This window comes from Martes martes, assembly GCF_963455335.1.
Source record: "Martes martes genome assembly, chromosome: 4".
In the NCBI taxonomy this organism is placed as follows: Eukaryota; Metazoa; Chordata; class Mammalia; order Carnivora; family Mustelidae; genus Martes; species Martes martes.
In genome coordinates this window covers 27925171-28069349 of record NC_137891.1, presented here as the reverse complement: position 1 = coordinate 28069349, position 144179 = coordinate 27925171, and the positions used below count along the sequence as shown (strand labels likewise).

The window sequence follows — 144179 nt, the reverse complement described above, 5'->3', positions numbered from 1 at the left end:
ACACACTAATATGAACAAATGTCCAAGATATATTTTAATTTTAAAAATAATGATAATATGAAATGATGCATCAGTTTTGCTTAGAGAAAAATTTGTGATGAAACTATTTCTTATTCTCTATACGTTTTTGATTTGGGCCATATAGATATAGTATGTATAAAATAAAAATAACAGTACCGTTATCCCCTTCCTTTTTGTATTGGTCAGCATAAAAAGCTAGACATATATTCTTATTTCTTTTTTCTTTTTTTTTGAAGATTTTATTTATTTATCTGACAGAGAGAGAGATCACAAGTAGGCAGAGAGGCAGGCAGAGAGAGAGGGGGAAGCAGGCTCCCCGCTGAGCAGAGAGCCCGATGCGGGGCTCGATCCCAGGACCCTGGGATCATGACCTGAATTGAAGGCAGAGGCTTAACCCACGGAGCCACCCAGGAGCCCCTATTCTTATTTCTAAAACAAGTAAAATTTGATTCTTTCGATTAGTTGAGCCATTTGTGATGAGCTGTTATATTTTGATATCAAGTCCTAAGAGGAATAAACTAACAAGGATAAGTACTTGATTTGTGTGTTTATGTGTGTATGTAACAGTCTTGTGAAATATTAAAACAATATCAGTCAATTTAAAAAATCCTTATTAAACTTCCATGCTAAGTGGTTGGTCTACACTAGTTAACTTGATGACTATATTCCCTGCCCTGTTGGAAATTACTGGCTATTCAGGAGAAGCCAAAATGTATCACTAAAATGACTAAATGTGGGGCACCTGGGTGGCTCAGTTTTATTCCTTATTTCTCTCACCTGGGTGGCTCTGCCTTTGGCTCAGGTCATGATCTCAGGCTCCTGGGACAGAGCCCCACATCAGGTTCCCTAATCAGTGGGCAGTGGGGAGTCTGCTTCTCCCTCTTTTTCTGTCCATTCCTCCCCACTTGTCCTCTCTCTCTCTCTCAAATAAATAAGTAAGATCTTTTAAAAAAATCAAAAAATAAAATAACTAAATGCCGTATGTAAAGAAAGCAGACACTACAGTTATAGAGAATGAAAGGAGCATAGGTCTAACTTGGAAGGCCTTTGATGGAGGGTAATATCAATGCTGAAACACAAAGAATGACAAGGAATCATTCATGAATAAAGAGTCAGGAAAAAAAAAAAGAAAAGTTAGGGATCTATGTTCCCTGAAGAGGTGATCTCTTGTTCAAAGGTTCTGAAGCAGTAAGGAGACTGCTATGGCTCTGATATTGGAGAACAATGAGAAAAATAAAGAGAATAGCATGTTATGAGTTTGAAAGGGTTTACAGACAGCAGATTCTGCAGGGTCTCGTAAGATCAGTTAGGAGTTTGCATTTTACTCCAAGTTCAAAGGCCATTGGAAACACAGATGCATTCTAGCTCATTAACACCATTTCAGAAAATATTTCACAGTTCTTGCTACATTCTTGGGGCACTTTTTCCTACACATCTTTTATTCCTTATTTCTCTCTGCAAAATAAGTTAAAACTGACTTTTGGACTTCTGTGTTTCATCCCCATGGAAATTAAGATAAACAAAATCTGCAAGCTCATGTAACCTTGACAATATTGTCTGGATTTCAAAGGAACAGATAACAAAGGTCATTTAAATCTTTAAATCTCAAACAGAAAACTGATCCCCTTCAGGATAATGTTTCATAGGTGCAGAGCACTTGTGTACCATGGAAATCTGCTGATTTCAGCATGCTTAAGATACACAATTTTACATTTCCATTAAACTCACATATTTCCCTTATATATTAACTTAAAGACAGTGATGAAATTCCCAGAAACCTTGTAAAATTAAATGAACAAAACATTATTTTCCAAGAACAAAACTTAAACTGAAAAGAGCAAATTACATAATAGCAATTCTTTATCATTATTATATAACTATCACTGTTGTGTGGGTGGAAATTTGCATAGCTTTAGCATGTATGTATTAAACATTCCATTGCTGGGTCTATAATTTTGTTATAATTACCAACTGTATATAAAATACTATAATAATAATAATTGAAATCACCAATAAAATTTTTCCCATACCTAAATTTCAATCACTAATTCAATAATTTCTTCATCTGATGAATGCATGTACTCTGAAATACATTACTACAGGCCAATTTGTACTTTTCAAATGTAAATGTCTCATTTCCAGTGAAGGTTTTCTTTTAAAGAAGAAAAGAATACAAAATGAAAAATGACATTCAATGAGCACATTAAAATTACTTCTCAATTTTCACATTTCAAGGGAATAGACACATCTAATTAAAGTTTCCATCAAGACTACACCCTTTACTGGGTAGCTTTTAGCAGTTTATTAAATTCAAGTGAAGGAAAAATACAGTTCTGGCAGTATTTTTTCAAGTGTGGTATTAGGAACACGTGAAATGTTTTCATACCACAGATGACCAAATATTATGATTTCCTAGATTTATTGTGGAAACCTGGAACTCAGCATTTTGGCAAGCACTCTTGTGATTCTGGTTCACACTCAGATGAGAGTTTTGTTAAGAAGCCAACACCCAAGAAGGCAGGATTTATGTGTTTGTCTTTACACAGAAACAAACAAATCCTCTATATAAATGGGGCTCCGCCTACTGTTCTGCCATGATGATGACCTGACGGCCACGCTCTGGGAAGAACACATTGTAGGGGCTTTTCCTTTTTCCCTTTTCTAGCCTACGGCTGTAGAAGAAAGAATTTATACGAAGTAAGCTCATCTATCTTCTACTAAAGAAATTTAGTGGGAATTACCCATGTACCCCTCAAAGTCTGACGTGAAGAGAAAAAAAGTTTACATAATTGAATTGAAAATGAAAAATATTCCACATAATTACAAAATATGAAATTTAAGAAGCTTATGGTAATGCACATTGAAATTTTGTGGTACTGCTAAAGAAAGAATATAACTTCTAGAGGAAAAGATCCTGAAATGGAACAAATAAACAAAACTACAAAACTCGAATTATATTAGAATAAACTAACTCCTAAATAGCCAGAACTAGTGGGTTATGTAACTGGTATCTCTTTAGGCCAGACAGCGTTAAAAGATCTTTTAGAGACTAACTCATTTAATACTCACAATATCCTAAGCAATATCAAATATTATTCTCCTTAATTTACCAATAAGGAAATTGAAGCATGAGGAGGTTAAATAACTTTCTCATACTGAAGTTCACACAGCTACTCATTGTCACAACTAGGACTGAATGAAAGCAGTTAGGCTCATGACAATTTCATCATACTGACACAACAAATATGGACCCAAAACTTTTATGCACCCATTTAAAGAGAAATTCTTAATCATCTGTAGGTTTTTTGTTTTTGTTTTTTGTTTTTTTTTTTGAAGATTTTATTTATTTATTGGACAGAGAGAGAGAGATCACAAGTAGGCAGGGAGGCAGGCAGAGAGAGAGGAGGAGGCAGGCTCCCCATGGAGCCTCAATCCAAGGCAGAGGCCTAACCCACTGAGCCACCCTGGTGCCCCCATTTGTAGGTTTTACACAGATACATTTTTATATCTTTCAGAGCTTCATAGGAGCTAATATTCTCAGCTGACCAGTTGGGTTACTTATCTAAAGTAGAAGCCCAGTCCCCAGACTAATAAAATTTATGTAAAGTCATTGGCAGACATTTTATATATCTACAGAGAATAGCAACAAAGAAATATACATTATAAAAAATAACCAAATGGGCACCCTTGAGTTGAAAAATGGTATAAGTGAAATGAAAAATTTCAGGGCACCAGGTGGCTCAGTTGGTTAAATGTATGACATGTTTTCTGCTCAGGTTCTGTTCTCAGGGTGGTGAGGTCAAATCCTGCAGCAGTCCAGCATTGGGTTCTCTGCTTAGCGGGAGTCTGCTTGAGATCTCTCTTCCTCTGTCCCTCCCTCCTCCTCTCTTTCTCTCTCTCTCTCTCTCAAATAAATAAATCTTAAAAAAATAAAAATAAAAAGGAGAATTTCCCTAGAGGACTCAACATTAGATTTAAAGGTGGATTACAGACTATACAATTCAAAGATTAGAGAAAAAGAAAGAATAAAATAAAATGTACAAAGCCTTAGAGAAATGTGGGACACCACTAAGCTTACAAATGCTAAATGGGAATATCAGGAAAGGAGATAGAATGAAACAAAAACAAAAATCAAAGATAAAATGACTGAAACCTTCCGTAATTTGCTGTTAAACATTGATTTACACATTCAAGAATTTCAAGAGACTCCAAGTGGAGAAAGACAAAGAGAACCACAACCAGACACATCACAGTAAAAATGTTGAAAGACAAAGTTTCAAAAGGAGCAAAAGACAAATGCTCATCTGGTTCTGTAGAAGGAAACCCCAATAAGGATAATCACTGATTTTCCGTCTGAAATAATAGGGGCAAGAAAGCAGCGAGTAACATATTCAAAGTTTTGAAAGAACACAACCCCCAGCTAAGAATCTTATATTTGGCAAAACTGTCTTTCAAAAATGAAGGCAGAATAAAAACAGCATAAGCCAGGAAGGGTGCCATTAAAGATACAACAATAAGAAAAATGATGCAGTTCCTAACTTCATGAATTTACATTCTACTTACTGACATTTTATGAAATAACTTCAGGAATTGATGAGCAGTAAATCTACAGTAATCTTCTAGATGCCATACCTCTACCCCAGTCACTACCAATAATGGAGCTATAGTTTTAAAGAAATCTGAATCTTGGGGCACCTGGATGGCTCAGCTGGTTAAGCTAAGCTGGTTAAGGTTATCATCTCAGGGTCTTGGGATCGAGCCCCATATCCAGCTCTCTGCTCACTGGAGAGTCTCCTTCTCCATCTCATTCTCCCTCTGTGTGTTCTATCAAAAAACAAATAAATAAAATCTTTAAAAAAAGAAATATGAACCTTTTTAACAGTGAATACTTTGGTGATACATATTAATATTATTAATATTCAAACTCCATTTTATAAAGGGAAAATCCCTCAGAAGTCAGAGGGAGTTCACATCAGGTTACCAATATGCAAGCTCTGTAGGTTTAGTTTCACTGAGGATAGCACTACAATATTACGTAGCAGAATCTAGTAGAAAAGTTTCTCCTTGCTTATTCAAAATTATTACCTACCAATTAACACCTGCTTCCTGATTAGAAATAAAACCAGTTCATGAAGTTATTGGGAATGATTTCATATTCTTCTTTCTTTGGTCAAAGTACTGTTACTACTACCAGTTACTAGATGTGTCAAATAATACATTATAGGTTAATAACCGCCCCCCAAAAAACACTTAGGCAAGGGCAGATAAAGTCACTTGCAAAAGCAACAACTAGTATGAGGCAGAACTGAGATTTATAGCTTTTCTGAATTTTGCAGTATTCTGAAATGCTTCTTATTCTTATTATGTTGCCTTTCAAAAAGTTTGATGGAGAAAGGAAGGTATTAGAGGTATAGCTTGAGGGAAGAGGAATCAGTATGGGAAGGAGCTTTGATATAAAATAACATTAACATTGAACACACTTTGCATATAATTTAATACTCTTGATCATCCAGATAAGCTTCTGGGTGTTTCATTACTTCTCATTTCTTATCAAGCATATGAATTTTTATTATATTTCTCCTATATTCTGTAATATTGCTGTTATAATTGCTAGGAATTTCTCTTCCTTGAGATCTCAGACAAATCAACTTTTGTGTCACACAAAGTATGATATCTTCTGTTGTATGGCTTCAAATATTTTGTACAGTTAAAAATCTGTTTATCAAAAAATATCTTGGAATAACTCTTCACTATTATTACTCCTTTCTATTCATTTGATGAAATAAATTAAAGAGAATATTAGCTCTACTCCTAGGCTTCCAAAGGAATCATATTCTATTAAGACATTCTGAGTGAGAGAAATTAATTCTATTTCCAAAGACAGGCTTATTACTTAATTTTAGTATTTTTTCACAAAATGAATTTTATATATATATGCATCATATATACACATAGATACCAGAATTTTTAATATAATTTATTGAAACAGACTCATATTTTAGTATGTCCTAAGGCATGAATAATATTCAGTCATCGTGGACTTATGGACATTTTCCCTAACATGAAAATATTTTTGGCATGGTTTATGTAATGGTCTCTAAAAGATATCACAGTATTTATTTTAGGAATGAATGCAATAGTGGACTAGTTTTGTTCACAAAATTAAGCTGATAAAAATGGGAGACAGAATAGATAATCTTACTAACGGCATGACTTTATTTTTATGTTACTTTCTCCTGAGCCAAAACCAAGGTGTTGGCAGGACCAAACTCCATCCAAGGGCTTTAGGCGAGAATCCATTCCTATCTTCTAACTTCTGACGGCTGCTGACATTCCTTCACTTGTGACTGTATCATTCCAGTCTCCACCTCCTCTTCCTCTCTGTGTATATGCAATATTCCACTGCCTCTTTCTTGTGAGACACTTATGATGCCATGTTTAACCTATTTGTATAATCTTTCATTTCACTAGATCTGCAAACATTTTGCCATATAAAAACATTCACAGATTCCTGACACAAGGACTGAATATCTTCGGGACCACAGTTGAGCCCACTACAAATTTTAATTACGTTGTGCTAAATGAAAGGAGACAGACTCTAAATGTTACATATGATTTGGCTCTATTTATACTCTGTTCTGGTGTAGGGAAAAAACTACAGGAAAAGGCTGATGGTTGGGGGAGGGATTGACTATAAAGGAATGCAAAGGAATGCTAGAGTAATGAAACTTGTTTAAATATTTATTATGATGATGGTTACCTAACCTTTGTATGCATTTGTTAAAAGTCTCAGAATGCTATGATACAAAGAGTGAATATTACCGTATATTAATTATATTTCAATTTAAATAAATAAAAGGAAATCAGATAACATGATGTCTCCTATTCTTATTGAATATGACTTGGGTGTTAGACTTAGGAAGTTGACTCTTCTCAGTATCAGGTGGGTGTGCAGCCATGCACACTGTTTCACCTTCAACTGGAGATAATGTAATCCTGTAAAATTCTTGTTCAAAATTCTTGGATTTTTTTTTTCTGTTCATTATTTTCTATTTAGCTGGTTCTTACTTCTCCAATAATTCTCATATTTTTGAGCAAGAAAGCGAGAGAGCTCACGTAACTAGCAGGGAGGGGGAGAAGGAGGGGGGAAAGAATCTCAGTCAGGTTCCACGCCCAAAACAGAGCCAGACACGGGGCTCAATCTCATGCTCTCGAGATCATGAACTGAGCTGACATCAAGAGTCAGACACTTAATCAACTGAGCTTCCCAGGCACCCCAATAATCCTCACATTTTAAAGATATTTTGGCCTTATGATTTGCAGTGGAGAATAATTTTTCTCAAATATTTCCCAGGAACCTGTTTCTCAAAACTTCTCCTTTATTATTGTTACTTAATACAGAAGGCACGTGAGCACACACTTGCATGTGAGTATGTGTGTGTATTTGTTGGGTCCGTAATCAAGGGAGCGAGACTGATAAAAAGCGAAGGTCAAGCAAAGCTTTATTTTGCGCCAAGCATTGAGAATCAAACCGACCGGCCAGGGCCGTCTCTTGCAAAGAGGGACCTCTCTGCCTTACAGACTAGCTTTTAAGGGCAAAGGCCATGTGGTTGGGCCTGGCCACGCACAGGTGGCCAATGAGATTGTAATACGCAGAGAAAGTGCATCAGTGACCAATTCAATCAATTGGATTACAATTTACCCTTAGTAGATATTTGAACTAGCCTATCACCTTGGTCAGAACTGGCGCCCAAAGGCGCCCAAAGGGTGGGGCCCACACTCCTTGGTAGCTAGGGAGACAGTATGCACCCCCACTGACTGGATACCTCTACCCGGCCTGACCCACCCTTGTATTTGGGCTTTGTTACCTGGGACTGGTTTCCAGGACTTGTTTTTAAGTAAGTCCCCTGGGAGGAAGGGGGGCAGGGACAGTTTAAGTTTTACTGCATAAACAACAAAATCACTGTTTAACCGGATGGAGCTGCTCTGGCTAAATAAGCCCTTACATATTGATTTAAATATATAGGCTACCTTAGATTAAACAGTTAGTCTTTTTGAGGGGTATCATTTTGAGGGGTATCAAACTGAGATTGAAAGACAAGTAAGTCATGTCATGCAATGAATAGCATGAACTCTACACAAATATGAACCCAAAGTCACACTTGATACCTCTCTTTCTTGTAACCCTCTTATTCAGTCCATCACCAAGTCATGTCTATTGTATGTTCTATTTTGTAACATTTTGCACTACTCAATTTCTCTCCCAATAATGTCTTAGTTTAAGCTACTCTCATATCGTGCTGGGAAAGTTACACTCTTACACTCTTACTAGCTACCCTTCCAACTAGTTGATACACATCGTTTTTGACCCTACCAAACTTTTCCTTGTGCTTTAGCAAAAGTGACCTGATCCAAAAGTAAATCGAATCAGGTAACTTCTCCTGTCTTTTAGCACCTCATGTCAATTCTTTGCCTTAGAAAAGACTTTTCCTGTTCTTTCTGAACAGAATGTACCTTACAATTATACAGGCTTTATTTCACCATATACCTTTCATTCATAGGACTGATCACAATCAAAATTTTATTATTTTTATGTTTATTTGATTAAAATCTATCTTCTATCCTAATGGAAAGATCCATGAATTCAGAGATTGAGAATTTAAAAAAAAATTTTTTTTATTTGCCATCACATTCTCCGTCAACATCCTAATTGTTGGAAAATAATGCTCCATGAATATTTTCATGTTTCTGAATGCTCAGTGCTTCCTGAAAAGAAATTCCTGGCAACTTCAGCTAAAGGACGATTGATTAAATGATAACCATGCCTTGGAAGTCAGAGATAGTGAATTGCTCTGGAGAGATTTATAGGTTTATCTGCCCTGGAGCAGTTTATTTGGATTCCAAACAGTTGTAAGAAATTTAGGGATCTCCCCCTTCCTCTTCCTAGAAATAATTTACCTGCGTTAGAGAGCAAAACTCCTTTTCCCTGTAAGCAGAGGCAAGGAGAACAGATCTTCTGGCAGATTCTGCATAACTCCTAAAGTTCTAAGATTCATAATTTCGGTGAGAACCTCTCCTGAACTACAGATTCTCTCTTATATGCAGGGTCCAGCTGGCTCTCACAGTACCCCCTTCCTCCATGGGAAATAAATAGGGCATGGGTATTTTGAATATATATGGAGTCTCTTACTTATATAAGTAATTTTATAATTATATGTAATCACATTCTCTCCCCCTAAATTCTATATACATAAATATATATATTTATATATATGAGTTACATATATGTATTATACACATGTTTATTTGAATATAAAGAATTATATTATTTATATATGTAACTATCTTAGTTTCAGAAGTCACCACCTGCATAAGCATTGGTTACTTTGAATGTCACATATTTCTTTTTTTCTTAGTTATCTGAATCTAGAAAATCTGAAATTTCTTTTATTAAATAAAGGGATAGTGTTAATAAAACATTAAAGGAATGTGAAAAATCTATAAAATTTGTAAAACAGTTATTGTATCAAATTGCCAAAAAACTTACATTACATTATATAGTGTGTGTGTGTATATATATATATATGTATATATATAATATAGAAGATAACTTCTGTCACACTATCTAAAATTGGTTAATATAGCAGATATAATTCAAATTGTTTTTTAAAATGCTTTAACACTTGAATTTGGTTCTAAAATGATCATATTTCCTTAATGTAAGCCATATATCTTTCTCCTCCAAGAGTTGGTTTAATTATTGCTTCTCTGGTTCTCTATTTTAATGTATTTTGTGGCAGTATTTTACACTATTTTGTTATTTGAAAAAAAACATGAGATATTTATATCCATCCTAGCCACATTAGAGCTTATGTATAACTTGTTGCATTTAGTTTCTCCCAACTTCCATAAAATTATGCATAATAATATTGAGAGTGTCCTCTCCTACCCTTAAGATTGCCCTGTCCTAGAGACAGGAAAATATTAACACAATTACCAATACTTCCAGTAAATGTTCATTGACAGCCTACATGTTGCAAATATTATCTTCTGTCACTAAAAGTTGTGATAGCGATTATAGCCCTTACCCTCAGATGTCTGAGCTAGCAGGAAAACTGGTGTTAACAACCCCCATGGAAACCCAACTACAGAGTGGTGTTTAGAGGACTAAGTAGCATAAAGCATAGGAAACACTGGGTTAAATGTTTGTAGACATTAAGAGCTTAATATGTTTGGTACCATCATTTTTCATATTAAGAGTACAGGGGAGGTTAGGTGCTTAGAGGGAGCTAAATTACACCTGCCCGAAGTACAGCTCACGGCACCTAACTCACCCTGAGAGCAGGGACTGGGGAAAACCTGACTGGAGGCAGCGACAGGCACAGCTTTTGTGAAAAGTGCGCAGCTGTCACTCATGTTTCTCGCGTCTGCTTCTGAATCTCACGTGGACATCTACCTTTGGAGGACTCGTTATCATATACAAAGTGTTCATGCAAGGAAAATACGGAAAATGTTGTTTTAGAATTTCAGTTCTATGGTACAGGAAGACAAGTTAGAAAAAGGGTTTTGAATGGACATCCATTGAATTAATTTACAGCTTCTTCAGTCTATAGTTTTGGTTACTTATACGCACATATATATCTGCCTTGTTATATTTTGAAATAACAACAATAATATTTAGTGTGTCTCAGTTGCTTAAATGGCTGCCTTCAGCTCAGGTCATGGTCCCAGGGTCCTGGGATCAAGCCCCGAGTTGGGCTCCGGGCTTAGCAGGAAGTCTGCTTCTCCCTCTCCCTCTGACCCTTTCCTGCTTTTGCACACATTCTCTCTCTCTCTGAAACAAATAAATAAAATCTTTAAAAATAAGAGAGCAAGCAAACAAAAACAAAACAGACAGTAAAAAATTCTAAATGAGTCATTAAATGTAATAGAGAGATCTCTCTATTCCTATTCTTTATCTCCCAGACCTACATATTCTGCCTGTGGGCGAGGAAAATAAAACACAACAAAACATACATTGCTTATTCTTGATGGTATAAAATACAGTATTTTGTGGAAAAATACTAACACTGAAAACCCTGAAAAAAATGATTCAGAAGAGGTCTTTGGATGTCAATTACTTTAATAAGAAATGTAAAGAATAAGAAAGTATCATGTCAACGATTTTTTTGGTGATATTTTAAAAATTTCTTTCAGAGTGACATAAAGTAATTGTATTATAATTTTGCAATTACAATAACTGGTGTCTTCTATTTTCTGATGTTTGAGAAAAAGAACAGTCATGAGTCCTTGTGGCAGCCATGCATGTTTGCCACTCAGATCTTTCTGAGAACCTTTGAGAACCTTTGAGAGAACCTTTGTTAGGGGTGTAGTTGAATGACAGACTCCAGGTGTGGCAGTATGGGGATCCATTTCAGTTTTCCTTTGGAAGCCAGTCTCCCTAATCTCCTCTCAGTCAATGTCAGAAGATGGCAGGTTTACTAGAGATGCACCATTTCTGCCCAATGTGAGATTTCTCTAATGAGAAATCTTTTCTCTAGGGTTCTATTGACGTAACCAAGACCTTCTCAGATTAGTACTGTATGTTTCTCTTTCAGGATAATAAAAACCAACGTCAGGATTTCAAGCTAGAAGGAAAAATTCAAGTCTTTATTCTGACCTTTGTGTAAATGTTGGGATTTACATGTTCCCTTACTACTAAAAGGCTTCTTAAACTTATTTTTAAATCTAAAAGTGAACAACTTTTCCAGGCTTTTGAGGCCTTTTTTCCTGAATTGTATCGATTCCCTTTCCTTTATCTTTAAAAACCATTAAATTTCACCCAAGCTAATCTTTTTCTTGCATTTTCCCGCCAAATGCAGATTGTTTGCCAAAACTACATAGTTTTTTATTTGTTTGTTTGTTTGTTTGTTTTCTCTTTTTTTTTTTAAACCCTTTTCCTAGGGCTTTTGGTTCAGTACACTCAGGATTTGCCTTCTAAGTTATCATGATCAACAGTTTTACTAAACGGTTTTCCACTGACTAAAACATCTTGTTCTATATACAGGCTGATATGTTTCTTTAATGCTCACTGTATGACCACTAAGCAAATACTATTTGAAAGTATTATTGTCTTTAGTAATCAGAGTAGGATAAATGCGAAACAAACAATCTTGGATTTCAGTAACTTAAAATTAAATCATTATTCCTTGCTTACATCACTATCTAAAATGGTAGGGAAGGAGTCCCTCCTCACTGTTCCTATTCTCACTGGTCCCTTACATCCTATCATGTTAACATCTTCGACAATATAACCTCCCAAGTCAAGGTACATGGGAAAATGAGTATTGAGGGGGCATATCCACTCTTAACTCTCCAGAAGAAGTGATGTTCCTCCTCACCATTGGCGAGAATTAGTTATGGGGCTAGTCAAATGAAGACAAATGGAATGCGGCTGGAAAGTGATTTAACTATTTTTCCAGAAATAGAAAAACTGCTTTATTGTACCTGAAAATAAATGCCTTTACAAAGAGGAAATCCTTTCTGTTGAACCCATGAAAAAAATCCCAGTTCTTGCTTTCATATTTATTTTTATCAACAGTCTACTAAGTAAACCTTGGGATGACTGAAGACAGAAGCTGGCTCAGGAGCAGAGAGGTCATTTTGAGTCTTTTATTATTGAGAGCATTTAGTGTAAGGGACTTGTAGGCAAGTGTTCCAGGCTCATTCCAAAAGATCTAACCCCGTACTTATTCATTAGACTTTCTGGTCACCAGTCTTTTCTCCATCTTTACCATCCATTTAAACAATATGTGTGTGTGTGTGTGTGTGTGTGTGTATACATATATATATATACACACACACACCATCCATTTAAATACTATCCATTTAAACTATATATATATACACACATATATATACACATGCTATTTACTATATATATGTATATATAGTTGTTTTCTTGTATATGTAGTTGTTTTCCTTAACAAAGTCCAGTCAGTTTTATTTCTAGCCCAAATATTGTAAACACTCAGAAAATTACCAGTACAAAGTTAAACACATCCATATTTATTTATACAATGCAAAAATAAATCTTTGTTTGATTTCTATTTTGTGGAATTTTGTTACGACGTCTGGCTTTGTTGTGTAACTTATATGGGTCATTGAAACTTGATTATCCCTCCCCACATGCAATTCTCTGTCCTAAGGGAACAGAAAACTTGGGTTTTTAATGGACTTGCAGGAATGATGTTGGTACTGCTTTACACTTTAGGAGGAAGGCAGCTGTCCCACAGCTTGGGGAGAGGGTGGAGACGTTTTAGGACGTGGGGGGACCACATGCTCAGAAAGGGAACAAGAGACAAGAGAGGTACATGGGGACCCTGACCATTTCTGTTCATGAGGATAAGGAGGGCATGACCAGAACCCTCCTTCCTTAATAGTCTAAAGACAGGAGGTGGGCAGAACCATGGGGAAACATTCAAGTCACCTGACCACAAAATGAGGGCATGCAGAGGATGAGAACTGCATGAAAGATTTGGGGCAGATCAATAAATTGTGTACACTATGCAGTTTATATATATATTTATGTAAATATATATATAAAGGTACAGATTAGTTTGTTATTCTGTGTAAACAAGGATGCTTAAGAATGTACTAGTGTGAAAAAATGCAGCAAGTTGAAGATATTTTCAAATTAATGTTCTGAGTATTATTATTATTATTATTATTATAATGGAACATAACCAATCATGCTCCTGCTAGTTCAGTTATCCTCCATGAGGGCAAGGGCCTGGGTTCTGCTCAAACAGGACAGTGTTCCCCGAGCTGCTGGGCAAATGGGCAGCAGAAGAAACATATGTCCTTATATTAATCTTCTTCCTGCATAAACTACTTAGGGCCTAAGTGGGGGACATCTCTTTCCATTAATGGAGAGAGACTGAGAGTGAGAGAGAGAGAGAGAGAGAGGAAGTAACAGATACCTCCAGCAACGTATTTCATGAAAATTAAAGGAATAAGTTAAAACTGCCCACTATGAAGATTTCCCTTCTCTACCGTCCATCAGAATAAATCAGTGGGACTCCGAAGCTATGGCAGTTCACTTCTGGCTGGTGAGAGCACATTCTGAAGAGCATTTTGTAAACCTGGCAGAATTTTTTTTTTCTCCTCTTAATCAATTGGATAAAAAGAATTTTCCTAGAAGTCATAGGTATGTGTTGAGGCAGTAGTAAGTGCATGAGAAGTGTGAGTGAGCTGCTTGTGGGTGAGCCACTGTTGGTGATGTCTAAATATGAGATTAGGTGGATCAGCCAACTTACATAAGGCAGGCTGAGGTTATGGGGCCATTTAGGTTTCCAACAGAAAATATTCAGCCTGGACCAGGGCTCGAAAGCAAGCAAAATCTATTTCTATTTCTCAAAAGCAGAAGAGGTATTTGATGAAGAGGATATCGCTGTGTTCTAAAATCCCAAGGTCATTTCTGTTGACTTTATTTACTTAGGTCCCATTGATTCAAGGTTTCATTCAACTAACTAAGCAAACATTCCCAGCTCTGAGTTAAAACAATGAAGGCGAATAACATGCAAGTATGATCATATCAATAAGTCCACTTCCATCAAAATTGTCTTGTACCTTCTCTGGGGGAGCATCTTCAGGATCCATTCCATAAATATTTTCGGAGATATGCCAATATAAATAAGCAACATACTTCAGTTTCTCTGGTGTTTAAATATTTTCCTTTTGAGGGGCACCTGGGTGTCTCAGTGGCTAAGTGTCTGCCTTCTGCTCAGGTCATGATCCCAGGATCATGCCCCATGTGGGCTCCCTGCTCGGCTGGAAGCCTACTTCTCCTGCTCCTACTCCCCCTGCTTGTGTTCCCTCTCTTTCTCTGTCTCTCTCTGTCAAATAAATAAAATCTTTTAAAGAAAATAAATAAATAAATAAATCTTTTCATTTTGAATTTGACTTTGGAATTTGTCCTTTGAAATATAGAGAGATGTGTTCCTAGTTGTAGTTCTGGAGCCAATAAGACATAAAAGGAGAAGCTGAAGGAATTGACACCTCTTGCAGAATTACTACCTTAAGTTGCATCATTATAAGATGTTTAAGGAAGGAAGGAAAATTTCCATAAGATAGAGAAGGGGCTGCTGCCGTGACAAAGAAAATTCTGTGAGGTTAATTCTATACAGACCCATCTGGATCCTGTAAAACGTTTTCATTAAAATTCTGGGGTTCCCACTATTTCTTTCAAGTTTCCTAGTGATATGAATTCAACTTATGCTGTATCTGAGTAATAATATCAGATCTACAACTGATTTTTTGATGTTTATGTTCTGTAGTAAAGAGAGAAAGGAAGTGCTTTAGCGTAGACAAAGAAACCTCTGCTTTTTATTATCAAGTATTTAGTTGAGATTCCCAAACTTTCACTTTGGCATTTTATTTCTTTAAGACTTCCAGCACAATTAAACACAATCTGAATCTTTATTACTTTAACTCTGAATCTTTATATCCTCATGACTTTCACAAAATCTATAAGAATAAGTAGGTTATTCACCAAAATCCTACTTTTAATAAATGTTTCCTTTTAGTTACCAACTTAACTGTTTCACTGCAGTATGCCATAGGTTATTAATATACTATCATCAAAAGCTAAATGCATCATCACTTAAAGGAAGTCCATTCAGGTAAGATAATAAGTCCTAGATTCACAACTTTTAAGTGTGTACTAATCTGTTATCTCCTCTGATGATAATTATTCTATCAGTAAACTTTTTGTAGTTTAAATCAGCATAATCCCTTACTTAGACCCCAAGCAATTAATGCAGGAACAAGAATAATATAAAGACATTGATTAGTTTCCAAAATTTCTGAGAGAATCAGAGAATCAGGCTTTGCTATTAAACAGAAAGAATCAGAACAGCATTTGCAAATGTGCTAGGATAACATACGATATTCTAAAGTTTGCATCACTGTTATGGTTGTTCATTCTTCAGCACCTGTAATATTTTACCAAGTCTAGAATAAGTTTACATCATCATGCTTGACAGACTATCCAATAATTTTATATGTTGTCATTACGCTGTGTTGCTTACCTCTGCTTCCGAATCTCGAGGGAGAGGCTTCTTATTAGTGGACCCAAATTATTCACAGGATCTAGGTTACAAGGGTGTCTGGAAAAGATAATTTTCACCTTTTTTGTGATCTTTATATTATATAAAAAAGTAAGCTCAAAGGGGCTTCAAACAGGTTGTGACTGAGTCAAGTTTTAAAATTTAATGTAGCTGGAAAAAAGGCTTTTCAAGTAGGATTGGAGGTGAAAGAAAGTGCACGTTATTCAAAAGTAACATGGCTAAGTGGTTGAGGAAATGCTTTATAGCTTCTGAAATTTACAATGCACGTTGATTACTCTTGAAAAATCTTCACTTTGACAATCTTTCGGTCCAGGATTTTTCAAATTTATTTATCCTAATTAAACTTGTTTTGCATAATATCGATTAACATGCCACACAATAGCATCTGTGGAACACGTTTTAGGAAACAATGCTATTTTGAAGGTATCAGAAGAGTGGTGATGGACAGAGATGAGGCTGGAGACACTTGTCTTGTTAAGGGAATTAGAACCTTATACCAATAGAGGGAGAATCACTGAAGAGTTGTGAGCAGCTCATGGCACAGTGAAATTTAATTTACATCACATGCACCTGCATCAAGCAGGTAGGCCAGTTAATAAGTTGTTTTATTAGTCTAGATGAGAAATTAGGAGATTGAAATATTATGTGTTAATATCTGTCAAAAGTCCTGCCATGACATTATAAAAATAAAACAAAGTTTAAAGTACCCAACTGAAGCCTGTGTGAGACTGAAAGATGGCTTGCATGCCACTGTCCGCTCCCACTTCTCACTTGTCCCTACTTCCCTGCCTGTCTTTGAGGAAGTTCCAATTTAACCCTTGATCGTGTCGGAAAACGAGGGAAAAGTGAACATTCCCATGAGTGCTAAGGAAAATCAGAAACCATGGAATAGATACACGTTAAGAAGTTAGGCTCCAAGGCCCAAAACCAGAGAAGCAAAGTCAAGAGTAGTCAGAGACTAGGGAGAGTCTAAGATGCATGCACTGAAATGAAACATGGCTATAAAAGTAAGTCTCCCTACGTGATAATACTGTTATAAATTATAATTTTATCTTTATTATACTTGAAACTTGGCCTTTTGATGTGTGAGTACTTTGGGCTGAGTACGTTGGGCTGAGTAAAGCAGAATTTATACATTACCATGAAATGAGAGGGTCAGGAGAGACAAAGAAGCTGCAACAAAATTAGTGTTACAAACACTAAACAAGCCAGTGTTGGTTTGTTGGGGGGCAGGAGGGGGAAAGAATGGATAATAATACCTGATCATATTTTATCTAGTATAATAAAGCACTTCAAATATTTGTAATATCTCCATATTTTAATCTTCTTGTTATTAGAAATTGCTCAGAGATTATTATCATTTTAGCTTCAAGATTTGTTGTTATTATTATGAAAGTTGTCTAGTTGTCAGTGGAATTAGTACCAACGATCCAAAACTTCAATATATGTTGCTGAACTAACAGAAGTGAGGAGCTTATATATTTCTATGCTAGTTTGATAACGCTTTTTTTTAAGATTTAGCTCCCAGCAGGAAAAACATTTCAATTTGGCAGGAAAAAGTGATATTGAACATCTAGCTCATAGTTGGATATTTTTTCCCTTGAAATTTGATAGATTTAAAATGAATGAATAAAATGTGAAAGCCTCAAGTCAATGTTTTATACATAAGATGGGGAAAACGTGTTGAATTGTATTAAATAATTGATGACAACTAAAATATCTATTAGCAACATATAATTTGTATTTCTGACTGTACTCTTATATTATCACATCCTGGTGCTTTTACTTAAATCATTTGAAATAAGTCCCAGAGTTAACCACTTAATTTAGTTATAGAATTCTCTATGGAAATTTATATTTATTATCTCAACAAGGTGACACATTATGTATACACATTTTAACATCTTAAATGTAAAAATTACTTTGGTGCAGTTTTGGTGGGTAAGGGAAGGGTCCATCATGAATCAAAGCACTCTAACCATTTGTATAGCAAATACTTGGACACATTTGTCTTTAGAGACTAACAAATAAAACGGAATCTTCTAAGAAAATATACATTTTTGGAAGATCCTCTAGTCTAATTATATGGTTAGAGTACACACAGAGGTTAACAATAGACCTCCTTGATTGACGCATTACTAGAATAATTTTATTGGAACCATGTAAAGTTCACTGCAGTGTTTGAAGTGACAGTGTGGCTTTTTAATCAATAATAACTTGTCCACTAATATAAAGAATCAAAACGTACCCAGATGTGTTTTAAGTTTTGTTCCCCAGATTGAGTCAGAGAATAACCTTTATGTGCAAAGTAAAAATTGTCAGCTGATTATCAAGCCTTCTTGTAAAAATCATAGTTCTAGAGATGTCTGTGTCAAATGGTTTCCAAAATGTATAGCTTTGTGATCTTATTTGCATTATAGGAATGAACTACAGAATGGAAATATATTTGGATGTAAAATTGAACATAATGTTCAATAACAATTTAAACATAATATTTCTTTTGGAAGTGCAGACTCCCATGTGCAATTATTTGGCATCTCTGCTTTGAAATAAAATATAATTTCTTAAAAAATATTTTATTTATTTATTTGAGAGAGAGAGTGCATATGAGAGAGCACATGAGCAGGGTAAGGGGCAGAGGGAGAAACAGACCCCCTGCTGAGCAGGGAGCGAGATGTGGGCTCTATCCCAGGACTCCGGGATCATGACCTGAGCAGAAGGTAGACCCTGAACCTACTGAGCCACCCAAGCAACCCAAATATAATTAAAATGACAAGATCTCAGTTCCTGGGAGCCCCCATTTAACTTACTTTTCTCACAATTTTGCTATTATAGTAAATGGACACTCTATGTTTCATGTGGCTCAACAAAATCTCAGAGTTATCCTTAATGCTTCTTTTCCTTCCATAACCTATATTGGATCCACCAGCAAATATTATCAGATTTATTTTCAAATATTATCAGATTTATTTTCAAAACTACTATGTCTACTTTTCCTGCTTCTAATTCCATCTGTCTCCTTAATTTATTTCTAAAGCCTCATAACTGTTCTCCTGACATCTGCTTTTGGTTTCTTTGGTCTATTCTCAACAGAATGGCTGTAAGTTTTCCTTCTGACTGCAACAGTGTAGCTTGTATTATACAACTATCTTGATGGGGTAATTATGAAAGTTAGGGAAAGTATTTTTAAAAACAGTTTTTTGATTATATTGGGAGTAAGAAGCCAAGAGAGCATGATCCTGGAGAGAAAGGGGGTGTACTGAAAAGAAAATTAGGAAAACAATCCTGTTTACAAAGCACTCAAAAGAATAAAATACCTAGGAATAAAATAAACTAAGAAGGTTGACAAAGAATGAATTTTTGAAACCCCCATTCATATGTTCAACACTGGGCCTTTGGGAGGTGATTAGATCATGATAGTAGAGACTTCATGTACGGGATTAGTGTCCTTATAAAAGCTTTGATGGTGTTTTGATGTTCCCATTTAGCTAGACTATAGTCCCTAGTTATTTCATGTAACATCAGTCAACCAATTTTGTAGATCCAATTAAAGTACTTCATCAGTTAACACTAAGTAAAGGAGATTATTCTAGATAAATTCGTTGGGCCTATTGCAATGAGTTGAAGGGCCTTTAAAAGCCAGGTTAAGGCATCCCTGAGAGAAGAATAAATTGAAAGTATGGACGCAGCTTCAGATTATACCCATGAGTTTCAATATACCTTTCCTGATGGACTGCCCTTTTGATTATGGGCATTCCTAACCAGCTCTCACAACCATATAAGCCACTTATTCACAATAAATCTCTTGATATAATCTGCTTCTCTGATTGAATTCTGGCTGACACAACTATTAAACTCAAGATGTCCAACTTTCAACCCAAACCTATGAAACACATAAGGAATCAAGGAAAAAAAAAATACTGTCAAGAGAAAAGTCAACCAACAGATGAGGCTCAGAAATAACACAAATGTTGGAATTAACAGACAGGATAATTAAGATTATTATGACTAATATGTTAATGTCTCTGATGGTAAAGATAGGTAACATATATGAACAGATGGGAAATTTTGACAAAGACATGGACTCTGTAATAAAGAATTAAGTGGAATATTAGAAATTAAAAAAAAATGTTCTTGAGATAAAGAATGTCTTTGACAATTTATCAGCAGACTCAACACAGCTGAAGAAAGAATCAGTAAATCTGAGAATAGGTCAATAGAAATTACCCAAATTGAAATATGCAGAGAAAAAAAAAGTAAGAGAGCAAAACCAAAATGGTATTAATTAATGGGTAATGATGTTGTGGGTAATGGTAATGGGTAATGATGTTGTGAGACAACATCATCCATGCATAAATTAAAATGTAGTAGGATAAGAGACAAGAGGGCAAAATAAATATTTGAATGATAATGGATAATTCTTCTCCCAAAGCTAATGCCAGGCCACCCCCATCACACACACACACATATACACATCATATTTAAACTGTTATAAGCCAATGAAATAAAGAATACTTTGAAGGCACTCAGAAAAAAACCACATTTCATTCAGAGGAAAACAAAATAAAGATTACAGCACCTTTCTTTTAAAAAAAACTTTTCAAATCAGAAGACAGTGGAGTGATACTCTTAAAGTAAAACATAAATGTTAATCAGATTTTTATATAAAGAGGTGAATATCCTTGAAGATAAGTAATTAATATTTTTAGACAAAAAATAAAATGAATGACCCACAAAAAACAAGCAATATTAAGTAAATTTCCATGATATACAAAAATCTTATGTCAACTTATTAAATATAACTGTCAAATATCTGAATTCTCATTCTCTGTTTATAGGCAAATTTATATAGAATGCCAGATTAAAATCAGAAGACTTGTTGGTGATTGTGATATAAGAACAGAGATTTAAATCAATGGAATATTGAATAGTATTTATACATCATAATTAATCAGATACTAATCATTAATTGTGTATTAATGTTATCAGTATGTTAAAGACAGCTGGTTGCACATTCATCACCTGAAAAGTCTGCAGCTGAGAACTGGAGAGGGACACTACATGCTTATTTTTCCAAGAGACTTTCTCTTGTTGTTGGCTTAGAATATAAACACTTAAAAAAAAAAAAAAGATTTTCTTTATTTGAAAGAGGAAGAGCAAGCAGGGAAGGAGCAGGGGGAAGGGATAAGGCCAAGGTGGGGGAAGAATCTCATTCAGACTCCACACTGAGCTGAGCATGAGCCTGAGGAGGAGGAGCTGGATCTCTTGACCCTGAGATCATGACCTGAGCCAAAACCAAGAGTTAAGACTTAACTGACTGAGCCACCCAGGCACCCCTAAACACTATACCAGTGAGTGTTTCAAATCTTCTCTACCTTAGGTTGACACTTCTATTTTTCTCTCTACGTTTCTTCCTTTTTATGCTTTCCTCACTGATCCACCATACTTTTAGTTTATACATTCTTTGGTTTAATATATTCGTATATGCAGTATTTTTTTTTAAGATTTTATTTATTTATTTGACAGACAGTGATCACAAGTAGTAGTCAGAGAGAAAGGCAGAGAGAGAGGGGGAAGCAGGCTCCCCACTGAACAGAGACCCTGATGCGGGGCTCGATCCCAGGACCCTGGGATCATGACCTGAGCTGAAGGCAGAGGCTTTAACCCACTGAGCCACCCAGGCGCCCCAGAATATGCAGTCTTTATAACATACATACTTGTTGACTTAAGAACCGCTGTGTTTTTAACTTAGCTTTGAATTTCTCTCTCTTTTGTTTTGGTTTTATAGCTTTACTCTAAAAGAGTAATTTATCTTGAGGAAGTCCCACAAGTTTGCTTTTGTTTCCTTTGTCTTCAGAGACATGTCTTGAAAGAAGTTGCTGTGGCCAGTGTCGAAGAGGTTATTGCCTGTGTTCTCCTCTGGAATTTTGATAGATAAAAAAAGCGTCTGCACAGCAAACAGTCAACAAAACAAAGAGGCAACCCACGGAATGGGAAAAATATTCACAAATCACACTACCCACAAAAGGGCTGATATCCAAGATCTATAAAGAACTCCTCAAACTCAACACTCAAAAAGCAGATAATCACATCAAAAAATGGGCAGAAGACATGAACAGACACTTCTCCAAAGAAGACATACAAATGGCCAACAGACACATGAAAAAATGTTCATCGTCACTAGCCATCAAGGAGATTCAAATAAAAACCACATTGAGATACCACCTTACACCAGTTAGCATGGCCAAAATTAACAGGACAGGAAACAAGTGTTGGAAAGGATGTGCAGAAAGAGGAAACCTCTTATATTATTGGTGGGAATGCAAACTAGTACAGCCACTTTGGAAAACAGTGTGGAGATTCCCTAAGAAATTAAAAAATAGAGCTACCCTATGACCTTGCAATTTCAATACTGGGTATTTACCCCAAAGATACAGATGTAGTGAAATGAAGGGCCATCTGTACCCCAATGTTCATGTGGTAATGGCCACAATGGCCAGACTGTGGAAAGAGCCAAGGTACCCTTGAACAGACGAATGGGTAAAGAAGATATGGTCCATATATACAATGGAGTATTATGCTTCCATCAGAAAGGATGAATACCCAACTTTTGTATCAACATGAACGGGACTGAGGAGATTATGCTGAGTAAAATAAGTCAAGCAGAGAGTGTCAATTATCATATGGTTTCACTTACTTGTGAAACATAAGGAATAACATGGAAGACATTAGAAGAAGGGAAGGAAAAGAGAATTGGGGGAAATTAGAGGGGTTAACGAAGCATGAGAGACTATGGACTCTGAGAAACAAACTGAGGGTTTTGGAGGGGAGGGGGATGGGGGGTTCAGTGAGCCTGGTGGTGGATATTAAGGAGGGCACGTATTGCATGGAGCACTGGGTGTGGTGCATAAACAATGAATCTCGGAACACTGAAAAATAAAATTAAATTTAAAAAATAATAATAAAATAAATTTTAAAAATGAAAGGAAAAAAACAGAATAAGCAGGGGCAAAAATTTCCAATATGTATTCAGGGACTATAGTTAATTAAAATTGTCTTCAACGTAGAAAAAAAAAACAGAAGAATAATTTAATTTTCCTTACTTCTCAAGATTAAATTGGCTTTCAGACATTCCTTAAAGAAGTTATTTCTAACAATTTTAAGTTTGCCTTTTTAACGCCTGAATAAGAATAATACCCACAATTTCTATAATCTCTCTTGAAAAAAGTCCACATACTTTCTATGTCCTTCAACAATCTACACAGTTGTCATGATATATATATAGAGATAGATAGAGATAGAGATAGAGATAGATGATATAGATATATAGATATATAATCTAGTTACCCATCATTTCTCTGATCTCATCTCCAATCATTTTGTAATTAGTATATTGCTTGCTGTGCCAAAACAGCCATTCTCATCATTCTCTAAACTCGTTTATCTATGTATCACTTCACTTTTGTTTCATCTCCCTGCAATGCTTTCCTCTCTAAAAATCTACATATCTTGTCTCCCTGCTTTTCTGGTTCTCTGAACAGATGTCATTCTATCACAGAGGCCTTCTCTGATTACCTCCATCACTGTAGATACCATTTATTCTACTTTATTTCTTGGCTTACATTTATCATCAACTGATGACTTATGATTTTTCATTTAAGAATCATGAAAGGAGAGGGGCGCCTGGGTGGCTCAGTGGGTTAAAGCCTCTGCCTTCGGCTCAGGTCATGATCTCAGGGTCCTGGGATCGAGCCCCACATGGGGCTCTCTGCTCAGCAGGGAGCCTGCTTCCCTTCCTCTCTCTCTGCCTACCTCTCTCCTTACTTGTGATCTCTGTCTGTCAAATAAATAAATTAAAAAAAAATCATGAAAGGAGAAACTCTATTTGATTCACATTTATATCCCCAGCAAGTAGAAAAATTCTGGCACAAAACTGGTTTCAGTAAATATTTGTAAAATGAATGAATAAATGTTTGTCAGACACTATATAAAATCTTTCCCATTCTTTCATTAAATTCAAATATTAACTAATTTTATAGATGATGAATCAAAAGCTCAAAAGGTTAAAATAATTTGTCTTATATTTCAAAGTTTGAAAAATTACTTAAACTTTGTTAATTTGCTAGGAATAATCAGCCATCATTTTCAAAGACTGTCTTCCTAACATATGTCACTCTTGATGAGCTTTAAAAAATGCAAGGATGTGAGGTAAAGATGAAGGGGAATATTGAAACAAAATATATAATTCAAGGAAAGCTGACCCAGATGAATCTCTCAGGGTTCTCAGGGTGAAGATAGGATTGAAGGTACAGAACAAGATTCTGGACTGAAAGTAATTTAGAAAAATGGTATCACATAGTAGCAGCCAAGAAGAGTGAAGAAAAAAAAAAAAAACGTGAAGATGGAAAAAAAAAAGTGTTCTTTCTTGTTAGAATTTTCCTCTGTAGCTGATGAATATGTTTAAATTCTTAAGACTACAAGGGGGATAAAATATATTGTTCTGATCATCTTAGAGCATTTTGTTGAATGAGACAATGAGTGTGAAAGTGCTTTGAAACTGTAGGGGAGAAAAAATAATTTCCACTTTACCCTTCTAGGTTCTTGGCTAAGACGCTACCATCACCCCTCATATTAAAGACAGATTAATAGGAGAAAAACAAACAGAAGTTTAATAACATGTATACCTCCTGTATACATGGGAGATACCCAAGAAAACTGAGTAACTCCCCAAAATGTCTCAAGCCACTGCCTAAAATACCATCTCCAGCTTAAAAAAAAAAAAAAAGATGTTTGGGGGAGCAGTTATGGGAGGTTATCGGAAAAGTACTATAAACAAGAGCAAGGTTTTTATGCAGACTTGAGAGTTTTTAGAGATATGGTCATCTCCTCTTCCTGGTATAGAGATGGAGACACCTTTGCAAATGCAGACTTCCTTTATAATGTGTATGTTACAAAAAGGTAACCCCTACTCAACTTCCAGAGCTTTCCCTGTGTCTGTTGTTTCTTAAAAATAATCAGTCTACAATAATCCCTATGCCAAGATGTTATATTTTGGGTTGACAAATTCTGCTCCCCGTCGATACCAGAAAGTCTACTCAGTTATAAGGAATTTGTACTCAATAGATGTCAATTTTCTTATATTCTGAGTAGATGCTTTCATTTCTCAGTTTCCCTGTAATTGTTATTTATTTTTTAAAAATCATATTTTCCACAATCTTGTCTTTCAGATTAAAATGAATTCCAAATATTCATGGATCCCATCTGGCCTTTCTCGGAATATTAGATTGTTTATCTTCCACATTTCAAGTCACACAAACTAAATCCTCATGTGGAAATGTCAGGGGATTAAAAGAGGAAAAAGAAAGAACTTAAAAAGAATACTTTATGAATGTCATTTATTTTTTCATATTTTCAAGGAATTGTCACAGGTAAGCATTTCTATTCCATTACCATGCCAATCCAATAAGAGACATCTTTGAAAAATAAGATAAAAATACCTGTATATGGAACTTGGGGATTTCTATTAGTTGGAAGTCACAACTACTTATGAAACTTTTGTAGAAGGATTATTATTAATTTATAGAAAGAGCCATTTTTTTGGTTTTGCTTTGATCTTTACAATATAAAGGAAATCCTTAGGTTTAATGTCCCAAATGCTAAATTTTGGACTTGATAAAAAACTTGATCAAGATTAGTTCTACTGGGATTCCTGGGTGTCTCAGTCGGTTAAGTGTCTGCCTTCACTCCAGTCATGACCCCAGGGTCCAGGGATCTAGTCCCTGCTTAGCAGGGAGCCTACTTCTCCCTCTGCCTGCCGCTTCCCCCAAATTCACTTACACACTCTTCTCTGTGATAAATAATAAATAAGTAAATAAATAAATAAATAAAATCTTTTTAAAAAGATTAGTTCTACTAAGTATGTTCATATTTGGATGACTATTTTCCTTCTCTTTTACATATCCCACTATCACAAATGAATCAACTGAAAGTATCTTAGTACTTTTGGTGCATGATGCGTATAATTTAGCACTTACAATGCTACCAAAAAAAGTGTATACATCAGGAGTTGATAATTCCAGATTATATATTTATAATCTTGAATTTGAAGACATATTAAATGACTTGAAATAAAGGTTACATAGTCTTTCTATAATTTCTTTCTAAAATCATAACAGTCTTTCTAAATAATTTCTAATACAGAATTAGAAACCAGTGGTGCTTATGAACACCTAGCAGTTTAGCAGTGGTTAAACACTGTATTATGAAAACATATGGGCACGCTCCTCAGTACCACTAAGGGATGCAAACAGAAAAACATGCCTGGAGTTCTGAGCAAATTTTTTGTTAAAAAAAAAAAAATACAAAATATTGCAGTTTAAGACCTAAAAAGTATGTACTGTTAGAAATGTTCCAGTGACCTTCTGGCCATGCGTTAATTTTGTCTTTATGTCTGAGTTCATCATTAATTATGTCTGTAATGAATTAAAACTGTCTTCTTTCCTGATTGAAAGGGAAAATGGTGTGAGGGGACCTCCTTCCTAAAAAAATGGGATGAAATATATCAATGGGAAAATAAGGAAGGAGAAATGATAATGTACAGAGGGCAATAAAAAATGAAAGAATACTAACTGGGGGGAATAACATGGAAAAAATATTGTAATTACTTTATAAAGATGTTATTATTTCAAAAGAGGGTGAATTCTGATATTCTGAAAATTCATAAAGATTCCATATATTTGACAAGTTAATTCTGCAGTGTGGTGAATATCACAAACATGTTTTAAATATCATAGTATGTTCTGTGCCCCTATCCATCTCACTCATTGATTTCACTCAGTGCAGTTAATTTAAACAGAAAAGAGTAAATTCTTCAAGTCAAACCTTACTAGGAAACTAAAAGGAGGCCCAAATTGGTTCTGTATTCTTAAAATTGAAATATATAATTTTTGCATTTTTATGAGGAACACAGGAATGATTCTGTTGCTACTATAGTAAATAGGATCTACTCTGGACCGTGCATGACTCAACATCACAAAATAATTGGCTTCAATTATAGGGACATAGGGTATTTCATAACATTTGGTGTGAAGTTTGTTAATGTTGTGTGAACGTCTTGCTGACCATGTGGTTTTAAAAGTGATAAATAGCAAATGTCACCACAGTAACATGAACCTGAATGGAAATGGAGCAGGTGAATGTGACAGAGTGCAAATGATATGCTGAAAATGGGGAGAATAAAAAGCAGCAGGGAGAAGGTGTGAATGGGAGACCACTGATCTCTGGGGGCTCTGGGCAGTAGAGGCTAGGCACCATCAATTCCTCCTAACTCAAATGACCTCGACACCTGCTCTTAGAGCTGTGCTCCATTTTGCCTCTTTCATATCAGAGTGAAAGACCTTCCTTTTTTTCTTCAAGGGCAATTCCACTCCCAGATGGGGAGTCTATACCATCATACCATTGCTAGCATTTCATCAGGCTTATGCCATTTTCCCATTATCCAGAATCATTTCCCTCAATGTGTTGACGTTTCTGCCAGTATTTAAAAAAAGGAAAAGAAAAGAAAAAAAAATTCAAACATATTATTCAAACATATTCATGTCTTTCTAGAAAATTAGTATTCTGTTTGTCTACTTCCATTTATAGCCAAGATTATTTTAATAGTTTTCTTCTTTCATTGTCTTTAAATTTTCTCTCTCCAATTTTCTACTATAAAGTTTAAAAATTTAGCTTCTTTACCCACCCTCTACCGAGAGTCCTATGGCAAGCTACTGATCATTAATCACCTTATACTTGGTGAAAATGAATCATTTTTAATCCTTAATTTATTTGACACTTCTGCAGGGTTTGCCAAATAATGCATCTAAGGAGTCTTTCCCTGGGTGTTTCAGGGTTCCTGGACCCAATTCCAATGTAAGGAAAATTTCCCCCCCACACAACACTAAGCAATTCTCAGACAACAGTAGGGTGTCCAAGAATCCAACCCAATTCTGACATCTACTCAAAGATAGCATCAGATTCCATAGGTTAAGGATTCAGTCTTACAAGATTGCTCTCCACTTCCAACCTCCATACACAATTCAGTGGCCGGTCACAAGCCCCAGGCTATTACTTGTGCTTCTGACCCACCCACGACAGACTACAGACTGGGAGGTTCCAAAGAGCTCTTAGGTTCTTTCAGCTAGAGTGGCTCACAGAACTCAGAAAACCTCTTATGTTTACAAGTTTATTAAAGAATATGATAATGGATATAAATCAACAGGATGGAAGTGATGCATAAGGCAAGGTAAGGGGAAAGGGAGTGGATCTTCCATGCCCTCTCCATGAGGGCCACTCTCCCAAATCTCTATGGGTTCACTAGTCTGGAAACTTTCCAAACCTAGTCCTTTCATATTTTTATGGAAGCACCATTACTAAGTCATTGGTCATTGGCTGATTCAACCGTCAGCCCGGGAAATCTTGGGGTGGGACTGAAAGTTCCATTCCTATACTCCCGAGACTGGTTCTCCTGGCAACCAACTCCCTGCTTCCCATTTTTAGGCTGCCTAAGGGCTTTCCTGAAGTCACCTCATTAACATAATAAAAGACCATTATCACAGGAAATGTGAAGTTTTTAGGAACTGTGACCCAGAAACCATGGATGAAGACGAAATACGTATGAGAAATATATATTTGGAAATATATATTTGGTCATTCAAATGACCAAGTGTATATTTTTCATAAATCACAATATCTCACTGGGGTTCCCATGACAATGATTTTTAAATTCTACTTTCCTCATTGCTTTTCCCTCCGACCTTGACATAGTCTCTTGCTCTAGAAATTCTCTAATGGTTTGGTCTTTGGAAATCATCTCACTTTGTTCTTTAGGAGTTTTCATTCATTTCCATGCATCCTGGTAAACAGCACCCACTTTCCTATCTATTTTGAGAACTTCAGACCCACTTATCTGACCTTGTCCAGAATAGTCATCATATGAAATACAGAAGTTAAAGAATAAATTATTAAGTAAGGTTGTTTTCATGCCTTCACTATTAATTTTTTCATATTCTTGGACTTGACCTAATAAAAAATATGAAACATTCTTCTATTTATAGTCATTTTACATGTGAAATGGATATTATTTATATAAATTTCTCATCAGTGATTCTCATATATGCAGAAAAGAATGCTCTTGAAATGATCAGTCCTTGCTCTAATCCAATGGAATCTGAATGAATGCTATTCAAGTATCAACCCAAATGTGTAAGTTTGTTGTCTATTGACAGCCCACGTGAGATACTGCATTTCATTTCATGTTGTTATTTTAAATGAAAACTCCCGCCGTGAAATCTTTGACTTTCAACACAGAATCACTGGCCTCCTCTATTCTTTTCCTCACCACAATTATGTTTGGGGATTGGAGAAACATAGCTTCTTTTCTTTTTTCATACAGCACATTAAGTAGAACCAATTGCAGGACTAATAAAATGCTCAAAGCTACAGGAAATTGAAACTTACAAACTTCTAAATGTACACTCTGTAGCAGATTAGTTTCCTACCTTTAACACTGAATTAGAGTATAATTTCACATACTGCTTTTTTTCTTTCTTTTTCAAATTAATCAACCTGAATCATTTTCTCCCTCCAGTCTGTTCTTTCTTTCCTTCTTTCTTCCTTTCTCTTTCTTTCTTCTTTCTTTCTTTCCTTTCTTTCTCTCTTTCTTTCCCTAGCTGGCTCTGTTGAGAGACATCAAACTGGAAAACATCAAAAATGGCATGGGAGCTGAGCTGCTCTCACTAGAGAGCTGGGTTGGGGTTTTTTTTGTTGTTGTTGTTTTTTTTTGTGATTCTGATTCAGAGAAAAAGCTGAACTTTTAGAGTTTAAGTTCAGTTTAGCTTTATATATATATATATATATACATATATATATGTATATATATATGTGTGTGTATATATATATATTCCCCCCCCCCCAATCTGTGTGACATCTCCAAATAAGTGCTGGGAAAATTGACTTTCCAAGGGGAATCTGAAGTGGCTAGTGAACTTTGACCATGGAGTTTTTAAACAAAAGAATATAACAAATATTTGATTTGTTTGTTTTGATTTGTCAAAGAGCTTTAACCTGAGATAAGACATGACTGAATTTTAAACTCTTTTTGAATTATTCAGGTCCAGAAAACATGAGAACTGCCTTTTAATCATTTTTGTCTAGAGATTCCATTGACTGAACGGATACTCCACTTCATTTCTGACAGTAAAAGATGAGAAATAATTTAGTCTCACTAACTCTTCATGAGTGAAAGCTCTTATGAGTTTACATAAGTTATTTGACAGAACGAACTATAAATGTTAAATTACAAAATTCAAAGTTTTTGGAATTCGTTTTTTGGAAGAACCAACACTGAAAAATCTTGCGCTGCTGTCAGGGTTCAATTTTGTCAGCCTTGTGTGCAAAATAAATAGTAAAGCTCAGGGTTACAGCTTTTCTGCTTATATATGTGTTGACAGATTGTGCTTATCAAAGTCTAGAGGTTCAAGAAAGGTGGCACAGCAATCATCACTGGTTCAGCCATGGCTGTCTTCCCCACTACAGTGGTTTTAACAAAAATGCAAATTGACCTCAAGCTGCCCTTGAAAGTTGTGAGCTGAGATATGGCAGGCGTTCACCAGTAGACTTCAAACACAAATGTGCAAAACCGATAGGAATTGGTTACTCAGTAAAACCAAAAAATGAATGCTTTCACTAATCAAATAGGTGGAGTGAGTTTACATACTGAATGCATTTACTATTTAAAATGCTTTTCCTAGAACGTGATTGCAAATACTAAAGGAGATAGAAAAAAATATTCTTTTTCGTATGTAAGGCTAAGGCGATGTGATTTCTTTGAACATAACTTGAAGATCAGTATTAGTACAAAGCTATTTATTTAAGGTAGATGAAAGAAAAAAATCTTCATCTTAAAATACTTGCTTTAGCAGACTGTATTTTCAATTTATCTGAGACGACTGTATATTTTGCTGAGCTAACATGGATGACAAAGAAAATCGTCAATGCTCAAATATATTGTCAGTTTCCATGGAGACCAAAGAAATCATAACCCTTGAGTTCAAACAATTTGAGAAAGGCTAAATACCATACCACATGGAAGGTGAGTGGTGAATGGAATGAAATTGAATAAGTCATGGAAACACAGTTTTACATATGGCATGCTTAATATGCATAAGCTGAATTCTTCACTCTCCTTCAATTCCCCTAAATACCTAAAGTTATGATATCTAATGTCCTGAATAGTGTGCATTCTGACCCTGAAGTCAGAACATATGGATTATGACTGACTCTCCCTTAACAGCTGTTTGACTTAGACCAAGTAGCATACTTCAGTTATTAATCCCTTTCAAGAAGCTTAAAAGACAGATAATAATCAGAACTAAGATGAGCAGCTGAAGGGTCAAAAGTCTAAATTCAGCCGATACTTCAACGACTTGCTTACGTTCTTTTTTTCTTTTGCTCTCAGGATAGTGCCTTTTTAGCTTGCTAATATTATGATTTTCCTTATCTTCAGTCATTGACAATCTACATCTCTTTGTCTCTGAATTTCTACTTTTGTAGGGTGGAGGATAGTAGTGTATTGGGGTTCTCTACTCTTGTTCTTGTGCAGTTGATGAGATTCATGTATACAAGAAACTTGAAAGAACAGTATTTCAAAAACTGATATCAGAACTATCTATGACAGAACTATTAATGAGGAAACTATCATTGTTTGGAAAAATTTTTACCATAAGTTGCTTGCGTGGCAAGTCAGGACCATGAATAAAGATCTGAAGGGACAAAAGTAAAAGGAGAGAGGGGGGACGGGTATGAGAAAAAGAGAGGAATTTGATTTTTCATTTGAAATGGAAAAAGTAATTATAACTAGTGGAAAATTAAAAAGGAGGAGGGAAGATAGTAGGTGGTGAGGGGATGTTCCTTGGAGGTTCTGGAACCACAACAAATTTTTAATGAAAGAATAATGTCTTCTGTTCATTTCATTTGAAGTTGGTTAAATTTCAAGTGATGAAATTCTTTTTTTTAAATCTTTTTTTTTTAAGATTTTATTTATTTATTTGACTGAGAGAGAGAGAGAGACAGTGAGAGAGGGAATACAAGCAGGGGAAGCGGGAGAGGGAGAAGCAGGCTTCCCCTGGAGCAGGGAGCCCGATGTGGGGCTCGATCCCGGGACCCTGAGATCATGACTGGAGCTGAAGGCAGAGGCTTAACCCACTGAGCCACCCAGGTACCCCTCCGTGAGGAAATTCTTATCTAAATCATCCCATCTTGATCTTTAGTAAAATCTGCTATACTTCAATTATACTCCCAAATGCTATGTGTGTTTTTGGGGAGAGGGGGGCTGTCTTGTTACTAGTTCTTTTCAGGTTCCTGGACCCAATTCCAATGTTGGAGGTAGGGGGTCACCAAGCTGGTCTCTGGGAATTCAAATCGATTCTGACACTATCTATCCAGACATAGCATCAGATTCGACACATTAAGTGTTCAGTCCTACAAGACTGCTGCCTGCCACCACCCTCTGCCCCCTGCAGATGTCAGTCACAAGCCCAGATTTGTTACCTGTACTTCTGACCTACTGGCTATAAATTAGAAGTTCCCACTACCTCCTCCGTGGGTTTGATTAATTTGCTAAAGCAGCTCATAGAACTCAGGAAATCTGTTTATTCACTAGATTACCAGTTTGTTATAAAAAGATAAAACTCTGGAATAGCCAATGAGATGCAAAAGGCAAGATATGGGGAAAGGGTGTGGAGGCTCTCAGCCTCCCCAGTATGCCACTCTTCCAGCATCTCCCTGTGTTCACCAACCCACAAGCTCTCCAAACCCAGTTCTTTTGGGTTTTAATGGAGTCTTCAATACATGGGCATGACTGATTAAATCATTGCCCACTGGCAACTAATTCAACCTCCAGCCCCTCTCCCCAACCCAGAAGTCAGTTCATGAAGTACCAATCCTCTAAACACATAGTTGAGTCCTCTGGCAAAGCACCTCATTAACCTAACAAAAAACACCTGTATGGTCTTCATCACTTAGGAAATTCCAAGGATTTGGGGAGCTGCAAGCCAGGAACTGTGGGTTAAGACCAAATATATATTTGGTCTTATATTTTATATAAGTCTTGGTCTTATATTTTATATATTTTATATATATTTTGGTAATCTGAATGATGAAATACACATTTCTTATAAATCACAATGTTGCACTGGTAAAGAATTTTTCATTTGCAAATATTTATTGTCTTCTCTGTGCCAGTCATTGTACCGGGGGAGCTGGAGGCACAGTCATTTTAGGAAAAGCTGTGATAACAGAATAAAATGGAGCAAGCGTTGGTAAGAGGGTTATTTAAAATGGAGTTGGGAGGACATTGAGAAACTGGGGCTTCTGCACATCTTCTGTCTTAAACCTTTGAATTTTTGCTGAACTCATCTAAAAACCAAGACATCTATCTGCTGCATATTAAAATGGACATAAATGGACTTTCTGCCTAACACTAGCTCTAGCAACTAATCACAATTATATTGATATAATTGTTGGCTATACCAGCACCAATCACATTCCTCCAAAACTACTTATGTAAATTCCCTCTTTCCTCTTTAAAAACTCTAACCTCTATTGTCTTTCTGGAGCGTACATTTGAGTTCAGTCAAATCTATGTCACTGGATTATAACCTCTAAACCCCAGATAATGCACATATTTTATTTTGCACCTTGCAATGTTATCTTTCATTGGCTGACAGGTCCGTAGGACTTTATTAGCCAATTGGGCAAGCATATAAGGTACCCATAATAAGTGGTGTAATTGAGATATATATGGGTCCTACAGAAGCTGGGGAGAGGGGGCATTGTACATCACATGACTGAGTAAAGAATAAGGTTTTAGCAGACTATTAAAGGGTGGCTTTCTATCGCTTTATCTATAAAATAGGGAATGTAGTAACTGCCTGAAACAGTTCACAAGAATGTTCTATTGATCAAATGTAATAGTAAAAGCACTATCCAGATACACTAGTTTAATTTTTCTGAAATTGACTGGTATGTTGGATTTAATCCACTTCCATTACTGCATGGTACTAATAACTTATACTGGTTATGGAGAGTAGTTAATTTGATTATTGTTACAAGTTTAACACAAGTTGGCTTAACCTTTTGCACTCTTCTGTCTTTATGTCCTTTCATTTCATCTTGTGGCTGTATGAACCAATATCTTAGAAGGTATACGGAAGCATATTAAATGTGTATCTAAAACAAGTCGCTTGTTTTCTCTTAACATAAATCACTCGCTTTTGGAATTTTAGCTGATTGTTGGAGGTGACTTCTGGTACCTGCCTGCTAGCTGGTCTTTATATTTGGAGGTTGGACTGGTAGTTGTATGGAGAGTTTTTTAGTCAGGCATTTCAGAAGTACCTAGCAAGTAATGGTGACTACTAAACAGGAATCTTGGTAACTTCTACTCCTTCTATCAAAGTGGACTAATTTTTCTTTCTCAGTCTGTGAGTCAAGTGCTGGAAACTGTCAACTTTCACTTTGATTTCAGTCGGAAATGTTTTAGTATTTGCCGTAGACTGAATGTGTGCCCTCACCAGATTCATATGTAGAAAACTAATCCCCATATGATGTTATTTGGAGGTGGGGCCTTTGGGAGGTGATAAGAGCTCTCATAGAAGACAGCCCAGAGAGCTGCCTTTTCTTCTTCTGCCTTGTGAGGACACAGAAAGAAAATGGCCATCTGTGAAGCTGGAAGTGGTTCCTCACCAGACACTGAATCTGTGGGTATCTTGATCATGTACTTCTCAGCCTCTAGAAATATGAGAAAGAAATTTCTGTTCATAAGTCACCTAGCCCATGGACTAAAGCAGTAGTCTTCATAGAACTTTGGCTGCCCTGCCTAGACCTACTTCACAGGCCTGGTAGATGCAAACACTACTGCACACATCTGTGAGATGAAATCCTTTCCCAGAGGCAACTGAGAGCCAACTACTGTCAGTCTTCTTAATTCAAAGTGGTCAATTATGGTGTGGCATTTATTTGCAGACATTTGTTGAGTATCTGATACATATCAGGAGTTATTCCAGGTGAGTCCAAGCTGAGAACGGGCTTCAGCTGAACCCATTTCTCTGCCAATGTTCTTTTCCTACCCTGTCCTTCATCCCTTACTCCCATTCAGGTTTTACCTGACTTTGTCCTTAAATCACTTGAACAAGAATCTTCAGCTAAGCAACTGCTGAAGCTTCTTCTGAAGCAACCGCTTCTACCAAACCCAGCTTTAGAAATAGAATTTATATTAAATGATCATGAGGTTCTCTTCATGTTAAGAATTCATTTAAAAATAGGAATGGGAGAAGATATTTGCAAATGACACTACACACAAAGGGCTGATATCCAAGATCTATAAAGAACTCCTCAAACTCAACACACAGAAAACAGAGAATCATGTCAAAAAATGGGCAAAAGACATGAACAGACACTTCTCCAAAGAAGACATACAGATGGCTAACAGACACATGAAAAAATGTTCATCATCATTAGCCATCAGGGAGATTCAAATCAAAACCACATTGAGATACCACCTTACACCAGTGAGAATGGCCAAAATTAACAAGACAGGAAACAAAAAGTGTTGAAGAGGATGTGGAGAAAGGGGAACCCTCTTACACTGTTGATGGGAATGCAAGTTGGTGCAACCACTTTGGAAAATAGTGTGGAGATTCCTTAAGAAATTTAAAATAGAGCAACCCTGCAATTGCACTACTGGGTATTTACCCCAAAGATACAGATGTAGTGAAATGAAGAGTCATCTGTACCCCAATGTTTATAGCAGCAATGGCCACAGTCGCCAAACTGTGGAAAGAACCTAGATGCCCTTCAACAGACGAATGGATAAAGAAGATACGGTCCATATATACTATGCAGTATTATGCCTCCATCCGAAAGGATGAATAGCCTACTTTTGTATCAACATGGACGGGACTGGGGGTGATTATGCTGAGTGAAATAAGTCAAGCATAGAGAGTCAATTCTTATATATATTTTTAAAGATTTTATTTATTTATTTGACAGAGAGAAAGAGATCACAAGTAGGCAGAGAGGCAGGCAGAGAGATGGGGGAAGCAGGCTCCCCACTGAGCAGGGAGCCTGATATGGGGTTCGATCCCAGGACCCTGGGATCATGACCTGAGCTGAAGGCAGAGGCTTAACCCACTGAGCCGCCCATGTGCCTCAATTCTTATATGGTTTTGCTTATTTGTGGAGCATAAGGAATAACACAGAGGACATGGGGAAATGGAGAGGAGAAGGGAGTTGGGGGAAATTGGAGGGGAGATGAACCATGAGAGACTGTGGACTCTGAGAAAAAAACTGAGGGTTTTGAAGGGGAGGGGAGTGGGAGGTTGGGTAAGCCTGGTGGTAGGTATTATGGAGGGCATGTATTACATGGAGCACTGGGTGTGATGCATAAACAATGAATTCTGGAACACTGGAAAGAAATTTTAAAAAAATAAAAATTAAAAAAAATAACAATCATAGAATTTTACACTTATAAGTGACCACACAACCTGTTGGTTTCACTTTATATTTTAAGGCCTTAAAACCTCTTTTTTCCCAATACATGTTCTTTTGTATTTATTGAGATCTTCTAGCTACCATTTAATTGACCCCTTAGTTTATAAAATATGTATGATTGTGCTGGAAATAGAACATTATTATTGACATTAGATCATATTTTAGGATCTCTATAATCAGGGAGAACTACAGCCTTGTATCCAAGCAAATGTAATTAATTTTAATTAACTAATCAATTTTAATGTTTTCATTTTAAAAATAGTATTATTTCCCTTTATTCTCATATTTCTTTTGTTAAAACTGAGCCATTTCTGATCCTAATAGCTCAAATAGAAAATTTTCTCTCCCCTGATATGAAACAGACTACTGTAAGATATTCCTGAGACCTTCTGAAATGTACTTATGAATCAAAATATTTTGGAAGGACAATCCAGCCATGTAAGAAACTTTCTGTTAATTAGTACTTGAATTGTTCAACTTTAAATTTTTTTTTAAGATTTTATTTATTTATTTCACAGAGAGGGGAAGAACAAGCAGGGGGAGCAACAGAGGGAGAGGGAGAAGCAGGCTCTCCACTGTGCAGGGAGCCTAGTGCAGGACTCTATCCCAGAACTCTGAGAACCATGACCTGAGCTGAAGGCAGACGTCCAACAGACTGGACAGCCCACCCCCCAACTTCAACTTTTTAATATGAATAGTTGGAAATGGAGATCTAAGAAATTTAATCCTGAGTTTCTTGGGAATTTTAAAAAATGTAGAATTCTAAGATTTTGTTATCTAGGGAATTAAAATCTAACACTTTCTATTGATTACACCATGTATTTGGATACATAGCCAGTTAAAAAGAACTTTAAAGAATGTACCTAGTGGAGCACCTGGGTGGCTCAGTAGGTTAGGCCTCTGCCTTTGGCTCAGGTCATGATCTCAGGGTCCTGGGATCGAGCCCCGCGCTGGGTTCTCTGCTCGACGGGAGCCTGCTTCCCCCTCCTTCTCTCTGCCTGCCTCTGCCTACTTGTGATCTCTGTCTATCGATAAATAAATTAAGGGGCGCCTGGGTGGCTCAGTGGGTTAAGCCTCTGCCTTTGGCTCGGGTCGTAATCTCAGGGTCCTGGGATGGAGCCCCGCATCGGGCTCTTTGCTCCACGGGGAGCCTGCTTCCTCCTCTCTCTCTGCCTGCCTCTCTGCCTACTTGCGATCTCTGTCTGTCAAATAAATAAATAAAATCTTTAAAAATAAATAAATAAATTAATTAATCAATTAAAAAATCTTAAAAAAAAAAGAATGTACTTAGTTATTGATAAACCCATGATCTATCATGTTCAAACATCTTGAGTTCATATTATAAGGACATTTATTTCAGCTATATTTCCTTTTAATGACTACATCCTTCAATCTCAAATTCTACGAGTGAATCAATTACTTGTAATTGCCATGTTATCTATCTAATGAGAATTTATAGACATTTTTCAAAAGTGAAATAAAACAGTAAAACATGGGCATTTCCTTGTAACTTATTTCTTGTCATACTGGCCATACCTAACAAACCAATTCCATTTTTATGGTAAAAGGCTACTCATCATGCCTTAAGCCTGTGTCCCTCAAACACTGTACTTAAATCAGTCAGACATTCTTCTATAGGTCTTTATAGTAACTTACAATTTGAAACTTGGTAAACTTATGGATATTTAAGGAAAACACATAATTATAGCACTCAAATTTCTCAAGTGATTGTCTCCTCAGTTCATTATTCAGAAAATTTATAAAATTTGAGTTCTATCATAAAGAAATCTATAATAACCAGTAAATTTGGTACAATTACCACTTAAAAATTAATTGCTTACATTTTACATGTTCTTTTTTGGACTTTGCTCACATTCATATATGCAAAATATATAGTTTTATCTTAATAGATTTGTATTTTGCTTTTGCCATATTTTTATTTAAATAACATAGAATACTATTGAAAAAAGGATACCATAATTGCTGCTCATATCTCATAAATCAAAATTTCTTTTTATCATGTCATATAGATATATTTGTAAGAAATTTGATAATTTTATCTTTATTGGTTTTATTGTGTTTCATATATGTGAGAGCATGATACTTTCATTTCTCACAGTTAAAAAGGGAAATTATAAAGTCACCAATAAAAAGATTATAGTCCAGAGAATAAATTATTTTATTACATATAAATAGAATTAGGCAAAAGTTGGGAAAAAATGGGGCTGTGTTTTACTATAAAATTATTTTTCTGACAGGAAAAATGAGACACAAAACATTTACTAAACCTTGTATATGTGTGCATGTAATAAATTAATACTATTAGACACCCTATGGATAGATGTTAAGTTGAGGTGTTTTGTTTGTTTTAGGTTGGTTTGGTTTTGGGTTTTTGTTTTTAGATTTTCCTAAACAAGTCCAGATTGGAACTTTGGTTTAGATTTTAATTTTTATTGCAAGATTGAAAATGAACAGTAAAATTTTTCTTTAAACTTGAATAAAGAATCTTGTCTTAATTCCCAAATTCATTAGTGATCAGAACCTTAAAAACTTGCCAAAATGGGTGGGGGAAGATGACACTATAAGAAGACCCTGAATTCAGCTCTTCCTATGCACATGCCAAATCTTGAGCAATATATGGAATAATTCCTGCTGAAAAAGAACTGAAAACTAACTGAACAGCTCCCTCCACAACAAGGGATAAAAGCACTATAGTGAGACAGGTTAAAGAGGTAGAGTCACCAAAAGGCAGAGTCTGCCCTAAACCTGGTGTGGTTGCATGCAATATGGAGGAAGGGATCTCATGGATCTGGAGCTTTTCCTAAGGAGTGAGGGGTTTGTCCCCAACATCAGACACCCCAACCCTTGGGACCTGCACCAGAGAAACAAGGCCCTCAAAAAATTTGGCTTTGGAAAGCAATGGCGCTTACATCTATGGAATTTGGGAGGCTGTAGGGTCCTAAGATACTCCTTTTGAGGGTCTCACATGTGGATTCCCTCATCTGGAAACCAGTGCAAGGCAGAAGTGCAAAGGCAGAGATGACTAGATTATATGTGAAAAAGATTAGTTTTCTTATTTTAAAGCATTTGTGGAAGGGGCAGGGACCTGTTAGGACTTTCTTTGGGGTATAGTCACTGGCAAGTGCTACTTTGCCTTCTTCCTCTCCCTTGCTAATGTAGGCAGGTGCTCAGGATCATATACTCATTAAAGCCAAGAGCATGTCAACCCCTACTACTCTTTCCCTATATCACTAAAGCCATAGACATGCCAGTCCTCAACACTTTTCCACAGTCTAACTATAGCCAATGGGTAAGTACGATTCACAAGGGATGGTTTTTGATCTGGAATTCAGAGGGGCTGCTGTCCAGAGGGGCTGGTGTTCGTGGGCCCTATGGGACTGTAACAACCAGAAAGAGAGCTCAAAGCAGGCTACCACAACCAGGGGTCTCACTCACAGCAAACTGAAACACTGCCAGATCTCTTGGTCTGGATGTCAGCATGGACCATGATTGAAGTCCCACAGGACTTTATATGTTTACATATGTTAAGAGCTACTGTTTGAAGATCTGGCTTCCAATTAGCCTGAAACTACTGATAATCAAAACTACCTGCCCCCCAAAAAAATTACTGGAAGAAATAATGGCTAAAACCTCCCCTGATCTAGGGAAGGAAACAAATACCAAGGTCCAGGAAGAAAGAGAGTTCCAAAGAGAACCCAAAGAGATCCACACCAGATAGATTATAATTAAAATGTCTAGAGTTAAAGATAAAGGGAGAATCTTAAAAGCAGCAAGAGAAAAACAACTTGTTACAAACAAGAGAGCCCCCATAAGTCTATCAGCTGATTTTCCAGCAGAAATTTTGCAGGTCAGAAGTGGGGAAAGGAAAGAAACTCCCAACCAAGGGTACTCTACCCAGCAAGGTTATCATCCAGAATTAAAGAGAGAAAGATTTTTCCAGAAAGCAAAAGCTAATGGAGTTCACCACCACTAAACTGGCCTAACAAGAAATGTTAGAAGAATTTCTTTCTTTCTTTTTTTTTTTTTAAAGATTTTATTTATTTGACAGAGAGAGTAGACAGAGAGGTAGGCAGAGAGAGAGGAGGAAGCAGGCTCCCCGCTGAGCAGAGAGCTCGATGCGGGGCTCGATCCAGGGCCCTGAGATCACGACCCTGACCTGAGCTGAAGGCAGAGGCCTTAACCCACTGAGCCACCCAGGCGCACCTAGAAGAATTTCTTTAAACAAAAAAGAAAAGGCACTAACTAATAACTAGAAAACATATGAAAGTAATAATCTCACTGGAAAAGGTGAATATATAGTAAAGGTAGTAAATTAACCACTTATAAAACTAATACAAACGTTAAAAGACAAGAGTAGTGAATGTAACAGTATCTGCAATAATTAATTAAATAAAAAATTAAAAGATGTAAAATAGGACTTCAAAACATAAAAAATGGAGAGAGGGAGTACTAGCAAGATATACAATGGGGAAAAGACAGTCTCTTCTATAAAAGGTGCTGGGATAACTGGACAACTGCATGCAAAAGAATAAAATTAGACCACTATGTTAGGCCATGCACAAAAATTAGCTCAGAATGGATAAAAACCTAAAACTATAAAACTCCTAGATGAAAGCATAACAATAAGCTCCTTAACATCAGTCTTGGCACTGAATTTTTGGATCTGAATTCAAAAGCAAAAGGAACAAAAGCAAAAATGATGGGACTACATTAAACAGAGTAGCTTCTGTATAGCAAATATAACTATCAATAAAAAGAAAAGGCCACCTCCCAAATGGGAGAAAATACTTGCAAACTATGTATCTGATAAGGAGCTCATACCCATAAGCCCCTTACATAAGTAGTACAAACAATTCAATAGTGAAAAATCAAACAATTCAATTAAAAATTAGGCAGAGGATCTAAGTAGAAATTTTTCAAAAGAAGACATACAGATGGCCAACAATCATATGAAATGATGTTCAACATCACTAGTTATCTGAGAAATGCAAATAAAAACCACAAAGAGGTATTACATCATACCTGCTGGAATTGCTATTATAAAAAAAAGATAAGAAAAAGCAATTGTTATAGAAGATGTGGAGAAAAGGGAGGAACCTTCATGATCTGTTGGTGGGAATGTAAATTGGTGCAGTCACTATGGAAACCACTATGGAGCTTAATCATAAAATTAAAAATAAATCTATCATATTATTGAGCTATTTCACTTCTAGGTATTTATCTGAAGAAAATAAAAACATTAATTTGGAAAGATTAGGTATTGAACACCCTTATGTTTATTATGTTATTATTTGTAGTAATAGAGATATGGAAACGACATTAATATCCATCAATGCATGAACAGATAATGAAGATGTGATACATGTGTACAATGGAATACTACTCAAACATAAAAAAAGAAAGAAAATCTTGCCATTTGTGGCAGCATGAATGAACCTGGAGGGTATTAGGTTAAGTGAATTAAGCCAGACAGAGAAAGACAAATACCTTAAAATTTCACCGATATGCAGAATCTTAAAAAATTAAACAAATGAACAAAATCATAGATACAGAGTATAGGTTGGTGGTTATGAAGGGGTGGGGGGTAGGGGTGTGCTGAGAGGGTAAAGAGGGTCTGTAGTAACTAGATATATTGTGATGATCTTTTTGTAGTGTATACAAATATTGAATCTTTTTATTGTATACCTGAAACCAATATAATGTTAAATATATAAACTTTAAAAATAAATTTTTAAAAATTGCCAACATGTTCTCTTAGGTGCTCTTGAGACTTAAATTATGACGGGATCTGATTCACTAATAATATTTAAGGCTGGAGTCAAGATTCTCATAAATTTTAAAAACATGGCTCCAAATTTGACCCTGTCCAATTACTTTTCTGCATTGGAAGTGATTGCAATTCTGGGTCATGTCTAGGCTGCTCAGTGTAAGTATGATTTAAAAGCCATTTTCTGCAAAAAGCTTGCCTTACCAGGATAAATAACATGTGTGATAATTTCTTTCCAATGGGTTTGCTGGCACTTTTTGATTAATATTGAAATAAGAGCAATGGCATATTCTGTGGTTTGTCCTATTTTTTTTAGGACAGAAAAAATGAATGTGGATGCCACTATCATTGGAACGAGAACTATTTTAGGATGAATCTCTTATATTTATGGATGGGTATTAGTTGTATTGGAATAGTCTCAGGTGTGGATATTTTCCAGGTTGTTAAGACTGTGATACAAAGAATAAGCTTTAAATGTCTGTATCATTACTGTAATTTTTAGCTAACAGGAAAGTCATCAACACGGACAGCCATGCAAAATAAGAATATAGGGTGATAGGTATATCCATCAGAACAATAGCACCAAAACAAAATTGTACCAAAAATTTCTAGAAATATTTTTAAGTTGTTTTAGATCATTACACATTATGATAGTCATGACAGCATTTACTAAAGGACTCTAAGCATCTCTTCTGAAACTGGTATTCACCAAATAGCATGCTGTAATTATGATTAGAAAACAACACTGTGGTGTTCTATATTCATTAATCTTGGATAATTGTCACACAAAATGTGCAGTTTTAAAAGTAAAATAAGATCAATCGCTGTCCCTGAAAGCTTTCCTTGCAAACCAAAATCAATGTTTCTTTCTTTTTTTCTGCTTAAATTAAGATTGTGCAATTATTGGAAGATGGCAATTAGAATAAACCTTATGATTTATAGCTTGAACAAATACAAGATTTCTGCTCCAGATGCACAGGTTCCTAATTCTGTCAGTACTAAAGCATAGGAAAATACACAAAATCTATATATGTGATTGTAGACCTGGTGAGGCCTCCTTGAGGATAGCTTAGATATGAAAAATCCATTTGAAATTCCAACACACTTTTTTATAGTGAAGAATTAGTCACTCTTTTTATACTAAAAATCATGCTTACTGAGGTCTAATGTTTTCTCACAGATGTGACCAGGTTAGGCCATAAGGAGATTATAACAAAAACGAACTAGCCATAGTCATTCTTCATTATTTATGTATCAACTCCATTACTGTGGAATGGGTCTCAAATTTCTGTCATAACTCCACCTCTACCTCATTTTTTTCTGAAGATGCTAGTTAAAAATATGGATTCCTGGTACCTACACCAGGAAAAGACTCTTTTAAGGGAGAGGAAAGGGTCAGAATTTTAGACATTTTTGTACGCTATCTTTGAAATCAAACGGATGATTGGAAATCTTCTTGCTTTGAAGAGAAGATGAGTAGGGATTATTGTCTCTAAGGCAGATCCCATAACACTTTCAGAGCTTCCAAGTTATGTGGTTTTGTTATAAGGGTGGAGATACATCAAATGTGCATCCTAAACAAATTAACATATTTTAATTTATTTCGTGAGTATACACTTTCCTAAGAGTCCCAAAGTTCATTGTCCTTTTTTGATCAGGCTAGGACTTTCCAAGACCTCAGAAAGGGCAGCTAAAGGATATGGTCAAACCCCCCTCCCCCAAATTGTAGCTTTTATATTGACAGTTTTTCAGTCATTAATATATTTTCATTTCATACATACAAAAGGATATATGTAACTGAGAAACAAACTATGAAAGATATTTATAAAATAAGTACTGTGAAATTACCACTCAACTAATGATGGAATATTATCAATATTGTTTAACATGCCTAGTTGTATTGCCTACCTTTCCCACTAATAAGCACTATCTTAGCATTTGTGTTTACCATTTCCTCATTTTGGGTGTGTGTGTGTGTGTGTGTGTATGTGTGTATATGTACACATCTATTTATCATCTATTTATCATATAAGTTCTTTGTATTTTAGGGGTTTATATTAAATCATCTGAGTATGTTTTGAAATATTTAACTTTACTCAGTATTCATACAGTTTCTTAGTTTCATACAGTATGAAAAGTGATTCACATTTTGCATGATTTTCTACTCTGCCTTTTTAACATTGTGTTTTTAAAAATCATACTATCTGATGTTTGTAAGCTGTAGCTATTTTAATTTTGCTACTTATAGTATTTTATTACATAAATATCCATCATTTGTCAATTTTTATGTTGATGATTATTTTGGTTATTTCAAGTTTTGCTATTGTAAACTATATGGCCGTTAATATTCCCATGTATGTCTCATGATGCACAATTACAAGAAATTATCCAAGATATATACCTATGAGTAGGATTTATGGATCATGAGTTGTTCACATAGTCTTCTATACTGGTTAATACTTATTTGCTTTGCAATGCACCTGTACCAATCTAAATCCACAACGCCATGTATCTGCAGTAATTCTTAAGAGTTACAGATTTAAAAAATTTTTATGAATGTGGTTGCTCTAAAAATGGTATCACAGAGATAAAAATTTTCTTTCCCATATTTCAGAAGAGAATGAATATATTGTTTGCTGGCCATTGATTCTTTTACTCTTGTAAGGAAAGTTTATCCAAGGCTTTCAGGAAATTTTAAATTCAGTTGTTGGTCTTTTTGACCTATAGGAGTTCTTCATACTATATTTTTAAACATTAATCATTTCACGGTTAAATATGCTGTAAATGTTTTTCCAGGTTGGGACTTACCTTTCACATTCTTTTACTAGCAATAATTCTTGATTTAATGTAATCAAATTTATCAATCACTTTGTGGCCTGATCGTTTTGCATCCTCTTAATCAAATATTTCATAGATCAGGGATCATAAAGATGTTCATTCACATTTTCTTAGGAACATATTAAAGTTTGCCTCCTGCCTTTAATTTTCTAAATGATCTGAATTTGATATTTGACTTTAATGTAATTTAAGTATTTAATTTCATTTTGACCACAAAGATACACAGTTGTTCCAATACTATTTATTAAATGTTCATCATTCTACCACTGCTTCAAAATTTGAGATGTGTAATATAGCATGCTTCTAAATTTGTATATGCTTCAATTTGCATACAATTTTTCTTTTCTGTTCCTCTGTTAAATTCATCTATTCTGTGCCAATTGTGTATGGTATAATTAATAGAACTTTAAATAAATACTAAAGCTTTGACATCTCTCTCACCTATCCTTCCAGAATTTCTTGGATGTTCTTAGTTATCCAATGTGCCTTCTAAGTTATATACTATATTTGAAACCCTTTTGTGTTGATTTTATAGTTTTTCAGTTATATTCATAAATCACTTTGTGATGATCTGACACTTTGCTGTTAGTAAAGTTTTGTTCAGTGAGGTGCATGTTTCTCTATTCATTCAGATTTTCTTTAGTATATTCTTTTTATGGTTTATTTCAATATACATATGTAACCTCTGAGCATAATAAATATTTTCTGTTCCTTTTAGTATTTCCAGCTAAAAGTTTTAAAACAATGTTGAATAGTAACATTAGTAATGGCCATACTTTTCTTGTTTTGAATTTATGAGAGGAGATGCTTATATCTCTCTATAAAGAATTATGTAGATTTTTAGTAACTACCTGCATATTCTAGTCTATGTCTAGCATGCTCAATTCAAAAAAAATAAAGAATGGTCATTGAATTTTATCAAACATACTTTTGCTTCCACTGAGATGATGATATGATTTAGGGATTTTAATCCCTAAATATGATGTTACTAATTCATTTGAATATCTAGTATAAAACTAATGATGTATTTTTGAGATAACCAAACTTGGTCATATTATTCACTTGTTTAGTATTTAATCATGAATGGTTGAATGCTCAACATTCTCATCAATTTTTATCTTATCCCTTCTGGCAAGAAACACAAAAACCTTAGAATACATGATCTCTGATCTGTTCCTTCCCAGTTGCCATGTTATTTGCTATTTTATCCATATTATTTGCTATAAACTATTCAACAGTTTAGTCTATCTTTTCTTTAAATAATGATTTATTTATTTTAGAGAGAGGGAGAGTGCCTGTGCATGGAGGGGAGGGGCAAAGGGAGAGGGAAAGAGAATATGCAAACAGACTTCCTGCTGATCATGGAGCCAGACTTGGGACTCTATCTCTCAAGAGTCAGATGCTCAACCTACTGAGCCACTCAGGCACCCCTGTCGTGTGTTTTTTTGTTGTTGTTGTTGGGTTGGTTGGTTGGTTTTTTGGTTTTTTTTGTTTTTTTTTTTTTGTTTTTTTTAAAGATTTTATTTATTTATTTGACAGAGAGAGATCACAAGTAGGCAGAGAGAAAGGCACAGAGAAAGGCTCCCTTCTGAGCAGAGAGCCCAATGTGGGGTTCGATCCCAGGACTCTGGGATCGTGACCTGAGCCGAAGACAGAGGCTTAACCCACTGAGCCACCCCGGTGCCCCGGGCTGGTTGGTTTTTTTAAAAGCTCACATTTGTGATGTTATGTTGTTTTTATTATTTTATTGTACAACTTTTGTTTAGACTCATCTGTATGTTCACATTATTTTTATTTGACTCCCCTTCCTTCCTTTCCTCCCTCCCTCCTTTTCCTATCTTCCTTCCCTTCTTTTTCTTTCTTTCTTTCTTTCTTTCTTTCTTTCTTTCTTTCTTTCTTTCTTTCTTTCTTTCCTTCCTAGCAATTTCATTCTAGGTTCATTTTATTTCTTCCAGCACTTTTTTTTCCTTAAAAAAATTGCTTTAGTGACGTCCTTGGTTATAAATTCTGTTCATTTTGCTGTACTTGAAAATATACTTCCTTCACTGTTATTTTTGAAAAGTACTTTTTCTGGTTTCAAGAATCCGGGGTTGATAATATTTCCCTTCAATTTTTAAAAAAATGTAATTCCACTTTTTTTTTTTTTTTTTCAGTGCCCTCTGGTGGCATTTGCTCACAGGGCAATGCTAGCTTTGATAGCCACTGCAGGTATCTAGTGAAAATCCCTGTGTGCCGGCCAGTATTCCAGACTTCACTCACTGCTCATTTTAGTCCAGGGTTCCCTTTGGTTGCCCATCACTGGGTCATTCCTCCAGCTTTTCTATGACTTTAGCAATGCCATGAAAGATATGTTGTAACTTATCTCAGAGGTAGTTGTATTCTAGTGAAAGAATTTTATAAAGAGTTCTCTATACTAAAAAAGGTAGAAATCCTATTAATATAAGTTTGATAATATCCCAAATATAATATTGTAACCTGCAAATAATCCACTTTAAAACAAACCAAAATTATCAACATGAATACTTGACCCATATTTGAAATAATTATATCAGAATGTTTCAGTGAGACATGATCTCTACACATATAATGGTATCCACAGGAAGTCCTAGAAGAATCCATTCCTGTCTAAAATTTTAAAATGCATTGGTGGGATGCCTGGGCTCAACTGGTTAAGTGTCTGACTCTTGCTTTCTGCTCAGGTCATGATCTCATGGTCATGAGATCAAGCTCCACATTGGACTCTGTGCTGGGCATGGAGCCTGCTTAAGATTCTCTCTCTCCCTCTGGCCCCCACCCTTGCATGCATGCATACTCTCTGTCTCTCTAAAATAAATAAATAAATCTTTAAAAGTGTATTGGCACTTTGAGACAGCGTAATGGGATGCATCTTCATAGCTCAAAATAAAACATTAAACTGGTAATTGGAAACATCTATAAGCAGCTTGCTTGCCTTGTCTGAAAAAGGATTTTTCTCCTCTATTCAAATTGATCTCAGAATCAGGGTATGGAATCTAAGAGGCAATGATAAAAGTGACAGTAAAATAAACTCCTAATAGGTGTATTTTATCTTAGATAACTCAGAATTACTTAGCACCCCCTATTTTTTAAAACTTCATCACATCTGAGGTATTGAGGTTGACATTTGTGTATGTGTGGGAGGAATGAAAAATACAGCAGTTTTGGCAAGCAAGTCCTATTCTTGGAGAGATATACGATTCACCAAGAGAAAAGCAAGGTTTACCAACAATCCCAGAGGGGATGAGTGAGGAGGAAAGAAGTATCTTTTTAATGTAAATCAAATATGGATGCCAGGAGTTTCAGAATTTCAGTGAGACACTGGATTGATCTGTAGTGGGACTTTCACATTTCTTCTCATATCTCTGGTACATTTTACTTTGTTGTAATAAAGGACTCCTGTTGGAGTCCCACTTCCTTGCCATCTGCTGTTCTTCCAGCCCAAAATAGCCAGAGCCACAAGAAAAGCGAAGGACTTGTTGCCTCACGGAATGTTTATAGGAAATATGGGATTAAAATAAAGGTATATAGAAATGAATACGTCTTTTGATGCAAATGTACATTTTAAGTACATGTAGGACATTTTCCCTCCAAACTCTTCAAAATATGAAACATGTTTCAATAGCATAGCCCGCATGATATTCAGAGCTTTTATTCTTAAAGTCAGACAAATTGAGATATAATTCACATATAGAAAAACTCACCCTCAGTTTTGTGAATTTTGGCACATGTATATATAAATCAAATACAAGTATATGCAATCATGTAACCACCAGATAAGAGCGGTTCCATCTTAACCCTAAAAAACTTGGGGTCCTTTGTTGTCAACCCCTGTCCTTAACCACAGTCTGTTGCAACCACTGATCTGTTTTCTATCTTTATAGTTTTGTCTTTGTCTGTACCTTTTAGCTATTTTAAACATTATTTGTTTATTAGAAATGTTTATTGAACACCTACCACACTAAAGTCATCATTATCTACAAAATTATACTAAAGTCTGTTAATATTCAGCACCCATTTCTAGTCAGATTTGAATGTTGTTCCGAACAAGATAAACATCAATTTATGAAATAGCCATATGCCATATGCAAATTTCTCCCATGATTACTACATTTTTTTTTTCAGCTTTAAAAGTCTAAAAATGGAGACAGTTATTGGTGGGAGATGAAGTCAAGCTTGGTCCACATTAAGATTTGTTAATCAGTGAGTGATCATAATCAGTTCCTGGAACTCACATTGACTTTCATAAACAATGCTTTTAGAGCTGCTTTGGCCACAGTTTTCATCTGCAGTCTATGTTGGAGGAGTTGAAGATTCTAGCAAATCTCTACTGATTATGCAACCATGTATCTAGACCTCAGCTGACTGATTCAGGTGAAATTGGCTGGAACTGATTTATATAATCCACAGAGGAAAAAAAACAACAACTCCGGAGTGTTGATGCATATGATACTCCAAGTTAAACGTTTCCAAAATCAGAAGTGAAAATAGGCCAAACCGTTAAGTGTTTCTCTTGAGCTTTCCTTTAGAAAGATTCCAGTTTTGCAAAATGGCTGTTTACTTTTTGGCACAGAGTCTCTCATCTGAATTTGATGAACCTTTATTTTTGTCAATAAATTACTCACAAGAAGCTGATAGTAGTCTTTCCCTTGCACTTAGGAAGCATGAATGTAGGCAATTCCTTTCAGTTTTCTCCTTGAATAGCAGTTCTGTTTTATTTTAAACTAAGGCTATTCAGAATAAATCAAATAAGAAGAGTTGAAATATGATTAAATTATCCTATAGTCAAGGAGGTACTCAATCAAATTATTCAAATTCCTATTGTGTCATTTTGCTACCAAATATATTTTCTCATGCACATGAATGTGAATTAATATTCAAACCCCTTCTGACTTGAATGTATCTGAATTCTCTCTAGCCCAAATAAAGGAAAACAAAGTTTTAAAGCTTTTTTATCAAGTATCTACATTCTCCTATTGCCATGCTTAACTGTCTATTGTCAAATAGCAACCAATGCATCTAAATAACTCTTAAGCTTTTGAAGTGGATATATGCAGTTTTCTCATCTCTCCACTTCCAGAAAATAACAATATTCTTGAAGTTAGAGATAATGCTTATGTTTATCTGCCACTGTCCTCAGAGTTAATCCAAGCACATATGTATCTGATATTAGACAATATTTAATTGATTTTTACACAGATACAAGCAAAATCAGATAGTCTATTTGTAAGCCTAGGGGGAGAAACTGCATGGGGCTGTTGAAGAAAGCAGCCCATTGACAAATTTTTTTGCGTGTGAAGGCAGCATCTCTTGTAGAAAGCCTTATCTCACTCCCAGTCTAGGCTAGTCTCTTGTACAAGGTGGTGTAATAATCTTTTAATATAGCTACTTCATTCGCTAAACTGAAAATTCCTTGAGATTATGAATATGTGGTTTAATAATTTTTTGGAATCCTTCATGTAGAAGCATCTGCTAAATGATAAATAATAAATATATGTTGAAAACATTTTCTTTATGTGTGCTGTAAAGAAAAAAGCTATCTAAATACACAAGATAAGTAAAATATATCATTCCAGGTATACAAATTAGAAATACTGACTTATACTGGGTTCCAGAAGTTACCAAGAACTTAGGGCAACAAAAGCGGAGTGTACAGCAAATGTGCTTGGTTTGTCTATAGACACTAGACCCTAGTGAACTTCTCCCAAATGTCTCGCTTTGTGTCAAACTGTGGAGGTGGCAATAGGTAAGGTTTGTTGTTTGTGCTTTTGGTATCATATCCATTGACCTGCCAAATTCAATGCCATGAAGTTTTTCTTCTATGTTGTGTTCTAAAAATTTTACAGTTTTAGCTCTTACACTTAAGTTTTTGATCCATTTTCAGTTAATTATACTGTATGTTGCAAAGTATGGTCTCAACTTCATTTTTTCGTATATGGATATCAAGTTTTTCCAACACCATTTGTGGGGGAAAAAAAGCCCTGTCCTTTCCCCATTAAATGGTTTTGGCATCTTTGTCAAAAAAGCATTTGTGAGGGTTTATTTGTAGGTTTTCTATTTTAGTCCATTCATCTGTATGCCTACCTTTATGTCAGTATCACACTGTTTTGATTACTATAACTCTGCAGCAAGTTTTAAGTCAGAGTGTGAAATCTCCAGCTTTGCTCTTTTTCAAGATTGTTTTTGCCTCATTGAAGTCCCTAGAGATGACATATGGATTTTAGGTGTCTTTCTAAAAAGTCACCACCAAACCCAAAGATCATCTAGATTTTCTCCTATGTTGTCTTCGAGGAATTTTATAGGTTTTGTTTGTTTGTTTGTTTGTTTTTAAGGAGATGGAAGTGTGTAGTTTATTGAATACACCACAGGGCAGCAGTGGAAAGGACAGCAGAGGAGTGAACTGCTGGAATTTTATAGTTTTCATTTTTACATTTGGGTCTATAATCCTTTTGAGGTAATTTTTGTGAAGAATATAAAGTTCACATCTAAATATGTTTCTGTCCAGTTGTTTCAGCACCATGTGTAGAAAAATGATCTTTTCTTTATTGTAATGAATTGTTCCTTTGTCAAAGATCAATTCATAAGTAATTTTAAGGGGATATTTTTATAACATAATCCTTGCCCCAACAAAGTTTTATCCAGTGGTTTTAATACACTTTTTTTTGTGATTGTCACCTCCATTAATTTGTTATATTGATGACTGCAAAATTAACCTGATTGTCATTGCTATTTTCATACCTGAGTTGTTTTTTTTTTTTTTTTGGACAGACAGCACAAGTAGGCAGAGAGGCAGTGGGGGTGGTGAAGAAGGCTCCCTGCTTAGCAGAGAGCCCAATGTGGGGCTCTATCCCAGGACCCTGGGATCATGACCTGGGCTAAAGGCAGAGGCTTTAACCCACTGAGCCACCCAGGCATCCCCATACCTGAAAATTTAATGGCATAAGTTAACTATAATATTTTTTAAGTTCATTATGTTAAAAATAAATGATGTATTTGTGAAAATTAATAAAAGGAAACCTCACTAAAATGAAGTCAGGAGGCCAGAAGGGAGAGCTTTCATGCCATACCACTCCACATCAATTACAGGAAGGATTATATACCTCAGCAGAACAATCCTCAATTGGAAAGAATCATCAGTTTCACGCCCCAATAGGAAAAGATGCACATTGCATCTCCTACAAGAAATTGACCACCACCATCTCAACCAATGAGAGACAATTATCACCCTGAGCTCTTGTTTTTCTCCAGTGAAATTTCCTTCAAAACAACCCCTCCCAATTTCCTGTTTCTTCTCCATAAAACAACATTCTTTTGCTTTGTTTGTTGGACTAGCGTATGGCTTTTGCTGTAACTTGCTTGTCCTGAATTGCAATTCTCTGATATTCCTGAAGGACTTGTTTTGTTGGTAATATAACTGACTTTTATTTTTAAAATCAGCATATTCGAAGTTGGGATAGTAAAAGAATATGTAAAGAAATGCTTAAACCAAGGAATAACTTTAGTCAACATACAAAGATACACCATAAATGCATTTGTATTTCATTTAAAAGAAGCATTTAACTACTTCTCATATATTGGCATAAAGTATCTTAAAAATATTTTTCTTTTAATGTCTTACCATGATATAAAATGTCACTCTAAATTTGTTTGTTGAAAATCATTCGTGTATTCAGTCATTAATTAATCTAAACAAGCACATTTATTATCTAGCCATTTATTTGTTCAGAACCAGGTGAAGTGTTGGTGGTAGAAAGATAAAAGACATTGCACTTACTCTCAGGAAAATTAAAATTTGGTGTGAAAATAGATGATTTTAATATGGCTTGAAGGATGTTACCTGTAATCAAAAGTGCTAAAAGAAGTTATTCACTGAGCATGGGTTTTGAATTATTTTTTCTAACATAATCAACCTCAGCTAACACACAAAAAATTTAATAAACTTCCTAGAAAAAATTTGGTAAGAAAAAACTTAATAGTGGCCAAACTGCTCATCTAAATACAATCTTTTTATGTAATAGTGTAAAAATTCTCTAATAGCATAGGTTAAAAACCCAGAGATCCTAGTTCCCTACCTAGAGTTATTACTTCCCTGTTTTATAATTATATAAACATTCTTTTAACTTTTTTTAATTTTAAAAGTAAGATTGTTTTTCTCACTATTTTAAAAGGATATTACTGTGTTCAAAACTAGTAATCTAAACTAAGACTAGTACTCAAAGACTTTGTCCTCCTCAAAATATAATTGTGATTTTTAGCTCTAAACATTTCCATCGACTTTCATGTATCCATTTACTACTCAAGATTCTAATACCCATATTATTTTAAAACATTCATTCAGGGGTGCCTGGGTGGCTCAGTGGGTTAAGCCTCTGCTTTCAGCTCAGGTCATGATCTCAGGGATCATGACCCACATCAGGCTCTCTGCTCAGCGGGTAGCCTGCTTCTCCCTCTTTCTGCCTGCCTCTGTGCCTACTTGTGATTTCTGTCTGTCAAATAAATAAATAAAATCTTTTAAAAAAATAAAGCATTCATTCAACTACATCTTCTTTTAAAAGAGTGTGCTTAATTTTAGTTTTAAAAGACATGTAGTTTTGTAGTACATTAACTTCAGTTAAAGAATTATAATGTTCATGCTCTAAATTTTTAGTCTGTTCTTTCGCCATCTACTCTGAAGGCTTTCACATCTGGTGCGGAGGGAATTGGTATTCTTGTTCACAGAAGCTGCAGCTTCTTTTGGCTTCTGGGAAACAATAATACTGCCTGGCAGTTTGCGACGACAATTAAATGAGGTAATGCATGTCCAACGCTTACCACAATACTTAGCATTTATAAAGTAATCAATCAATTCTAGTAATTTTTATAAAATCCAAAGTTTTTATTAAAAGGTTCTAACTTTAAATAACTGGACTCTGCCTGGTTCTCCAACCTTTTCAGTGTTTCCTGTCCTTCCTCTTAATACTTAGACTTCCACCATAATGAAATTCTTATAGCTAAATGTGCCTACCTGTTCAGATCTCTGGAACTTTGCACACGCTCATCTTTTTATTGGAATGTCTGTTCTTATCGATCACCTTCAAAACCTCTTTCTCCCTTCAAAGTTTAAATCCAACATCATTGCCTTGGGAAGCATTCTTAGATTGCTTCTAGGTAGAGTTGACTATTGTCATTTGGGTGTCTCCAAAATTCACTATTACAGTGAATTACAGTACCTAAGTCACTGTGTATGGAAAGTACTTTTGTGGGTCTGATTCTCACTCTCAAAGCTCCTTGAGAGAGCAGGAACCAATCTATGGCACTCTGCACAGGATAGTGGCTGATAGATAGCTGGTATTCAAAGAATGTTTGATGAAGTATTTATAAAAGCTTCAAAATATTGCATCATGCATACAGATGACCAACCAAAAAATGTCATATAATGAGGAAGCGTCCTTAAGATACAGTAATTATGGGTGAGGAATAAGAAGCTTGGTGCGGGAAATATTATAAAGAGGAATTTCAGATTCTACATAAACATTCCCTACTTCAGAACCCTTTTTCTGTTTAGGTAGGGCTAGTGCTGATCTGAATGTTTGTGTCTCCCTTAAATTCATAAGTTAAAATCTTAATACCTGATAAGATAGTGTTAGAAGTTAGGGCTTCTGAGAGATAAGTACTTAGGGCATGAAGGTAGAGTCCTCATGAGTGAAGTTAGTGTTCTTATAATAGGCCTGCATAGAGATCCCTTTCCCCTTCCACCAAATGAGGACACAGCAAAAATATGCCAACTGTGAACTAGGGAAAGGGACCTTACCCTACTATGCTGGGTGTCCTGACCTTGAACTTCCCAGGGTCCAGAACTATGAGAAAATAAATTTCTATTGTTTGTAAGTTTTCCAACCTGTGTTATTGATTATAGGAGCTCAAATTTACTAAGACAGAAACCCTACTCTCAGTACCAAAATCTGTATTAGGGTTCTCCAGAGAAACAGAACCAGAAGGATATATGAGGAGATTTATTATAGGAATTGGCTGACACAGTTATGGAGGCTGAGAAATCCCACAGTCTATGATCTGTAAGCTAGAGAACCAGGAAAGCTGGTGTTATAATTCAGTCTGAGTCTGATGCCTGGGAACCAGGAGGTCCAGTGTCAGGGCAAAAAATGGTAGACATCCAACTCAGGAAGAAAGAATTTATCCTTCCTAAGCCTTTTTGCTCTTTTCAGGCCCTCGTTGGGTTAGACAATGCTGGCCCACATTGGTGAGGACAGATCTCTTCACTCAGTCTACTGAATCAGATGTTAATCTCTTCCAGACACTCTTTCAAGATCACATCCAGAAATAATGTTTTAGCAGATATCCGGGTGTCTCCTAGACCAGTTAAGCTAGCACATAAATTCACTTTAGACACAGTGCACTTCTGGTCTCCCAATGGAAACATTAGAATCAGGAGTGTCTTGTTATCTAAGGACTCTTAGGGTTTGAAGAGATTTTTTAAAATGTCAATTTATTTTTGGTTCAAAAATGCAGATTTTTAATGCCAAGAGCTCACTTTATTATATCAAAAACAATGTGCAAATGCAGACATCTTTTTGACTTCCTTTATAAAGTATAATGAAATAATAACATTTTATTTGTAAGGCCTGAGTATAAAATGAAAGATTTTGGTAACTTAGGGACAGTGCAAATCATTAGTAAGCAACCCATTGCTCAAATAATCTAGCCTATTTGATGACATAGAAAACAGCTCCTCTGATTTTTAGATGCGCGATTAGAGTGCAGCTTGAGTCCCAAATCTGCTTGCAGCCCATGATACACTCCTGCTGAGTGAGCTGTCTGATTGCCTCCTTGAAGACATTTTATTGTTGATCACAATTTAAGTCAATGTATTATTAATTTTGTTGGTAACTTGATTTTGATATGCTTTGTGCCAGCCTTTTAAAAATTCTCTGTAGCATTTACATGAAGGGAGCTAAGTGGGGGATGACAAATACATCTCGAGCATTAACTCCACAGGTGGTCTTGTTGAATGACTTTCTCCAGTGTTCTCTGGGGAATTATGTCATTTTCAGTGGTTGGAAGTTATTTTTTAAAATTGAGTTATCATTTTCATAACTATAACTGTTACCTCCCACAAATAAGGGCACATCTGTAAGTGATTCTAATTCAGTGTTCCATTCAACCAGTATCAAATGGTACTGTCTTTCATAGTCTGAATATCACCCCCAGAGAACTTTACATATTTGGTTTTGGGTCCTTGATGTGGTAAGAATATTAAGTGATTCTTTTTTACTACTGGTAGAGGTATTTTTCTTATATATGGAAGTCAAGGGTAACTGCTAAATTAATTTAATAATTAGTGAGGACTCTCATATTTCATCTCTCATAAAATACAGCAATGAAAATATAATTAAAACATTATTACATTTACCAATATTAATTTTAGGAGTAACTACTTACAAGTAGTTGAATAATATTAAGAAGCAAGTTGAGTTTGGCAGTCAAGGTCATTTTCTATTTGTCAATTCCTATTTATCTCTTCTTTCCCCCCATCCTACTTGTATGGACAATAAAAATAATTCCTCCTTAAATATAAATACACATTTCCCCCCTGTATCCGTAGATTTGTTAGGAGTTAGTTGGACAGTTAAGTAGTCAAGGCCAGGGTCCCCAACAAGAAGATATGGAGTCAGGACAGCTAAGATTAAACAGCACTAACATTCTGTTTTGCAGCATAGACAGAACCACACTACCATTCTGTTTTGCAGCCTTTGCAGAAATGACTTCTGCAAAACATCCTAAAAAAAGACAATTAACCACAGAGCATTTGTCATTATCACGGGCAAGGGGTAGATAAGACTAAGTCCTCAGATGTCACTTTTATATGACATTTACAAGCAAGTATTATAAAAAGAAGGAAAAAATTTTTTCTTAAAGAGTCTATAGTAGTAACAATAAGACCTAGGATGATCTTTAATGAAGTCATAATTCTGGGATATTAGCTAGTCTCAGAGTCACAGTTTTCTCACTTTTAAGTGGGGATTGTAGTGTGAGTAGTTGTGAAAACTAAGATACAATGAAAGTTCTTTATAAGGTAAAATTACTGTATAAAAGGGAAGTCTTTATTTTTACATTTGCCATTTGTCTTTATCAACAAATCTTCTTTTTTGAAAGACAGTAACAAGCCAAAAGTCATGCAATTACTCCCCATTTATGTTTTATTACCTAAACATAAACAGCCCAGGTACTTTCCAGAGAGCCCAGAAATAAATCCATACAAAAACAGTCCACTGATCTTTGACAAGGGTGTTAGTAATACCCAATGAGAAAATGACAGTGTCCTTAACAAATAGTGTTGGAAAAACTGGATATCCATATTTAAAAAAAGAGATTGGACCCCCATCATACACTATACCCCAAGTAGACTCAAAGTGTATTAAAAAGTTAATATAAAACTTGGAACTATAAAATTCCTAGATGGAAACTTGGGAAAAATCTTGACATTGGACTTGGCACTGGTTTTTCTGGATCTGAAACCAAAAGCACAGGAACAAAACAAGAAAGCAGAGAAGGAAACAGTTTCTTTCCCAGAATCTCTGAAAAGGAATACAGCCTACCAACATACTGACTTGAGCCCAATGAGACCTCTTTCTAACTTCTGACCTACAGAACTGTAAAATAATAAATTTGTGTTGTTTTAAGCCACAAACTTGGTGGTAATTTATTATGGCAGCTATAGAAAACAGATACAACCAAGTAGTTCAAAACTCCTAGAGAAAACACTAAGTGATAACCCTCACAGGAAGCAAATCTTTTCTCTAATAATGACAAAAAATCACTTTCTTGTACCTTTTATTTATTTATTTATTTATTTATTTATTTACTTATTTTTAAAAGATTTTATTTATTTATTTGACAGAGAGTGAGATCATAAGTAGGCAGAGAGGCAGAGAGAGAGAAGGAAGCAGGCTCCCTGCTGAGCAGAGATCCCGATGCGGGGCTCGATCCCAGGACCCTGGGATCATGACCTGAGCCGAAGGCAGAGGCTTTAACCCACTGGGCCACCCAGGTGCCTCTTTTTTGTACCTTTTAAATAGTAAAACTAATTAATAATTTGTGCAGTATAGTAAACATAAAACACACCTCATGGAGATAGACAAGGAAAGACACCAAAGGAAGGTACCTAAACTGGATACAGTGGAGAGAAAACATTTCTGGGATAAGTGGTAGTGATATCTAAGCAGTGACTCAAAAGATGATTAAATCTTTGTCACATGGGTAGAGATAGGGTGTTGAAAGGACAATCTGTATTTGAAAAGATTGGAAGTTTAAATAAAGCATGGTAGTCAAGAAATAAGATAAATTCAGACTAAGAAGATCCAAAGTGGCAGAATAAGATGCCAGTGTGAGGGCTCATTTTAAGAAATACTTACATCCCTAAGTCTTCCATATCACTAGTCCCTGAAGCTTCAAGACTAATTACATATGGGTAAGAGAAATGTGAAGAAAAAATTGCTAATTTCTCATCAGTAACAACTCATGAAGTTATCCAGTCATGAACAACTCTAACTCCTACTATCTGTATTTCCAAACAAGTATGAACTACAGTCCTGTGACATTTTGTCTATTTTAAGAAACTGATGCCACCCAATTCATTTCTTTATAAACAGAATCAAAGCACATAATTACAATTTCAGAGATTTCCATCCCATTAGCTATTCTGAACACTTACACTATCATTCTGGAAACACCAGTTGCAACAGAAAAATAGTAACCCATTAAATTTGTAAGTCCCAAAATACCTGAAGCATCTGTCTTTTAAGATGAACTTGGAGAAGAAATTACACAGAAGATAGACTTGGTGACAATCTGTCATCAACAGTAACCCAAACACATTAAGTGTTTTTATATATGCTTTTTAAGTGTCAGTAAAGATGACACATCCTGGGCATAGCAGAGCAGCTGCCACCAATGGAAACTGCCTTGTTTTATCTTTCTCTCTTTTATGGTTTACTTCTCACTGACCAGAAGATGTTACAGCCACAGATGTAAGAAACCATTTAGAGAATGTCCCTGAATACTTTATAAACATTGGTTTCATGGACAATGCTTCACAATTTTCTGCATGTCCTTTGTATTTTTAAGTCTGAGTCCCCTCATCCATATGTCCATCTATGATATTAATATGAGAGCCAAAATTTGTTAGTTAATATCAAAATTCATGTTTCAAATGAAAACTAAAAGGAAAGAACAATATAAAGTTATACTCTTATAAATTTGTGTATCGTCCTTGCACAGAGACCATGCTAATCTTCTCTGTATCGTTCCAATTTTAATATATGTGCTGTCAAAGCTAGCACTGTAATGTTTACTTTTAAACCCACTAATCTTATGTTTCAGGCAAATGTAAGTTTGGGACAAACAGTACTATTATCAGCTGTAAGAAATCTAAAAAAATGGCTGTGGCAGAAACTGGACAATCTGACACATGGACACATATTTTTCTTTAACAACATCTATTTTAGCTACAGTAATTTCTTCCTCTCTCATGTTTCCAGGACCCTTCTAGAACCAGTGAAATGGAAAGTTATGAAGAAGATAGGTTTTCTGGGTATACGCCCCTTTCTTTTCCAAACCTCCCTTCTTCTTGGTCTTCATCTCTAGAGATCAGTAGTTGTATACTTGTTTGTTTTGCCTTTAGAAAAATACAAAAAAGAGGGGTATCTGGGTGGCTCAGTTGGTTAAGAGTCTGCCTTGGGCTCAGGTCATGATCCCAGGGTCCTGGGATGGAGGCCTGTGTTGGGTTCCCTGCTCAGGTGCCTCCTTTTCCCTTTCCCTCTGCTGCTTGTGCTCTCTCTCTCTCAAATAAATAAATAAAATCTAAAAAAAAAAAAAAAAAGAAGAAGAAGAAATATAAAAAAGAACAATTTACTCAATGATATATTTCTTCTTTTGTTCTAGAGTTTTGTTTGGCAAAATCTAACTAAGTTTAGTTCTGGTAAATAAATTTTCTGTATTGGCCTCTCTCTTTTTTTCAGGACAGCAGTTTTCCCCATGAAAACAATTCTTTGATGAATCTAAGAATTGTTGTTTTTCAATTTGTCCAGCATTTTTCTTCTTGTAAGGAAAGGAGTGATGATTTTTTAAACTCTTTACATGTCAGACGGGAAACCAGAAGTCTATGATGTGTTTTTGATGTTAAAAACTACTATGGATTTCTGTTTGACAGTAGTTTATGCATTTACTTCAACTGACTAAGAAATGAGAATAAAGTACTGTATATTAAACTACACTGTATAATAAATTATATACATAATTTTTACAAAGGCCACTACAAGTTTTAAAGAAGTATATGTCATGTGAAAAGAATATGTACTCAATGCGTACAGTTTTGGTTTTTTTTTAAGATTTTATTTACTTATTTGACAGAGAGAGAGATCACAAGTAGGCAGAGAGGCAGGCAGAGAGAGAGGAGAAAGCAGGCTCCCCGCTGAGCAGAGAGCCCGATGCGGGGCTCCATCCCAGGACCTTGAGATCATGACCTGAGCCGAAGGCAGAGGCTTTAACCCACTGAGCCACCCAGGCGCCCCTCAATGCATACAGTTTTGATTAACACTTTTACTCTTGGGTCCCTAATTCCCCTCTGCTTGGTGCCATCCCCTTAGTGAGCTGAAGTGTGCACATGCTGGGTCCCTTCTAGTTTTCAGAAATTCAGGAATAATTTTTAAAAATCCACCTTTTTTTTTTTTTTTTTGGTTTACAACATAAGAAATTAAACATATGGATTTATCTTTACTGATTTTACTAGAAGAACATGAACAGCCTTCTGACAATATCATAGAATATAAACTATGCATTGAATGTCTTTTAAAACTAAAAATAGACTCTGATGTGGTAACTCTGATGTGGTAACTCCACTTTAAGAACTTATCCTACTGACACATTAGCACATATGTACAAGGATTGGAAAGAGCCTCAACATTAATGTAAAAGTATTAGAAACAATCTAGTATTTATTCAGCGAAGCCTTGGCAAGCAGTCCATGACAGACATGATTACAGCAAAGACTCTGAACTACTGGGAAATAGGGTAAGTGTTAGATAATTCGTAGTACCCCAGTCACCTACTCTTAATCCAGTATATCAGGCTGTGTTCTCTCGAATTAAGTGTTCATTTAGTTCTGTTATTTCAGTTTAAGTGAGACTATTTTCCTTTTTCCTTATCTGAATTTCTAAGCCTTTTATTATTCTTTCTCCTTTAGTGCCCTTACATTCTGGTTAATGTATCTAAGAATAAAAAATATGGCTTTTTCATCTTCTTCACACTTTCTTTGAGTTCATCCTAACATTGTTTAAGAGTATATAATTTCTGATTAATCATATGCATTAAATTTGTTTTCTTGATATCATTTGTGCTTGTAATGTTTAGCTTAACATTACTTCACACTTTGGAAAAGTAGCATTTTGTTTGACATTTTCAAAGAGCAGACACAGTCCTTTGCCTACTAACCTTTAAAAGAATGAAGTGAGGCTTGATGATGTCATTTTGACTAGTGTAGTCATTTCAACAGTGACCCTTTCCACTTTAATGTACTCTTACCTTTAATCTGGACAAAGTGGGATATACTTTGTATTTTTCTAATATAATTTTTTCATAATTTCTTCACAATTGTTTTTTGCATTGTGTCCTTCACCTGGCACTGTCTCTAACATTTTTTTTTTCAATTTTTTATTTATTTTCAGCGTAACAGTATTCATTGTTTTTTCACCACACCCAGTGCTCCATGCAATCTGTGCCCTCCCTAATACCCACCACCTGGTTCCCCCACCCTCCCACCCCGCCCCTTCAAAACCCTCAGGTTGTTTTTCAGAGTCCATAGTCTCTCATGGTTCACCTCCCCTTCCAATTTCCCTCAACTCTCTTCTCCTCTCCATCTACCCTTGTCCTCTATATTATTTGTTATGCTCCACCAATAAGTGAAACCATATGATACTTGATTTTCTCTGTTTGACTTATTTCACTCAGCATAATCTCTTCCAGTCCTGTCCATGTTGCTACAAAAGTTGGGTATTCGTCCTTTCTGATGGAGGCATAATACTCCATAGTGTATATGGACCACATCTTCCTTATCCATTCATCCGTTGAAGGGCATCTTGGTTCTTTCCACAGTTTGGCGACCGTGGCCATTGCTGCTATAAACATTGGGGTACAGATGGCCCTTCTTTTCACTACATCTGTATCTTTGGGGTAAATACCCAGCAGTGCAATTGCAGGGTCATAGGGAAGATCTATTTTTAATTTCCTGAGGAATCTCCACACTGTTCTCCAAAGTGGCTGCACCAGTTTGCATTCCCACCAACAGTGTAAGAGGGTTCCCCTTTCTCCACATCCTCTCCAACACACGTTGTTTCCTGTCTTGCTAATTTTGGCCATTCTAACTGGTGTAAGGTGGTATCTCAATGTGGTTTTGATTTGAATCTCCCTGATGGCTAGTGATGATGAACATTTTTTCATGTGTCTGGTAGCCATTTGTATGTCTTCATTGGAGAAGTGTCTGTTCATATCTTCTGCCCATTTTTTAATATGATTATCTGTTTTGTGTGTGTTGAGTTTGAGGAGTTCTTTATAGATCCTGGATATCTCTAACATTTTTTAAAGGAGAAGTAATTTCTACCGTACAACATAGCACATTAACATCTTTGAACAATGTTATGTGGCATAAATGGTTATTTATGTATGGTAAGGCTTTACTTATGATACACAAAGTCAACAACTTGTTTAGGTTAAATGATTTTAAAGTAAAGTGATAATTTTCATGGGGATTAGCTGGGGATAGTGGAGATAGTCTATTTGTGATTTTTTTTTCCTATTCAAGCCAATGTGAATTATAACCTCATCTTTAAAGCCACTTGATAGTGTATTACTATCTTTCAAATGAACACTGCAAATTAAATATTCCAAACCCAGAAGTTAAAGACTTTTTACAACATCAGCTTTTAAATGTTACACTCAAATTATTAGGCTATAGCAGAGAAAAAGTTAAAGGTCAAGAGATTTGGAAGCTCACAAACCAGTAATATTAACAATAACAGTGATATTAGTAATATGAAACACAAATTCAATGAAAGATTTTAAATGAGTAAATATTTTTTCACTAATACCACATTGAAGTTTTTGTTTATTAGGCTAAGAACTGAAATAACAAGATGTAGTAGATTGTAGTTTCCAAAAATGACTACAGCAGTATTTCAGTTCACAAATTCTCTTTAGAACCTTGTAACCTCTCATCAAGTGGGAGAGTCTATTTCCCCTCTCCCTGAATATGGGTGGGGTTTTACTGTTCCAGGGAACAGAATGTGCTGAAAGGGATAATGCTATGTGACTTCCGAGACTAAGTCCAAATGAGCCATATAGATATTTTTTTTCTCTCTCCCTCCTGGGCTGAACCCATACCCCATGATCTGAGGAATTCCAGGACATACTGAGAGGCCACAAATAATTTTTCCAACCAATGGTTCCAACGAAGTTTCAGTTGACAACCAGTTTCACACATTAGACATGTCAGCCTTCAGATGACTGTAGCTCCTAACCTTGGCACCACCTCAGTCCTGAGCAGATGTTAGTTAGGTTGATGCACAAAATAAAATTTATTAGTGTTTTAAGCCACTCAGTTTTGGGGTAATTCTTGTTGATGCAGTCACAGTAACTAGAATATAGAGCACCAGCCATTCTCATTGTTTTTTCTTCTCCTTCAAAATATAAACCCCATAACAGCAAGAATGAAATCTGTCATATGTGCCCAATATCTGGCACATAGAATGTATTAAGTAAAAATCAGGTGAATTAATGAATAGAATTTTAATGGAACTGTTTTAATACTGAAACTTTCAGAAATGTCCTGATGCCTCTCCAAGTCTTTCCTGCCTTAAAATGCCTTAAACATTCATACTAGAAAAAGGGTTTCTCTCTGTCTTCGTTAACTGTTACATACTGGATTTTTCTTAGAAGCCCATTAAAAGCCATAAAAAGCCCCAAACTGACCCTCTGCCATGTCTTCCCCGGGCTTGGAACACATTGTTCTTGCTCAGAAAGCATATTCTTCTCAGCCATTCACCTTCTTTAAACCCTCCCAAAGCTTTTCTCTCTCTCCTTTTTTTTTTTTTTAATTTTGTATCTAAATTCAATGTAATTAACATATACTATATTACTAGTTTAGTGATTCATCATTTGCCTATTAACACCCAGTGCTCATTATATCAAGTGCCCTCCTTAATATCCATCACTCAGTTATCCCATCCCCACACCTACCTCCTCTCCAACAACCCTCAGTCTGTTTCCTATAGTTAAGGATCTCTTATGATTTCCCTCCCTCTCTGTGCTTAGCTTATTTTATTTTCCCTTCCTTTCCCCTATGTTTCCTAAATTCCACATATGAGTGAAATCATACAGTGTTTATCTTTCTCTGACTTATTTCACTTAGCATAATACCCTCTAGTTCCATCCACATCATTGCAAAAGGCAATATTTCATTCTTTTTGATGGCTGAGTAATATTCTCTCATATCTTCCCTATCCATTTATCTGTTGATGGACATCTGGGCTCTTTCCATATTTTGGATATTGTGGACATTGCTGCTATAAATATCGGAGTGCAAGTGTCCCTTCAAATTACTATGTTTGTATCCTTTGGGTAAATACCTAGTTCAATGGCTGGATGGTAAGGTAGTTCTATTTTAAGTTTTTGAGGAACCTCCATACTGTTTTCTAGAGAGGCTGCACCAGTTTGCATTCCCACCTACAGTCACCACTTATATCTTCTCACCATTTTTTTACCCCTTTAGTACTTTGTAAGTATATTCATTTCTTATTGTGATTTGCATAGGAGTGATTAATTTAGACATTTTGCATGTGATTTTCAGTACTTTTCAAGCTTAGAAGACATTAGGAATATATAAAAGAATGAAGCCATGTGTCTCTGTTTTGCTGTTTCAATCATATATCAGATTCCTATGGCAAAGAGGCAAATCAGGCAGCATTAGTATTTTCTACAGATTTTATGTGGCACCCAATATCTGCCCTCTGCCCCAATAGTCACATCCTCTTTTACATGTAGAAAAGGTGGTTTCTCTCATATTTATTGCTGAGTCACTCAATACAGTTGATTGTTTTCCTGCCTTAAGCCGCTCATGTCAGTATTGTCCTTTGCTAGCTTTCATCACTGTCCTTTAATTCCCCTAGTTTTACCCTAACAGCAGGTGGTTTCTCATAGCAGACCTTTCTAAAGGTTAGGGAGCAGCAAAATGCAATTACCACATAGGGCTGGACATAACTATAAATCCAATGGCAGACATCACTCTTCCTAAAAATGAATCAGCATTTCCCAGGGAAGGTGATTTTTTTTACTGCCTATTTTTTTCTTTTCAGACACGGGTTGCTTGTCAGGTTGCTAGAGCCCTTCCTTTCCCTTGACTAAGCCCAACCTAAACTCTAGTTATCTTGCAGAGCATTTCTATTTTCCTTCTCTCACCTGTGTGCTTAATTAAACATTGTGTCTTCATCTGAAAAATCACAAATGTTCTTTATTAGCTAAAATTTGAGGACGAAACATGGTATTTCAGGAATTTCCCTCAAACTACATATGAGTTTGAAGATGACGTAATTCTGTAGTTAAAAAAAAAAAAAAACGTTTTTAATGCATTCATTTATATAAAAGTACAAAAGCACAGAATCTGTGTCTTGAGTTTTAGAAAAATCTTAATCTTTTCCTTAAGATTTGCTTGTAGGAAATGAGACAAACACTAACTAGCCTGCCGCTGGGTAACTCCCTTCCCTTTTCCTTAATATACCAACTGACAGCTCTTCTTTATACATGGATCTAACTTCTGAAATTGCCTGTGGTCATTGAAGAGAGAAATTTTGTGACACTGTGGGACAGGGGAAGGACGTTGTTACTCTTGGGTTATAGAAAAGACCATGACATTGTGCAACCCCAAACACACTATTCACCTCATAGCTGTAAGCAGTGAATATGGATTAGGAAACTTTAAAAGGTTTTTATAAGAGGTTTTAATAACATATATCTGAATAGGATAACATTACTTGTAAAGTAAAATATTAACAGTCTATTAGTTTTATCTATCACTTCCTTTGTCTAGTTAAAAGTTACATGGCATAAACCTCTATAATGGAGACTAACTTCTTCATTAGTATCCATAAGATAAACCATTCTACTAAATATACATTTATCAGTGTCAGTAGGTATTGAAGAGGAAGAAACAAACATGACTTGTTAAATTTGAATTATAACTTAGTATATTAATATTAAAATCCACAGTCTAAGTATAAAGAGAATTCACACCATGAGAAAGCCTCTTATTTCACCATACAAAGGGAATTACGAGGGAAATGTCTCAACTCCCTATTCCCACCCATCCATGTTCATGTTTCTATATCTGCACCCATTTTCCTTGTTTTGCTCCATATTAGTTCTGCTTTCTCCTGAAGTACTCTTTTCTGACCAGGTACCATCCCTGCTTTTTATGTATTTTTAACCTCTCCCTCCCTATTGACTATCTTTTGATCATGAAATCTATCTACAAATGCCTCATCTTAGTACATCCTTCTAAGCAAAACAAAACAGTATCTTTCCATTTCCATCTTTCGGTCACTGCCATTTAGCTGCACATTCTTACACAATTAATCTTTTGAGAGTATTTTAGACTTACTGACTTTCCCATACTCATGTTCATTCTTCAGCTCAGAATACTCTTCATTTCTTCTCTCCCAGGTCTACTCAATCCATCATCATCAAGGCCATCAATCCTTTATATCACCTAATCTTGATGTGAAGGACCTTGACCTGATCCTCATTGAAATCTGCAGTATTTGGCGCTGTGGACCAATTCTTCATTATCAAAACTTCCCCTCACTGATCTTCCAAGACAGCACACTCTTCTTTTTCTTTTACCAATCAGAATATTCCTTTTTGGTTGGTGCTCCCTCTCTCTGTTTCTCTCCTTCCCTTGATGATTTTGCCCACTTCCATTGTCTCAGCAACCATTTATACGGTCATGACACCAACATTTCTACCTCTACCTTGGCAGAGCTTGAAATAATAACATCGAGCTTCATGACTGACCTCTCCATCTGAAACCCTTATATGGAAACTGGCATAAATTGCTTAAGAAGTATGTTGAAAGGAAAAGTGACTCATTTGTTAAAAAGGGAACATTGGAGATGGGGGGGTAATACACTAGTACTGGCATTTCTAACAGATGGGAACTGATATATCTCTTTTTTTACACAAAACTAATTTTGGGGAAGAAGCAGGAATTTTTCTCTGTTTATACTTTTATTAACCTTTCTGATGAGGCTTTTCACAAGCTTTCTATCATGTTATAAAAGCACAGCAGAGCTTTATAAGATAACTTCACTAAGGAGCTTCTGGTAAACAAAGTGGGACAAACAGTATGTGAAAGCAATTGGGTGTTTTTTTTTTTTTTTTTTTTTTTTTAAGACTTTGTTTATTTGATAGAGAGAGAGACAGAGAGAGAGAGAATCTGAAACAGACTCCATGCTGGGCACAGAGCCTGACACAGGGCTCAATCCCACAACCATGAGATTATGACCTGAGCTAAAACCAAGAGTCGGGCACCCAGGTGCCCCAACAATTAGATGCTCTTTAATGTAATTCTTCATTATCTACATTTTGTCTCTCCAAACATAGCCTGATTTATTTTCTTTTATTGTATTATTATATTTAGGTAGCCAACATATAATACATCATTAGTTTTTGTTGTAGTGTTCAATGATTCACTAGTTGCATGTAATCATCCAGTGCTCATCACAACACATGCCCTCCTCAATACCCATCACCAGGTTACCCTATTCCCCCCACAGATGGACTTGTAAGCAGGTGTATATATGGAGCAGAATCCAAATGAACAGTAGTCAACTTAAAAAAAAAAAAAAAGGGTAACCTTAGACATCCAAGCATTTGTCTGACAAACTAAGATATGTTGCGTTTATATGTGAGTCAAGTGAAAAGAGAGCTATGAGTTACATCCAGAAATCCAGAATCAAATCCTTGAAGCAGAAAATCTGAGAACAACTGAGCCAGAATGGGTCATTTCACAGAGTATAAAATTGAAGAATATGACCTTGCCAAGTCCACATTCACACTGAAGACCACTGGAGTTTATATCTCCTGGATCCCAGTTTATTTTTTAATCTTACTAATTAATTATTGAAGAACATTTAATTATCCTTTAGTTGACCAAGATAAATACAACCTTATGGGAATCATATTTCTGAAAAATACCATTAGCAAATTTTATCTTATATGAAGGAACTATATTGATCCAATTAAGAGATTTCAGAAATTTTTATAGTTATCAAAACAATGAAAACATTATGAAAGTCAACACACTTTGCACTTCTGGTTTTACATACCATCTTTTACTGTACAAGCTAGGATGAATATTTATTCTATTTAAGATTTTTCTTCAAATTGGACATTGGTGCAAGTAATACTTTATCATCTGCTATACACTGACAGGTGATACATGTTGGCTCTCTTGACAATGAGGTATGACTCAAAAAAGGAACCATACAGCTGTTTTGAACCCACAAATTCTAGGATCTTATACATATGCTCACTTATAATTTGAACTGAATTAAAATATCCTTGGCATATATAAAAAGAATCTAATGTGATCTCTTTTTCTTTCCTCTCTCTTTCTCATAAATGTCACTTCCATATTGGAGTCTTTCCTTGCTAATCAGAATGAAATTACAGAGTTACAACATAGCAACAAACATTTCTACACCCCCAAGTATTATTTCACCATTGATTTTTGTCACCTAGTATGTAATATATTTCCATATTATTTATCAAAAAAATCCTAAATTATTAATATATGGATCCTTCTAAATGTTCTTCTCAACTTTATATAATAGTATATAAGCATGTTTATTGAATTGTGCAGAACAAGACAATAGAATTGTCTATAATAATGTACAATTCAAGGAGTTTATAACTTGTTATAATGTGCATACCTATTTAGGGCTCAGTCGATTCCCAGAAAGAAAGAAAAAAAGTACTTGTCAAGTCTGTAGGTAATAAAGCATGTCTGGAAATAGTAAAATAAATCACCATAGGAAGACGAATTGTTGAATGAAAGGTGAGAGAACTTTTCCTTGTACAACAATCAGGAATTCACTGAACAAAACAAATTATCCCCTGTCAGCTATTTGAATAGTGGCCTCAGAGAAATAAAAGGGTTTTAAATATAAAAGAAGCCTGTTAAATGTGTATAGGCAACTATTTTGCACATCAGATGGCATGACAATAAATTTCATATTTCTTAAGCTTACTCCAAATAACATTTCATTGCTTTACAAACTTTATTAAAATAAAAAACAGTGAAGTTTTTTTTTAATATGAGAATAATTCCTTAAATTTGATTTACTCTTGAATAAATAGATCAACATGGATTTGGAAGAAAGAACTCATTGTGTTGTAAAGATAATGGCAAGAGGAAATAACTATGAGCTTCAGCCAACAAAAAGAAGTATAACTTTTACCTAAGTAAGTTTCTCAGAGTTAAAATAAATTTGGTCAGATCACCTAAACCCACAGAATGTGGATTTCTTAAAAGACATCGTAAAAATACATTGGTTGGTTACATGTTTTGTAAATGTAGCGAAATTAGAATGTCTGTAACAGATTAAACATAAAATTGCAAAAACCTTTGCATCAAAAACTCAGTGGTCCCATGTCTGTTTCTACTGTTGAATAGTTATTGATGAGTACCTTCATTTTAATTCTTTCAATTAAACCTCATTTTCTGACTTTTGGGGATACTGAAATATTATTAAAGGACAGATATAAGCTGTCTTTGGTTCAGAAACTAAACTCACTGATCTCACAGACTTCCCATGGGGTTTTGAATGAGCCTGAGCTGTGGCAAGTACTCAGTCACTGTGAAATAGATCTGGGTTTTCCGCCTCAGATTTAGACTGACCTTGAGTTCTGTAAGACTCTTGACGAATCAATTACAGAGCTCCAAAATCACCTTGGCTCCCTCCCACACTATCTTCCTTTCCCTCTTGTTTATGCCCAAATATACATAGGCAGCCAGACAGTATACCTTGAGAAGCCAGACAGGATGTCAGCCAGCCATGGTTCTTGTGAGTTAACTGTTCTAAATGTGAAAGACAGAAGATATATCTCCTGAATCCTGTAAGTGTCCTGCCAACAACGTCTTCCATCTTCCTTCTTCCCTGAAACCTGAAATGATGTTTCCCTTTTTTTCCATAAAATCTCTTCCCGGGCCAATAATTCTCAATATTTGTAATATCCTAAAACACATAATATACATGTAAAACAATAGGATAAACAGAAGGCCTCTGACTTTCTTGAGGCTGAAAGATTAATATTTCCTCCAATTTGAAAAGTTCTGGCTCAGAAAAATGATGGAACAATAGGTAGCATATATCTTAATTATTTCATATATAGTAATTTCATCTTCCAAAAATGTATTTTTTGAGAGCATCTCCATATTTTTGTGGTTTCCCATTTCCACCTATACACTGCCGGTTCCATAGTAAAAAGTGAAAGAAAGGAAGAAAGAAAGACAGACAGACAGACAAGACTCCTTTATTAACTGGTTCTGCTTGATGAGAAAGTTTTGAGTTCATTGCTACCCATAATCAGTACCTATACTATAACTTTAGGAATTGTATTGTTGTGTGTGTTTAATCATTTAACTGGAAAATATAATTTTAATGAACTTCCTTTTTGGCTTTCCTGTGTTTAAAATCATTATAATTTCACTCTCAAAAAGAGGATAAAGTGCATAGTCTATATTCAAAGAATTTACAAGGTAAGATTATAGCTGAGTAGAATTTACCATAAATTGTTTTACCATAAATTGTTACCCTCCTTGTCTTTCTCTCCTCTCCCCGGTAAAGCGTCTGATAAATGCCTTCACAGAATGGTCATAAATTTACACCTTTGATCCTTCTATCAAAACTGATTATATAGCGTCTAATACCCAGAACAATTTCCATCTAATTATTACAATGACATTTATCAGAATAATGTTCCTTGACATTTACCACAAATTATACTATTTAGATTCTGTACCTCAGATCTTAAAAAGAAAAAAAAAACCTCAAAGTATTTTCTGTCATAGTACATTGTACATACTGTACATGTACTTTGATTAGTTTTGCAATTTCCTTTTTAAAATTTGATAACTTTTTACAGGAATCTATGCCCCTAGATTAGGTAGAATTTTTATTGAAACTGGCATTTCTCTGATAAGTTTCTCCATTATTTAGAATGTGACCAACTTCCGTATATACATTAATTATAAAATGTCTACGAAGTTCTTTTGCAAGTATAAAACACAGACAAGATGGAACATTAGAATTCTCCTTCAAAGGCTGTCAAGGAGAAATAACGAGAACCGTTTCAATAGTCCATACATCCCATGGCATGATTTTAGAGCTTGTGTCCTTTGGTTGTGCTGCTGATTCTTAAAATTGGCAATAAACTTCTGCTTAGTCTTTTTATTACAGCAGTATACACAGTATGGTGGCATTTTGAAAACTTTGTAAACTTATTCTTTGACGATGAAAGGGTTTCTCAAAGAGACTATTAAACATCAAAAGTGTTTTCCAGCTAATAGTAAACTGCATGAGCAAATGGAAGTCAAGGAGATATACGAGGAAGAGCAACGATCTGAGGTCATGAGATTTTAATCCCAGACACAAGTTTGATTTACTGAACTCTTACAATTTTGTTAGAAAAATAAGAGCTGGTCACATAGAGTCTATATTCCTTAAAACTGAAAATCTAATGATTACTTTTCTCCAAAGGCCAAAAACCGTGATCAAATCATCAGAATGAATCCTATGCATATTCTTGCTGTTTAAAGAGACATGGAAAAGTAAACAGTTTGTTCCATGGATCTAGGAAGATAATTCAATGGAAAAGATGCTTATATATAATTTCCTATAGGTCAAGGCATTATATTGGTCTAAACTGCTAGTCCAGGGTCCTGGTAAAATTCATAGCTAGACCCTATGGATGATTTCAAATAAAAGACACTTTTTTTTTTTCCCCTGATTTCACTTCTCAAGGATAATAGAAAAAAATATCAGTTTCTACTTATTCCACAGGAATAATGAGAACATTTAATAAAATGGTATTGGAAATAAAATTTGAAATGCATATTGAAGCAATTTGAAATATGTTATAGAAAAGTAAACTAAGAACTAAAATTGTAAGTAAGGGTTGCCTCAGTGGCTCAGTTGTTAAGCGTCTGCCTTTGGCTCAGGTCATGATCCCAGGGTCCTAGGATCCAGCCCCACCTCTCCGGCTCCCTGCTCAGTGGGAGGCCTGCTTCTCCCTCTCCCACTTCCCCTGCTTGTGTTCCCTTCTCACTATGTCTCTCTCTGTCAAATAAATAAATAAAATCTTAAAAAAAATAAAAAATAAAATTGTAAGTAAACTAAGAACTAAAAGTCTCATTATTTCCCCCATAACATTATAAAAAATAATGATCTTTGGATTTTTTAAAAAATGAATCAAAATCCAAGCTTTCTGCTTACCAGCTGTATGAACTTTGACAAACTATTTAATTTCTCTGAGCCTCATTTCTTACATCCATTATAAGAGGTAATAAAAATGTATTCACCAAATTGGTAAACATAAAATATTAAGTGTATAAAATTAGTTGTACTCAGTGAATAGCTAATAAAGTTCTTTCCCTTCTCCCCTGACTTAAAAATTATGTAGACGTGGATGGGCCTCGAGAGTACTATACTAGGTGAAATAAGTCAGACTGAGAAAACATTTATCATATGATTTTACTCATACATAGAATCTATAAAAGAAAAATAAACAAAAAGCAAAATCAGACTTATCAATACAGAGAACAAACGGATGGTTGCCAGAGGGAAGGGGCTGGGGAATGGGCAAAATGGACAAAGGGAGTGGGAGGTACAGGCTTCCACTTATGGAATGAATAAGTCAAGGGAAGCATAGGGAATATACTAATGATATTGTAATAACGTTGTACAGTGACAGATGGTAGCTACACTTGTGGTAAGCATAGCATAATGTATAGAGAAGTGGAATCACTATATTTGCACACCTGAAACTAATATAACATTTTTGTCTGAACTACACTCAAGAAAAATTTTTTTAAATTATATAGGGGCATTGAAGGACTTTTCACTCTATCTCAATTTCAAAGCATTATAAAGTAGGTGATCCCAGACCCATTATAGTTTTAAAGGCTTCAGGGGACGTTCACACTTACTCTGAGTCACATGTTCCAATTTACTAAACCACAGAAGTAAGCAGTTCTTTCTTCTGCCTAGAATATATTGAACCCACAATAAGTAAAACATATTTTTTTGCACTGTCCTCAGCTTGTCAGATCCCACTTTACAATAACTCGTGTTTATGCACTAAAGGATACATCCATACATATAATCTTTTTAGTATATAGTTAGTTCTTGAAGGATAAAAAGAAGGAGTAATGAGATAATTCAAATATCATCTATATTCAATTTTGGATTCCATTAGTTTTTGCTTTTCTTCAGATTTACATTTTTAATTATGTTTTGCTCAGTCTAATATTCAAATTAGGTTGATTCCCTAAGCATAATTATTAAAGGTAGGGGAAGACAACTCAGAAGAGTGCTGGGTGATTGAAAAATATCTGTATTTTTCACTAATAATGAAAATATGAAAAAATATAAATACATATAATTCACACTTTGGATCACCTACATGTAGTGAATAAAAGATGAATATGTCATCTACCAGAATGTACATTTTAGCACTTAATTACTACTCAGAACTCAGAGTTAATCTCACATGATGACATAATTATTCTGCTATTATGAAAATGCCAGCCCCCAGAGAAAAATTAGTTATTTGTGCCAATAGAAAGTGGTGTTACCACAGATACCTGTTTTTCTTACTCCTTTGGTGGTTTTGTGCTGGATAGTCATATTATAGTTGGTAACTTGTAATCAAGCTTTCAACTCACAAGTTGTTGGTCTGCTTCAGGAAAGGTATTTTTGTAGGGGACAAGAACTTAAGTTCTGAGATGTGACAGAAAAAAAAAAAGGGTGAATGGTTTAAATACTTGACTGACTTTTTTACATGGAAAATTTGGGTGTGAAAAATAGGCAATGAGCTGAGTAGACAGTAACTAAGGTTTACATTACTGTCCACTAGCATTTATTTTAATCAGCTTGTGATCTGGCCAGTAAGAGCAAACAACAAAGAAAGCAAAACACATTTTTAATTCCAGAATTCTCACTGAGCTAAAATTCCTCTGCCTAGAGTAGAAAATCATAGTGTAGTTCCCCTGTCAGTTTTCATTGTTTCTCACTAAATTACTTTGACTTTATTTCAATGTCCTTGAGTCCTTATTCTTTGGATTCTTACTCTTATCTTAATTGTTCTCAAATGTACTGTAATAAATAATCACACTGAGATAGAAGTACAAAGAAGTGAGCTTAAGTATAAAGTTAAAGTTGATAGCACAGACATAAAAGCACTTTGGTCTTTGGAAAGAAAGGCAGTCCTTGCCCTTTGTCTGCCTAAGAGTCAAATTGGAATTTTATCCGTATCTTGGTCAATTGCATTGGCTAGATCGCTAATGGTAGGCAAGGGCTGGGCTGGGATTTTGTGATCGGTAAAGCTTAAAAAATCCAAATAGGTAAAATAAAATATAATTCTATTTTTCCATGAAGTGAGCTTACCTTAACTCTCCACATTTTATCTAGGAGCACTTGGTCTACTCACAAGTAAATCCAGTCCAAAGAGGCAGAACCCACCAATTTCTGTCACAGGTTATAGGTATACCAACATATGACTTCTTCAGAAACTGAGGTCTCTGAACGAGGTCTGAGGCAAAGGACCTCTGGAGTTAACTTATTTCCCTATGTGCAGCCTTCTCCATTCACACTGGTAAACTGGCCAAGTGTTGTCACTCTCTCCTGTGCTTTGATATAATAATATTTTAGAAAGCTCTTAAGAGTAAGGGTCTTTTTTGTTGTTGTTGCTTTTGTTCTGGTGAGATTTAATGTCAAGGCTCATACCAAAGAGGCAGAGTAAGGTTGGTGCAAGCTTTTGAGTTTAGCGATTCACAGGTTCAAATCGGTTAGATCTGTGTTTCACCGGTCACTCAGTCACTTACTAGTCACTTAGTTTAAAGAGCACATTGATCCCAAGCCTCATGATTTCATGTTGCTACAGCCAGCTTTATGAATCTTGGACAAAGTAAAACTATGCTAATCCTCAGTTTTCCCACAGCTTTGGAGGCTCGGAGTCCAAGATCAAGGTGCCCACAGGGTTGGTTTCTGATCAGGCCTGTCCCCTTGGCTCTCAGATGATGCCTTCTCCCTGTGTCTTCACATGACTTTTCTCTAGAGAAAATGGAATGACTGTCTATGTGTGGGTCTATTGCTGGATGCTCAGTTTTGCTTCCCTCCCCTGTATTTCTATATTCCTCTACATTACTGTCTTCATTACTGAAGTTCTACAAGTTAAAAAGAGGTAATGCCTGTTTCCCACTTGGTTCTTTTTACGATTGTTCCAATTCCTTTGCCTTATCAAATAAATTTTAGAGTTAGCAGATCAATTTATTTTCAAAAGCTATTAAGATTTTGATGGGCATTCCATTAAATTTATGGAGGAATTTGGAGAAAAGTGACATCTTACCATTATATTTTCTAAACCATGTGTATGCTATATCTCTTGAATTATTTAGTTTTATTTCATGTTCTTCAGCAATGTTTTGATGTTTTCAATGTACTTATCTTGCATATATTCCCATAAATGCATCCCTAGTTCTTTTAAGCTGATAATATAAATATGATTTATGTTCAAGGCTCATTTTATTAACATTGCAGAAAAATATGATTGAGCTTTTATATTGACATTGTATCCTGAGACCTTACTAATTTGACTTCTAAGATTTATCAGTGATTTTATAGTTTTCTTAGTGACTTTTACATATACGATCATGTCATTTACATATAAAGAAATGTTTACTATTTTCTTTTCCTAATGTGTATAACATTTATTAATTTTCTTACATTATTCACTGACATATCCAGTACAGTGCTGCATGAAATGATTAGTCAACTGCATTGATCCTCCTTTTAAATAGAAAGCAGTGTTTGTCCATTGATTATGAGATTGGCTGTATCTCTTTATCAGGTGGCAAAAATCTCATTTATTTCTAGTTTCCTGAGGAATTTTATCATTAATGAGTCCTGTTTTACATCAAAAGTGGGAATTTTTTGCACAATCTAAACTCTTACGTAGCTTTTGATCTTTGCTTCTATTAAAATGGCAAATTCCAAGATTGAGATATGGATACAAAACCAATATTCTCTCTAGAATAAATTCTACCTGGTAATTCTGTATTATTTTTGTACACTGTTCAACTTCTGTATTATTATTATAGTATTTATGTGAAGAAATACTAGTTTATAGTTTTTTCCTTAGGATTTGGGGATCAGGGTAGCCTAAAGATCTTGATATTAACCTTACTTTTCTTTTTAAAGTTTGTAAGATTTGTAGTGATCTTTTTAAGCATATGCACACTTATTTTGCAATCAAAGATGGAAATATATGATTATGTCAGAGCAAAAGATGTTTTAATGTTTTCCATTTACCAAGGCATCATCATGATATTTATAAATTATCTGTATATACAGTTCTACACTCAATGTAGTACAAAGTAGATGAGAATCTTTCCTCTTTAGCAGTTATTATAAAACATATACAGATATTATTATTATTATTTTGTGGTAAAAACACTTAACATAAGATCTATCCCCTTAGCAAATTCTATGTGTACAATATAGTATTTTAAGTTATAGGCACTATATCGTATATTGGATCTCCAGAAAGATATGAGAAGCGGTAGGTTTTACTATCTCTTGGTTTTAACAAGTGACTGTATTTCTTCATGTTACTACACATAGTGAAAAAAATTGTTAATAGAGTTATAAACTCTACCAAGGAAGGGAGGGCAGAAGGAAAGGAGGCAGGAGGGGAGGGAGAGGAAAGAAGGAGGGAGAGAGAGAAAAGTTTCAGGAAAGCAAAGTACCCCTTTTTATGTCAAATCTCTTCCTCTGTCCCTTTACAACACAATTCTGAAAGAATTGTCTATGTCTTCATCTCCCATTTGTTTTTCAACTTACTCCAGTAGTGACCCTACTCATCACTCTAGTAAGTTTGGTCAATAGTACTAGTAACTCACATCTGTCTAAATCTAGAGGTATAGTTTCTGTCCTTGTTGCATTCTCTTGCTCAGCAGCATTTTATACAGTTGTCTACAACTCTTCAAAAAGTAGTCCTTTTGGAATTTCCTTGTCCTCATATTCTAGTTTCATTTCCCTTTACAGTGACCACTCCTTTTCTGCTTTTTTATAATTTTTTTTCCCTGCTGGACTAGTAATTATTGGAATGTCCTAAGGTTTATCTCTAGTTCTTTAATCTTAAGTGTCCATATTTTCCCTTGTGAGTATTTACAAATGGTGTTTATTTCCGGCCTAGGTCTCTGTCCTGTGCTCCATACTCTCATACAAAAGCCATCTCTTTAGAGAGGTAATTCCTGACCACCTAACCTGGATATCTTCTTCAGTCTTTCTATCATTTCACTATTTTATTATTTTTAGTGGCACTTAACACTATCTAAAGATGCCTGGTTTTTTATTTGTTCTCATAATGTCTGTCTCCCTTCTTTCTGATTACCCCCGCCATCAGTCTTCCACTGAACATAAGCTCCAGAATAACTATAACTTTAGCCATCTCCTTCACAACTGAATCCCTAGGGCTAGAGCAATACAAATAACATAATGGATATTTGATAAACTGAATATACAAATCTAATATTAATCAACATATACACTTACTTGTTAAGCAAATATTTAGTATCTGTGTGGACAAGAAATTACAGGGATTGAAACTGCAAAATTCTTATCTACTACATTCTAATTTTCCAGAATTGACAACTTTTCCAATTAATACCATAATATATTCACTATGTCATAAGCTTAGTACAAGAAATGCTTTCCAGTGTCTGAACTATATCTCTTATATTGTGAATTTTGCTATTTTCAATAGGAATGGAGAAATATTCGTTGTAATAAATGGGGAAAGAATTCAGCTTTGGAGTCAGATACATGTAGGTTTATCTTTTGTTTAATGAGTTAGTAATCTTTGACTTTAGTAATCTTGGACTTTATGAGGTTAACCTGAACTCTGAGCATCAATTCTTTCCATATGCACATATAAACATATGCACATATAATTATTGTATACAAATGCTATAATGAAAGTATGCATATGATTCTGCAGGAACCCAGTAGTGAGTGGACAACTCTGTCCTGAAGGGAGGCTTCATAGTGTAGTTTAGCTTTCAGCAGAATCTTAAACTTTGAGTAGAAATTTGGGAGGAGACTGAGAAAATTCTGAATTCAGAAAATGATAGCAAGTATCCAAACATGATGTGGCATAAAAAATGAAAGCTTGTTCTGGGGACACAGTATTATTCTCTCAGCTAGAACACAGGTTTATAGTTAGAGACTAGGGTAATATAATCTGTCATTCCAAGATTTGGGATTTATTAGTGTAATAAATAAAGGAAAACAACATTAAAATGTCTGAAATACTCAGTCATCATAATTTGCTTTTAGTTGGATGTAAACCACTTATTCAGATGTTTTCAGCTAATAGAAGGAACAAATAGAAGTGGGAATACTGTCTATTCCACAATATTCATTATCTCATTATTTCTTTAACATTACAATGTATTAAAATTAGCTGAACACGTCTCTACCCACATAAAACTATACTGTCTCCAAATTCTTGAGATTAGATGTAATCACATGGCTAAGTGTTGGCCAAAACAATGTTGCCAGGGTATTAAAAAAAAAACAAAACAAAATGTAGGGGCACCTGGCTGGCTCAGTTGGTTAAGCCACAGCCTTCAGCTCAGGACGTGATTCTGGAGTCCAGGGATGGAGTCCCACATCAGGTTCCTAGCTCTGCGGGGAGTCTGCATCTCCCTCTGACCTTCTCCCCTCTCACTCTCTCTCTCAAATAGATAAATAAAATCTTTTAAAAAAAGTGTCACTTCTGGACATGGTCTTAAAAGCAATGGCCATGTCTTACATTTGCCCATTTTATCCTTCTGCAGTATGAAGTGTGGATATGGGAGTGGATGGTGGAGCAAGCATCTTAGAATTCAAAATGGAAGCCACGTGTTTCAAGACTGTAAAATCAGGAGATAGAATTAGACTTTGGCCCACCTCATGGAACAGAGTTTTCATGCCAGCCCTGGACTAGGTAGCTGAGACTGTGACTGTGATGAAATAAAATTTCATCTTTTTAAAAGAAATTTTTTGGAAGAGGGGTGGTTGCAGCAACTTAGACTGCATCATAAGTAATACAAAAGGAACAATAAAAAAAAAATACAACAAAAGTAGCAGGCTGTTAAACTATACTTTCCTGTTGCTCCAGAACTGAACACCATGACCTAACTTTTGGGGATGACAATAAATACCCCTATACGGAGGAAGCTCTCTAACAATTGGAGTTAAATAGTTCCTTTATAGTTTACCAAGTTTAACTAAATTGGCACTACTACCACCATCTACCAGTGCTCCAGTGAATCTTCTGTAAGTCTGTAAGCAAAACTGAGAAGTGAAGGGAGTCAAATTTTGTCAATGTTGCTTGTGATAAGACTATTTCTGCCTTCTCCAACACACTCTTCACCTTGAAGCCAAAGAAGATGAAGAGTCCAAGAGAGTAACTTCTATTGGCTCAGGTAAGTCCACGATAAAAGTAAACATATTGTTTGCTGTTGGAATCTACATATAGGAGGAGAACTGGTCCATTTATGTTTAATCTGTCTGAGCTGGGACATAGGTCAACAAACCAGTTGACCTATTATAACAACAGACCAGTTGTTATAATATTCACATAAGGAGCATTTTAACCTAAAGACATGTTTGTGACTCATCGTAGATAGTCTTAACCATCTGATACCTACCAGATGACAAATTCATAAAGTAAATGCAATTTATGCATTTTAAAGTTGTTTTAAAAACCAAAAATCATTTGACTTTATCACTTTTCCATATTTTCAAATAAACTACAAATTAAAATGTTAAATGACTCAACTTTATACTGATAAGGTTCAAAGATCTGTGTAATGTTTTGGTTGGTACTTTATATAGAAATGGAGAATAATTGACGCCAAAATTATTAGAAAAAGCTTGGTAAGCAAGATCAATTTGAAATGCTATTTTAAGAAAATACACATGCTTACATCTTTTAAATATTAGAGTAAATAAGCAAGTATGTTTATTTTCTGGGCATCTTGAATTGTCTTTATGGCAGTGTCACTTTGAATAGAGAGATAAAAAATGTGCTACAATTTTGCCCACTTCAAAATAAATTGCCCTTGATTAATTTATTGGTTGGATTATATTTATAAGCTTAACCTTATCATCTTTTCAAAACAGTATAGCAATTTGCTGAGATTTTAAATAGTTCTGCAAAATTGATAGGTCATCAAAATGTAAGCATCTACCAGGAAGAGAAAACATTATTAACTGACATACATTTGGGAAAATAAAATGCGACAAAGAACAAATATGAGCAATTGAAAGACACACATTAAAACATAAAAATGTTTTACTTATTTTTGTAACACAAATGAACTATATTTTACTTTATATTAATTTCTTACATTTGAGGTTTGTTTAATAGTCATTTTGAGCAAATAAAAAGACTAGAATTTTCTTAATAGTTTCAATATCCAACTGTGCATTCCTTAAGACAACAAATATTATTTAACATAATGGTTAACCACTGGAACATTTCCATAGTTTCCTAGTTCGAGTAATGTAATGCAGGGGATAATATGTTTTAAAAAAAAAAGAAAGCAGCTGCTGAAATATCTCTTTCACAGTGATCTAATATATTCTGAAAAAACTTTTTTTAAAGATTTTATTTATTTATTTGACAGACAGAGATCACAAGTAGGCAGAGAGGCAGGTTGGGGGGGGAGCAGACTCCCTGCCAAGCAGGAACTGGGTCCCAGGACCCTGGGATCATGACCTGAGCTGAAGGCAGAGGCTTTAACCCACTGAGCCACCCAGGCGCCCCTGCGAATCTGATTTTGACACCTAGAAATCAATTCCTATTTAATGACATGAATTTCAAATTCCAGATTCACAATAAACACTGAAAATGAGTCAATAACTTTACTTAAGATCTTAAATAGGTAAAATAGGACACTGAATAATAGAAACAACTGAAATCACTGGATATTTAAATAATTACTGTAGTTAACCATTACAATATGGACATTAATTAATTGAAACTCACTACTATATTCATTTGCCTTATTGCTTCCTTACTAAAGGCATAAGTGCTGATGTTCCATAACTTGAAGAATTTATTTGCTTAAGAATGAAATTGATGGTTGTGACTGGTTTTCATTCATCAATTTCCATTTTCATTAAGTCTGAATTTCAGATAAGTTTGATTCAAGATCAGTAGCCTATGGCAATTTCACTGATAGGAAGGAAGATGAGAATAGAAAGATGAAAAATTGAACTGACAGTGCTCTGTGAGAAGTTGTGACATAAGTCAGTAGACCTGTAGTTGGCTGGATGTCATAAACAGCTCATCTAGGAGGTACACGATAAAAGAGAAGCAACATTGATTTATTAAATGATTATTTACCTTATACTTCATAATGTAACATTTAAATGCCTAAACTGTGACCTCACTTCAGAATATTTTTAGTGTAGACTTGTACTGAAGAGGAGACACTATTCCTAAACTATTACATCAGGAGTGAAAAGTTGCATCTCGAAAGGACAATAATTAGAATTCATAAGATGTCAGGATAACATAAATTTAGTTAGGAAAGTTGTGTGCATGTGTGTTTGTGTGTGTATAATCACTCAAAGAAGTTTTAAAGATAATGACATAGAGACAAGTAAATATAATCTAATCATTTATTTATTCATCTACTCAATCTTTAAAGAACACTCAGGGCATGAAACTACTTGTATTCTTGAACAGAACTGACATTGCCCTTTTCTCATTGAGATCGTAGTCCAATGAGAGTTACAGAAAATAAACAGTCAATTATGGCCAAGTAGAGAGGAGATGATGAGGTGTTAGAAGAGCCTGGTTACTACACACAATTGCAGTGGGAGACATTCCCTAAAGAAAGCGATTTCTAAACTGAGATTTGAATACAATAAACTTCAACTAGACAAAGAGGATCAAGTGTGTCAGGCAGAGAGGAAAAAATTGCAAAGCCAAAGGCATAGGTAAAAGAGAGCTTGACAAGTAGAAAAAAAAAAAATGAACCATGCCCTTCTTTCTAAAGGACAGGCGACAATAGTAAGAGGCTGGTGAATTAAAATTGAACCAGATCATGCAGACCTAAAAAGCTACATTTGTTACTTTTTTACTTTAATTAGGGAGCACATCCATCAAAATGTTAAAAGCTGAGACATGGGAATATTCTATTAAAATTATTTTGACTGAGTTTAGAAAAGGGATAGTAGGTGGTCTACTCTGATGTCAGGGAGATTGGTTGAAAGGCTGTGAAAATTTAAAAAAATGATAGTTATCTGACTTTGGAAGAAAATGAAGAAATTTAAATAATAAACAGGCATTAAAATAGACAAGACATGGTGACATGGTAGTGTATGAATTGAGAGACTATAGGGAGAGCATGGGGAGAATATAACCCAGGTTTCCCAGCTAAAACAACCATGGAGATTTTCCTACTGGTAATGAATTCTGCAGAAAAATGGACTGGGCTGGGGTGAGAAGGTGAATTGATTTTTGTTCATATTTTAAGAGGGTCTATTCCATGCAGTTCTTCCTGGGGCCTAATTGCTGGGTTTATTATCCAGGACTGTCAATTACTAGCTGTGGATTCTGGGTGTGTTTTGTTTGTAAAGGAAGGATATTGATAGGTTCAAATCACAGGGTTACCTGAATGTTGCAGGAAATAATAGAGTAAGGCATTTAGATTAGTGCAAGGTGCAGGTGCATAAGTACTCAACAAATTTTAGACACTGCATCATTTTTAGCTAAAATACACAAGAAGACAGTCTCAGGAGGAGAGTGGACACACATCTTAGGTGGACAGCCTTTGCCTTGGAGACACAGATTCAGGGACTATCAGAACATAGTTGTTATTTGATAGTATGAAAGAGCAGGGAAGACCATACAAAGTAATAATAAAGGGTGTGCCTGGAGTAACACTTTGGGAAGCACTAAATATGGAAGGGCAGGAGAAGAATGAAAATTTGCTGAAAGATTGGAAATTAGTAATTAGGAATTTAGGGGAAAATACAGAATAACAAGGTAAAATGAAGAAATCTATTAAGAAAGATATGTTTCAAAGGTAGAATCTTAGTTTTGCTGAATAAATAGGGTTTGGAAGGAAAAAAGTGTCAAGGTAGCCTTCATGACATTATGCAACCTAGGAAACGGTGATGTTCATTTCTAAGGTTTAATAGGAGATGAGGTTTGCAGTGAAGCATCAACAAAAGCTCCTAGGCAGTGAGTGTGCATACAGGAAAAGAGAGTTCTGAGGACTAAATCATTTTAGCATTTAAAAGTATAGACAAGAAATGCCATTTTTTAAAGATTTTATTTATTTATTAGAGAGAGAGAGAGCATAAGCAGGGGAAACAGCAAGCAGAGGGAGATGCAGGTTCCCTGCTGAGCAGGGATACTGATGCAGGACTCGATCCGAGGACTCTGGGATCATGACCTGAAACAAAGGCAGGTGCTTAACAGATTGAGCCACTCACGTGTCCCAAGAAATGCCACTAATTTTTTATATTGATTTTCTATCCTGCAACTTGACTGAAGTTATTAGTTCTACTAGATTTGTTGTTGTTGTTGAGGCTTTAGATTTTTCTACATATGTGATCCTGTCATCTGCAAACAGATAATTTCTTTTTTTTCCCCCAGTGTGGATACATTTGATTTCTCTTTCTTGTCTAATTGTTCTGGCTAAAACTTTCTGCTCTATATTGAATATAGATGCTAAGAATGGGCATCCTTGCCTTGAACTGGACCCTTGAGAAAAAGTTTTCAATTTTTCCTCATTGACTATAACATTAGCTATAGGTTTTACGTATACGGACTTTATTGCATTTAGTTAAGTTCTCTCTATACATACTTTGTTGGGACTTTTTATCATGAATGGATGTTGAGTTTTTCAAATGCTTTTTCTGCTTCTATTGAATTGATTATGTAGTTTTTATCTTTCATTTTTGTTAACGTGGTATATCACATTGATTTGCATGCCAAAATCAGTGGCATTTCCATGCACTAACAAAGAACTATTTGAAAAGGATGTTAAGGAAATCCCATTTACAATAGCAACAAAAAAGAACAGAATACTTATGAAAAACCTGAAACAAAGAGGTGATAGATTTGCACACTAAAAATTATAAAACTTTGAAGAAGGAAACTGAGGAAAACAAATCAATGGAAAAAAATCCCAAGTTCATGGAATGGAAGAATTAATATTGTTCAAATGCCCATTCTACTGATACAATGTGATCTACAGATTCAGTGCAATCTGGGTCAAAACCCCAAAGGCATTTATACAGAAATAGGAAAAAAAAATTCTAAAATTTGAATGAAACCACAAAAGACCCTGAAGAGCCAAACCAATCTTGAGAAAGAACAAAGCTGAAAGCCTCACACTTCCTGATTTCAAATTATGCTACAAAGCTATAGTAATTAAAACAGAAATATAGACAAATAGAACAGAACAGAGAGTACAGAAATAAAAATATTCACCGACAGCCAATTGATCTTTAACAAGAGTGCCAAACACACCCAATGGGGAAAGAATAGTCTTTTCAATTAATGATGTTGGGAAAATCGTATATCCACAAGCAAAATAATGAAATTGGACCCATATCTTAGAGCATACATAAAATTCTTAAAGACTTACATGTAAGACCTGAAAACATAGAGAAAAATTAGACATAAGGAAAAAGGCTTCTTGACATTGGTGTTCTCAAATTTTGTTGACACCAAATGCACAGGAAATAAAAACAAAATATTTTAAATAAGTGGGACTACAGCAAACTAAAGAGCTTCAACACAGAAAACAATCAACAGAAGTTAAAAGGTATGTATGTAATGGGAGACAATATTTGCAAATCATACATCTGATAAGGAATTAATATCCAAAATATATAAGAAACTCATACAGATCAGTAGCTGCCCCCCCGCCACCCCACCCAAAAAAAAATTAAAAATGGGCAAAGGAGCTGAATAGGTATTTCTCCAAAGGAAACAGAGATATGGCCAAAAGGTATATGAATAGATGCTCCACATTGATAATCATCTGAAAAATGCAAATCAAAATGACATTATTTCATGCCTCTTAGTATTTTCAAAATGTCAAAAGATAACAAATGTTGTTGAGGATGTAGAGAAAAGGGAATCCTTGTAAAAGTTTGATAGGAATATAAATTTGTACAGCTATCATGGAAAACACTATGGAGATTCCTCAAAAAATGAAAAATGGAACTATCATAGGATCCAGCAAGCCCTCTTCTCAGTATATTTCGAAAGAAGCAAACAGTAGAATGGTGGTTGCCAGGGGTTGCAAGGATATCATTCCCAGGTTTTACTGTACAACTTATTTTTATTGCTCCAATTTTTATCACCTTTTGAACTTTTCAGAAGTGAAAAGATGGCTGTTTTGTGTTTTTGCTCTTCTGAGAAACATTATTGACTGAGATGTTAGTCTTATGCTTCGTTACTTTTGAGTAGTCAGTCCTCCAATTTTCAGCTAAATTGATTTTAGTCTATCTCCTGGTATAACACGATACTGTCTCAATCACGCAGTTTTCTCAATTAAACATGCTGTGCCTCTCTGTCCTACTGTTTTGCACCTCACTTGTACACACTTAAAAGATAATTATTAATCAAAACACAATTATTTTCTTGCTTTTCATAACAAACAATAAATGAGGCTAATTGGCTGTGATTTTTCTCCAACTAGAGTGGGAGAAAATGGGTATGTACCAAAACTAAAATATAGTCCATACTTAGTGACCACAGCTGTTTCCTTTATAAAACAAAAGATATTAGTAATTTAGAGACTATAAATTTTCTTAATGTATCCTATTTCTGTAAGTTTATGATGAATGGCAATTATGATGTTTGAGAATAAACCCATGAAAATAGATTAGTAAGCACATTTTATTCTATATACTTATAACACATTATATCCATATACTATACAATTCATTGATGCAGTATAGTTTTATTCTATACCTATTACATTAGGACATTAGGACATTAATGTAGGATGATTCTATATATAAATTTTTAAATTATTCCACCAATGGAAATGGATTATTCTTCTAAATATTCTATGGATTATTCTTCTAAATATTCTATAAAATTTATTCTAGTATATATTTTTATTCATCATTAATCCATTGTTATTAACCTACTTGTTATACTAAAAAAAAAAGGTTAGTTCACTTCATAATCTCAAAATCCACAATTTGGCCACTTCCAATCTATCAGTCCCAAACTTAATTTCCAATAAATAGGAGCAACCTCCACCCTGTTTCATGCCAGAATCCCTTTTAGTCCCAGCTCTCAAAGCAAATCTATATCCAAATTTATTTGATCTTACCACGTGAACATTCCTTGAACCTATTCAATCTTCTCTAGGTCTACAATTAAGTCCAAGTTTCCATCTGTCTGCATAATCCCAATTGACTTTTTATCTGTTCTTGCCTTTTCCCAAACTGTTTGTTACAGTGTGATGAAAGCTGTCTTTTAAAAATGCAGATTTAATCATGCCATTTCCAACACTCAGCCTATAAGGATTCATATCTCTGCTGGCTTCCATGACCCTACATGGTTGGGTTTCCTACTTTCTGGGTTCTGTTAGCACTTTCAGTTCCTTCAATTTCCCAAGTTCCTCACTATTATAATGCATTTGCCCTCTGTTTAGAACACTGGTCATGCTTTACTCAGTCTTCCTCTCCCTTCTCAAACACACTACAAAATCATCTTCTCCCACTCTCCTTTTGTTATTTCACCAGCAGGCGTGACATAACTGCCTTCCGTAATCACTTATCACACAGGGTAAAAATATATGAAATCTTCGATTAATGTCATCTGTCATCATCCCTCCTGAACCTTAAGCTTCAGTAGGACATGGTCCATGTGTATATTGCAATCAATGGGAAGTTTTGTGACATATTAAAATATTGGCAAAAACCTTGGTCATATAGAAATATAATCAAACACCAATAAAAAGTGAATTGATCTTATTTTTGTTTAATTTGTGATCATCAGGTTATTATATGATTTCAAATGCATCTTATTATGCTGTTTCCAACACTACTTCCTTGAATTAAAAATTTCTTCAGGTTTGTTGCAAAGAAGCCCCATAAATTTCTTGAAAGAGAGTGTTTATTCCCTTAGGAGTATGAAATATGTATAATTCTGTCACTTAAAATTATTTATACATGTTTATTCAGCTACATTTCCAAAAACAGTGGCATTATTTTCATTACAGAATGAATAACTATTGTTACTTTAATAAAATTGTCTTAGAAATGAGAACATTAGATTTACTGACGTTTCAAGTGAAGTTTATCCTGCTTTCTCCTTTGTATTGGAAGAAAATATTCAAGCAAAACATATAACTGTTAGGTTTTTATGTAGATTTCTTTATTTCTCATAATATCAGTATAAAATTAATTGTGAATTTATTAGCTTGACTTTTCTTTATGAACAGATTGATTGCATATGTTATAAAAATAATCATTTCAATGTTAATAATTACTGAGATCAATTTACACACTTGGAAAACACATGTGTCAAAAGAAGATAAAAGAACCCTCATGAGCTCATGAGCCCATAATCTGGAAATATTACTTTTTTTTTTTTTTAATTAATCCTTATACCCAGTGTGGGGCTTGAACTCACAACCCTGAGATCAAGAGTTGCATGCTGTACTGACTGAGCCAGCCAGGTGCCCCTGGAAATACTTACTCTTAAAATTTAGTTTGATTACTTTCCAGATTTTTATTTATTTATTTTTAAATTTAATTTTATTTTCTCAGTGCTCCAAGATTCATTATTTATGCACCACACCCAGTGCTCCATGCAATACGTGTGCCCTCCTTAATACCCACCACCAGGCTCACCCATCCCCCACTCCCCTCCCCTTCAAAACCCTCAGTTTGTTTCTCAGAGTCTACAGTGTCTCATGGTTCATCTCTCCCTCGGATTTCCCCCAATTCACTTTTCCTTTCCTTCTCCTAATGTCCTCCATGCTATTCCTTATGCTCCACAAGTAAGTGAAACCATATGATAATTGACTCTCTGTGCTTGACTTATTTCACTCAGTATAATCTCCTCCAGTCCTGTCCATGTTGATACAAAAGTTGGGTATTCATCCTTTCTGATGGAGGCATAATATATGGACCATATCTTCTTTATCTATTTGTCTGTTAAAGGGCATCTTGGCTCTTTCCACAGTTTGGCAATTGTGGCCATTGCTGCTATGAACATTGGGGCATAGATGGCCCTTCTTTTCACTACATCTGTATCTTTGGGGGCAAATACCCAGTAGTGCAATTGCAGGGTCATAGGTAGCTCTATTTTTAATTTTTTGAGGAACCTCCACAGTGTTTTCCAAAGTAGCTGCACCAACTTGCATTCTCACCAACAGTGTAAGAGGGTTCCCCTTTCTCTGCATCCTCTCCAACACTTGTTGTTTCCTGTCCTGTTAATTTTGGCTATTCTAACTGGTGTAAGGTAGTATCTCAATGTGGTTTTGACTTGAATTTCCCTGATGGCTAATGATGATGAACATTTTTTCATGTGTCTGTTGGCCATTTATAGGTCTTCTTTGGAGAAGTGTCTGTTCATGTCTTCTGCCCATTTTTTGACATGATTATCTGTTTTTTGAGTGTTGAGTTTGGGGAGTTCTTTGTAGATCTTGGATATCAGCCCTTTGTGTGTAGTGTTGTTTGTGAATATCTTCTCCCATTCCATGGGTTGCCTCTTTGTTTTGTTGACTGTTTCCTTTGCTATATGAAAGCTTTTGATCCTGATGAAGTTCCAAAAGTTCATTTTCGCTTTTGTTTCCTTTGCCTTTGGAGATATATCTTGAAAGAAGTTGATGTGGCCAATGTCAAAGAGGTTACTGCCTATGTTCTCCTCTAGGATTTTGATAGATTCCTGCCTCATGTTGAGGTCTTTTATTCATTTCAAGTTTATCTTTGTGTATGTAAGAGAATGGTCAAGTTTCATTCTTCAATACATAGCTGTCCAATTTTCCCAGCACCATTTATTGAAGAGACTGTTTTTTTTTCCACTGGATATTTTTTCCTGCTTGGTCGAAGATTACTTGACCATAGAATTCAGGGTCTATATCTGGGCTCTCTACTCTGTTCCACTGGTCTATGTGTCTGTTTTTGTACCAGTACCATGCTGTCTTGGTGACCACAGATTTGTAGTAAAGCTTGAAATCAAGTAACGTGATACCCCTGGCTTGGTTTTTCTTTTTCAATTTTTCCTTAGTGATTCGGGGTCTTTTCTGGTTCCATATAAATTTTAGGATTGCTTATTCCAGCAGTGGAATTTTGATCGGGATGGCATTTAAAGTATAGATTGCTCTGGGCAGTATAGACATTTTAACAATGTTTATTCTTCCAATCCATTAGCATGGAATGCTCTTCTATTTTTTTGTGTCTTCTCCAATTTCTTTCATGAGTGTTCTGTAGTTCCTCGAGTACAGATCCTTTACCTCTTTGGCTAGGTTTATTCCAAGGTATCTTATGGTTCTTGGTACTATAGTAAATGGAATCAATTCTCTAATTTCCCTTTCTATTTTTTCATTGTTAGTATGTAAGAAAGCAACTGATTTCTGTGCATTGATTTTTTTATCCTGCCACATTACTGAATTGCTGTATAAGTTCTAGTAGTTTGGGGGTGGAGTATTTGGGTTTTCCATATAAAGTATCATGTCATCCATCTGCAAAGAGAGAGAGTTTGACTTCTTCTTTGCCGATTTGAATATGTTTTTAAAAAAACTTTTTAAAACTTTTATTATTTTGCGATCTAATCACAATAGTGCACATGTAAGACACTTTTAATACTTAAAATTACAAAGTGAATTATAAAATATTTTCACATGCCATTTTATAGATTCAAATTCTGTGTGCTATAATATTGCACAGCCCTTATATGTTACTTAGGAAGAGATATGATGAATATGCTGCATTTGTAATGTATTTCACTGGCAAATGAATCTTTAAAAAATTTCTAAAGTTTTATTATTTTAGATGTTGACATGGTGAATATATCTGTGTGTGCATTTTGACCATGTATCTATTTTCAGATATTTCAAAATTTATCCATTCATTTTAGTTATAATAGTTAATTTAATTAATATGTTGAATCTCACAGAAAATTATGAATTTATTATAATCATAATTTAGTATTATCAAGGTAAGCTTTTTAAAAACTTAAATTCAATTAATTAACACAGAATGTATTATTTGTTTCAGGGGCACAGGTCTATGATTCATCAGTCTTATATAATACCCAGTGCTCATTACAACACATACCCTCTCCAATGCCGTTACCCAGTTACCCCATCCCTCCACTGTCCTCCCCTCCAGCAACCCTCAGTCTGTTTCCTATGATTAAGAGTCTCTTATGATTTGTCTCCCTCTCTGGTTTTTTCTTCTTTCATTTTTCTCTTCTCTTCCCCTATGACCCTTTGTCTTGTTTCTTAAAGGTAAGCTTTTAAGGTGATGACTGGTTGAATAAAAGCTATATTTCTTTTTTTTATATTTATGGATTTCTATTTTAACTCCCGTATAGTTAACATACAGTGTTATATTTGTTTCAGATGTAAAACCTAGTGATTCAACAATTCTAAACATTACTCAGTGCTCATCATAAGTGTACTCCTTAATCCTCATCATCTATTTTACCCCTGCCCCCCATCTCCCACTCCCACTCTGATAATGACTGGTTTGTTCTCTATAGTTAAGTGTTTATTTCTTGGTTTCTCTCTCTCTCTTCTTCTTCTTTTTTCCTTTGTTCCATTATTTTGTTTCTTAAATACCACATAGGAGTGAAATCACATGGTATTTGCTTTTCTCTGACTTATTTCGCTTAGCATTATAGCTCCACCCATGTCATTGCAAATGGTAAGATTTCATTCCTTTTATGGCTGAATAATATTCCATTGTGTATATATTCCACATCTTCCTTATCCATTTACCTCTTGATGGATGCCTGGGTTGCTTCCATAATTTGGTTCCTATAATCAATACTATAATAAACACAAGGATACATGTATTACTCTGAATTAGTGTTTTTGCATTTTGAGGGTAAATACCCAGTAGTGTGATTACTGGATCATAGGATAGTTCTATTTTTAACTTTCTGGGGAACCTCCATATTACTTTTTACAGTGGCTGCACCAGTTTGCACTCCAACAGTACATGAGGGTTCCTTTTTCTCCACATCCTCACCAACACTTGTTGTTTCTTATGTTTTTGATTTTAGTCATTCTGACTGTGTGAGGTGATTTCTCATTGTAGTTTTGCTTTGCATTTCCCTGATGAAGAGTGATGCTGAGCATCTTTCCATGCATCTGTTGGCAATCCATATGTTTTCTACAAGCTATATTTTAATTTACCCTATTTATTTATCATGTTTAAAATCCAATATCATTTTTTACTTTCTTAAGACATATTATTTATGGACTTTTTTTCCTTATGATATCTTATATAAGGTCAATGATCTTAACAGATGCAAAATAAAGTTCTTGGAGATGAATTATTTGTAACATCAAAAGAAATCATTATATCACTTTTGATAATACACAATTTGGTAAAAATGAATCAATGGCCATAATGGACAAGCAAAATTTAGATTATTCAGTTCTAGTTCTAATTTCCTGTGTATTAACTGTAGTCTATGATTTGGGAACTTACAAGAGTATGTGATTTTTATTTTATCTGTCTTCTGAATGCACTTGGATTGTACACTATTTGAACATTACTCCTATATCAATGTGATACTGAGAATTATTTCAAATAAGTCTTTGCTAACATAATTAATGATAGTTAATTTTATGTGCCAGTTGAAGGGATGCCCAGATATTTGGTCAAAGATTATTCTTAATGTGTCATCTCTGAGAGTGTTTTTAGAAGAGATTAACATTTAGATTGGTAGACTGAGTAAAGTAAATCACCCTCCTTTATAATGGCGGGCTTCACCAAATCAGTTCAAGGCTTGAATAGTACAAAAAGGCTGACCCTTCCTTGAATAAGAGATAATTCTTCTTGCTGGACTGTCTTTGAACTGAAACGTTGCCCTTTTCATTACTCTGCTTTTGGACTCAAATTGGAACACTAGTTCTTCTTGAGTCTGGAGCCTGACAACATTCAGATTAGAACTAAATCCTCAGCATTCCTCTGTCTCCAGCTTACTGGCTCACCCTGCCCTGATCTTGGGACATGCCTACCTCCAAAATCATGTGAAACAATTCATTTTCTCTGGAGAACCTTGACATATAAATATGAGAACCACCCTAAAGAATCAGCACAAGTCTTTTAGAAATGTTTATTTAGATATATAGGTTTGGGTTTTGTTTAACTTACAAAGCAAAATACAAATCATTGAAATTTAATGACTTAAACTATATCCATACCTTAAAAAAAAAAAAAAAAGGTCTAATAAGGAGAGTGTAACAGTGTGGGGCTTACTCATCTTAGAGTGAATAAAACTTAGAAATATTCACTTCTAAGAAAAATTAAATCCACACGATCAGAAATCCATATGTGTGCATGTAGACTATTCTTATTATTTTTCACAATCATGTATTTATTCATGTCAAAAACTTTGTGTTGAATTGTGTATTAGTTTCTGTTGAGTAGTGAATGATTACACACATACACACACAAAGTCAGAGATATATATTAAGTGTTTATTTCTTGTTCATGGGTCTCTCTGTCTGGGCAGTTCTACCACCTGTCTGCTCCATGTGTGGCTACCAGAAACATGTTCTTTTAGAGGGCCTAATACGAAGTCCCAAGGATAATATATATGGTTTCTCCCTTTAGCTTAGTCTGAGGCCTAAAATTAAAATCACATGCTGCCTTGGCATCTGCTAATATGGGGAGGGCCTCAAATGTCAAAACCGTGTTTCCCACTCCATCTGCAACCACAGATAAGGTCACTTAGCCAAACAAACTTCCTTTTCTCAGAGACCAGCTATAGCATCTGCTCATCCCTTTGTAGCAGGTATCGATCGGTTCCCTATCAGTTCACCCAATTATACAAATAAGCCAGTCACATTCTCCCAAGGACCCGGGCACACTTCTCTCTCTTGATACTACAAAGCCTACTTCCCACAACCCTGGCTGTTCACTCCATTCCCCTGTGCAACCACCATGTGGTCCTATATGGCATGAAGTATGTTCTTCCCCCAGACTGAATATATGTGACTAATAAACTGCCATCAATTCCATCTGTTCAGGCTTGAGTGTCATGTATTTGGTCATCTCTATAACCCTATGGCAGGAATCCATCCCTTAGCAGTGGAGTGAATATGAGGAGATTAAAATATATCACATATAGGTTTATAAAAGCACGAAGTTAAATGTTACATATTATGTATTTAGGTATTTTCCAGATTTTTCCCTGACAGTGAGTTCAATACAAGCAGACATAAAAAAGATTAACACATGAATCAAGTAACACAGAGAAATACATCTACAGATTTACAGTGTCAGTTACTGCCTTTAAAAAATAATGTAATACCTCGATATTGCTTCTTACCATACTTCCCCCTTAAATTATACCATCTTCCCTAGTTCTCTTCTCACAGTAACGAGTGTATACTTTTTCCTATGATAAAGCTGTAAGAACTAATGATATACTATTTGTTGGATAATTTAATTTAAATTAAAAAAAAAAAGAGTGGGCACCTGAGTGGTTTAGTGGGTTATGTGTCTGCCCAGGGCTCAGAGCATGGTCCCAGGGTCCTGGGATTAAGCTCTGTATCGGGCTCCCTCCTCAGTGTGCAGTCTGCTTCTCCCTCTCCCTCTGCTTGCCTCTCTGCTGGCTTGTGCTTTCTCGCTCTCACTCTGTCAAAAAAATAAATAAAATGTTAAATAAAAAAATAGAAAAAGGTTAAATAAAAAACAAATAATAAATAAATGTTAAATAAAAAAAGAAAAAGAAACAAAAATAATAAATTAAATTAAAGTTATGGTATTCTAAATGTATGCTGAAAATAGGCTTCAAGCATCTAAGAATTAGGCCTTTACTAACAACCATAGTCTTGGAAAGAATGAAAATCAGTTGCTATCTGGAAAACAGTCTTGTTTTACTGTGTTACTTGAGTTGTAAACTGGACAGTTTGACCAGACAGTTTATGACCAAACCATTTGAGGCTCTGTTTTATGTATTTTTCTTTAGCTTGTAACTTAAATAGTACTTACTGTGTTATAAGGCATCTAGACATGTTATAAATAGTAGCATACATAAATGAGTTATCATTTCTCTATAATATATCAAGTGTTATTTTGTCTATTATCAACATTTATAAACAAGTGAGGAGACAATTGGTCTTTTGTTTGTTATGCTTGTACAGATTTTACTGTTGAAAAGCTGATATTGTATAAACCTATTTACTATATAGATTAATCTTATACATGTCAAAATTATTTTACAAAAATGTGTATGTATTGAGCTCTTTTGACATCCAGACTTCTGTATCAGTATCATTATCTAACTGTCTACTAGTGATACCACTTTGGTCCATAGCACCATAATCTCTATCCTGTATTATTTCAGTAACTTCCTAAGTGATCTTATAGCTCTTCAATGTTCCCCAGAGACTATTCTTCATCTTCTGCTATGTTCATTTTCTTTTGAAATGCAAATCATATTATGGCACTCCTCTGCCCCAAATTCTCCACGAGCTTCCAATATCACAGAGAAAGCCAACATGCTTATGTATGTGGTTTCCAAAGCTGAGTACATTGGAGTCATCTAGGTTACTTTTTAAATTGTCTTTTGCTGGACCTTAGCCCAGATCAACTGAATCAGAATTTCTAAAGTTGGTGACAGGCAAGAGTATTTCTTAAAAGTCCCCCAGTGATCTAAATGGACATCCAGGTTAAGAACCACTGACAATTGCGATCTAGCTCCTCCTTTTTTCTGACTTTACCTACCACATTCTTTCTTACCTATTCCACCGAAGACATTATGGCTTTTTGACTAGTTCTCAAACTACTACTGCTGTAAGACCCACACACAAAACACTTTCCTGCCCTGAGATTTATACTTTAAATGGTTCTAGTCTGATCTCCCTCTGGTTGCACTGTTCTCCCTAAATGGCAATCGGCTGCGACAGAGAATGTGCCAACACACATATCCATTTTAGATCATACTGTGGACTCCTGGTATCCTACAATCACCCACCAAAAAGCATCTAATCCCAGTCCCACGTCCTTCACAGCCCTCTTCTCTGGATCATCTTCACCAGGGTAGTCCACGCCACAGGTGTAATCACTCAAAACAACTCTCTGGATGACTATTTTGTCCAGATCCACTGACAGTTGATGGCCTGTGGCAATGAGGCTGTGCATTTCCATTGCTATTCTATCTGGAAAGCAACAAAGATGCAGGAGGAAAAGTGATTGGGCCATATATTCATCACCACCACGGCCATGTCAGTAGTCATAAATCTCTGAGATTTATGTTTATCCACCAAAGTGTGCTGAGAGAGCAAAGGTGAGGCTTGGACTCACCCAAACCCACAGTGGAAGATCAGCCCCTCTAGCTTGCTTGCTTGCTTGCTTTCTTTCTTTCTTTCTTTTTTTTTAAAGATTTTATTTATTTGACAGACAGAGATCACAAGTAGGCAGAGAGGCAGGCAGAGAGTGAGAGAGGAGGAAGCAGGCTCCCTGCTGGGCAGAGAGCCCGATGTGGGGCTTGATCCCAGGACCCTGGGATCATGACCTGAGCTGAAGGCAGAGGCTATCACCCACTGAGCCACCCAGGAGCCCCAGTCCCTCTAGCTTTCACAGGCTCTGTGTTGCCAGCGTTCCACCATATTCAGTATTGACACCTTAAGTTGATCAGGGAGTAATGAAAATGCAATCAGTGTTGTGCTCCTTGCTTGAAGCACTCAACCCCTGAGACAGGGACTTTGGATATGAAGTATGATGTATCAGCCATCCTCAGTTCCTTCAAGTGTTAGCAAAGTTCTGAAACTGAATGATCAGAGCATAATCCTGAGCACGATTTTTCTTAGGGTCCCATGAAGACATGCAGAAGCACTGGAGGTTTCTGTACTTTTGAAATTGAATTCTCGCAGCCATGTCACGGGGTGGGGGGGGTCTCTACTTCATCTGGAAATAGCTCTTCCAGTCTTTCTTATTTGGATTTCTCCAACATCGTTTTCTTCAGCATTTTCATCCATTTTCTCACCATACAAATAATCACACGTGGACTCTGCTATAGTCAGTTTTACATTCCTCACCCATTCCTCTTTACTACCCTCATCCCAAGATTCCTCTTCAATAGAATCCTCACGTTCCTACCATCATATTCACCTTCCCCACCAGTTTCACCATTCTCATCCCAAATCAATTCAATTTGGTAATTCGCTACACTTTTGGGAACCTTCTTTACCACCTTGGAACTTCCGTTCAAGAAGTGATTTTACCTTGTTCAGCTCCTCTTCAAGTGGGCCAGGTTTGGTCTTCTTCCTTCAGATCTGGGATAACTTTTATTTACAAAGACGCTTGCTTGTCTATCAGGGTCTGCCTTTGCTAGGACCTTAAGGTCTTCCTCCATACCAGCTACAGCATCCACTGCACAAATAGTGATTGCCAAGATGGTCCTTTTGGGATTTGACCACTCTAGGATTTAAAAGGAAAGGGTCTTTAGGAGCATTTATCTGTTTCATCTGGAAATCACCTTGTCCAATGATATACAGCAAACTATTCACATTCAGAACCGGCTCATGAACAGAGCCTGAAATTTTCAAGGTGCCCACCAAGTTCTTCTCCTCACTAGGCACAAAGTCAGCAACATGGGTAGTCAGGTAGGCCTGTCAAACTGGAAAGGCAAGATGTCATTGCTTTTGGTTAGCCAGCTGCCTGAGTAGCATCTTTCCCTCACGTTGAGTGTCTACAGGAGAAGTTTGTCATCAGGAAAGCACTTCTCTACTGCTTTACTTAGCTTCTTTCTAGCATCTCTGTTTCTTCAGTGGGAGGCCAGAAACTCCTTAGACAACTAGTGTATAGGTGGGAAGAGCAAAGAGGCAGGAGAGGCAGTGATCCCCAGCCTTCTAGAGGATCAAGGAGAAAAAGGATGGTATCTGCCACTTTTGCCATGTCTAACATAGTGTGCAGATCCCCTGGCCTTGTAGTGGTGAAAAACCACCAATGTTTTAAGTGTGTGTGGGGAGTGCCCAACAACATAAAGCTAGTGGAGCTTCCCCATTCTTTCAAATGTACTGCTCCAGTGTCCTTATCCTGAAGCAGCAAAAGTCCTCTGGCAGGGAAATCCTGTTGTGTAGGGGCACCACCAGTACCCAATAAGGAGGGCCATCCTTGCTGCCCAGATGTCTCTTCCCTGCCAGAACCACCTCCTTCTTCTGGTTTCAGAGCTTGCTGGCATGATGCCTCTGGTTTACTCTGTTGAGCTCTTTTCTCATCTTCTTGCTTAGGATTTTCAGTGTTAGACAGCCTTTGCCATCCTCCTGCACAGATCCCAGATTCCAATGCTGCTTGGATTTGAGTTTTATTCTGCTGCTTAAATGGGTCAGAACAGTGGGCTACAATGCCGCCACTTGGGTGTACCCAGTCAGCCTGTGTCAGGCTGTTTTAATCAGAGATTCCAAGCCAGTAAAGATCCTTATGGGTTTATGGGTACCAATGAAGTCTATGTAAGTCTGTATCCCATGCATCTGGTGCTGTCTCTGAAGTCTCACAGTGTGCACAGTTTGGAAAGAAAATGGGCATGACATGAAGTGAGGAAAGAGTAATGGCAAACTGGAATATGCAAAAGTGAACTGGAACCTTGAGGTAAAACTCCCAAGGTTGATGATTTAGACAACCAGCAAAAAATGCTGATGCACTTGACCATGAAACTTTACAAAGACCACTCCCAGGATTTGGAGAAGCTGAAAGAAGACCTGGCAGGAAGTAAGGTATCTCTGCAGCTTATTCTACCCCAGGTCCACAAGGCATGTCAACACAATTTTGACATAACGTGTATGTAACAAGAGCACCTAACCTTACTTGTTAAGCATTAACAGGCTGTTGTTTCACTGTGCCTTCTGAATCTTCTGCAAATTTCTCTAGGTTAGGTCAATGTTAGCCCAGAATTAAGGAGAGACAGAAATTTGGAAGGGAGACAGTTCTAACTAAGCTGAATCAACATAATTTAAAGCCCCCATAATCCATTCCTTGTCATCTTGACCAATATATACACTATTTTAAACTGCACAAAACTTCCAAATAAAGGTAATGGCAAAGTGATGCTTCATCTTTAATGATGCAATTATCCCTCATAACAATAAAAAACATGCTAATCTTTTCCCACAGAGGATACAAATCATTTTAACTATTTTGGTGTAAAATATATTCCTCTCCTTGCTGAACCACATTCCCCTCAATTTCTTATAACTCAAATTTTGAGATATGAGGTCAGCTTCCATTAACACTTCTTGTGTTTAATAGGAAGGGGGTGAGAGAGGGAAAGAAATAAATATTTTATACATAACCAAATATGCTAATATTGATATAAGAAGTACAAATAACTATTGTAGTCCTTGTTTCTGCAACTATTCATGTGGCCATAGCCAGTATTTATAATTATCTTCTTTTCCTGTTCATTCAGTTACCATGTTAGCTGGTTGTGTCTTCCTGTCTGATGAGGATGATCAAAACTTCATTCCTGAAGGTTATAGGGCATTAGCTGTCCTACTGACTTTGGGTTGTTTTAGTTGCAAATTAATTTTAAGTACAGGATATAGGAGTACCAAAAGGCACTCCAGGGTATCACCTACATTCCAAACAAAGTCTTCCTTATACCACTGTAAAGTAGCAACCTAATTTCCTAAGAGTCCAGTAACCCTTAACCTAAACATCTCACCTGGTAGAGTAAAATTCTTTAATTTTTGATTCACTGTCATTAGGAACCTAAAATGGCCAGGTGGCAAATTCAAATTGCAATGTATTGGAACCCTTGTTGAGTCCTGTGTGAAAGCATTCTCCCATGGGAACTAATAACTGCGTTGTAGAACCCAAAGTTCTGCGCACTTAAGGACAGAAAGTAAAAATTTTACTAGTGTATCACAAGGAAAAATAGGAATGACTCTCATTTCCAACCTTGGTAAAAGAGCTGGATGAGTAAGTCCAAATGATGGATCTGTTGCCTATTAAATCCAAAATTCTCAATAAATGTCATGGTTCTCTCTTATTTACTGGAGGAGCCAGATGCAGCAACTTACCTTTATGAGATACCCCAGACTACTAATACTAGAAAGCAAGACCAAACAAGCACCACGTCTTTTATTTGTTTGTTTATTTATTTTTATTTGTGGTTAAGATTCATTATAGTGATGCAGTCAGGATGCAGAGCTAGACCATAAAGGAAAAACACACGTGGAATCTGGATGAATCCCTGTGTGGGCTTTCTTATTCTCTTTTCTGTCTGTGAGGGGTCACACAGAGTGTACTCTTCTCCCATCAACATAACTATAACAACATATGAAATGATGTCTACTATAAACACCCATTAGAGATTCAGGGCCCAAGACTTTTACTGGGAACAACCACATAAGCACACTCTTTGTGCTGCATACCAAAATTCCAGACTCCCCGAAGGAAAGCAGGTATTTACAATTAAGGCACATTGCTTGTACAAATGGTCTAGGCACTAAGAGCCACCCTAATCAATTAATTGTTGCCTGGAAATACTCCAAAAACCAGTTACCAGATGCCAGCCCAGGACTAACCTTCTAAGCAGGCTTTTTCTAAGAATAGCCGTCTCAGGTTGACTACATTAACTCTTCTCTGCACAATACTTATCTGCTGTGTTACAACCAATGTTGATAAATATTCCCAGGCCAGATAATCTTTCAGGACAGGATTCTTCTGCCACTTCTCTGATATTTGTGGGTAAGCACCATGTCTTTTCAGTTCTTGACACCAAACTCTTTCTTAAGGCAGTTAAGCAATAACTCATCTGGATTTGTACATTTTAAGTGCATCCACAATAACTTAAAGAGTAACTCATGCTCATAAAAATATGATAAAACTATGAAATATTCTGAAATTCTGAAAAATGGTCATAAAATATTTCTACGTGAATGGAGCATAATGAGGAAAAGGGGAGAGTGGTGCTGGATGAGGTGAGAAAAATAAACTGGACCCAGAATATGTAGGACTATATAGAGTAAGATACATAATCAACATTTATTACATAAATCTGATATGTTAATTGTTTTAAGCGTGAGTTATGCATAATGTAGTTCACATTTTAGAAACTCTCTCTTCTGTGACTGGAACAGGCCCTCCAAAAATGGTGGAATATAGAGATAGACTAGTCAGGAGGACATCATAATAGCTAAGATAAGACATAATGATACTTTTAACAGGATTTTATTCTTTGAGAAGGAAAGAAATGGCTGCGGGATATGTTGGAAGTAGAACAAAAAAATAGGGTGTGTTATACATATGGAATTTAGAGGTATATGAGTGGAAAACAAATCAAGAATCTCTCCTTGGTTTTGATCCCGAGCAACTCTGTGAAATATTTGGCCATTTTCTGTGATGAAAAACCTGGGTTAGATATAGTTTTGACAAGGAGTTAAAGACGTGGGAAGTCATGAGTTATGTTTGGAAATGTTAAATACAAGATTACTGTACACCATCCAAGTGAAGTTATTGATTAGTTTAAACCATATAAAATTGTCTCTCTCTCTCTCTCTTTTTTTTTTTTTTTTGGTAAGCTAAAAACGATCTAATGTCATCAATTTCATGTGGTTCTACCACCTAATAGTATATACTTGTATATATGAGTCTGGAGCTCAAGGAAAAGCTCAGATTTAGAGAGAAATTTGGGAAGAATTGGCATATTGATGTTATTTGAAGCCATGAAACTATATGAAATCATATAGGGACAAAGTATAAATAAAAAATGGGCCCATAGGTAAGCTAGGAGTGCAAGAATATTCATAGATGAAGAATAGATGGGAAATACAAGAAGCCTCAGGAAAAGCAATTGGAATGAATTTTTTTTTTCCTTGAACAAAATAAAAAAACAGTTTTGGGGGGGTCTGATCTTTTGGCATTGCTGTTTTCCAATTCCTGTCACATTAGTAAGATAAATACAATTTTCTGAGCCACTGTGAGTCTGAAAATTTGGCTCTTGATCCAAAAAGAACCATAGTAAGTCTTTTCAAATTTTTACAGCCATAGTATTTAGCTACCTGCACTATTTCAATGTTTTATATGCTGCTTCAACTTCTACCAACTATTCCATAAAGTATTGACAGTTTAGGGTAGACTAAAAAAAACCCACAATCATAATATCTTCCTATATTATTTTTAAAAATAAATTTGACAGAGAATTTCCAAACCCATATTTACCTCATAAATGGTGCAATGAAACTAAACACTTCAACCTTCTCTTTTCTTCACTTTATTGTTGACTTTTTCATGTTTATATTTGGAAGCTTCATCTAGGGCAAATGTATACTTGTTATCTAAATTTAGAGAGCATCTCTCAAATTCCTTACAGTTTGTTGCAAAAACAGAAATATAACAGGTGAATGGAAATCATTTGGGATGATATAAAATTGACCTAGAATGAATTTGGATAACCAGACTGAAAAGATGAACAATAACAAGGTAACTGGCCAGCAGACAACAGGCTACTGAAATAAACTGATGGGACGCCACTCTGGGCATTTCACACTGGAAACTCAATTCTGCCATCTCTCACAAATGCCACCATTGAAACCTTGACTCTGTCAACTTGAATAACCTCTAACCTCTCTTTAAATTTGTGAGTCTCAATAGTCAATGCCTAAATAAGGAAGACCTGATTCAACAACCCAAGCTCCTATGTCTAAGGCTTATTAGAGTGTGGGCATAGAATGGAGCCTTGCCTCCCACCAGATACACCATGAAACTAGGGATTACTTCTAAATATAAGAGGTATTTAAATTATAGCTAATCAACAAGTGGCAGTTATCTACTATAATGAACTTTTTTCCTCCACCATCTGCATCTATTCCTCTATTTATACTTATAAAACAACTGATTCCATGTGACATAATACATTTCTTACACGACTGAAGCAAATTCCACTTCCAAAGGAAGATGACCTAAAACTTGATTAATTTTTGCATCCAGTTCTATGTACAGACTCTTCAGGAAATCCTTGTTCTGCTATGGAAGGAAGTTTGTTACAATATAGAAATAAATACAAAAACTAACAAGGAACTAAAAATGAATAAAGGTTATAGTCCTTGGTGTTTAAAACTAAACACGAGACTACAGTACATATTTACAAATTGCCTCCTCAATCACCCATTTCAGATTCTTCTGGCGTTGAGGCAGCACCTCAACTTTGTCACGTTTAGTACCCACTGGTATGGTCTATATTTTTATTAAGGAGCATCTGTGATTTTGATCGTCCTGCCTGTATAAATTACAGTAACATTCGGTACTCTAGTTGTACAAGTGAGTACTTTAGAGGATTATCTGAGTTTTATTCATATTCCTTATTCCATTATATAATACTTATTCCTCTGATAATGAACATTAATCATACCAGTCGCCAGTCAACATAAATACCCCGTTTGTCTTTTGACCTTATTGTATGAGAAGCTGCATTGGTTATGAGGAAATCTTAGCTTCTAAACCAAAGCAATAACAATCAATGCAATTCAATGTGTATTTTTGAAGCATTCTTTGGAATGCAAACTTCTAAATCAGTCGAACCCAGAATCATGGGAGTAAGTACACATTTTTTCTGTAAGTATATATTTATGCGTAATTCAACTTCTATTCTTTGTTTCCTATTGTATTCTATTTATGGGAGCAAATTTTAAAATATTTTTTAGTTAAAAGGTTTTTCTAGATGAGCAGGAATATATAACAGTAATACAGTGTTTCTTTCCTTCTTTTAAAATGAAGAATTGACATACAATATTGTATTCTTTCCAGGCATACAACATAGTGACTTGATATTTATATACATTATGAAATAGTTACCACAATAAGTCTAGTTACCATCTGTCACATACAGAGTTACAATATTATTGATTATATTCCTTATGCTGTACATTATATCCCAGTGTGTTATTTTATAACTGAAAGATTGTACCTCTGAATTTCATTCTCTTGTTTCATCTACCCCTATCCCCAGGAACCATCAGTTTGTTCTGTGTATCTGTGAATATGTTTCTGTTTTGTTTTGTTTGTTCATTTCTTTAATATTGTAGATTTCACATATATGTAAAAACATATGGTATTTGTCTTTGTCAGCTATGTTTCACCTAGCATAATAACCTCTAGGTCCATCCATGTAGTCCCAAATGGCAAGATCTCATTATTTTTATGGCTGAGTAATATAGCATTGTGTGTGTGTGTGTGTGTGTGTGTGTGTGTACATACACACATCTGTGTGCATATATATGTATATATATATACATTTTCTTTATCTATTCATCTTTCAATGAACATTTATTTAGACTGCTTCTATATCCCAGTGATTGTAAACAATGTTGCAATGAACACAGGAGTACATATGTCTTTTTAAAATAGCATTTTCATTTTTTCAGATAAATACATAGAAATGGAAATGCTGGAAGGTATGGATTTTCTACTTTTTAATTTTTTTTTACAAACCTCCATACTGTTTTCCGTGGTGGCTGTTCCAATCTACATTCCCACCAACAGTGCATGAGAGTTCCCTATTCTCCTCATCCTTTCCAACACTTGGTATTTCCAATCTTTTTGATCCTACTAGGTATGCGATGGCATCATTTGGGTTTTGATTTGTATTTCCCTGATGGTTAATTAAGTTGAACATCTTTTCTTGTGTCTGTTGGACATCTGTATATTTTCTTAGGGAAAATGTCTGTTAATGTCCTCTGCCCATTTTTTAATTAAATTGCTTGGTTATTTGATACTGAATTCTGAGTTTTTTATATATTTTAGATGTTAACTCCTTATCAGATATATCATTTGTGAATGTCTTCTTCAATTCAGTAGATTGCTTTTTCATTTTGTGATGGTTTCCTTGCTGTGAAAATGTTTTTTAGTTTGAAGTAGTCCCATCTGTTTATTTCTGCTTTTGTTGTGGAGACAAATTCAAAAAATTTATTGCTTAGGCCTATGTCAAAGAGTTTACTGCCTAGTTTGCCTCCAGGAGTTTTATGGTTTCAGGTCTTACATTCAAGTCTTTAATCCATCTGGGGTTTATTTTTGTAGATGGTTTAAGGAAGTAGGCCAGTTTCATTCTTTTGTATGTATCAGTCAAGTTTTTCCAATATCCTTTATTGAAGAGACTTTTTGTCATTGTACATTCTTGCTCTTTTGTTATAGATTTGTTGGCCACATAAATATGGGTTTATTTTTGGGTTCTCTATTCTGTTCCATTAATCTATGTGTCTGTTTTTGTGCCAGTACCATACTGTTTTGATTACCAAATCCTGCAGCATAGTTTGAAATTCAGGAATATGATACCTCCAGCTTTCCTTTTTCTCAAGATTGCTTTGGCTATCTTTTGGCTATTTGGTTGAAAATTTCCCATATTTTGATTGTTAATTTAAAATACATTTTACAGCCTATAGGACAGCATCATAACTTTGCAAGGTTCTATCTCACATGTGACTCCATACTGAATCTTCAGAATCCATATGTGTTTATAAAGTTATTCACCTTTAAGATATATGAGAGTCCTGAATGTCATGGACACCAGTTGATGGTTGTTTTGCTATAAGGGTAATTATTTGGTCAGATACTTATCTTAGAGAACTTAAAGAAGGCCTAATACGTGCGTATGCATATAATTAGTGGTGCTGGATGGATGATGATGGGCAAAACAAGTAAATGTAAATTTCAGTACTCAAAAACTGGAGCAGGAACATCTGTTTGGAGAGATTGAAATCTGGGGTGTGGGCCCTAGCTATAGTGAAATGAGATATGCAAAATAAAACATGGGGAACTTTGTATTGTACTTAGAAATTCTCTCTTGGTTGGGAAAGGGAGAGATACTAAATATCTAGAACGACTCAAATTGAATAGCATTATGTAGTCCCCCTGGTTGCTTTGGGCAACAGATAGCAGAGACTCTGGAGATAATAAGTGATCATAGGAAGAATAATAGAATAATGCATGCTATACTTGGTTTAAAAAAATAGCCTCTATGATAGTGTATTAGACTATAGCTCTGGTGGTCTAATTGGAGACTACTTTTAGGGAATTTGTTTTAGTTCTCAAATACCAAGTAATATGTGCTTATCCTGATCATCTGTGTAGTTGCTGACCTCTGAGATGACCTCCAGTGACCCCGCACCTCCCTGTATTTACCACTGTGTATTCCCCTCCCAGCTGGTCCTAGGGTTAATTTGTGTAACCAATAGAATATGATAGAGTGGTGGTATGTTGCTTTTGAAGTTAGTTTATGAAAGGTATTGTGGTTTCCATCTTGGTCTGTCTCTTTTGCATCACTGACTTAGGGAGAAGCCGGTTGCCATGTAGCATATGTCAGTGCTGGAACGTGGGTGATAAACAACTGAGTCCTTCAACCACTGCCCATATGAGTGAGCTATTATGAAAGCAGAAGCTCTAGTCTCTGTCAGACTTTCATATGACTCCAGTCCTGGCTGACAGCTTGACAGAAATCTTAGAAAATAGCCTCCTGAATCAGAATCAGCTATTAAACCACTGTCAGAATTCTGATCTCTGTGTGAGCTAATAAATGTTCAGTGTTTCAGACTGCTGAATTTGGGACAGTTTTATACAGCAATAGAAAATCAATTAAGTTTGTTTGATAGATTATCTAGAAAACTTTATAGAGCTATATTGATAACTATTGCTAGAGGTTCGATTTTTGACCATTGATTTAGAATCCTTGCAGTATCAGGCTTAATGAAGATGATTAATTTTTAGGAATAAACCAAAGAAAGTGGGATAGATCTTGTGATAGAAGTTTTAGTATGCAACAGCAAGAAAAAATTAAAGCATAATTAATGTCTGTTAGTGTAAAAAGAGGCTTTAGACAACCACAATGAAATCACTTGTTTGCTAAAAAAAAAATGATCGGTTAAAAATTGAGCTTCTGGTTCACACCATGTTTGGCTTAGATACTTAATTAAATCCTTATAGGTCTTACTTAATTGCTGAATTATATCTAAGAAGATGGCTTAACTAATGGATTATTTAATTCTGATATGATTTTCTAAAATTCCCTATTAGTTGAATTTTTTTCCAAGTTAAATCTTAACATTTGTAGTTAATGTAACATGGTTTTCTCTATACTTTTTCCTTTTAGTAGTGAGCACAGAGATAGGTACTTCTATTGTAGATGCATAAGTTTGTGTGTAGGGGAATATATATCTATATTACCATTGGTTGAAGTTTTGCAAATTATACCAATTTATTTCAGTATTTTACTCTAGTTAGGCTCACTGTAAATACTTTTTGAATGGAATTTAATTGTATTGCTAACCTCTGATTGACATAGGATTCCATTATTTTAACAGCTGCCATCAACTTCCTTAAATTCCTTTGAGGGAAATATGTTGTTCCAAAGACTGTGTGAAAGAAAAATCACCTGAAAGGCAGAATGAATTCTAAAATGCCAACTCCTACAGTTTCTATTTTAAAGAAATCTTAATAGTTATAAAGAACCACTTAGAAAAGATATAAATACATCTATCTCTTCCTTCAGGTCTACTAAGCAAATTAGCCCTAAAAATACCTAGACCACTCAGTTGAGTTATGAGAAGTAGCTAAATCATTTATAGGTGTGTGTGTGTGTGTGTGTGTGTGTGTGTGTGGTGTAAAAGCTGATACTAAAAAGTCTTTTATTTGTAATTTTTTCTTGCACATTTTCGTATGTGTGGTTTTTGTTTTGCTTTGTTTTAGGGAGAGAGAAAGAGCATGAGCAGGGGAGGGGTAGAAAGAGAGGGAGAAAGAATCCCAAGCAGGCTCCATGCTTGGTGAGGTGCCCAATTTCCCCACCCTGAGATCATGACCTAAGCTGATATTGAGAGTAAGATGCTTAACCGACTGAGCACCCAGGGGTCCTTGTATGTGTTTAAGAAATCAGGTGACAGATATGTGAAAGTTCCTATAAATAGAAGCAAACCTTGGAATCTATGACAATGCAAATTATGTGGTGAGGAAAATACTTCAGTGACAAGGGTATCCTGTCATTGATTAAGAGGTCATATCACAAGTGACTTAGCTATTTGGAAATAACGCAGAGCAAAAAAACGTTGGGGGTAATTTACAATAAATGATAGAAGAATGCATACTAGAATTCAGGTGTTTGCTCTTCCAGCCTAGTCTTTGGTTAAACACAGAGATTTTATGGTGGTTGGATGATTTAACTAGAATGCATGTCTGGAAATGAGAGCAATGCCAATAAAACAGGTACCTACAGTATTGTCGCCACTCTATTTCCTGTGAAGGATAATACAGGGAAAGCTTAGCATCAAAATGTTTATTATGATGATACTTATGAGCAGTAGTATTGGGAAACAATGAGAAACAATGGTTCTATGCGCCTACCATTTACAAAGCTAACTTAGTATTTTTGTCAAAGGAGATCTGTAGCTTAAGAGAAATTGGTAGGTATTGCAATTAGGTATTACAATTAATTAGCAGTGTTCTCCTATTCTCCAACAGCACAAGATCACTGCAGTTTCTACTTACTCATCTGCCAGGATTTTGTGGGTACATTTATAAGGGCTTTTTTTTTTTTTTTTAAACCATAGCACCTGCACCTAGAATCTTACAAAATGTTTGTTATGCTAAATATACTTAAGCTTTTCAGGTTTCTGCACATATACTTGATATGTGTTGTATGTTAAATAGCAGTAGGGACAGGTGTCACAAATTAGCCTGTTAAGTTTGGTGAGCTTAAAACAAAATACTGCCATGTGTCTTCTGCATTTTAAAAACCTAACAAATACTATGCTTGGAAGTGATTATTTTTAAGTGTTCTTCTTCTCTTCTTTGCATTTCATTCTGATGGAATACCTTCTGCTTCTATCCATTTCCATTGATTTTGTCCCTCTTGCAAGCCCATGAAAGAGAATATTTTCTAGCTAAAAATTTTCTTTTTTTAAAGGAGCTTTGGCTTGAGTTTGGCATAACTCTTGTTTGAATGACTGATATTGATGGTGGTTAAAACGCTGAGATTATGTTGAGACCTTAATGTTGTATCAAGTCACATTTAAATTTCTTTTTGTGTCTCTTTTACATTTTATATGGGCATTTAAACGTCTGCTCCCTCAGCTAGGGAAGCTCTGCCAACAGAAACACAGGAAGAGCATTAACATGGATTTTTCTACTCACCTGTATTCTGCATTCTGTGTGCCTGACAAATCTGAATTATGTGACTTTGGGGCAAGATCTGAAACTAATTTTCTGTATTTTACATTCTGTACCGCCACGTTAATGTGGAGATTTTATGGATGTGTGTGTGTGCGTCTGTATGGATTGATAAATTTATAATATAAATTTAAAAATTTAGTGTGTCAGTTTTTCTTCATTTTCTTTTTCTCTTATTGTTTTTGAAGGCTTTATATATGTTTAATTTATATGTTTCCTTAATCTCAATATTTCTGAAACTAGTATTAGAATATGGCCATATTTAATGCTTATATTTGTTTATATTGGCTACAAGAACCAAAAAATTACACAAGATTTTTTAATTCTCAGAAATATTTGAAAATAACAATAATTTTAACCAGAATTTGATTATTTCTCTTTAATTGGCCTTTCCCCCCGTTTAAATGATATGCAATGAATTCTAATTATTAAACTATTAGGTTTGCAAAAGTCTCCTCCTTGTAGAATGACAGTAGAGAGAAGAAAATGAATATAGAGAAGCAGAGAAGTGGAACATGCACCAATCTGTGTTTGTCTTCTTTCAGTAGCTATAATCATAGCAGTACAAATATTTTTAGATAATAATTCTATTCAGTTATTTCTAAGATAGGAAATACTAATTCAAACAAGTATGCTTAGAACCAAGACAATTTCTTTCTTTAACTTTTAAGCACCCATAGAATTGTGAAACAAAGCAAAACAAAGAAAGCACAAGGGATATGTAGAGGGAAATGTAATAGTGAACAAATTTGAAAGCTGAGAAAAATAGGACAGGAAATGATCTTCAAGGATCAAAATAGAGATGAGTGCATACTTTGCTCTCAGGCTCTGGATATCTGAAAAGAAAAGCACTGAGAAAGCAGGTGTTATATTAGACAAAGAACTGAAAAAAATTTGGAAGCATGAGACTTTCACTAATTTCAACCATACATGAACGCCTGGATAAACTGGGATTCTAGCCAAATGGACTGGAACAAGGCAACAGAAACAAATCATGCTGTGCTTCACTGAGGATATTAGCAGCTTGATAATTGTGCCTGAAATGCTTTTCTTTGTTTCTGTCTAATTGCCATTAAATTCATCATTTCACACAGAAGTTAAGGCCAGAACTCAAGGAACATTTTGAGTCATGTCACTTCATTTGAGGACTTGTTTTATCTGTTTAAAATCAACTAATTTTTCCACCTTACAAGCTATCCATCTGAAGGGAATGATTATAAATGACCTGAAAAGTTATAAAGATAGGAGCTAGGAGATCTGTATTGCTGCCTATTTTTCTATTATCCCTTTATTCATGGTGTGAATTTTGAGAAGCATATTCTCCCACTTTGAAGATGGCAATATAGGTGGGGGATTAATGATAAGTTTAAGGTGTAGCTAGTACATGGCCATTGAAACCAAATTTCTGATTCTAAGTGATGTGCTCCTTCAAATATTCGACGCTATTGGGCAAATAAATTGCCTGTACATTGAAGTCTTTAAAAATTATTAATTGCGTAACAACTTCAGAATGTACCTCCAAAGTGAGACAGAAAGGAGAAGTAAATTAGTAAGGTGTCAGAATACATTGTCAATATAAAAAGCTCAATCATATTTCTCTGCATTATTAGTAAAATGAGTCTTGATACATAAATCCTATTTATATTGTCAGCTTAAAAGAACTAGGGATGCATTTATGGGAATATATGCAAGATATGTACATTGAAAACATCAAAACATTACTGAGGAACATGAAATAAAACTAAATAATTCAAGAGATATAGCATGTACATGGTTTAGAAAATATAATGGTAGGATGTCAATTTTTCCCAAATTCCTCCATAAATTTAATGGAGCACTCATCAAAATCTCAATAGCTTTTGAAAATAAATTCTCCTGCCAGTGGTGTTGGCACTGGGTAAGGGAGGCCTCTAAACTCGGTAAGTATATATAATTACATATGCCCTGGACGTTAGACTCCTGGAAAAAGGTAGTGATGGCAGATAATGACAGAAAAAAACAAAACCAGTATTTTCAGTCTTAGATTTACTTAGGTTTCCTTATCATCTACAGCAGGAAATGTAGTTGTAACATCAGTAAGAGAACTGAGTTTTTGGCAGTTGCTTCTCCATGGCACCAGTGCCAGAGAGCACATCTCTTCTGTGCTAAACAACAGCGTGGCCAAGTAATTCTCTATATCCCTTCAATTCTCCAGATTTTTTCCTGCCAACACTGGCACCTGGCATAAAGTACAAAACTAGCCAGCCCTAAATCTCTGCCTATAGCAGTCTAAGTCCCGCATGTGTTGCAAATCTAAAGCATTTACCAATTATTTATTTACCAAAAGAGACAATTTTTTATGCAACTGATTTATTATATTAGCTCTCTCCCAACATGCATCTTCTAGTTAGACTGTCAGCTTGGAGGTACATCATTTTTCTTTACTTGAGTTGAAATAAATCATATTGCTGTTCTACCTTTGCAATTTACTCAAGTTGCGATATTTCTCTCAATATTATGATTTGGTGTAGAATTAAAAATATGAAAACTGAAGAGTTTACTACCGAAGCTATTTAAAAGAATCAATATTTTTAGGCATAATCTGGGGGTTATTGCCCAGTTTTAACATTCTTTTATCCCTAAAACCATTTGAGAAGAGTGTCGTTTATAGGGGCATAACTGACTGATGTCAGGGCCTCTTTCAAATAGAACACTCCATTATGAACATTAATTTCCAAAGTGCTTGTAGGCATACTTCATTACATGCATGACCTCCTTCTTATTTAGAAATAGTAATACATATTGAGCTATGTAAAACCATTCCTATCCAGTCTTATCTCAGTCCACACAAAAGCCTCACTGGAAGGGGACATGAAGAGAGTCTTTCATCCTGTTTGGCCTGCCTGCCTTCTTTTCTCTCTCTCAACAATTTGAATCAAAAACCGTAGGTTCAGAGAGTTTAGCTGGTTGATGAGGAGTATGCATGGGCCTAGCAACCTTGCATAAATCTGAGATAGTTCTGGTGGGTCATCCTGACTCCAGAGTTCCCTGCGAGGTCTTCTGAGACTGCTTTTTGTTCCAGTTCTCTGCCCTTCCCAATCCTGTTTCCTTTCCTGTATACAGGTCATGATCTGAAGGTCACACCTAACAAGCTTCCAGGTCTCTACTCTCCATCTCAGAGTCTGTTTCTAGGAACGTGCAACAGCTTTCTATAAGAAAACAGGCTTCTAAAGGAATCATTAGGCTTATGTCTTTTGGTTTTGTTCCCTGTCTGAAAAACCAATGTCACAAAGCTTTTCCCTTAATTTCAGGGAATACTGGTGGTAGTATAAAAAAAAATAAAAAATTCAGAAATCTACAGTGAACAATAGTGAAAATAACCATGGGCTTGGAGGCTCATATTCTAGTCTAGTTATCCTCCTCTCTAGCTGGAGAACATAGAGGAAGATTAAGTGTAGCATTCCATGTCCTAAAGAAGATATAGCACAATATCTTTCACAAGTAGTGCTTTAACAGATTTCTAGTATGCCAAATAAAAAACCTTTCATCATGAAGTAATCACAACATCTACATTATATCAGTTCAATAAATAAAATTAGATTATTTATAGTGGTATTTGGAATGAAGGGCATGGAAGAGAGAAAGAAACCATTCAGAAGAATTTCAGTCATAAATCTCTATTTTAGCAAGGTTTTCTTTTCTTTTCTTTTCAGATTTTTGAGGCATAATTCATATACCAAAAGAAAAAAAGCTGCAATATGCTAAAAGGTGAAACTGGATTTCCTATCTTACTCTATACACAAAAATCAACTCTAAATGGATTAAAGACAAACTTAAGACTGAAAACTGTAAAACTCCTAGGGAAAAAGCTTTGTGACATTGGTCTTGGCAATGATCTCATGGGTCTAACACCAAAAGCACACAGGTAATGAAAGCAAAATAAGCAAGTGAGAGTATATAAAGCTTCTGCAGAGCAAAAGAAACAATCAACCAAGTGAAAAGTCAACACACAGAATGGTAGAAAATATCTGCCAACCATGTTTCTCATAAGGGGTTAATTTCCAAAATATATAAAGAACTCCTACAACTTAACAACACAAAAATTAATCAATGAAAAAAGGATTTGAATAGACATTTCTTCAAAGAAGACATACAAATGGCAAACAGATGTAAGTAAAGGCACTCAACTTGAGCGACATGCAAATAAAAAAAGAGCTATGACTTTACTCCCTATAATGGCTATTATCAACTCCATCCCCCCGCCCCGCCCCGCCAAAGGCAACTGTTAATGAGGATGTGGAGAGATGTGTATGCTTGTACCTTATTGGTAGAATGTAAAAAACACAAAATGTACAGCCACTTTAGAAACAACATGAAGTTTCCTCAAAAAGACTATTTCAAACATACTGGGAGTAGAAATTGCCCTAAAATTCTATTTGTATTGTAAAAGTAAGCCTAAGAATAGTAAGTTATTTGATGACAATCCTTAGGCAGTCATTCAGGTATTCTTGTTTGGTTTATTTATAGACAGAGTGACCACAGAATTTGTCATTTGAACCAAATAACTTTAAATGGAAATGGGACACCATTAATAATGATGCAAAAATGAAAGGAATAATCGAGGACTATACTCAGCAAACCAATGTATATTGTCTGCATTATTTATGGTGTTTCCAGGCTGATATGTATATTCAGTGGAATATTACTTGCCATGACACATGCCATGATAAAGAGCAATTGGCTCTCCTTAATGTCGGAGGCTGATAATGTTTGAACACAATCATGGAGGCATAGAATAGAATGAAAAAAATCTATCTTGAATGAATCCATGATTTAGAGTTTTCTGGAAACTCTGAAAGACAGCCTCATGACATTGATGCTTCTCATATATCACAAAGGGAATAGAATAAGAGGAACTGAGCACATTTTAATTTGTTCATTGTTGGAAGATTAATAAGGAACCATCTGGGGTGCATAAATATTTTAGCAAAAAAAGAATCTTGACTTTTTATGGCACAGAGGCAGTGTTGCTTTACTTCTGTGATTTTATTTCACTGTGTATGACCTTTATCAAGACTTCTCAAATACTCCTAAAACTACAATCACATAGAATTTGGGGGAAAAAAAAAATGCATGCTCTGATTCCGTAGGCTTTGAGTAAGGCTTTAAGAATCTACATTTGTAAGAAACTCCCAGTAACAGTATCATGCTATTGGCCCAGGGTACATACTTTGAGTAGCAAGAACCCATATTAAACACTGGAGACGTCTATTATTTCAAAGCTATTTACAGCCAGTCATTTCAGGCAATTCTAAAAACAATGAGATATTTATCTTAGGATATCTTTGGGAAAGTACAGTGTTCCTTGTCCATAAGTTACTCAATTTCTGACAGGGCCAACACCCTAAGCAGAAAGATTATATCTTTCCTATATTTTTATATTAATAAATAAAATTGGTAAAAATATTAATAGCAGCTTCCCAATTACAGCATTTAATTGTTTACAAAGTACTTTTAAATTGGTTTATCTGGGGGCACCTGGGTGGCTCAGTGGCTTAAGGCCTCTGCCTTCGGCTCAGGTCATGATTCCAGGGTCCTGGGATCGAGCCCCGCATTGGGCTCTCTGCTCCGTGGAGAGCCTGCTTTCTCCTCTCTGCCTGCCTCTCTGCCTGCTTGTGATCTCTGTCTGTCAAATAAATTAATTAAAAATCTTTAAAAAAAAAATTGGTTTATCTGATAATCAAGGGGAAAGCTGATATTTTAAAAAAACAAGTATATCTATATTTAGACAATCAATATACAGTAAGTTTAAAATGAATACTTTTAGAACATTACAATATTAATTATTTTTATTTTGATAGTTACACTCAATCTTTTAAATGTCAAATGCTAAAGAGTTAAATATAAAAGCAGTGTTATTGGGGTATTTATGGGGCTAATAAATACCAACTTTCGGGGCGCCTGGGTGGCTCAGTGGGTTAAAGCCTCTGCCTTCAGCTCTGGTCATGATCTCGGGGTCCTGGGATCGAGCCCTGCATCGGCTCTCTGCTCAGCAGGGAGCCTGCTTCCTCCTCTCTCTCTGCCTGCCTCTCTGCCTGCTTGTGATCTCTGTCTCTGTCAAATAAATAAATAAAATATTTAAAAAATAAATAAATAAATACCAACTTTCTTTGTTACCTGAATTCAAAACCAATGAAAAGATACATTCAAGTCTCAGACAGATGGAGATTTAACTATCTCCTTTGTTAGTAATGAAGCTGACCTTGAGATACATTTCTTAGCCTATGGCTTATTCATCTTTACTCTTGAATAAAACACCTTTGTTTACCCAGTCACTGGGACAGAATAAGACTGTAGGTCTCTCCAATGGGAATGGCCTATCCTTTATATTATTGAAGCAAAGAGGGTAGTCCTGAATATAATCTCAGAATAGGCAGCAGGTAAGAAGAATGGGAAAAAAAAATGGACTGCTTCCTCTCAAACTTATTCACCAGCTAACTCACTCTTCCTCCCCTGAGGAAGTAAGTGAGTTAGTAAGGGAGTAGTAAGTGATGGAGCGTAGAGTAGCCTTGAATCTTACATTCCTAGTTATATCTCCCCATGGTATGGAGGATAAATGTTACTTACAAACCTGAAACTCTTCAGACTTAAGCAGAGAACTTAATAGAATTCTGCACACTTATCTGAATAAATTTGGTAAGTAGTACACATCAAAAAGAAAAAAAAAAGAGATGTTTTTAGGTAATACAGAAAATACATATAGTATTTTAGAGTTAAAGTACATTTGCTGACATAGTCTATTGCATGTTTCACAACTCTGTGGTAGCACAGTGCTTGGCTCATAATAGAGTTAAAGAAATTTTATGTATTTTTATTTGAATTATTATAATCCTCATTTTGTATAGGGAACTAATATTCAAAGTTGTAATTGCTTATGTAACTACTAAGTAATGGAATTGAAGCTCAAACCCACCTCCGGTTTTACCACTAGTACTATATATCTATCCTAATACATTGAATTTACAATGTTTTTTGGTCAATATCACCTTTTTGAAACCACACAGTGAAATGGTTAGTTGTAAATATATAGTCTCCATCTAATAAAAAAGAAAAGTGATTTTGTTTGGAGTATTTATGAGAATGAAATGAGGTGATTAAAACAAGAGCTCTTATAGGTTTTCTTTATTTTTTATGAGTTTAGATAGAATCGTGACCAAAGGCATGGGCAAATGGATTAAATTGTTCTAGCTCAGTATTCTGTTTCAACTATCTATAAAAATTAATTTTCTAATCTACTCTGAAAAATAGAAAGAACGATAGTTCTCATATAAAGAGATTGGGATGTCTTTTTTTTTTTTTTAAAAGATTAATTTATTTTGGGGAGAAAAGAGAGAGCATGCGTGTGTGCTTGTGTGGGTGGAGGGAGGGGCAGAGGGAGAGAATCTTCAAGTAGACTCCCCTCTGAGTGGGGATCCCAAGGCAGGACTCAATCTCAAGACCTATGAGACCATGACCCACGAAATCACCACCTGAGCCAAAATTAAGAATCTGATGTTTAACCAACTGTACCACTCAGGCACCCCCAAGAGATTAGTATGTCTTATTGAAATAATAAATGCACAGTGTCCAGCTAAAACCACTTAAGTGGAATTCTTCTTTCTTTGCTACCTTCTTTCATAAAGTATTTCAATGATTTAATTTCACATATATCAGGCAATAAAAATACAGATTCTATCCTCAGAAGACTTACAGTTTAGTGAAAAAAAAGAGGCCTTAATCAAAGATTAAAGGATCAAAGAAATACAAACTTTCAATTATGATAGATACTAGTCAAGACATATCTTCATGCTGTAATTTAAGGATTTGTCAAGAAAGATTTGCCTGAGAAAATAATAACTGAGTTGTGGTCTTAAGAAAAAGCATAATTTGGGGCACCTGGGTGACTCAGTCAGTTAAGTGACTGCTTTTGGCTGGGGTTATGATCCTTGGGACCTGGGATTGAGCCCCACATTGGATTCCTTGCTCAGCAGCTCAGCAGGGAGACTGCTTCTCCTTGCCTGACATTCCCCCTGCTTGTGCTTGCTCTCCCCACCCCCCCATCCCCTGTCAAATAAATAAAATCTTAAAAAAAAAAGTACCATAATTTAATTAGCTAAAGAGGGATGCCTAGGAAGACTCTTCCAGTAAAACAGACATTGGGGAGAAGAACAACAGCCAGTTCAAGGCAGCTGGAAACCAGAGAAGATTACGGAATGTCAAGTTCAAAACATGATATTACATGCTAGTAGTAAATAACCTAGACCCAAAAAAATGTAGTAAAAAAAATTAACCAAAAAAACCCCCAAGAAACCAAGATGTGGTTGGCTCATTAAGTAGGTAGACATTACCAGTTGCTAAAGCTAATTTAACAACAAATTATATTTTTACTATTTTTCACTATAATTATATAACTAATATTTTGATAATAAAAGATTATTAGCAACTTCATTCTAAAATGTATATCCTACCATTCAATTCACTAATTACCTTTGTAACTAATACTGCAAGTGGACCATATAACCGATATAAACAATTTCTTTCTTTTTTTTTTTTTTAAGATTTTATTTATTTATTTGACAGACAGAGATCACAAGTAGGCAGAGAGGCAGGCAGGGAGAGAGGTGGAGAAGCAGGCTCCCCGCTGAGTGGAGAGCCCAATTTGGGGCTTGATCCCAGGACCCAGAGATCATGACCTGTGCCAAAGGCAGAGGCTTAACCCAGTGAGCCACCCAGATGCCCCCAATATAAACAATTTCTAATAGAGACTACAGTGAGCCAGAATATTTGCAAAAGTAGACAATTAAAATGCAGTACATATGGCTAACAGGGGTTAGGCAAATTTTATTAGGAACACAATACATATTGCCAACTGTTTTGGTACATATTTTGCATCTCACTGAACATATTGGGCAACTGATGACTTGTACTACATTCGTGGTCATAGTCAAGTATGCAGAATGGTGAGCACTTCACACAAATTCATTAGCAACGCCTGGGATCCCTGAGTGCCAAGAAAGCATAGTAAGCAGGAAAATGGACTGGAATAAGAATGACTACTAAGAAATTGAATGGCTTCTTATCACCTTATTTCACATAAACTATTATAAAATGCTCCAACTGTCAAGTGATGGCCATCTTACCAGGTGGAGGTTCTAGAACAGTAGTCTCACATTGTAAATGATCTTGGATAAGCTCTATCAGACTGCACTGGACATGAATGGGACATTTTATTTATGAGCACAACAAAAAAAAATACAAACTCTGATTTTACCTTTCTCTCTCCTTCTTTTCTTTTTCTTCAACCTTTCAAAATCTGGGATGTTAATGTGTTACAGTCTTATATGTAATTTTGACTTTGGGTTACAAGCAGCCAGAGAGTTTTGCAACAATTGTACTGAACTTATATTGATACTGCAATGAATGAAAGAGAACTTTTTCAAGGTTCTCAAAGTACTACAGAATATGTAGATTCCAGGTTATTCGACTAACTTAGAGAAATTGGCCAAAAACAAAAAGATATAAATAAAATCAACAGGAAAGTGTTTTAACATGAATACGATACTGAGAACATAGTTGTATACAAAACTTTAGAGTAGGAGTGACAATATCTTAAATTTCAAGGATCATCTTTGTTTTTCTACCAATTCCCATGTATTTACTAAGCAATAAGCAGCATATTTTCCTAGTTTAATTAAATATTGACAACTACACACTCAGGAACTGTATTCAGAAACCTAAGAGAGTCAGCCTTTTTTCTCTCCTTTAATTAATAAAATCACTGATACTTGCCAGTATTATTTAAGAATGTCTCTTAAATCTCTTAAATTATTTAAAAATGCCTCTTCTATCCATCACGACTGTAAACTGTCATCCCCCAAACAACCATTATCTCTCAGTCGGATACATCTAATCCTCTATCCTTTCCTACTTACATTCTCTATCTCTGTTTTAACCAGTTAACTTTGTAAACATAAGACCTACATTACATAATTTACATCACAACTATACTATGCTTCAATAATTCCCATTATACATAAAATGAGATCTTTACTACTCACCATCTCACCCATGTCACCCTTGCCGACCTCATTTCTAGTCAACATGCTCCCTGATAAGTATGATCAAGCCATCCTGGCCTTCCCATTCCTCTCCAACACTATCTTTTCTATAAGCAGTTTTCATAGATCGAGTTGTCTTAGCTCCACTCTTATTATTCTCAGTGCCCACTCATTCTATCCTCCAGATCTCAGCTCAAGTCTCATCTGCTTGGGAATGCTTTTTGTGAGAATGCTAGGAAGGTAGGTCCAATTAAGCACTCTCCCCCCCCCGCCCCCATGGCAGTTAACTGAATTTTTTTGCTTTATTTATGGTTTTGTGTATTTTTTTCCTCTGACTTCTTCTGTAGACTGTATGCTTTATAAGAGCACTGACTTCGTAGTTTTTAATTTACTATTTATCCTTGAGAATTGGCACATAATAGATGTTCAAAAATTTTTTCAAATAAATAAGATTTCTTTTAGAAAATTATTAGCATTAGGTAGAGTGTAAGAACAGTCCCTGGGTAAGACATGAACAAACCCTCAGATAGACACACCCACACTGACACACATACATGTTGCATATAAAATCTAACAAAGCACAACTCTAGTAGAAACTTTTTTTTTTCCTTTAGCTTAGAGTAATGGGAAATCAGTGGCAAAAAGTCATAACCTTGTTTCACATTTCTCCTCTAAAAAAGAGAAAATCATAAAAATAAGTTTTTTAAAAATATTATTCAGACAGAGAAAGAGAAAGGAAATATTTAGTAATAAAATTGATTTGAATATATATACACTGCTTTGACTCTTTCAACTTTGTGAGGCTATTTGACTAGTAAAATATCCAGTACTCAATTCTGTAAAGAATATTACTTAAATGGGCTAACTTATATGAATATCAGAATATTTATTTTAATGGAGTTTGTAACTTTAGGTATCTAGATATAATAATATGTACAGGACTTACCAAACTTGAAAAGTTATGAAGAAAAGAATAGGTTTGTAATAAGGCATGGATCTCTATTCAGAACAATGATCATGCATAATTTAATACATATATGAATATATAGATAATTCTAAAAAGATACAAAATTTTGGCTTTCATTACTAAGGAGCTAAGATTAACCTTCAACTTTGTAGCTCTGGAAATTATCTTTGTTTTGTTTTTCTCTCTACAATTCATGTTTCTTTTTTGAATGATATCCTTCTATTGTTTTTCCTTTCACAGTAAATCATTACATCTTCAATGTTATGTGTGTTTTATTAGTTATCTTTTGCTGTGCCAAAGAATAGTCTGAAACTTAGGGGCTTGTAAACACAAGCATTTAATATTTCATAGTTTGAATGGATCAGGAACTTGGAAATAGCTTAGCTGGACAGCTCTGTCTCCATTCTTTCAAAGTTTGTAGTCAGGATATCAGCTTGGGCTGTAGTCACCCAAAAGCTTGACTGGCACTGGAGAATCCATGTCTTTGCTGTGTCATTCATATGACTATTGGAAAAATGCCTTAGCTGTTCCCCACATGGGCCTCTCCATAAGGCTCTTCACTATCCTCACAAAATGGCAGATTGGGTCCCCCAAAGGAAAAATAGAGGAAAGGGTTGACTTTGAGTTCCACATGTGATGTGGGTCTCAAAGGCTCCACAAATTTTAACTCGTTAGGTTTTATAGCACTGTGAGAACCGCATCCCTCTCTCCCTTGCCATAGTGACAGTCACCCTGTATAGGACAAGTGGAAAAGACAATTTAATGGAGAGCATTTAGTTTTCTGAGAGTAAAGTAAGCAGGCTTTTACCACTCATTAGATTCAGAACAATCTTTGGGGGACTAAGTAAATTGTAGTTTAGCATGTCTCTACGTTTAACTTCTTCATCACAATTTGATTTTTATTTTAAACCTCCTGTATATTGGAGTCAGAAAATTTAAGCCTGAGTAAATTTCTGTGTCAAAACTCCTTTATTATATACCAGCATGTAGCAGTTGTAGGTTCCATGCCTTTTTGTCAACACAACACCAGGTCTTTCAATTTGCCTTGAAAATGGATGTCACTTGCTCTTAACAATAGCTACACTCTGGTTCTTTTCCATTAGAGACAAATCATCACAAATAATTTCCTAAGATATTTTCCTGGGAACCAAATAGTTTTTGAATAGAAAATAGAGTAATACCTAGCTGCTTTTCTCATTGTGTATCTCCTTATTTGTTCAGACTTTCCTCCCCTCCTCCTCCCTGATTTCTTATCTCTGAGGTCATGTATGTTTACATGAGGTCAAAAGTTGAAGTCCCTGGCCCTGCTAACGCAAACCAGGATTCCTGTAAGACCAGCACACCGCAGTTTTCAATTTTCCATTGTGGAATAAATATTGGTAGCTTTTTCCTACTGGTACTTTGCTCTGAAATTGTCTCTCAGTGGGATTTTGAATAGCAATGAGATATGTCATTAACCTTAATCATGAGAAAACATCTACTGCATCTAGAAAGAAATGTTTTATTTTGTGATGAGATATATGAATCATCAACTTGGTGAGGAATTTCTCTTTCACTCACTTGGGTTTTTTTGTGCTTGAGGATCCTAAAAATTGCAATTGCTCCTATTTTTTAAAAATAATTATTTTCAAGGCAAAAATTAAAAGTCAAGTTCTAATTGATAAATATTTATGATCCACAGTATCTGTATGTGAATTTAAATTTGTGAAAAAGAGGGAACCTGTGTGGCTCAGTTGGTTAAGCAACTGTCTTTGGCTCAGGTCATGACCCCAGAGTTCCGGAATTGAGTCCTGTATTGGGCTTCTCCCTTCGACCTTCTCCCCTCTCATGCTCTTTCTCACTGTCTCTCTCTCAAGTAAATAAATAAAATCTTTTAAAAAAATAATTAATTTGTGGAAAGAGTATAAAAAGATTCTTGGTTTTCATAAAGCACGTGCTTGGCTTCTTCCAAAATTAGACATTGTGTTTATTTTTAAAGGATAAATTAAGTTGTGTCTAAAAACAAAAATGTATTCTCAAATTCTTCATAAGAGGCTAAGGATATCAAAGAATAAAATAAAAATAAAATATCTCTCTACATTACTATTTGAATCTAAATGTAAATTGCTATAACTTCAGTGGTTAATATACAAAGAGGAATGGGTGGTTGTGTAGGAAAAATAATCTAACATAATATGTTTCAATTTCACAATATGTTTTACAGTGATAAAAGACTATATTTTCATTAGTTAGTTATAAATTTTTCTTCTAAAAACTGACTAAATGTTTAGTTGCATTTCTGACTTTTCTAAATTTCTACATCAACTTTTCCCCTAATTCTATCTTATACCCACATAGTTAAAGGTTGACAAGTTTTGTTTATTGACATATTGGGTAAGAAAGCAGATTTTAAAATTATGGTTTTCTAATTATTATTATTCTAATGGTGGAATTTTGTTTCAGTCATTAATAACTTTATCATTTAAAAATAGTTAATATTTTTCAAAAAACATTCACATTCATTTAGTGTACCTTTAGATCTTATGGGGAATTTCTGTTGTATTTAATTATGGTTGATTTGGACACATTCCTTTCTGGATAATTAATTTCCAAAGGACAATATTTGTAGGAGCAATGGTAGAGATTTGTATAAACTAAGAATTCTTTTCTAAAATTATGCCTATATTTATGCAATTTCAAGCCCGTATCATCACCACCTAAATTGGTCATTTATTTTGTATGGTCTTTCATGACTTGGTAACCCATTTCAGAGAATGATAGATTATTTCCTAGAACCACAGGGATGTATTTCTGAAAATGAACTAAAAAATAAAGCAAATGAACTAAAGCTACGATAATGCATCCTGAAAGTAGGCAAAGTGTAAATCTTAAAGAAATGAGCAACATACACACTGTCAACTAAAAAAAAGGTATAATGTATCAATGACTTAAGCTGAAGTACTAGAAGAGTTGGATTCCCCAGGAAATATAAAAACAGATGTGAGAAAATTGAACAAAACAGAAGATGGATTGACAGTAGTACAAGTTATTTGAAAGAAATATAAGTATTTCAAATAGCATTTGTGGCCCATAAGCAGATAGTCTGTTATACTTTGACATGCCATTTTAAGATGTCTTAGACATTTTGGCCCCTTAGCCCAGAACTTTTTCTCATTAAAGACCATCCTTCTTCCTTATTTTTATAAATATTCCTGGTCTTGCACCTTCAGTCATGCATGCAACTGACTAATGAAGCCACAATCCTGCAGTTGGGCTTCAGTGAGACATTAAATCATTTCTTAGGTTTCCCTGTTTTCTGTGACTTTGTGAATTCACCATGCCACCATGCAGTAGTTGCTAGGTTACTAGTCAGCATTGACTAGTTGCACATATCCACCCCTGCGTTCTTGACTTTTTGAAGAATATTGATTCAGACAGATGGATAGAGGGTGGAAGAACATTCCTTGCAGAAAGCATAGTGTGATCAATGTACAAAGGCATATATGAGCATAGTTGATTATTTAAGAATGAGTGGGTCCATCAGAAATAGAGTAATTAGAATAGATAAAACACTCAACCAGATTCAACTTTTCTTGATCCCACACACATTTGTTTCATGCAGAATTGGAATGCACATGATCTCTGTTCATAATTCCTTTATAACTATATATTATAATGAAAATTGTTCCGTTAAAACATTGGATATATATATTTTATGATTTGGGGGAAAATATATAAAATAAGTATTATTTTAATATTGTATATAAAACATTATAATGTTATAAACAGGCCCTTAGTAATAGAATGTACAATTCTAAATGCAAGATAATTAATTTGAAAAAAAAATACCTGTGAAAATATCCCACAGGTACAATGGAAAATTGCACATTTGAAGTCTTCTTTTATTTCTGCAATATGAGGAAGGTTTATATGACCACTTTCATGCAGACCTATTTTAATCTGTATTTCACTATACTACTCATTTTATCCAGAAAAAAATTTCATTTTAATGGTCACCGATTAATCATAGAAATAATATCTTTTCCATTTATTCTACATTTTACTACATATAAGCTATATTTATTTATTTATTTAGCACTTGAGACTTGAATATTTTTGTCATAAAAATATTAATGATGTTTTAATAAGAAAATGATTATTTAGCAATACAGATCATTATGATCTGGGCTTTATGTATCATTTGAAGACAAGGAACACATTTACTTAAAAATATCCTCATTATCTTCAAATAATCCCTATTCCTGTAATAAGACTGTATTTTTTACAAGGCTCTATTAACCATTCTGGTGGTATTTCTTTTCCTTTAGATTGTATAGCACCAAGAAGGTAAGTAGTATGTCAAAGAGAAGGTGTTGTTTGTTGTTTATATTATTGTTTCCACTGTTGTACTTCCCAGTAGTAAGAGTATTAAAGTAGAACAGAATGCGATTGCGTAAAATTGAGATATAATTTATATACCATGTAATTAGCTCTTTTAAAGTATAAAATTCAATGATTTTTCATTAATAGAGTGTACAATCCTCATAATCAATTTTTGAACATTTTCAACATTATCTACTCAAAAACTCTATATCCATTAATAGTCCCTCACCAGAGTCATTTCTTTCTAACTTAGAAATTCTCAATTTATAGTTAACTCCAAGCACACATAATCGGTTTTTCTCTGTGACATTCTTACTTTATTTTCTCAATTTGGTAGCTAACACAAGTGATAAGCAGCATATTTAATCCCCTATTCTCTAGCACAGTACAGCTAAATAGTTTTTAGCGACAAGTAAAATAGTTTATAAGTAATCTAATTCTTTTGATAACACTAAAAATGACATGAGAATATAATAACTTCCCTTAAATGACCTCCAAGCATCTCTGGCATGGTAATACAAATATTTAATTGTAAAGATGAGTTTATTTAGTTAAAATAAAAAACTAGCACTTACAATAAATGTTAATTACCCCTGGGTGTGATTTGTCAGCAAAATTAGCAAAATGCTTGATAAATTTTTCTTCTTATGAGAACACAGAAAGAGGACTGAAATTATTTGATAACAGAAAAAGAAAATAAGAAAGTTTATGTCATCTTTCAGGTCAATGGGGCAAAAATGGGGAAGACCTGCTTCCCAAGCAAAAATGACATCATTCTGTGACCTAGCTTCAAGTCTGAAATCTCTTTATTACAATGACATAAAGTCACCTTCAGGGCAACATTCCTTGTGATCCGTGGGTGTAAGACTGTCTTCCAAGTAAGGTATTTCTCACTCAAGAGGTCAGTTTTTCTCTCTGTCATCATATCCATGATAAAGCTGTGTCCAGGGCAGAATTCCTAAGATCACATTAAATAGCTATGCCTCCCAAAAAGGAAGTGGCTTCTTCCCCACCCTCCAACTTTTTAAACACTTTATTTATTTGACAGAGAGAGAGACTGAGAGCACAAGCTGGTGGTGGGGCAGGCAGAGGGAGAAGCAAGCCTCCCGGTGAGAAAGGAGTCCAACATAGGGCTCAACCCCAGACCCTGGGATCGTGACCTAAGCTGAAGGCAGATGCTTAGCTAACCGAGACCCCCAGCTGCCCCAAGAAAGTGGCTTCTTCTTCCTTTTTTTTTTTTTTTTAAACTTTATTTATTTGACACAGAGAGAGACTGAGAACACAGCTGGGGCTAGGGCAGGCAGAGGGAGAAGCAAGCTCCCCACTGACCAAGGAGTCCAACATGGGGCTCAACACCAGACCCTGGGATCATGACCTGAGCCGAAGGCAGATGCTTAACTGACCGAGCCACCCAGGCGCCCCAAGAAAGTGGCTTCTTCACCACATATTTATTATTGAGGAAATACAGAAAGAGTTAATTTCCAGAGGGGAATTGAGGGGAATTGATATATTTTATAAATATGCATGTTTTCTATCAGACTAATATCCTGGGAGGAATGGTGGGTCCTCTGAATCAAATGATACTGCCTAGCTGTGTTTGCAGGACAGACTTCCTGGCACCATAATTAGTGCTCTGCACAACACAAAGTACACGGGAGGTGTGGGTGACTCCGTACACAGCCTGCTCATGGCTTAAGTCAGTAATTACCAGAGTTGTTTTAGAAACTAACTTAGCAATTTAAAAGGTACTTGGGCTGTAAATCACATCTTAAAGAGACAAACACCTGCACAAACCTTGCTGTAATATGGACTGCCTTCCAGACACTTAGCTGGAAGACTTCATGATGGGATTGTACACACTAGTTTAGTGTTCATTATGATAATGTTTCTCCATTGTAAGAGTCTCAGAATTACTTTGATTTCATACCTTATCTAGGATTAAGCTTGAGCCTTTGTAGCAAGCCTCTGGAACAGATGCTGACTCCAGGGTGTAATTCTCGTCAAGACAGCCAAGGAATGTGGCCTCTAGGACAAGACACTGTTATCACTGTGGATTATAGACTGCTAGGACTGAAAGAACTAACTTGGAAATGGAGCTTATAGATTTTCTCTAATTGTGAGCTTTCAGCTGATAACACAACAGTTCGGCATTCTGCTTTCAGGGTATAGTTATCCACTGACAATAGCCCATGCTTTCAAATTTTAGGGCAAATGAATAATAAGACTTCATTTTACTATAAACTTCTCAAAATATTTTCATATACTACATATTTTGTTTGGTTACAAATACTTAAAATATCATCCTTTACAAAAATGTAAGTGAGGAATGCTATCTATTAAGTATTCCTAGAAATCACTACATTATTCACATAAACATAAAAATAATTTTGAAAAAAACCCTTTTCAAAGTTATAGCACTCTCAACTTTAAAATGTTCAGTTTTGAAGCCACACCAAATCATTTTCTGAGTGTATACTTATTATTTGACAAAAATATTTAATTTCATAATTGTTTTTAATTCCGTGCAAGATAAACTAAAAGACAATACATAGCACGCCAATAGACAAAAACAACTATTTCATAGAAGAAATGAAAGTGGCAAACAAACCTATGAAAATATACTACACTTCATTAGTCATTAGCAAAATAGAAAGTAAACTACAGTAAGATGATATTTTAGAACCACCAGTTAGGCCAAAACCAAAGTGAAGGCAAAGAAGTGGCAAAACAGAAACCTCAAGCATGGATGGTGAGAGTGTAATTGGCATAACCATTTTGGGAAATAATCTGAACTTGCCTGGTAAAATTAGACACATGTATAACCTAGGGCACAGCAATTTCTATCTCAGCTACATAAGATAGAGAAATATTTTTATATGTGCCAGGTACAGACAGAAGCTGTTCATAGCAACATTATCTGTAGTGTTACTACTTGTAATACAAAAATTGGAAACATTCAAAGCATGGGCTAATAGAAATACGGAAAAATTATGGTACATATATATAATATAACAATATAACAGATACTGATGGGACAAAGCACCACTTAATATCAAGAAAATAAATCTTAGAAATATAATGTAAGAAAGAGAAAAATATCATTTTTAGAAAGCTCAAAACCAAACAAACATAAGTAATGTTTTTATAAATTTATACATATATGACATTGCTTTAAAAAAAAAGAAAGAAAGAAAGGATAAACATTAAATTCAAAATGGATGTTACTTTTGGGTGGAGTTCAAAGTGTAAGCTGGTGAGAATGCACAGCTGTATTTTTATGGGATGCTTCCTGGATTTTTAGACACATAATTTAGATATCATTGGAAAAGTTACTGCATAAAACATACAAAACTCTACAACATTGATATCTAAAAATATGTCTTGACTTTCTATCAAATATAATCTTAAAAAATTCTAAATCCATTATTTTGAAAAAGTAAAAAACATGGTCCTCTCATGTTATATATGAGAAATATTTGAGAAATGGAATTTCTTAATTATTTAAAAAAGAAAAGAAAGAAGGAAATTCTTTATGTCCTTGACATTGTGCTTCACTGGACCATGAGCCAAAGGATTTTGGCAAATTCTGTAGATCACAGTATATATTGAAAAAATTAAAAAGCTTATATTCATAAACCATAATTTCACAAAATTGAGAATCTGTGCAACATTAATAGCTACTGTTTAGAAAGATGTGGGCACCTTCTCATGACCTAGCACTTATCCAGGAAATGTACAATAACTTCTGATTTGCATTTAGAACTAATCCTTTCTCTTATTTTTGTTTTTGTACTATGATGTCACTATATATTTTTGCCAGTTTATTTAATGGTGTGTTAAAAATGAGCATAAAGACTTGAAAACTCCTTTTGTCAAAAGTTTTACAAAGTAATAAATCTTCCTTGTATTTGCCTATCTAAAATGTTACATCAAATAAGCAAAATGGAGAGCTTCACAATATTCATACTTCATTAGTTTACTTGAAAACATTTCACATATTCTCAGCATTTGTTAAATCATCAACTGCATTAGATATAAAATGCTACTGATTCTATTTGCATAGCAGGTTGTCACCTAAAAAAATGTGTTAACAGTGTTCCTGACAAGAAAATAATGAGCTTTTTATATTGAGTCTGTTCTCTCTCACATGTTATTAAGTAAAAAAAAAATATATATATATATATATTTAATATGCTAATGCACTAAATGTTAAAGGAATATAGCATTTTATAAACATGTGAAGCATCAATACGGAACATGAGAGATCCACAGAGCAAGTTCTGAAAACTGCTGTACAACCTCCAGTGACAGAAAATGTTGATAATTTGCTAGAAAAAAAATTAAAAAGGAAACTTCCAAAGCAATATTACATAATCACCTAAATTGCTGCCTTTCATAGTTTAGTTATAACCTTAATATTTTAACTGAAATAAAGAGAAAATATAAGGGGCAGCTGTGTGGCTCAGTTGGCTAAGCAACCGATTCTTGATTTTGGCTCAGGTCAAGATCTCAGGGTCCTGGGATTGAGCCCCTTGTCAGGCTCCATGTTTAGTGAAGAGTCTGCTTCAGGAGTCTCTCTCTCTCTCCCTCTCCCTCTGCAACCCCCCTCAAATTAATTAATTAAAACTATAGCAAAAAAATAAAAAACAAACAGAAGACATGCCTCTACCCAAAGCAGAACTTTTCCCCACAAAATAATGAAAGGGATAAAGCCAATTCACATGCCAAAACTGTGATCAGGACACAGGGATATTTTCTTCCATTATAGTATGCTGAGTATAGTATTCATGAGTATAGAATGTGGAGTATATGTGCATGAGTATAGTATGCTGAGGATATATATAGTATGCTGACTATATATTACCAGCTTAGAATGACAGGTATTATCTCCCAGTTTTACAGCTCAGGAACCTGTACAGCCTGGCTTATCTGGAGCCTCTGTTTTGGCATTTCTCAGGGATTGCAGTCAAGATGGCCACCATGCTGCAGTCAGTCACCGGGAGGGCACACCGGGGAAGAATCACTCCCATACTCACCATTCTACACTCGCTGTAGTTGGCTGGATTGTGCTCCTTACTGGCAGTCTAACAGAGTTCCAATTCCTTGCTAGCTGCTAGCTGAAGATAACCCTCAGATTCCTGCCATGCGTGCTCCTCCATGGAGAAGTTCATGAGTTGGCAGCTTGTTCAAGTGAGAGGGCAGGAGAGAGTATAAGCAAGATGGAAGTCACTGTCTTTACAAACTAATTCTGGGGGCCAGTATCCATCAGTTTTGCCATATTCTACTTATAAGAAGCAAGTAACTAGTTTCAGCCCACATACAAAGGGAGAGGATTTTACAGTGAGTACCAGGAAGTGGGATTGTTGGGACACTCCAAATAACAAATTTCTTTCTGAATTTCAATCTATACCTCAAGTTTCAAGACATGATACTAATTTCAGAATCATTTCTATGATAGGATGAGAGGTAAATTTTTGAAACACTTTAAGGAGGCCGTAAATGATGTTGAAATATGCATTTGGCTAGTTGGACTTTTTCCATACTAGCCCTGAAAGTTAATAGAAAATTTGGGCCAAATATTAAGACTGAAACTGAAGTGTGATGTATGCCTGGGTGTTTTGGTCCTTACTGCCATTTTATTGTAATTTTAAGTACGTATCCATGTCATTTTCCTGATTTTAGGTGAAATATTTGATCACCAAATATGATATTTTATGTACTTTTTGGTAGATAACATTTACATAGCTGAGGAACTCTCCATCTATTTTTAGATTTTTAAAAGAGTTTTTATATTACATTTGGGTTTTGAACTATCTCAAATGTTTTTTGTGTACATGTAAAGATAATATCAATTTTTCTATAGTTTATGAATGTGGCAAATTATGTCGGTTGTTCTCTTTGATGTTGCACCATACTTGAATTCTCAAGACACACACACACACAACCATGCTTCAAGAAAATATTTTAGGTGTCTACTGAAAACATATATAGTATGTACCTCACATTCCATTCATCTCTATGTTTATCCTTATACCAATAGAACCCTGTCTCCATTACTGCAGATGATAATTCTCTTGAAATCACATAGTGTAAGTCTCATTTTGTTCTTTCTTTAAATTGTTTTGGAGAATCTAAGTTCTCCTATGCATTTACATACAAATTTTAGATCATGTTTCTAAATTTCCAGAGGGAAAAAAGAAAACCCTCCAGAGATTTTGACTTGGATTGGATTAAATCTCTACAGACCAATTTAGAGAAAATTACATATTAATAACATTGAGTCTTTCGGTCAATGAACATAGCAAATCTTTCTGCTTATTTAATCTTACTCAGAAATGTTTAGAAACTTTCAGTGTACAGGTCTGACACATATTTTGTTCATTTTTTTCTTAAGTATTTTGTGTATGTATGGTTTTATTTTGGATGCCTTACAAATTATATTGTTTTATAATTTCAAAACCCCATGTTTGTTGGTGATATAAGAAATAAAATTAATTTTATATTGATTTTATTTCACAAACTTGCTACCTTTACACATTAATACTTAAGTAGAGTCTTTATTATCTTCTCCCTAGATTATGATATCCTCTTCTAAGAAAGACAGTTTTTTTTTCTTTTTAAGCCTCTTAAGGAAGTAAGGAAGTTTTATTGTTATAACATGATACCGGTAATACAGTAATAGGACAAACTATGCACAGCTCTCACTTGGACTTCAATATATGAAGGCACATGATACCTACTAAAAAGAACCTCTTAATTATGAATAACTGGATTGATTTAGGAAAAATTTTGTATGTCTCATCTGTTCCCTTTCCTAGAGGTTTCATATTTTATTGAGAGAATTTTTTTCCAGTCCTTTTTTAGGATTAAATAGTCCCTCCACTTTAATCCAGTCACCAGTTTTTTGGGAGGTGTGTGTGTGTGTGTGTGTGTGTTTTAAGGGAGAGCATGTGTAGGCCAGTGGGCAGAGGAGAGGAGAGAGGAAGGAGGAGCAAAAGGATAGGGAGAGAAAGAATCCCCAGCAGGGTCCACACTCAGCATGGAGCCAACTGTGGGGTTTGATCCCACAACCCTGAGATCATGACCTGAGCTAAATCGGGAGTTGGATGCTTATAAAGAATAACATGAAGGACATGGGCAGATGGAGAGGAGACGTGAGCTGGGGAAATTGGAGGGGGTGATGAACGATGAGAGACTATGGACTCTGAGAAACAAACTAAGGGTTTTGGAGGGGAGGAGGGTGGGGGGTTGGGTGAGACTGAGAGTGGGTATTATGGAGGGCACACATTGCATGGAGCACTGGGTGTGCTGCATAAACAATGAATTCTGGAACACCAAAAAGAAAAAAAAAAGGAATTGGATGCTTAACTGACTGAGCCCCCCAGTAGCCCCCCAATCATTTGTTTTTAACAGTAGCTTTTATTAATTAACCGCATACTGGTCTGTGTGCTTGTGTGACATCTATAATTACACAACTAAAAGTAACAGTGCCTATATAACTTCCAAAGTCAGATGATTCTTTTTTAGGGTTGTTTTCACTCTGTGAATTATTTTGGCGCACCTAGCGTTCCCTGTATTATCCCATATCTTCCCTAAAATGATTGTTCCACTAAATTGTTTCCTGCTATTGTGGCAGTGTTCAGGCTATCTCCTTGGTTTAATCAAATTCTTCATGATTGGAAATAAGGAGGCCTTGACACATAACAGAAAATATGAGTCCGAAAGTTTTGGGTTAACACATTTTGTTACCAGCAGAGAAGTGCTAATTAGGAGTCTAGGCTTAAGTTTTTAAAATTCAATTTGTTTGCTTGCATAAGCAAAGATATAGTAAGCATACTACAATCTAGCTTTCCTGCTTATTACATCTAAAAACTCCATACAAAACACAGAAAGCAACTATGTAAGGTAACAGAAAAGGTAAACAGAAGAGATGTGTTGTAGAGGGGAGTTAAACCTGGATATGTAACATGTAAGAGGGATGAGTTTCCTGCTTTCCCCCTCTTTTCTCTTGAGGATTTGTCTGAAGTTTAGATAGGCCAAAATTAAGAAGTTTTGTCATGGTGGTCATGGCACAGGCAGCTAAAGTTTAAAAACAAAATGTTTTAGGGCCAATGTCCAGGAAAAAAGTCTTTAGCCGGAAATTATGGAAATCCTAGAGAGATAAGAGCTGGAGGATATGGGGTGCCTGGGTGGCTCAATCGGTTGAGCATCTGCCTTTGGCTCAGGTCATGATCCCAGGGTTCTGGGAAAGAGTCCCATGTTGGGTTCCGGCTCAGCAAGGAGCCTGCCTTTCCTTTCTCTCTGCTGTTCCCCTTGCTTGTGCTCACTCTCGATCTCTCTCAAATAAATAAATAAAATTCCTATTTCTGTAAATGAGTATAGACACCTGCACAAGTCCCAGGGTTACCTCTGTGCTGTATGTGAAAAGGATAGACCCAAAGCATCAAAGTCTGAGATAACTGAACCTGTTTACATTTGCACCAAACTGTCAAACTTTTGTACATGCACTGGGAAGACACAAAGTACAGCAAAGGCTTTGAGAAATGGACTAAAATTTAGGCAACCACCCCAAATTCAGACTAACTCCTAAGTGTTAACATTATGAGGGAAAGACCCAAACAACAGAATGAGGTTTTTGACAGCTGAACTGATATTAAGACTACCAACCACAGACGGCAAGACAGAATTTGTGGTCTGAACTTAACTGGGATTGAATGCCTCCTGGAACAAATACATTAACATTATCAAAAGCAAATTGTTGACAAACTAAAGCCCACAGGCCAAGTCCAGCTCCTGACTACTCTAGTAAATAGTTTTATTAGACCATAGCCACACTTTTCATTAATATATCATCTGTGGCTATTTTTGAAGTACGACGGCAGGATTGATTTGTCACAATAGATATCATATTGTATGCAAAGTTTAAAATATTTACTTTCTAGTCCTTTACGTATGAAGTTTGTTTACCTCTCCAATAGAGTATTTTAGTGGGATCAAGAGTTTATCTTCAGTATAAGAGCCAGAATGACTCAATATATCAACACCCAGAGAAATAACACTAATTCTCCAGGAAGAAGACAATCGACAGATGCCAGTCTAAAATGACCCAGATACTGGATTTACCAAACGAAGTCATTAAATTTGCTATTATAACTATGCTCAATGATGTATGTATAGGCAACTACACTTGAAACGAATGAAAAAATAAAAGTTTCCAGCAGACAAATTAAACTATAAAAAGGAATCACATGGAAATTTCAGAAATGAAAATGTCTGAAATAAAAACTCACAGCACAGGCTCAAGAGCAAAATAGCAATAATGGAGGAAAACTGAACTTGAGATTAGATTATTTGAAATTATCAGCTATGAAATAAAAAGAGCAAAGAGAAGAAAAAAGACTAAAGAAGTATAGAATCTCAGAGACTTGGGATACAATTAAAAAAAAAAAAATCTACCATTCATGGTACTAAAGTTCCAGAAGAAAAGGAGAAGGATAACAAAAGTACATGGAAAAATGTGCAGAAAAAGAAATAAAAGAAAAAAAAAGAAATAATGGCTTAATATCCCTCAAACTTGGTAAATATGTAGATATAGAAATTTAAGTAGTTCAGTTATTCAATTATTCTAAAACAGACTACATTTTTTTTAAAGATTTTATTGATTTATTTGACAGAGATCACAAGTAGGCAGAGAGGCAGGCAGAGAAAGAGAGGCAAGCACAGAGAGCCCGATGTGGAGCTCAATCCCAGGACCTGAGATCATGATCTGAGCTGAAGGCAGAGGCTTAACCCACTGAGCCACCTAGGTGGCTACAGACTATATTTAAAGAAAATCACATAATAATCAAACCACTGAAAACAAAGATAATTAAAATCTAGAAAGTAGCTAGAGACAAATTACATATTACACATGAAGAATAATCACTTGAATACTGTGGACTTTTCATCAGAAATCATGGACCAGAAGAGAAGGCAAAAGCATCTTTAAAAGTATTGAAAGAAAAACAAATAAACAAGCTTAGCCAATCCAGAATTCTATATCTAGAAAAGTAAGCACATTATCAGATGAAGAAAAATTAAAAGAATGTGTCACCACCAGACCTACTCTAAAAGAAGTACCTTCAATATGAAAGGAAATGTTACCATGCACAATGTTCGAAGTTAGGAAGGAAGAGCAAGAGAAACGTAAAACTCTGAGTAAATATAAAAGAGTATCTTTCTCCTTATAAATTTAAAAAATAATCTATGATTTTTGAAAGCAAAAATGTAACATTGTCTGGTGATTTTTAGTGTCTGTAGATATAACATACATGTCAACATGCAAGGTGGGAATAAAAGGACCTACATGGTTGTAAGACTTCAATGTTTCAGTTGAAGTGGAAAGTAATTAATTTTAAGTAAAGTGATGAAAATAAAACTTACAGCATATCTGATGGGTTTTCAAAATCAGTAGGTGTAATACACTTGGTAATCATATCATCCATTGGGTGAATGGGGAATTGGGAAAAAGGACTTAATTATTGTAGCACTTCTACATATACCATAAAGTGTCTACACTGGTAGACACTCAAATCTTGGAGATGAGTAATCTCCCTGGAGCAACACTAAGAAGATAATATAAAAAAGATGTAGCCATGAAATGAAAACTATAGTGAAATAAAAAGGAGATATTAAATATATACAAATGATACAAAAAAGAAACATAGAAATAGTGAAAAAATAGAAGGCTAAGCCAAAATTAGATATTAAATGATAGAAGTACATCAAATTATATTAATAATCATATTATATGTAACTGGTGGGGGGGGATGACCTAACTATATGCTTCATATCCTTAAGTAGTTAGAAAACTACTTAAGGATAGTTAGAAAACTACTTTAGAAAACTACTTAAGTTAGAAAACTACTTAAGTAGTTAGAAAACTACTTAAGGATATGAAGACAAAAAGTATAGGTTGGAAAAAGGTATACCACAAAACACAAATCAAATAAATTCTGGAAGAAAACTAAGGCTTCTAGCCAAGATTAAGTTGAGCTGTAACCAAATGTAATCTTCTTAAAAATATTAAGGAAAAAAACATGAAACAATGGTCTTTGAGACACAGGATATCAATCAATAAAGGACAGTATTCCCAGACATGAGGTAACAAATAAATTGAGCCCTATGACTACCCTAGCTTAGTGTCTTATCCTACTCTTCTCTGGCTACTGTAACAAAATACCATAGACCGGGTGATTTAAACAATGAAATTTATTTTTCACAGTTCTCGAGGCTGGAAAGTCCGAGATCGAGATGCTGACCAATTTGATTTTTGGTGAGGGCTTTCCCTGGCTTATAGCCAGCTACCTTCTCCCTGTGTTTTCACATAGTGGAGAGAGAGCTCTGGAGTTCCTTTTCTCATAAGGAGGCCAGCTCTATCAGATTAGGATGCCGTCCTTTTGAACTCATTTTCCCTTTATCTTCTCCTGATAGGCCGTATCTCCAAACACAACACTGTGGATGAGGGCTTCAACATACAAATTTTGGAGAGACACAAACATTCAGTCCATTATTTGTCTTTATAGAGTTCTGACCATAGTGCAGGAGGAGAAACCTACATGAAGCTTGGCAGTTAAGGAGATCAAGCTGACAGCTGGCAATCAATGTGACTAGTATTTACAGGACATGGTACGTTAGAGGAGAGAGAACCCTAGAAATATGCAGAGGTCCCCTTCAGTTATTTGGCAAAGGACTAATTGTGGCGTGTGTCCTCAATTTACCCAAGACTGAAGACCAAATCTTCTCAAGGGAATAGAAGGAATAGTGCTTGACCCTCATATAAGACTAAAAATAGTGCCTATTCTCACCAATCAGACTAAAAAAATCTCATAATGCAAGGGGCACTGAGTACAGTTTTCAGAAAGATTGTGGTAGTAAGTAATGATGACCCTAAAAGTAAAAGTTCCTCTGAACCAGTCTAACTAATCTTAACAGCAATACCAAATAGGATCAAATTGGTTCCAAGTAAGTTGAAAATCACTGACCTACATAATTCTTGAAAACTTCCTACGAAGGCACCAACATTTCGGACCTCAGCCTTTAAATAATGTGCTTTTCCTAATATAACTTTGATTCCACAAGGAAGGAAGCTAGGAAGCTGTTTAAAACAACAGCAACAACAACAACAAATTTTTTTTTCGTTTCTATAGAACTTTAGAAATATTAATTAGTCATAAAATAGCGTTAATGGCTGATTTCATTATTTAATGGCCACACAGATCATTCAAACTTTGGGGTCTTAACATTTCTGTCTGATTATCTTAATGGAGTAGAAAAGATTTCAGAATATGCTATTATATCTGATCAATTATATTTAAAAGTATTGCATTAAATATTTTTTTCAAAGAGGAGATTTGCTAAAGTGATCTAATTATATACTAGGAAATTAAGCCATTCTATGTAATTTAATAGCTTAATCCAAAATTTTCAAGAGGAGTCAAATGGAATAGCATCTCATTCATAAGTTCAGAATACAAACCAACCAGAGATTTCCACAATTAAGATGATGAAAAATTAAAATGTGACTAATTGCTTCTATATACTGTGGTTAATTAGCATAAACAGTTTCAAAATATATTATCCCAAAACTAACATTTTTTCTCAGAAATAATTTAGATAGTGGCAGCATTTTAAGGCCCACAGTAATAATTGATTTTTGCATCTAGACAGAAAAAAAATTAAAGTCAATGATTCTTGTTAAACTTGTATCTGGTTCCTAAAGGCAACCCTTAATGTTACTTTTTAAGAAAACATTAACAAATGTATTCATGGAATATAAAATGCGTAAATTGCAGTACAAAAGCAAAGATAAAATTAGATTTGTAAAATGGACATGTTTAGCATATTATCAGTGTTTTAGAGGGAAGGCTTCAGTTATATGAAATCATGTAAACATAAGGGTTTTTCTTAAAACTGTTAAGTTATTGTATAATTATAGAGTTAAATTAGCATAGAATTTTACTGGTAATTTCCCTTTTTACCATACAAAGGATTTATACTCCCCATTTTATACAGATTATGGTTTCAGCCTGTTAGAACTTGTGGAATTGGTGAAGAAACACATTTAATGTATGTGTCTAGGTTTATTCTTATTGGAATATCTTTTTCTCGTGGCTTCAAGAGATAACTTTCAGCTTTTTTTTGTTTTGTTTTGTTTTGTTTTTGCAGAGCAACTAGGACTTATAGAGTCTGTTTTGCAGTCTGGAAAACAACATGCTCATTGGGAAAAAATGTCATAGAATTCCTGCTAACCACGAATCCAATGCACATCCTAGATGTTTAGTGAAGAAATTTGGTTACAAGTAATACAAACAAATCAAATAAATTTAACTAATAAAAAGGATTTAATAAAAATTTAAAAAAAATAAAGATTTAGTACAGGTTCTAGGATTGCCTGAATTGAGTGATTCAAACAGAATCTGGATTTGCTTGCACTATTTCTCTTTTCTGTTTGTGAGTTGACTAACTACCCCTAGTTCTTTCATATGACTTGTACTTAACAGCCCTCATTCATTATGACTCATCCTCATAACTCTGAATTCAAAGGAGAAGAGTGTATGCCTCTTTCTAATTTGGAAAATTCAGTAGAAGACTGATTTATCTGGCTTAATTTGGTTTGTGTCAAATCCCTAAGTGTTTGCAGCATTACTGTATCTAGAGGGATAGCTCTGCAATTGTCTTATCTTGCATCATGTTCCTTCTACTGCAGCAAAGAGAACAATAGACTGTTTTATGTGAATATTAGATTTTTTTTGGGGGGGGGTTACTTGAGGATGTTAAGAGGGCCACAAAGAGGATAACTTGATGTTACTTTAAAAATGGGTATTCAATTAATCGGTGATTTTTTTTAAAAGATTTTATTTATTTATTAGACAGGGATCACAAGTAGGCAGAGAGGCAGGCAGAGAGAGAGGAGGGGAAGCAGGTTCCCTGCTGAGCAGAGAGCCCGATGCAGGGCTCGATCCCAGGACCCTGGGATCATGACCTGAGCTGAAGGCAGAGGCTTTAACCCACTGAGCCACCCAGGCACCCCAATCAGTGATTTAATAAAGACAACTCTTTTGAATCAAGATTCAGACATCTTAAAATTCACTTATCTATAATAACCACTATTAAGGATGCTTTCATAACATAGTTAAAAGCATTCCTTAAATTTATGATATTTTAGATGTACATATTTGAGTACCATTTTATACATTTTAAACCTCTGATATAACAAACTTACCAAAGAGCTAAACCAATCAAATATCTTTAATAAATACATCAGTTTCCTATAGCCTCTATAATATTTACCACAAACAAGGTAGCTTAAAAACCAACGTTTTATTGAGAAATCTGTTCCTGGTCTTGTGTGGCTTCTGGTTGCTACAGATATTCCTTGACTTGTGGTAGCCTAACTGCAACATTTGCTTCTTTTCAAATGGCCCTCACTGTGTGTGTGGATTGGTCTCATATCTCTATTTTTGGCCTATTGAAGTAAAATGCATGAAGAACCCAACGCAGCTGGGTGGTTTAACTTCCAGTATGATGGAATCATTATTATGTATCCTTATGGAAGCATTTCTTCCTTTGGAAGGAATACATAGATTCCTCTAGACAAGTAGACAAGTAGAACGTCTGATAGATTTGTCCTCTAGACTAGTAGAACATAATAAGGTCACAGAGACATGAAACAAAAATTTGTGTAATAGTAGGTGGTGCCATGCTAATTTCTACTCCTTGATTCTGAGAATCACAAATCCTGGCTATGTAAGAAATAGCACCATGGGTTGGATGCTGACTTATATACAGCCTCCGGGAGGACATTGCCTCTGTCTTGTAAGATACTGCTATCTGACCTAGGTAGTACTATAACTAAGCACTGTTCTCTCAAGCCAGCTGCTCCCAGGAAGATGGGGAATATGGTGAGATCAATGAATTCCATTAACATGGGTCCACTACCATACTTCATTTGTTGTGAAGTGAGTTACTTGATCAGAATTAATGTGTGGAATACCACAATCATGTATATGATGTTCTATAAGTCCACAGCTGGCAGTTTTGGTAAAGGATTTCATGAAGAAAAAGTAAATCTGTACCTAAACTATTTCAGTAAGAACAAAAGGCTGGCTCTTCTATGGTGGAGGCAGTCCAATATACTCAACCTACTACCAGATAGCTGGTTTATTACCCTGGAGTATGGTGCCATTTAGGGAAATCATTGTTGGTTTCCACTGTTGGCAGATTGGGCATTCAGCCATGGCTCTAGCCAGGTCAGCCCTGACGAGTGAATATTTATATTGCTGAACACTGTAGCAACTGAACTCAGTAAAACTCTGATCCTTGTCATCATGGCTACTTTATTCATGAACTCATTGAGCAATGATAGGAGAGGCTTGAGAAAGACACTGACGGATATCCAAGGAATGTGTCATCCTATCAACTTGACTACTAAAATATTCCTTTTCTGAGATCACCCGGGTGAACATTTATACAACACAAATATTTTTGCATTTTTGCCCATTCAGAGATGTCTAGCCACATATCACTTCCCTAAATTACCTTGTCACCAGTTTTCCAGTTATATTCCTTCCAAGTTCCTAACCATCCAGCCAAACTCTTTTCTACAGATTGTAAGTTAGTAAAGTCTCCATATTAGTTGGGTTTATCCGGAGAAATAGAAACAACAGGACATAAATAGATAGGTAAATAGATGGATAGATAGATAGATAGATAGATAGATAGATAGATAATTCTGTATGATAACCTAATTAGGCTAAGGGGTGGTCAAATAGCTGGTAAAGCATTTTTTCTAGTTGTGTCTATGAGAGTGTTTCTGGAAAAGGTAAGTATCTGAATCATTAGCCTGAGTAAAGAACACCCACACCAATGCTGGTCATCCAAGGTCCTTGAACATTAACACTCCTGATTCTTGGGCATTATTGGCCCCCCACCCCACTCTCAGACCTTTGGACTCAAAAGGGACTACACCATTCGCTCTTAACTCAAACTGAATTTACACCACCAGTTTTCATGTTTCTGCAGCTTGCAGATGGCAAATCATGGGACTTCTCAGTCTCCATAAGTGTATAAACCAATTCCTATAACATATATATCACATATGATATATATAATATTGGTTCTGTTTCTCTAGAGAACTCTTACTAAAACAGATTTACATACAGAAAGAGCTTTATTATAAGAATTTGGTTCACATTTTTATGAAGATTGAGAAATCCTGAAGTCTGCAACTGGCCAACTGGAGACTCTGAAGAGTCAATGTGTATAGTTCCAGTCCAAGTCCAAAGGCCTGAGAACCAAAAGAGTCCATGGCACAAGTTATAGTCCAAAAGTAAGCAGGCTCATGACCCAAGAAGAGCTGATGTTTCTTTCAGTTCAGGTTCAAAAGCCAAATAGAATCAATGTCCCAGCTCAAAGCAGTCAGGAAGAAGAGTTTCCTCTTATTCTCAGGACCCTTAGCCTTTTTGTCTATTCAGCACTTCAACTGTTTGGATAAGGGCCACTCACATGAAGGAGGGCAATCTTCTTTACTCAGTCTGCTGATTCAAATATTAATGTTAGTCTCATCCAAAAACAGCCTGGAAGACATATTCAGAATATTAGTCACATTTCTGAGGCATAGTTTAACTCATATCTCAAGGGCTAAAAAACATGTATTTTCTTTCTTACATACAGGCTGGTTGGGTGGAAACTTTATTTCAGGCATTGGATAACAAGTCATACGTTCTGGGATTAGAAATTAGCATGCTCTTTTCATAGCACAAAGAAACATGAGAAGCCAAACCAAACTATGAAAAACATTACAGCCTCTGCCTGTGTCATATCCTTTAGCACTCTATTTTTGAAAACATACAGCATAGCTGAATTTATTATCAATAAGAGAAGAGTGGCCCATGTTTCACTCTAGAGGGAGCTAAGTCATCTTGCAAAGGGGATGTTTGTGTAAATCTATTAGAGAAAAGGAGTAAAAAGTTGAAATACCAAAAAGCAATAATACAAAGATAAACAGCATTCTTCCCCATGCGGAATTTGTGTGCAATGTAATTGAGCCTCTAAATGCCTAGGTTCTCAAGCAGTATGTCTAAACACTTAGCCATACAATGTACTTTAAAATTACTTCCAGTTATCCATTTGATGCTCAAATATCTTAGTGATACTTGATTTGAACAACAGATCTAAGAAATGGATGCACGGCAATGCCATATCTAATCTTCATCCTAAATTTGATTACTAATTGATTAATAATGCCACAACATTGATTCACCAGAGATACTGATCAACTAAAGAATGACATCTTTGTATCTATCTCTTTTTCCTCTTTGGTCAACTTTAAATAGACTTTAATGTGTCAATTTAAATAGAAATAAGAGTTCAGTGGATGGTGTAACACATAAGAGATTAAAGGTTATTGACCAAAGCTTGATTACACTGTATTGCATATAACTATAAGTCATTTATAGAAAAGGTAAAATATTGATAAATTTGGGGAGGCATTTGAGAACGTCTGGTCTGATAGTCAACGGGCGTCACTATGATCAATCAGATGCTCATTTATTTCCAGCTTCATACTATCTAATGTCCATACTTGCTAGAGCAGCCCGGTTGTAGCAGCCTGGTTGTCACTATGGGATTTTACTGACTTATAAACTTGTGGTTAAAATGTTCTTACGTTATTTCATCCTTTATATTGTTATTCCTACTTAGCACAATTAACTTTACTGGAGGATATGGAGAGTTCATTGTTAATTAAATACAGCTGAATAGTTACATTTTCATGGTTAATTTAATCAATATCATGGAAGCAATTATATTGGCTTCTCTTTTATATGAAATAAGAGAAACATCCTTAGATGTTAATGTAAGCAGCCCTTTTATTTAGAATTATTTGTGGAAAACAAGACATTTCTAAAAATAATACAGAGAATCTCAAATTTCAATAAAGACTGTACAAATCATTGGCTTTTAATAATGAATAAAAAGGTATCACATTTCTCAGGTTCATCTATGAGAATAAAGCTTCTTTGTTCCAAATTCTTTCAACTCTCCCCAGTTTATCTTTTCTCTTTATTTTTTGAGCCTATAATCTCATCATTTATTTGGTGCTTTGCTTTCTAGTTCTCAGCAATTATTTGCTGCATGTCCTCCTGGGATTTCCTTCATTTTCCTAAACTCACCTTTATCCCCTCAGTTCAAGCTTTGCTTTTACTAATCATGCCTTGAACAATTAAGCCTCACATAGGAATCTTGGCAATATTGGCTTTTTCTCTTAGTTGGACACTATATCCCAAGAGTATTATTTCCCCCCATTCTTTTTTCTTTTCCAAAATAAATGAATCAGTGACTTATACTTCTATTTACACACCAGATAATAGCCTAGATTTATTGTTTTATCCATTGTAGTGGTAGGAATTTCAGTTCTTTTCAATTAATCCAAATAAGATGGTCACTATTAGTATATTGATAAATTAGATTTTATTTAAAAATCCTATTACTTTCAAAAATTTCAGAATAATTGAATATATATTTTTTGAAAGAATACTCAGTACATTGATAGCTTCACACCTGTGGCCCCAGAGATTATTTTATTCCTTCCTCGATCTAGGGTACAAAGATTTATCTATGGCTTTAAAGAATATCTGATGATACAATCCCAATAAAATAAAATAAATGTGTAACATAACAAGGCTGAACACATTTCTTGCAACCACAATTGCTGTAATTAAAAGTTATCTCTAACTGAATTGGATTACAACAGTTGATGCATGACTGAATTTTGAAAATATTTCAAAGATACGCATACATTCACACTTGCACACACATATTATATCTCTTCTTGTACAATAAAGCTCCGTATGCTATCATATTAATTAGTTCCTGGTATATAATTTTTAAATATAATCCTTCATGCTCACATTTTTTTTTGTTCTATTAAATCTTTTTTTAATTAGGATCCCACTGCATTTCTAGTAGTTTTTGCTTTACATATTAAGTTGCTGTATTGCTTATACATATAGTTTGATGATTTATGTTATTTGTAAAGTGTGCCTTGCATGGTTTTATAATTTTATTCATGTTATTTGCTATTAACATTCCATCTGGTCCAAAATAAAATAAATATTGCCACTTATATTTTCCTTTCTTTTGCATTGGGCTATCACTTCTTAGCTCACTCTTTTAGCATGTCTTTCTTCATGAGTACAGTCATTGTTGTTGTTTTTAATTGGTTATAAATTTAATAAAATTCCCTAGGTCTCTTAACCCTACCTGACAATCTTTTTTTAAAAGAAAGGTTTAGGGGCCCCTGGGTAGCTCAGTGGGTTAAGCCTCTGCCTTCGGCTCAGGTCAAGATCTCAGGGTCCTGGGATGGAGCCCCGCATCGGGCTCTCTGCTCAGCAGGGAACCTGCTTCTCCCTCTCTCTCTGCCTGCCTCTCTGCCTACTTGCGATCTCTCTCTGTCAAATAAATAAACAAAATATTAAAAAAAAGAAAGGTTTAGTTTATTCACTCTTTGATAATGATTGACATATCTATCTTTATTCCTTTATCTTTATTTTGAATAATTAATTTAGTTTGCTGTTACATTTTTCTCTATATATTTTCTAGATTGATAAAATT

The 144179-nt window shown here is 35.3% G+C and overlaps 1 pseudogene across 1 annotated transcript; it reads right to left on the bottom strand.

Moving 5' to 3' along the window:
• Positions 1-95909: 95909 nt before the first annotated feature.
• Positions 95910-135010, bottom strand: LOC308341571 (pre-rRNA-processing protein TSR1 homolog; annotated as a pseudogene). Its single transcript has 3 exons — positions 134949-135010; positions 96553-98288; positions 95910-96130 (listed from the first exon to the last, which is right to left on the bottom strand). The product of its transcript is annotated as a pre-rRNA-processing protein TSR1 homolog (transcript).
• Positions 135011-144179: the final 9169 nt, after the last annotated feature.